Raw genomic sequence first — 136,551 nt, 5'->3', positions numbered from 1 at the left:
TTCGGTCTTCTGTATAATCTGCCGCACTGTGTGGATGTGGTCTATAGTGCCGTATCCGCTCCGAAACCCAGCCTGCTCCGGTGGTTGGAATTCGTCGAGTCTTCGCGCAAGTCGGTTCGTGATCACTCTTGAGAACAGCTTATATACGTGGCTTAGGAGGGAAATGGGTCGATAGTTCTTCAACTGGGTTTTGTCTCCCTTTTTGAAGAACAGGACGACAACACTCCTACTCCACGCCTCTGGAGTTCTCCCTTCAAACAGGACGGCATTAAAAAGCTTCTGGAGCTCCCCCAGTACGGGCTTACCTCCTGCTTTTAAAAGCTCTGTTGTAATGCCATCCTCGCCAGGGGCTTTTCCATTTTTGAGCTGTCTCAGAGCGATCTCGATTTCGCCACTGCTGACTTCTGGCAGGTCTTCGGTGAAATGGCGTGTTAATGTGGCTCTAGAATCCTCATTTCCGGGATCAGGTCGAGATGCATGCGATGCGTATAACCGGCCATAGAAATTTTCCACTTCCGAAAGGACTGCCGGCACCGAAGAAACGACTTCTCCACTTGTTGTGGTCAGCTTCGTCAAGTGGCTTCTTCCAAGAGATTGTACGAACACCTTTGACCCCCGATTCAGCTCAATTGCTCTTTCAATGTCAAGAGTATTGGAGCACCGGAGGTCGCGTCGTACGTGCTTGTTGATCTCTTGGTTTAGAGCCCGCTTAGCTGACGAAGTGACAGGCGGGTTTTCACGTCGTTTCTTCATAAGCCCTAATGTCTCTTCCGAAAGCTTCGATTTCTTGCCCTTACGCTGCATGTTACAGAATCTCGAACCTTCCTCCCTGAGGATCCGAACCACATATTCGTGGTTCTGGTTAACGTCTGTTGTGGTTTCCACGGCGGCAAATCGGTTCTCCAGATTTGACTGGAACGTTTCGGATCCTGTCATGGTTTGGAGCAGTGTTGGTCGGAGCCTGGCCTTCATCAGACGGAAACGTTCGGCCTTGAAGTTGATATTCAGAGAGCCTCGGACAAGTCGGTGATCGCTACCGGTATTAAACCTATTGATCACGGAGACGTCTCTGAATATGTGCTTCTTGTTCGTCATGATGAAGTCAATCTCATTTTTAGTCATAGTGTCGGGGCTTTGCCACGTCCACTTCCTTTGGGGCTGCTTTTTGAAAAAGGAGTTCATCAAAAAGAGCCCCTCGCGTTCAAGGAAGTTGACGAGCATTTGCCCCCTATGATTCCTGCTTCCAAATCCATGGGATCCTACTGCCGATTCGCCGCAAATCTGTACTCCCACTTTAGCGTTAAAGTCCCCCATGACAACGGTGTAATGGGTCTTTGTAGTGAAGTGGAGGGCCCTTGATATATCATCAAACATATCCTCCACTTCATCGTCTGAATGTGTCGAGGTCGGTGCGTACACTTGCACTACCTTGAGGCTATACCTGTCGGTGAGCTTTATGATAAGGTACGCTACCCTGTTCGACACACTAGACACCTCCACAACGTTATCAGCTAGGGACTTATTAACCAGAAACCCAACGCCACCTTGGGATTGTTGGTCTCCCTCTCGGAAGTACATTAGGTGACCTGATTCGAGGGTTATGGTGTCCTCCCCCTCTCTTCGAACTTCACATAACCCTAATATGTGCCACCTAATCTTCCCAAGTTCCACCTCGAGTTGCGCCAGATGCGAGTCAAGCCGTAGCGTGCGGCCGTTGTACGTCGCAAGAGTCAGTTGTGTTTGGTGGCCTCCCGTAACCCGGAGATTCTTCGCACCCCCTGTCCCACCGTAACCACGGTCGCCACCGTGACCGGGAATAGCGGGACTGCCGGGAACTAGGGGCCGTGGCTTTTTTGTTCTGCACATTAGAGGAATATAGCCTACTGCTATCACGCTGGCCAGACGGGTTGATAGAGGGTTTTTTTCCGAGTTTTCCTTCTCTCGCACTTGTGTTCGGTGCAATTTTCTCCATTAGTCGACTTCTACGACACCCACTGGAAGAAGGGGGTAGCGACATGTGTATTCTTAAGCCGTCGCTACACGGCATGCTCTTCCATGCCTACATTAACCTAGAATTATTATTAAAAAATATGACGAGAATAAAATATTTGTCATTGAGATATTTCAATATTTATATCATCGTCACACTCTTTGATACCATTATTCTTCCCTGTCGTCGATAAAAATCATGTTAAGACTTTTTTACCGCACAAAAAATAAGGGATGTTTGTTATAAAAACGTGTGAATCTTTATAGTATTGTAAGCCTCTTTTCAAAGAAATGAACCGATTTAAGCGTAAGCGTTTATATTGGAATCTAGTGTATTTTGTGTAGACTTTTTAGAATGAAAGTTTTCTTATATTTTCAGCAAAATAATCATAGTAAAGCTTTTTAATAACAATCCCCTTTCAACCGACTTAAACAACCCAAAAATAAAAGATTCCGACGAATCGATAACCTACTTCTTATTTTGAAGTCGGTTAAAAAGAAGGAGTTTCTCCATTCAAATATACGTTTTTTTATCACTTCCTATAAAACATATGTCCCTTTTGGATCCATTTATTACCTGACTATGGTTCAAAGCAGGTGTCTATGACACCACCTGTCATTTTGAACTAGTGACGATGTGACGTCATGTCATTCAATTGTCATTCATTCATTCATTCACTTGTGTCATGATTGAGTAAGATGTTACTTTACTTGTACATATTAATTAGTAATTAATTAAATGTTAATAGAAAAGTTTTGTAATACTTAGCAGCTGTGTTTAGAATTTATTAATTTGGTAGAGTGATAGTGTGAATTCTTCTTTGTAATACGGAACCTAGTTCAAAAACTATAGTTGACTTTTACGCTTTATATCCTATCGACTATAACTATATTATCAATATGTGTGTACGTATGTGCGTGTGTTTGTTACTCATTCCAGCAAAAACGACTGGATAAATTGTGATAAAGCTTGTGAAAAGGCTAGACTTTTTGTCATGGTGCGGGAGGTAGTCCCCTCTTGAAGCAGGTGAACAGCTAGTGTAATAATAATGATTAAATAACGTCATTAATGTTGCTCTACCTAACATGTAACTACTACTCTACATACATATATGGCTGAATAAAAAGAAAAAGTCTGAATTGATACCAAAAGCATATTTCACATTCACCAAAGGAATTTCTTGCAAAATCTCCACATTATACTTACCATACTTAAATATATAAAACACATATATCGGGTGTGTCGTTCATAATCACATTAAATGAAATGCGTTAATATACTGGTTAATATATGTCGATTAACACAAAGAAAAAAGAAAAATACGTAAAAATAAAAAAATGAATTTTTCAAACAAAGTAAATAGAATAAAAATGTGCGAAAATTAGAACACCATATAAAAGTCAGTCATTACAAACAACTGTAATTCTCCCTTGAAAACTGACAGCTGTCAACTGATCAAAACATTCGATACTCCTAACTTTATCTCTGCTTTACACATGATGTTGTAAATTATAAAAACGAAAAATGACTCCTGTGGTTAAACCACTGAATGGATTAGGTTATTTTTTTTACAATTCGCCATAGAATATCATAAAGTATATGCGATAGAATTTAATGTGATTGTGAACGACACACCCGATATAACATATAGGACAAATGAAAGGACGCCACAAGAGCGAATGCATCGCCAAGTCTTCGCGAAACATTAATCCTTTTTTTATTTGCCTCAGAACGAGTTTTACAAAACTCACACGAAGTTATATGTATTAAAACAAATTGGTAAACAAAAATCAACCTTAAAGACATACACTTATAAAACAAAATAATTTAGCAGTATAATTTACGGGAATATTTCTATATTCCCCATTTTTAATGGTCGAATACTAGAATCAGTTCAATAAGGTTAAGAATCATTTGACGAACTTGATTCTTAAATCCTTTTGTTAATGATTCAAAATATTTCAATATGTAATAAAATTAATGCGGACAGCGGGCCGCAGAGGCGTATCTTTATATGGATTTTGTTCGTCTTTTTATTGCAATCTCGAGAACAAAATGTGTTGCTTTTATACAGTAACCTTAGCAAAATTGATATAAGCTTTTTTTCCTTTTGTTATCAACTGGCTTTTGCTTGTGCACTAGTGGTATTTATTTTTCATAGCTTCTAGGAATTTAACAATTTGAGGTCCTTTTACACTACGTAAATATAATCCTAACTCATATAAACGTATCTGCATATTATTTTCCTTTTAAAATAGCTGAGAAAACTAGAAAAAAAACACTTATACTGACACATAAGACTTGAAATCGTAATTTATAATCGGTACATCCGTTTAAGAGCTACGGTTCCACAAATAGACACTTATAGTGCTCAACCTTATTATAACGCCTCTCTTTTTTCTTTAGAGACTAAAAGTAATTTACATATTAAAAAAAATCCAACAACTAACCTGTTTTGACGATAAATTAATTATTATAATAATATTTTATGATCAGTAAACGCATCACACTTATTTTATATCAACACTCAATTTAATACAGCATCAATACAGGCTTAGTCGTTTCTAAGATGGCATCACCTACACATACAGATATTGTTTTTCACTTAAGCATTTTAATATATGCAGTTTCTTTGAATATTATGCATGCAAACTTGATTCTCAAGGCAGTTGACATTTGCACTGATTGTCAATACTTTGCTTTATAAAAATAGCTACTGATGGAACTGAGAAATAGGTATTTTACTGTTTATTTTCTTACTAGCTTCTGCCAGCGGTTTTACTTGCATTCCGTGAAAAATCCTCCGTGTACCAGGATAAAAGTAGACTATAATCTTTCTCGATAGATGGGCAGTTACTGAAATATTTTTTCAAATGGGTGCAGTGGATTCTGAGATAAACGTGTTTAAACAAACAAACACTATAGTTTTATTTTATATTAGTGTAGAAAGTCATCTTCCTAGCCTTTAAAGAAATATAAAGCAGCTGCCTTGTAGTCATTGATACGACTGAGTACCGTCAGTTGCCCGGGCAACTCGAAATTCCTTGGCAAGACTGGTCGTCAGACTTTCTGGTTTCTACTACAGATATAAGAATACCAACTGGGAAAACCAGCTAAATGTTCTTTTAGAGGTCAAAAGGAACTCGCTGTAACAAAAATAGTCAGAAAACTTGCTATTGCAAATTATTCAGAATCTCTACCTATTTCTTTAAGGAAAATTAATCGTTTTATTTCACTAGACTACATGAACTATCACATATGCTATGACGTAATGACTCACCTCAATCTCGACAAGTTAATAGCAGATGCGTTCAGATTGCAGTAACAGCAATTACTTGTAGATAACCTTCACTTACGATACATTTATATATTTGCCAATAAAACCTGTTTGATCTCTTACAAATTGTAGGCTTTTTCCATTAGTTACAATACCTGTGTATGTCTTTACCAGACCACGGGAGAGAAATAATATTGAATCCCAGATTTTTGGAAGGCGAAAATGGGGCCGAAGCCTACACGCTGCAGCCCTTTTAAGACAACTTTAATAATTGTACTGCTTTACAGTGGATTTCTATATCCTATCTATCCGTAGATTTTCGATTAGATATTGAATTTGATATAAGCTCCATATGAAGTAATAAAATAATAAAATAAAAAGCCGTTTATTTCATAACCCTTATTTTACATGCCAGTACTTCATTGTGCTTAAAAATCTAGTGTTAGTTTGATATTATATCTATTTTTTTATCAATTTAATTTTGGTTATGAACCCCATCGTGGGTATAGGCCTCCTCCAACCTTTTCCACCTTTCTCTATCCCTGCCCTGCTCCATCCAGTTTCCTCCTACCGTTTGCACTATGTCATCTGCCCATCGCTGCTTTGGTCTGCCGATGCTTCTTGATTCCATATGAAGTATGTTACACTATCTCCTATCGCTAAACAAAAGATAGATAGGTAATAATCCGCAGTTTGTCAACACTTTTGTAGAACTAATATACTGAATAAAAGACATAAACGAGCGGTTATTTATTCAACAGTCACATCAAAATCTGTTGATGAACATGTTTGTCAAAATGATGAATCCATTTTATATCATGTTTGTCAACGCTAATCTCTTGAACCAATAATTTGATACTGAACAAACCTTGAGATTAGAATAAACAGCTAGTTAAGGCCGAATAAACTCTGATTTAATGCGTCTTAATAAAGCTATATCCTTAACATTTTGGTGTCTGTCAATGTGTGCGATTAAACCAAATAAGGAAAAACGAATACGTCATATAAAATTATGATTTATTAGAAGTAACTTGTATTTTAATTTTACTTATAGGTAGGTAGCTTTTTTCATAGCCTTTTAAATTCAGTATGTTATAGCAACCTAACGTTTTTCCACGTTTTGAAGAAGATCCAAATATAATCAAATAAATAAAACCTATTATAAGACCTTCTTCAACTCATAAACAAAACAAACTCACACTGGCATAAGTATTAGTAAAGTCTGTCTGCGGTGCAAAATATAATAAATACACGAATATTAATTCTAATTTTCACTTTTACTTCTAACTCGGCTTACACCTTTTCTTAGTAAAGCGTTAATATAAAGGATTATACTGCCATCTATGTATAATAATTATTTACTTCTTCATTTCTTTACGTTGAGGCTTTCTGTCGTGTTGGTCGAGTGCCTGGTCATGGATTGAAAGCCTACGCAGTTCATATTGAAAAACATAGATGGCGATAAAAGCGGTAGTGTATAGAGTCAGACAAAAATAACTTTATTGGTGTATATTGTTGTTTTTGCTTTTTGTTTGTTTTTCAAAGGGTAGGGGGACCCTATTGTTTTCGCTCCTCTGTCTGTCACCAGGCTGTATATCATGAACCGTGATAGTTAGAGAGTTGAAATTTTCACAGATGATGTATTTCGTTTGCCGCTATAACAACAAATACTAAATACTAAAACTAGAATAAAGTAAATATTTTGGAGGGCTCTCATACAAAAAACGTGATTTTTTTGCTCATTTTATAAATAATGGTACGGAACCCTTCGTGCGCGAGTCCGACTCGCACTTGGCCGGTTTTTTAACGAACATTATGAGTAATATTACTTGAATAAATAAACTTTCTATTACATTCTAAAGGAGATGTTTCAAAATGTATGGAGCCCCGGCCCACTCTTTGTACACCGAAAAAAATATATGAACAACAGTTTTCAATTATTCAATTAATTTTCTTTGGCTTCGTTTAGCTGTAAAACACACAAATATACACTTGAGATTGCAACGTACAACAACAAAAATGTACTCCTCTTATGTACTCCCTTGTGAATTCTCTTATGTACTCTCTTATGTACTCTCTTATGAACTCTCTTATGTACTCTCTTATGTACTCTCTTATGAACTCTTATGTACTCTCTTATGTACTCTCTTATATACTCTCTTATGTATTCTCTTATGTACTCTCTTATGTACTCTCTTATGTACTCTCTTATGAACTCTCTTATGTACTCTCTTATGAACTCTCTTATGTACTCTCTTATGAACTCTCTTATGTACTCTCTTATGTGCTCTGTTATATACTCTCTTATGTACTCTCTTATATACTCTCTTATGTACTCCGCTTATGTACTCTCTTATGTAATCCTGTTATATACTCTCTTATGTAATCCTCTTATATACTCCCCTTATGTACTCTCTTATGAACTCTTTTATGTACTCCCCTTATATACTCTCTTATGTACTCTCTTATGTACTCCTCTTATGTACTCTCTTATGTACTCCTCTTATGTACTCTCTTATGTACTCCTCTTATGTACTCTCTCATGAACTCTCTTATGTGCTCTCTTATGTACTCTGTTATATACTCTCTTATACAAGCTGTTGATTTGCATCCGTGCCATATTCAAGGAGGTAATTATGCTAATGATTCTCGACCCAAATCAATAAAAAAATTGGTACATAATTTTTTTTCTTAATTTTTTTTTCGGAATTCCGTAAATGTCATCTAGCCTTATTTAAACTTGGCGCGTATGTTACTGGCGTTAAAACCGTGCTGCACCCTCACACAAACGTAAACACAAAGCATACGCAACGATCACTCATAAATTTCATTCATAAAATTGGATTACTTCGGAAATACCACGACATTACAATGACAAAAAAAAGCATTGTATATTAGTTATTTCCCATCTACTGTAATTCCAATCGATTATTTACGTATTGTATGTCCTCCTCCTGAACTATGGCACAAATGCAAATCAACACCTTGTATACTCTCTTATGTACTCCTCTTATATACTCTCTTATGTACTCCTCTTATATGCTCTGTTAAGAACTCTCTTATGTACTCTCTTATGAACTCCCTTATATACTCTCTTATGTACTCTCTTATGTACTCCCCTTATGTACTCTCTTATGAAATCTTTTATGTGCTCTCTTATGTACTGCTCTTATGTACTCCCCTTATGTACTCTCTTATGAAATCTTTGATGTGCTCTCTTATGTACTGCTCTTATGTACTCTCTTATGTACTCCTCTTATGTACTCTCTTATGTACTCCTCTTATGTACTCTCTTATGTACTCCTCTTATGTACTCTCTCATGAACTCTCTTATGTGCTCTCTTATGTACTCTGTTATATACTCTCTTATGTACTCTCTTATGAACTCCCTTATATACTCTCTTATGTACTCTCTTATGTACTCCCCTTATGTACTCTCTTATGAAATCTTTTATGTGCTCTCTTATGTACTGCTCTTATGTACTCCCCTTATGTACTCTCTTATGAAATCTTTGATGTGCTCTCTTATGTACTGCTCTTATGTACTCCCCTTATGTACTCCCTTATATACTCTCTTATGTACTCTCTTATGTACTCCCCTTATGTACTCTCTTATAAACTCTTTTATGTGCTCTCTTATGTACTCTTTTATATACTCTCTTATATACTCTCTTATGTACTCCCCTTATGTACTCTCTTATGTACTCTCTTATGTACTCCTCTTATGTACTCTCTTATATACTCTCTTATATACTCTCTTATGTACTCCCCTTATGTACTCTCTTATGAACTCTCTTATGTACTCTGTTATGAACTCTCTTATGTACTCCCCTTATGTACTCTCTTATATACTCTCTTATGTACTCTCTTATATACTCTCTTATATACTCTCTTATACAACGTTATTTTTTGTTTGTGCGAAACCTGAATATAGTTTGTTCAGAATCAGTAACTGAATCGATTCCAATAGTTTTTACACCATGTTATACTTTTTCCCAAAATTATCTAAAAAACTTTGAATGTTGGACACCACAAATAGGCATTTATTCTCGCACAACAAAGGTCACGGCGAGTTCATAGCGGGCGCGAGCGCACAGTGCTATCGCGTTGCGCGGCATGTGTGCGTTTTGTGGTGATTATGTATTTTTACGGACAGTCCCGTAACTTAACAAGCTTATAACTTTGTGATTTTTCATGATACGGTTTTGAAATTTCGTACATAGATTCTTTACATAAAAATACTAGATAGGTGTATCAGGTTTCGCATAAACAAAAAATAACGTTGTATACTCTCTTATGTACTCTCTTATGTATTCCTCTTATGTACTCTCTTATGTACTCTCGTATGTACTCTCTTATGTACTTCCCTTATATACTCTCTTATATACTCTCTTATGTACTCTCTTATGTACTCCTCTTATGTACTCTCTTATGTACTCCTCTTATGTACTCTCTTATATACTCTCTTATATACACCTCTTATGTACTCTCTTATATACTCTCTTATATACTCTTTTATGTACTCTCTTATGTATTCCTCTTATGTACTCTCTTATATACTCTCTTATGTACTCTCTTATGTACTCCTCTTATATACTCTCTTATGTACTCTCTTATGAACTCTCTTTTGTACTCTCTTATATACTCTCTTATGTACTCCTCTTATGAACTCTCTTATGTACTCTCTTATGTACTCCTCTTATGTACTCTCTTATATACTCTCTTATATACTCTCTTATGTACTCTCTTATGTACTCTCTTATGTACTCCTCTTATGTACTCTCTCATGAACTCTTCTCTTATGTACTCCTCTTATGTACTCCCCTTATGTACTCTCTTATGAACTCTCTTATGTGCTCTGTTATATACTTCTCTTATGTACTCCTCTTATGTACTCTCTTATATACTCTCTTATGTACTTCTCTTATGTACTCTCTTATGTACTCCCCTTATGTACTCTCTTATGAACTCTCTTATGTGCTCTGTTATATACTTCTCTTATGTACTCCTCTTATGTACTCTCTTATATACTCTCTTATGTACTCTCTTATGTACTCTCTTATGAACTCTCTTATGTACTCCTCTTATGTACTCCTCTTATGTACTCTCTTATGTACTCCTCTTATGTACTCTTTTATGTACTCTTTTATGTACTCTCTGATGTACTCCCTTATATACTCTCTTATGTACTCTCTTATGTACTCCTCTTATGTACTCTCTTATGTACTCCTCTTATGTACTCTCTTATATACTCTCTTATATACTCTCTTATGTACTCCTCTTATGTACTCCTCTTATATACTCTCTTATGTACTCTCTTATGTACTTTCTTATGTACTCCTCTTATGTACTCTCTTATGTACTCCTCTTATGTACTCTCTTATGTACTCTCTTATATACTCTCTTATGTACTCTCTTATGTACTCCTCTTATGTACTCTCTTATGTACTCCTCTTATGTACTCCCCTTATGTACTCTCTTATGAACTCTCTTATGTACTCCTCTTATGTACTCTCTTATGTACTCCTCTTATGTACTCTCTTATATACTCTCTTATATACTCTCTTATGTACTCTCTTATGTACTCCTCTTATATACTTTCTTATGTACTCCTCTTATGTACTCTCTTATGTACTCCTCTTATGTACTCTCTTATGTACTCCTCTTATGTACTCTCTTATGTACTCCTCTTATGTACTCTCTTATATACTCTCTTATATACTCTCTTATGTACTCTCTTATGTACTCCTCTTATATACTTTCTTATGTACTCTCTTATGTACTCCTCTTATATACTTTCTTATGTACTCTCTTATGTACTCTCTTATGTACTCTCTTATATACTCTCTTATATACTCTCTTATGTACTCTCTTATGTACTCCTCTTATGTACTCTCTTATGTACTCCTCTGATGTACTCCCTTATATACTCTCTTATGTACTCTCTTATGTACTCCTCTTATGTACTCTCTTATGTACTCCTCTTATGTACTCTCTTATATACTCTCTTATATACTCTCTTATGTACTCTCTTATGTACTCCTCTTATATACTTTCTTATGTACTCTCTTATGTACTTTCTTATGTACTCCTCTTATGTACTCTCTTATGTACTCCTCTTATGTACTCTCTTATATACTCTCTTATATACTCTCTTATGTACTCTCTTATGTACTCCTCTTATGTACTCTCTTATGTACTCCTCTTATGTACTCCCCTTATGTACTCTCTTATGAACTCTCTTATGTGCTCTGTTATATACTTCTCTTATGTACTCTCTTATGTACTCCTCTTATGTACTCTCTTATGTACTCCTCTTATGTACTCCCCTTATGTACTCTCTTATGAACTCTCTTATGTACTCCTCTTATATACTCTCTTGTATACTCTCTTATGTATTCCCCTTATGTACTCTCTTATGAACTCTCTTATGTGCTCTGTTATATACTTCTCTTATGTACTCTCTTATGTACTCCTCTTATGTACTCTCTTATGTACTTCTCTTATGTACTCTCTTATGTACTCCTCTTATGTACTCGATTATGTACTCCTCTTATGTACTCCCCTTATGTACTCTCTTATGAACTCTCTTATGTGCTCTGTTATATACTTCTCTTATGTACTCCTCTTATGTACTCCCCTTATGTACTCTCTTATGAACTCTCTTATGTGCTCTGTTATATACTTCTCTTATGTACTCTCTTATGTACTCTGTTATATACTTCTCTTATGTGCTCTTATGTACTCCTCTTATGTACTCCCCTTATGTACTCTCTTATGAACTCTCTTATGTGCTCTGTTATATACTTCTCTTATGTACTCCTCTTATGTACTCTCTTATATACTCTCTTATGTACTCTCTTATGTACTCTCTTATGTACTTCTCTTATGTACTCTCTTATGTACTCCCCTTATGTACTCTCTTATGAACTCTCTTATGTGCTCTGTTATATACTTCTCTTATGTACTCTCTTATGTACTCCTCTTATGTACTCTCTTATGTACTCCTCTTATGTACTCCCCTTATGTACTCTCTTATGAACTCTCTTATGTACTCCTCTTATATACTCTCTTGTATACTCTCTTATGTATTCCCCTTATGTACTCTCTTATGAACTCTCTTATGTGCTCTGTTATATACTTCTCTTATGTACTCTCTTATGTACTCCTCTTATGTACTCTCTTATGTACTTCTCTTATGTACTCTCTTATGTGCTCTGTTATATACTTCTCTTATGTACTCCTCTTATGTACTCCCCTTATGTACTCTCTTATGAACTCTCTTATGTGCTCTGTTATATACTTCTCTTATGTACTCCTCTTATGTACTCCCCTTATGTACTCTCTTATGAACTCTCTTATGTGCTCTGTTATATACTTCTCTTATGTACTCTCTTATGTACTCTGTTATATACTTCTCTTATGTGCTCTTATGTACTCCTCTTATGTACTCCCCTTATGTACTCTCTTATGAACTCTCTTATGTGCTCTGTTATATACTTCTCTTATGTACTCCTCTTATGTACTCCCCTTATGTACTCTCTTATGAACTCTCTTATGTGCTCTGTTATATACTTCTCTTATGTACTCCTCTTATGTACTCTCTTATATACTCTCTTATGTACTCTCTTATGTACTCTCTTATGTACTCCTCTTATGTACTCTCTTATGTACTTCTCTTATGTACTCTTATATACTCTCTTATGTACTCTCTTATGAACTCTCTTATGTACTCCTCTTATGTACTCCTCTTATGTACTCTCTTATATACTCTCTTATGTACTCTCTTATGTACTCCCCTTATGTACTCTCTTATATACTCTCTTATATACTCTCTTATATACTCTCTTATGTGCTCTGTTAAATACTCTCTTATGAGCTCTGTTAAATACTCTCTTATGTACTTTGTTATGAACTCTCTTATGTACTCCTCTTATGTACTCTCTTATATACTCTCTTATGTACTCCTCTTATGTACTCTCTTATATACTCTCTTATATACTCTCTTATGTACTCTCTTATGTATTCCTCTTATGTACTCTCTTATGTACTCTCTTATGTACTCTCTTATATACTCTCTTATATACTCTCTTATGTACTCCTCTTATGTACTCCCCTTATGTACTCTCTTACAAACTCTCTTATATACTCTCTTATGTACTCTCTTATGTACTCCTCTTATGTACTCTCTTATGTACTCCTCTTATGTACTCCCCTTATGTACTCTCTTATGAACTCTCTTATGTGCTCTGCTATATACTTCTCTCATGTACTCTGTTATGAACTCTCTTATGTACTTCTCTTATATACTCTCTTATGTACTCTCTTATGTACTCTCTTATGTACTCTCTTATGAACTTCTCTTATTTACTCTCTTATGTACTTCTCTTATACACCACGACTTTTTAGTCGTCTTAGAAAGGTGGTCCACTCAATGTATCCGACATAAAATACCACTAGGCACGATTATTATTTTTACAGCATTAATTAAGATAATAGGTGCAAAGAAAAATAATTAATACATTAGAAATAAGAAACATCCTGTTAATAATGTTTACGTATCAAACGGTAGAAAGTAGGTACCTTCCTAGCGCTCGAGTCGAGTGATCGTTCCATCTCTATTTTTTACGAGACAAAATATCGTAAGCCAATCTAGCACAGTCCACGTGGACTGTCATCCAATGAGATTCATTCCACGAGCGGCACGACGGCACCGCCAAAGACGACGACGGCACTTTTCAAAGAGCCCACGTGGACTTTGATAAATGCCGCCTTTTACTTAAAAATAGGTTTTAAGGGTCAATTCCCACTGAAAGAGCAGCGGCCGGCAGCGGCCGGCAGCGGCCGTAATTGCAAGGGATTGAGCGCGAGCGCGGCGGGCCGCGCGGCGCCGCGAGGCGCCGCACCGCGCCGCGCTCTTACATTTTCCGTGCTCTTACGGCCGCTGCCGGCCGCTGCTCTTTCAGTGGGAATTGACCCTAAAGGTCACTCCGTGGCTCAGTTGCCGTCCGAACACCGGAAGTGGAAGTGTGCGCGCACTACCGGTAATCAAGTGTTGTTCGCGATCGCTACGAGTGAATAGGGTATACGTCTTGCATGATGAGTGATAGGAACCGTCGCTACTCGAATATCGAGTACCTACAAATGGTACGCGTGTACGCAATAGCTGGTGACAATTTAAGGGAAGCAAGAAGATTGTACGCTGCGCCTAACAATCTAATAATGTTACGGAACCGAGGAGTGATCAACCCGCACGAAATAAAAATAATAATATTGGAACGCGCGCGGCGCGTGTGACTGTTGTGCGCCCTGAGCCGCGTGGGGCTACCGGTAACCCAGCGAGCGGTAGGCATTTATCGCGCGCAAGTACAGAGAGTGACAGAGGCCTGGTAATAAGTCGAACGAAGCCCTGATCTGACTCTGTCTGGGGTCATATGAAAGACCTAGTTTATGTCACCCCCGTAAATTCAATTGAAGAACTATTAAAAATGGTGCGTCTATATGAAGCGTAACTCATACAGAAAATATCAATCAATTATATACTCTCTTATTCACTCTCTTATGTACTCTCTTATGTACTTTCTTATATACTCTCTTATGTACTCCCCTTATATACCCTCTTATGAACTCTCTTATGTGCTCTGTTATATACTCTCTTATCGACTCTTATCTACTCAATTATGAACTCTCTTATGTACTCTCCTATGTACCTACTCTCTTTTGTGCTCTCTTATATAAAGTGTGTCGTTCCTAATCACCGGTTAGTATATGTCAATTAGCACTAGAATAATCATTTTTTCTAAATAAATATAATAAAAATGTGCGAAAATTAGAACACCATATGAGAGTCAGTCATTACAAACAATGGAAATTCTCCCTTGAAAATTGGCAGCTGTCAACTGATCAAAACATTCGATACTGCTAACTTTATATCTCTGCTTTAGACATGATGTTGTAGATAAATTAAGAAAACAAAAAGTGACTCCTGTGGCCAAACCACTGAATGGATTAGGTTAAAACTCTTTAAAACAAAACTTAATACGGTATGACCAGATTCTTCCAATTTTTTATATATACGCAATTACGCATTTTCAAATTAAATACCTATGTAGGTATGTTTATCACTTAGTTATCTTAAGTTCTGCTTAGGTTAGAAGCCTAGCCTAGATGATATTTAGCCTAGCCGATTATCGGCTACGGCGGCTGTTCTCATGGAAGGAGATTAGCCAACTGCGCAGGACATATTACAGTGCACAAGCATTGCTTGGACACAGGTGCACTCACTATTCCTTCACTCTCATAGCGCGATGGGACGACAATCCGACACGACCGGAGAGAGATCAGGCGCAGGACCGACATTTACGTGCTCTCCGATCTCCGATGCACGGGTGTACAATCACCAACTTCCAGACTCTCAACTTCTTTACTATTACGCTACTTTGTTGTAAGTTTCTAAAACCCACAAAGTTATTTCGGCCCGTCCCGGGAATTAAACCGGACACCTCGTGCTCAGCAGCCGCGCTTGTGACAGCTAGACCAACGAGGCACATATTTAAAGAACTCTGAGCCATATAGAGGTAGAAAAAAAAATATGAAAAATCCGCATTCGTACAAAAACTATTTTATTAACATACAAAAAAAAAACATTAAATAAAAGACAATAGGTCTAAAAATAAATAGATAAAATTTAGTTTCTAATCACGTACTTCTTAAAATTAACAACATTTTGGACTATGTCGCCCTTGCATCCTAATTTAGGACTTTTCGAGTATTTTTTATTACATTTACCTTTAGGGGTAATTTTACCCATTTAAGGGTAATTACCCTGGTCATATTTAGATGATATTTATTACCCTGATATTTCCGATAATTATATTTATCGGCTGTGATTATGTTTGGAGATATTTATTGATTCATCAAATTCAAAATTATTGAGATCGCAGTGGTATTATAAACTTAAAATTCCTATTTATTCATATTAAAAGAAGGTCTTTTACCTCTTATATTAAATTAATGATTCATCATGGTATTTATTTTATTTACTCATCAAATGATGAAAAAGTATTTTGATATCCTAATTTTTTTAAATTTTATTATAATGATTTATTGATTTTAATGAAATGATGTAGCATTTGGATGATTATGATATGTATGATAGAAATTGATGAGATGAAATGTGAATGATATCAGAAATACAGATGTAAGCAAAAACATATAATAAATGAAATAGAAAATGTACTCTACGTCAAACAACATATCCCGCGCAAGACGTCTTACTTATTTTGATTCTTTGATTCTCTCGTATTAAATCGATTTTATAATGCAAATATTCTCAGTCTCATTACATGTAACGACTGACTTTTCACGTAAACCAAATAAAAAAATACTTCTTTTCAACCTCTGAAAAATGATGTAGTCGGAAAATATATTACTTGTGAGATGACGGCAGATATAAGAGTATGGAATCCGAAGAAAAATAAAATCGTGTAATTTATTAATTGTGTAAATAAAATGAATAATGACAGCTATAGATGATAAATAATGATTGCAAAGAAAATTTTGAAATTGATAAATGATATAGCGTGACGAAATAAGAAAATTTCTTGTAAACAAAGCTTGTAAAATGTAGGAGTGACAATAATGACAAATGAATGTTTCGCGATTAAATATGTGAATTGAAAATAAAAGTGTGAAATGAAAATGATGATAATGAAATGATCAGGCGCATACAATTTTAATGATTGAATGAAAAGAAAAACTATGGATTTGAGAAAACGATTGGAATGGTAAACAATGGATATGAAGAACGATAACATGAATTTATGTAAAAACATGATAAGTTAAAGTGAACCCTCCATTAATTAATGTTTTAAGAAGTTGTGGAATGTACGATAAGATCAATGATCATAATATGATAATGATCATAACGATCATGATTTGTTCGAAAATGTATTTATATGAGTATATAAAAAAAATGATGATTGATGACAATGTTGACATTTTGATGACAATGTTATACAACATGTTACTTAATTAACGCACATCCTGAAATTAGTTTGTTCAGAATCGTTTACTGAATCGATTTAAATCATTTTTAGTATAGGTAATTTTTTATCCCAAAAATAATTAAAACTACGGAAATTATTGTCATATTAACCCTGTACAGTCAAAACAAATTCAAATAGACCGTAACTCAAAGTAATAAGACTTCGTGTATTGTCGGCGTTTTCCGTAGTTTCGTTATGTTGTGTCGAGTCGAGCGGTGCGCGGCACGATATTTGCGTGCGTAGTAGTATGACCAAAAAGTTCTCCAAGAATTGGTATAACTAATTTAATAAATAAAATTAAATGAAAAATTCAGTGTATGTGTTATGTTTATAACATAATATTCTAATTGGGGTGTTTGAGGGTGTGCATTAATTACGTTACATGTTGTAGAGGTAGAAAAATAAAAAATCAGCATTCGTACAAAAACTATTTTATTAACATACAAAAAAAAAACATTAAATAAAATACAATAGGTCTAAAAATAAATAGATTTAGTTTCTAATCACGTACTCCTTAAAATTAACAACATTTTGGACTATGTCGCCCTTGCATCCTAATTTAGGACTTTTCGAGTATTTTATTACATTTACCTTTAGGGGTAATTTTACCCATTAAGGGTAATTACCCTGGTCATATTTAGATGATATTTATTACCCTGATATTTCCGATAATATTATTATATTTATCGGCTGTGATTATGTTTGGAGAATTATATATTGTTTCATCAAATTCAAAATTATTGAGATCGCAGTGGTATCATAAACTTAAAGTTCCTATTCAACTTGATTTATAATAGTCATATTAAAAGAAGGTATTTTACCTCTTATATTAAATAAATGATTCATCATGGTATTTATTTTATTTACTCATCAAATGATGAAAAAGCATTTTGATATTCTTGATTTATTTTATTTATTAGAATGATTTATTGATTTTAATGAAATTATTATTATGATAATGTATGATAGAAATTGATGGTATGATCTGTGAGATATGAAAACAGAAATATTAAATAAATGTAAGCAAAGAAATTAAATAAAAGAAGTAGAAAATGTACTCTACACTAAACAACATATCCCGCGCAAGACGTCATACTTATTTTGACTCTTTGATTCTATTATATTAAATCGATTTTGTAATGCAAATATTCTCAGTCACATTACATGTAACGACCGACTTTTCACATTTAAACCTACGAAGCAAAACTAAGGCCGGCAATACACGGACTGCTTGAAGCAGGCAGGGGCGACAGCTTCAAGCTGTCGACCGCCCGAATCAGTTGCAACATCTCAAGCGGTTCGTGTATGTGCGTCCATAGTACTCTGCAGTTCACTGTGTAGTCGAGAGCTTCAGGCTGTCGCCCCTGACTGCTTCAAGCGGTCCGTGTATTGCCGGCTTAAAAATCTATCTTCTTTTCAATGACTCCCAACAATCTCTAGGTTCATTAACAATAACGATAGACGGATTGTGTGAAAGACGATATGGCTGGATATAATGTGACTTGTGAGATGACGACAGATAGAAAAATATGGAAGAAAATATGCTTCGTCGACCAAAAATAAAATTGACCAAAAAGAAATGGGCCGGAAGATGATGATGATGACGATTGTTATAAATTAATTTCATAAAGATGTATTCATTGAGTAACTGTTACTGTTAGGCCTCTGCCTCGAATTTTGCGGGCAGCGGGGCGGCAGCGGCGGCGGCGCGGGAGCGGGGCGGGCAACGCATACCTGTTCTCGAAACTAGCGGGCAGATCGCGGGGCACTATAGCAGTGTAGTGTTGTGTTCTGTTGTGTTTGCTGTTCCATATGGGTGTCCTATCAAAGATGGCCGAAATAATTAGCTCTTGCACGTCCTAAGACATTTTGATAAGTCACAAAAAAAATGTATAACACTATGCCTACAATGCAGACGCCCGACGCGGGCGGTCACCGCTTGACTGGAGCGCACCGCTCGTTGCCCGCCGCCGCGCCGCTCCCGCGCCGCTGTATTCGAGGGCCGGTCCATTTGATTATACGCGTAAGATCCTGCCGCTCCCGCGCCGCCGCCGCCGCCGCCCCGCTGCCCGCAAAATTCGAGGCAGAGGCCTAACAGCCTTTTTATAGTCCCACTGCTGGGCTGCGGCCTCCTCTCACACGGAGAAGGATTGAGCGTTAATCACCACGCTTGCTCAATGCGGGTTGGTGATTTCAGACTTTATAGTCGAGGTTTCCTCGAGATGTATTCATTGTGTAAAGAGTATTAATAATGACAGCTATGGATGATACTCAATTATTGGAAAGTAAACTTTGACAATGATGATGATAAATGATATATCGTGATGTTATAAGAAAATGTTTAATAGGAGTGACAATAATGACAAATGAGTGTTTCGCGATTAAATATGTGATATGAAAATAGAAGTGTGAAATGAAAATGATGATAATGAAATGATCAGGCGCATACAATTTTAAGTATTGAATGGAAAGAAAAAAATATGGAGTTGAGAAAAATAATGTAGTGAAGAAAGAACGATGACATGTAGTTATGAAAAAATATGATAAGTTAAATGAACCCTCCATTAATGAATGGTTTGAAAAAGTGATGGAATGTACGATAAGATCAATGATCATAATATGATAATGATCATGATTTGTTCGAAAATGCACTTAAATGAGGAAATGAAAAAAAAAATGATGATTGATGACAATGTTGACATTTTGATGACAATGTTGTATTGTGTATGAAAATCCCAAAGTTTATTTACTTTGGGATATTTTGGAAATTCTATCAGTGATGATAATGAAAAATGTATGTTATGACATCATGAATGATTTAACGATAAGAATAATTAGGTGAAAATTATGAGTATTCATGTTTAAGTTTTCTGAGATGAATTGGTTTATGTTTCTTTACCTGGAAAAAGTGGTAAAAAGTCTTCGAAAACTATTAACTTGAAACCTTCGTTGTCTTATGAAAAATAATTTATGTATATTTACATTTATTATAAGTTATGTATTTTGTTGTTTGTCTATTCAAGGCACACATTTTAGTCGACTCTGAGTATTTTTTTTTTCTAATTTCGATGTTCTTCTTCGCGGTTCTCTTTTTATGGTTCAATAACTTTTTAACTGTGATAAAAGTTACTTAATGTAAACTCTTGAATTTATCTGTTTTTTTTTGTTGTCACAAAGACTATCGTGGGCTTAACTTTTTAATTTTTTTGAAACTAACTCTGTATTTATCATTCTGTTTTCTCTTCCAGGTTTTAAAACCTGATCAATTTTTGATGAATTTTACCTCATAAAGGTTATTTTTGTATTCAACCACAAAAAAACCGCGGAACCACAAATAAACTCTATCTAAGGGTTGACAAGTTTATCTATCCAGGGCACGAATTTCTGTATATTCGTGTAGACCCCAGGCAGGTGTTCGCGGCCGCAGCCGATGCCCCAAGACACCAGGCCTATGAGGGTGCTTCGCCCTTCCAGCTTCATTGTGAGTGGTCCTCCGCTGTCGCCTTGGCAGGAGTCTCGACCACCCTGGAATTGGAAATTATAAATTGTTAATGTAAAGAGTATAGGAAAGTGACTGTCGGTATGATTGGGTTTCAAAAGTATCTATTTAAATGAATTTTTATCCAGGATGCGGGTATTGGTGATCACGGTGAAAGGAAATTTTCGAACAAAAAAAACATGTGCGTAATTAATTTTTATTTCAAATACATGACTAGCTTTTGTCGGGGGTTTGATCAGCTTCCTTTGGCTGCTTCTTCCCGTACACGGAGAAAAATGTTATATGGCATTTCTTATGTGTAAGCTATATCACAACCAAACAACTAATTTTCAGCAATTTGTGCGAGAAGAACTAACAAACATGCACAGATAAACAGCGGCTGGATTAAATCATCCATCGCAAGTTGGCAGCCGAAAATCAAAATTGAACTAAGTTTAACAACTAAAACATTAATCAAAAATATAAAACATATTTACCTCTTTATACCCGGCACATAGGAAGACATCGTGTATGGTCTCGCGTCTCCCGGCCGCGCGGAACCAACGCTGACAACGTTCATTCGGTATTACTTCTACATCTACCTCCTGGAAATATATATTTTTACTTATTTAATCCAATTCCTTTAAGCTGTGCCCTATATTGTTTCTAGACTGTAAAATGTAACACCTGTATAACATATGGAATGGTAATAAAGACATGTGTATTGAGATTTGAAAGGGTGTGTGCACGAGGTCTCGAGTTTATCCCTGGCTCAGGCCAAAATCGCTTCATTTTAGACATTTTCACAAAGCAGCCCGAAGAAAGGAAGAAGCGATTTTAAACCCATGTGTCTGAGAAGGCACGTGGTGCCGGCGTTCCCGAATGCTACTCAGTAGCAGTCGTTATTACAATTACACGTCAGAGGCGCTTAGGGAGATTTGAAAAAACTCTGATACTAGGGTTTGCTAGGTGATCAAACCTACAGCACACTCGATAAGAAGAAGAAACCAAGGGTATAACTGGGTTGAGGAAATTAGATAGGCAGTCGCATGTAGCACACTGGTAGGTACTCAGCTGCATCTGGTTAGACTGGAAGCCGACCCCAACATATTTGGGAAAAGGCTCGGCAAATGGTAATTACCTGTAACACTGAAGGCACAGAACTTTGTCCGTGTCTCGTTCTTCCCCAGCCGGCGACGGTCGCCATTTTGCCAGCTAACTTCATTTGCTTCTGTGGTAGACATACCTGGAAAGAAAATATTTAACAATTTAATGTATTTTTATTCAAAGATAATAGGAGTGTTTTTTTTTTCTACAAATCTCGTGTCTGTTCATGCCTTTCAAATATCATCTTCTCACCTCCCTTTGAAGACCTTTACAATTATTTCCTATCAAATGTTTTTACGGCCTGAAACCCTTCCAGCGGTGTACTGACTGCTGATATCTATTAATGGTTTCTGAGTAGCGACATCGTCTGAGATGATATACCTACCTCAAGAGATGAAGTAAATCATTTAATTATAAATCTAGAAAGGTATATAGATGGATCTAAGCACTCGTGGCTGAGAGACACTGCAGAGAGCTCAATCTCCAGCTTTTCTTCCCCTTCCTTGAAAGTTTCCTCTTCTCACCTAGCTAGTAGGCTTCCTAGTCTACTAAGCTACACTTACGGGTAGTATATGCTGCTTAAAGACGACAGTCCTGTCGAGTTGCACGAGCGCCACATCGTTCCTGAAGTCGGCCGGCTCGTACGACGGGTGTACCTCCTTGCGTTGTACCGCGAACTCTTCGTGCGAGTATCTCTCGCCTGAGTCCCGGACGTCCCACTCGCCGAGACGGACTCGGAGCTGGTTGTTTGGTGTGCTGGAAGGGATTAAGTTTTTTTATAGTATCTTAAGTTATATTATAAAGGGGTAAAATTACTCAGTTTGTACCCCAAAGGCTCTGAGACTATTGAACTGATTGTAAAAGTTATTTCACTGGTGGGAAGCTACACTATCTCTGAGTAACATGGGTTATATTTTATTCAAGTGAAAAGATACACCCGGGTGCTAAAATCAGTCTGTGAGACTTTTTGCTTGAAAATGTTAAAGGAAGAACTTCTTTTTTATACTTAAATAACAAGCACATGAATTACTTCAAATTGAAGCTAAAATGAAGTCTTAAAATCGTAACTGTGTCTAATTAGTGAAGTCAAAATTTATTTTTAACGAAACTACACGAGCCGGTGGAGATGAGAAAGTGAACGATTATAGACAAAAAAATTGACTAGACTGAAATGTAGGTGAAGCTTCAGAGGTGAAAAACTTTTTAGAAATTAACGCTAATGATCAGAGTTTTTGTGCAACGAATGAACGGTGAATGGCGTTCGATGAATGCATTTTTAAAGTTTAGCTAAGTAGCAGTCACGCAGGTCAATTGATCATAAGTTTAAGTAACTCTTAGCATAGTGGATAGGTGACATAGATGTCATGACAAGTTCGTCTATGTTTTAGAAGACTAGGTTTAATTGATAGATCCCGACTGTCATTCGATGTCATCTTTGGCAGTCTTTTTGGATAGTCTCGTGTTGCCCGAGTTATTGAATAGAGTATAACACTGGTACTCAACTTCATCCGCTCATACTAGAAGTCGAGTTTAACATAGAAAAAGACTAGGCAAATAGCTCAATAAAACTTACGTAGCAACACAATGGGCCGCAGTAATCACCCATCTATCAGATATAAGGGCACCTCCACACGCCAGCTTCTTGCTCAGAAAACCGGACTTGATGAGAGCGGCTTGCCACGGGTGAGATCCGAAACCGGTTGAGTGACCACCGACAATACGGTTAGACCGGGTGAAATGTTCTCCACAACCTGGAATGGCGGATAAAAAGGATAATTTAGTAGCAATAGTTATAGTTTTTATCAGCATCAACATCATCATCAAAATCTTCATCAACATCGTCATCAAATCTTCTTGCCACTCTATTATTAATTTATTTGACAGAGCAGTATGTTTTTTTCAATGTCAGTTGAATATGGTAAAAAAATAAATTAAATATTAATAAAAAATACAATATACATAAATATACTTAGGTATATCGTCGTCTTAGAATGAAAACCTCGGAAATGCATTTTCTCTCAATATTTTTTTGTTGCGTTTCTTGGAAGATAATCGCAAAAAACAACTTATACTGATGTTCATCCAGAAAAGTTTTCTCTTACACTCTAAGGCGTCGATATAATACACACCACATTACAACGAATTGATAAAATAATTATGTATATTACATGCAATTACAATAATTATGTAAATTGCTTGTACTTAAGTAAATATGTTATCGTTTTTACATGTAGGGTATGTATATTGCTCGTAATATTTCTTGCATACCTAAATAGCTTCTAAAATAAGCAAATAAAATGTACAAATACATAATTATAGTAAAAATATTTGAAAAACCTGGCATATTACGACAGTTTGCTGTATTTCATATTTTAATTACCCAAGTGACATCCATTTAAAAGTATTTTAAGCACGTAATCAGTATAAAAATGGAAAATTTTTAGAAAGTCGGTAATAAAAGTACCTTTCGTTTTTTTACTAATTAAAGAGTTTTGGATAATTGGCAATAAAATGTGAGAACTTGACTAAATGACTTATTTTATCGCCCTTTCGAATACAATTTATAGACATCGAAATAAATCATGTAATTAATTGATTCAAGGCCTTAGGGTTTCAATTTATTAAATTTCATTTTCTAGAGCGTCGTTATAAAATTAAATAATCTAAGAAAGTCATTTATAAACAAAAAGTTTCCCTATTTACATAAATACATACATAAAACCATATACACATAAATAATATACAACATACAACAAAATATTAAAATACAAATTATTACGTATACACAAACGTACAAAAATAAAAGCGTGTGCTATACAGTGCTTAAATCATTTTGATTAACATGCAACGTCAATTAATAAAAGTCACTTTGTCGAAACGTCATATTGATAAATATCATATAAAATGACTATTTCTGAAACGTCAGTATTATCAAATCGTAACAAAAGGTTTTTTTATTGCGTCAATAGCGATATTGAGATAAGTGACAATTTAGATGTAAGTGACGTTTGACAATTTCGTCAAAGTCATTTTGATTTTAAGACAAAATGACTGAAATTTTGACGTTAACGGTGCGTGATGATTATGGAAACGCAGTGCAGATGTAAAGCAGAAAAGAGATAGCAATAACGATGGTACTCAAGTTTGAAAAACATATTTTTGATCCACTATTTAAAGTGAAAAATCATAGTAAACAGTTATTTTAACGAACGACAGTGTCGTTTATGCTATTAGTAAAGTTGGACCTTAATTTTTAGAAAAAAGAGATAAACAATTGTTTAAGAAAAAGTTATTTAATTGTTTATAAATGAATTCCCTGTAAAATAATAAAATTAAATGATTTAATAAATTACTAATTAAAGCGAGGCTATTGCCAGTTACTCAAAGCCTAGCTTGCTGAAAACCCCTTCAGTCACGTAAAATACACTACATTACATAAGCCCAAAATCTTGAGTTCCATCGTTCAAAAATTTTTCAAGAAAAAAAGTACAAAAAATACAAAAAAAGCCTAGTTCACAAAATCTCACCCGGAAAACTAGGTCTCGACGGCTTATGGCTGGTATTAACTGGTACATAATCATCATCACCCTGAACATTATTTCCACCAGGATAATCCGGCTTATAAAAATCATCCGGTTTTTGAGTACTGCCTTCATGGTACGACGGTTTAACGTGGTAAAAATGGTTTTGGTTCCAACTCGGCCTTGTACCGGTTTCATCCAGTTCTGGGCGGTTCGAATCCGGTTTGTAGGGTTTGGAGTCAGTGTATATGATTATGGGATCCTCAAATTGGTTGTTTGTTTGGTAGTCGTAGTTTTCGTGTGGGAATGTTCCGATCAGTTCTATAAGGTCACCTGTTAGAAGCATTGTGGTTTAGTTTTGTGAATATGTTTTTTTTTTTGAGTTTGTTAAGGTGGATTTGTGTTTTTTTCTTATGTTAAGATTACGCCTAGAACTTGAAAAGCCCTTAATTAATTATTTTTAGGTAACAACTTTCTTGTTGCTAAAATCGACTGGTGTGCCGCCAATTTATAGATGCTTTGTCTCGTTAAAGCGGTTGAGCCTACTAGTACATGTATGTGTATTTGTGTAAATACATATTGTAAGTCTCGGCCATTACTGAGTGCTCCCGAGCTTACGCATTCAAAGAAAAAAACGCATTCATAAAATTAAACATCGACATAATTATATTAACTTTTAGAAAAAAAAAACTTCTGTATGAGTACATTGTTTTTACCTCCGAAAGAAAACATAAAAGTGCACATATCCTGACCAACATCTCAAGCATTACTATCCATACAAATTCACACACTCTCTTTACACCTAGACCAGATTTCAAAGTCGAAAGTATCGAATTACCATGTCTTATAACATCAGTTACCCGTCACTCCGTTCCGGACCAGCATCCAAGGCTCAGCCTGAGAAACTAAAGTGAAAATTGGTGAAAGCCGCAACCATTGGACCGGTAATACAATAGTGTGTTGGCGATCGGAGGAAATATATCATTATGTGGAGTTATGTAAGATTGGGGATGGTTTGAATGTCGGTTAAAATGTGTAAGAAGAGCCTACAGTTTAAAATTAAAGTCTAAGCCGATGCAGTGAGAAACAGTTTTGAATTCGGACAACCTTCGCAATAGAATTCGTAACAAAAATGCGCACGGAGACAAAAAGCTTACTGTGTAATTGCAAACTTATTTGACGCAAACTGTATTAATGTTTTGCATAGAGCGACTGCCTATCTGACCTCCTCAATCCAGATACTTGCTAAGACTGGTTTTCAGACTCACTGGTTTCTGAATACCCGTAACGACTGCCAAAGATGTTCAAATTATAGCCGGGACCATTAAAGTTTTCTCTCCTCAACATTAAATGCAGTACGAGTCAAGTACCATTCATAAATAAAAAAAAAGCTATGGGTGCAGTTGAAGTGAGTGTCAGACTCTTACTGACTAAAACCCAGCTGCGATAACCCTTTCGAACAATTCCGCAGTCCCGTAGTCCTGCAGGCCGCACAAAGCCTTAATCAAGGAAAAGACACCCAAAAATAAAGAAAACTAATTAACAAAACCGACAATAAAGACTATTGCAACATCCATTGTGTGTGAGTCATTCATTCAATGCGTTTTGAATATATTATCAATCAGTGAAGATCGTGAAAGTGTGAAGCTACCGTTACGGCATACACGTGAATGTGTGTCTGTGTGTGTGTGTGGGTATGTAAGTTGAAGCTACGGAAATAAATACGGGGAATTATCTTGTGCTGTGGAGCAATCAGTGCGTAAAGTTGTTAAGGTGTGGGTCAAGTTAGGGGCGTAGCGATTTTCGTTTTGAAAGAGCCGCCGAATTATTGGGTCTACTTTAATGGGAGCAAGATTTTTTTTTTGTGCAATAAGTACCAAAGTAGTTAAAAAAAATAAAATTATTCGGTTAATTATTTCGAAATACTTAAGCGTTACTTAACTAGTTTTACTTACTTTTTTTAGCGCAGTGATTTACATAAGTGTGGCAGAGTTAAAATAATGTTTGAGCCGTTTTTTTAATTCAAGAAATTCAAGAACAATGACTTGAGCAATATTATAAATTCATTAAATAATCCAGATTGTTTCATTTTCAAATACAAAAAAAAAACAATTTTATTTAATTAATAAATTGTACATATTGCAAAAAATATTTAATGATATTCTAAAAAATAACGCTTTGATAAAACCGCTCTCGCTTCCGCTCCTAACTTACACACGCTAGAGAGAGTGTATCGTATATGAAGAGTTCTATTTCGTAACTCCGAACAATGTCACGCATTTTGTCACCTAAGAACCGAGTAGACTTTGTGAAAATATGTCGCAATGTCAAAATGTGACCTCGATTGGTCGTAGGAATATGGTCACATTTTGTGTAATGGTACAGTTTTATAAATGTCTTTCCAAAAAGGAAAAGGTTCTCAAATCGGATGTTTGTATTTTGTTAAAAGTCCCGTGCAATTTGTTCTTAATTTTATAGATATTGTAGTCTTTCATATATCAGAGATTCAGACCCAGAAATCCTAATCATCTTATGAATGCTCCTCACAAGGCGTACTTAAAAACTTTTTCACCATACTTAAGTCTTGTTGAATAAATTATTTACATCTTTTGTTCTATACTTTCATTCATGTCAGTCATTTTCACAGTCAGTGTTTTACTGTCAATTTTTGAAAGTTTTTTCTTCGTTTACAATAAAAAAAATATTCTTCATAAGAAGAGCTCGTGGCTAAGTCAAACCCGCGCGGATCGATCCATCATAAGGTTACGCAACGCTTGACGCGATCGGTCCCTGAATGGGTGCCCATCTGGTTATGACGAGTTCCTCCGTGTTTTGGAAGACACTTATTGGTGGGTTGTCATTGGAACATCTCTGACATTCAGCAGTTAGAAGCCAGAAAGTCTGATAACCAGTATTATTTATGGATATCGAGTAACATGCGAGGAATTGAAGAGATCAGATAGGTAGCCGGGCCATATTAAACCCTGGTCTCGGCTGTATTAGTTTAGACTAGAAGCCGACCCCGACAAAGCTGAGAATAGCTTAGACAGGTGATGAATCACATGACACAAGAACGTACTGCGGAAATTCAAATTATTCTAAAGCCTTATACTTGTACCGAACAAGAGAGAGTGTTTGCACTATGACGTGTTATTTCGTAACCAAAAACAATGTCACACTAGCTAGAACCAGTTTCGCCACTTCTACAAAACTGCTCATTCTTTGTTTGAAATAAATACATAATTATGTGCACATCTTTTAATGATTTCACATAGTCATATAAAAAGTCTGCAGTCTAAAGTTAAGAGGAAAAATTGTAGTAAATAACATGAGTCTACATGAATCTACAATCTATACCTACTAATATTATAAATAGGAAAACTTTGTTTGTTTGTTTGGTTGTAATGGATTTAAACTCAAAAACTACTGGACCGATTTTAAATATTCTTTCACCATTAGAAAGCTATATTATCTGCGAGTAACATAGGCTATATTTTATCCCGGTGTGGGCAGTAGCTCCCACGGGACACGGGTGAAACATATGTAATAACACATAGGAAGTGGTGAAGGGTGTGGATTTTTGGGGCCGTCTCATGCAATTTTTTTTTCGAAAAGTGCTGTATTTCAGCCTACTTTGAATATATAATTTTTGAATTTGGTTTTGATCCTACTTTTTCCCCATTCAAAACAGCAATATTTACGGTGAGTTGAACGATAACTGAACGATTTTCAGTTCATTCAAATCGCCGATTTGACCAATGGATGGCATTTTCATGGTTGGTAATGGTTTGGTTATCGTTATGTTAAATGGTGCAACTTATGTATCTCCTAGACTCACTTTCGGCCTAAGTTACAGGCTAAACTCTCCGACGATAATTGGCCCAATGGTCAGCAGACCGTTTATTTTGATTGTAAAATAGTGAATCCAAACAAACTTTTAGTCGGCCACACATTTTTTTTTCCTACGTCTAGACGTTGTGTGTTTGTCGCACCTATGATACATGAGAAAATCCTATTATTTTTAGAGTAGGGCTTATTTTGTGCGGGATACTAACGCTTTTTATTTTAACTTCGTCAGAATCGCTGCCGCTTATGAATTAGGCCATAATAGAGAGTAGATCTCACTGTGTCGTAATATCTGTCACGTGCTTTTCCAAGTTCGAGGAGTAAACTTGACATTACAAGGATTTCTAGCGATTTTTTATTTCCTGAGTGAATGAATAAGTGAAGATTTTGTTATTTTATCATTGAAGGAATATGTGTATGTTCGGTTTGTTTTTGTGTGGGTGTATGTTTATTTTGAGTTAAAATTGTAAGACATCTGTATGATTTTAATTAATTATCGGTTTAACTACATTTAGGACTCGTACCTACAGAGAGTTTCAACCACAAAGTAATACAAAAGTTAACACACAAGAAGTTTACAACACACATGTAAGTTATTCACAAAAGTTAAACACAAAACTGACTGACTACAATTTACACAAGATTCTCTATGTACTTATTAAACACAATTCCATAACAAAGGGAAATACATTTCATGACATGCAGAAATTACTAATATGATATTTAACACATGAAGACTCAGAATTCCCCACTACAAGACAGAAATTAACTTTTCTACAAAACTGTCTGACAGTTTTTGAGTAATTTGCCCAGTTACTTATACATATAGTAGGAAAATTGACCATTTAGTTCACCCCAAACTTAATGACGGTTCGGAACATTGCGCGAATAGGGTAGTTTCAACTTCAGAGAACACTTACGCGCACGTTTCAAAATGGTTTCTACTCAGCAACTCGAACGAAGTTCAGAACCATCATAAACTTTGGCACGAGCTATTTATTCAAAATGATCAAAACTACCATGAAAAATTCAAATAAAGTAAAAAAATAAACTTACTAGCATTATGCACAACAGGTGCCACCTCGGTCGGTCGCTCCGTCGTCTCCCGATCCACACAGCAAGCCCAGATCATGCCGCCTGAGCATAGATCCAGGGGCTTACCGCCACCGAGCACACAAGATATACTGAGACCGCAGGGGTACCGGGCACCGCGGTAGCGGCACGTTTGGGGTATCACTGGAAATTGGAGAAAAAATTATGTTAGAAACGTTTAATATTATACAAAAAACATGGGTATGTAATAATGGCCTCTTTAAAGATGAAATTATAGAATCTAGAGTCTAGAATCTAGTCTAGAGTCTGGAGAGTTTGTTCCACCACTCCTTCTTCCCAGCAAAAACATAGGAATTGGTGAAGGGGCTGTCTTTTATAAATTTGACTATCTAACAAAACATTAACAATACATATAGCTAACTTTAATTTATACTCTTTTATTATCATCGGCGTAGGTATCTCCTAATTACGATGTATTTGCTGAAAACGACTTCCTATCTGACCTTACTTAGTCGTAATATCAGTAATTACTAATATAAAGATTCTTATTTATATATTTACATAGATATTTACAATACATGTAAAAACTATCCTAGTAAAAAAATACTATAACTAAAACGCGTCAAAAAATTCATCCCCATCTCTGTCAAATGGGAGCATACCCAAGAGGCTGGCAGCATTACTTCGTTGGATCGCCATGCTGATCCTTTGTCCAGGTAATAGCCAGCCTTTTAGTCACGAGAAGCGTCAAGCAGCCGCCTAGACAGATCTTTAAATAGGGAGTGGGCATTCGGACCCCACGACCCGAGGGTTTCAACCCCAAGGCCACTATATTTAATAAAGATTACTTTTTTTATCCCAGTTATAAAGTTTTTTCATAAGGTTACGTCAGAATGTATCTAAGACACGGTTGACTTCTTGAAGTCAAGAAATTGTGACGATGCATGTAAGAAAATATAGCTAAGGAAAACTTTTAGGCTGAAATTGCACATTCCACCCTAAGCGTATGTGGTGATTAATGCTCATTTCATCACTGTAGGTATGAGAAGAGAATGCAGCACCCAATAGGAATGCAAATCGCTGACGACAATGATGTTTTTTTATAATATTAAAAGAGGAACATCTAGCTAGATCATCCAGATATGTGCATCTGCCTATCCTTTTCCCAACTATGTTGGGGTCGGCTTCCAGTCTGACTGGATACAGCTGAGTAGGGTAAATACGCCAAATGTCGGCCTCCCCCCAAACTTCGGCCGTCTGTACATTTTCAGCTTGCATTCATTCAAAAGGTAATTAAGTGTTAGTTTTGCTCCTCGAATTGCAACCTTGGTTTATACTCTATACGTACAAATCGTTACTATCCGATTCTGTCACTTACTCTTCTCATACTGAGCGTCAGTAGCGATTGCGCCGTTGAAACATCAAATTCGCACGTAAAGTAGCTTACTCGAAGTGAATACTCACATTTTGGGGATTGATATTAGAACGATAAAACATTTATTTATTTTTGTTTTAAGCTTGATTGTCACTAATGGGTTATTTTTACTATATTTTAAGATAGTTTTTTCAGCGTTTTGCGTATATTTTTCAAGGAAAAATAGGAGGCCGCCATTAGGACAACAGTTTTGACTTAAAACCGGAGTCTCGGCCGTGGCCGACTTAAAGCAAATGCAGTCTATTTTATAAATTCCTATTGTACTAATTCCGTTGGCTTAACAAGAGAATTTGCAAATCTTATAGGCAAATAGATCTATTTTACGTTTAATAGCCAAATAACGGCCGGGGTGATATTAGTTGAATCTCGAGAAATAAGGTACAAGAAATAGGGGCCGACATTAGAATCGTAAATAATCGTAATGTCGACCAGCCTCGAACTCAAGCGCCACTATACAGGCTGATGAAAAAATACTTTTATATTTTTTCATTTTCTCAAAATGAAATAATTTATTAATTATAATTCATTATATCGTATAGGAGTTAAGTTTAAATGTAGGAGTTGACAGTATTGTAGGCATGTTTATGGTAGCTTTATAGTTTGATACTTGCTATCTATTAAACCGTTCTTATTAGCTTAAAAAATATAAATGGTTGGTCGTGAATACGACTTTTTTTGTTTAGGGGAAACAAAAAAAATATTTTACTATAAATTAAACAAATACAATTACAAATGTATACTTAGTATTATATTATAATTCTGCTAAAATAAATCATGTTAATAATATTTGTCACTGCCTTAATTTAAAACAGCCTATACCTGGCCGACATTTGGAAAAAACGCAACCGACCTTGGGCCGTGAATGGCCGACTTTAGGGTTTTTCTGTTCTCGACGCATCGAAGCCTTATTACTTTTTTCTTTTCGTAGAAATATCAATCTTATGCCTATAAACATGACATAGATTAATCAAACTATCCAAAACCGCATCAGAAACTATCTTTCGTTGGAAACTGACGGTGCTATAGCGAACCGCAATCAGAAAATCGCTAAGGGGGCCGACATTTGGCGTATTTACCCTACCAGTGTTTTACAAGGAGCGACTGCCTATTTGACCTCCTCAACCCAGTTACCCGAGCAACACAATACCCCTTAGTAAGACAGATTGTCAGCCTTTCTGGCTTCTAACTCGTACGACTGCCAAAAATGTTCACATGACAGCAGTACATAAAAATTAAAACTTCACGTATAAGTCCTCATCAAAAAATCGCTCACATATATCAAATGAAACTGAAACAATTCGTGTAAATATTACATAAAGACTATCACGCGATATTGAAACACAAAGATCGATCGCCGGTGAACGACCGAGCAATTTCTCTGCGCACGCGCCTTTTACTCTCATTGCGTGATTTAGATCAATGTTCGCATCAAACATTGCTTTGTGTTTGTGATATTGCTTATCTTTTGTCAAGAATTTTAAGTGGGTAAGTAGAGTAAAAGTGTTTTGATTTTTAACACGCTTTTATTAGGTCGTAATGTGTGGAGTTATGCCTATGTGATGAAATCTAAGGCAACTAATTTAACCATTTTCCAAGGATCGCAGCGTCTTGAAAATTGACAGCTGTATGTAGAAAGTTCTGATGACAATACAATAATATTAAACTATCCGTCAAGAAGAAACAGCTTTTATTCTTTTCTTAAGTAGTATTAATGAAACTAGATTTGGTTACATTTAAGGCCAACTTCACTGATAACAAAAGAAGTTCGTTTTTCTTAATGCAGTACTTCTGATTTACTTTGAGACTGAAAATTCAACGTGAAAATTCATAGCAAACCGTTGCCACGTTGTTTTAAAAAAATGCACGTTTGTGTTGTCGGTGAACTTGGATTTTAGCAGTGACTATGTAAATTATTAGGATCATTATCGTCTAAGCTTTTGACCACGAACTGGGATGGTAAAGAGCAAAGGAGCAAAGGATTGTGTGCAAAACGATATGGCTGCAAATAACTTGTGAAATGATGGCAGATAGAAAAGTTTGGAAGAAGAATATACACATGCTGCGCCGACTACAAATACAATTGGCATAAGGACACTAGGATGATGCCAGCTGCAGAATTCAATTAGGTATCGTCCTATCTGCTCTTTTGTCTACTAGAGCTAGACATTTATTGACATCACTTGTTTCGAGAAAATGTCTAAATTCTATCTCTAATAGGCAAATCAACGGCCGTAAGTTACATTAGCAACTTTGTCTGATCGGTAAAGTTATTAGTCGCTTAAATTGTTTCACACATCCGGTATTTAATATCTACGGGAGAATTTTAATAAGTCTAGCTTTTACTACTAAGTAGTGTAAGTATTTATAAACTGAGACTGGTCTAAGCGACACTCTTAACAAGTTTAGAGAGGAAACGCTTAATATAGAACTGGCATAAATATGGGACTGGGTTAGCAGTATTGGAAGCTCATCATCCTCCGAGCCTTTTTCCCAACTATATTTGGACTTCCAGTCTAACAAGATGCAGCTGAGTACCAGTGTACAAGGAGCGTCTGCCTATCTGACCTCCTCAACCCAGTTACCCGGGCAACCCCTTGGTGAGATCGGGAGTCAGACTGGCTTCTGACTAGATGTTCAATGACAGCCAGGACCTACAGCTTAACGTGCCCTCCGAAACACAGTCGTTGGTGTCCAAGATATACGTAAAAACTGAGCGTAAAAAGTACATAAAAACTTAAAACAGTTGCATTGCATTGAAATGAGGAACCCGTGGCTAAGTATAGTTCTCCCGAAACTTTATGTCATCACCGAACATTGCGCAAATTGCTGTGCAGAAAACAATATGGAACATGAGCTGACATAGAGGTTTGAGCTGTGACATCATAAGGTCAAGCAATGCATGGCGCGGTCAGTCCATGATTAATTGCATAACGACATCCGACGCCGTTCGAAAGGTACTTTAAATTGATGGGTCCCGGCTGCCATTTGTCAGATGTTACGGGTAGTCAGAAGCCAGAATGTCTGACAGCCAGTCTTAGCAAGGGGTATCGAGTTGGCCGAGTAACCGGGTTAAGGAGGTTAGATACGTGGTCGCTCCACCCAAGTAAAACATAGGTACTCAGTGTATCTTAATCTTATAGATAGCAAATATCCATTTGGTCTACTTACTACTTATACGGTAGTTTGCTCTACAATCATATTGTAATCGTAAATAATTTTCAGACAATATGATTCATTACTGAATCACAGAAAAGGATAAAAACGTTTATTTTAAAGAAAAAATAGCGGAATGCCACATACGCTTCGATTTTAGTCGGATGTGAATCGTATGTCGCTTAAGTAAAATTAGTAGAATCGTGCCCCGAAGTTAGCTGAAGTGACTTCACGATAGTCAAAATGTATAAATCAAAATAAATGCGCAAATTTTGTGTAAAACTTTTGCCAAAACATTTTCAATAAGCTCCTGTTTTTTAACACTGATAAAAATAGTTTTTAGGTATATTCGTATTCAGTTTTAACATAACAAAAATATATTACTTATTTTATTAACATCTATTCTATCTATTAACTTCTATGTTTTAAAACTTTCAGTGCTTAAACAATTTCAGAGCTTTTTTAAGTAGCCGCCTTTCCTATCAATCATCTTTATGAATAAAATACCTACGTGTTTTTTTTAATGATTCGAGTTCGTAATTTCATCTTAGCTACGAAGATATCTATCATTCCTAAAATCTCGCACTATCAACACGAAAACTACAAAAAAAACATTAAATACTCACTCTTTCCCAATAAATCCATAATGGAATCATCTTCCTGCGACGATCCATAGCCATTATGGTACGATCCTTTTCTCCTGCCTAAAGCACCGAGTAATAATATATCTTTTTCCTGCTCGTTAACCGGCCTCCTTCGATCCGTCGGCAAATCAACGTCTTTCACATCCAAACTATCTTGTAAAGTTAAAACGTCATTTTCATTACACAAAATACTATTAAAACAACTTAAAATAGTAAACGTGAACAAGAAAGTTCTAAAATACATATTTTTGTAAACACCACGCGTTCTTCTGCGGGTCTTAAAATTTTTTTTTTGAACCTTTCCCGCCGAGCCATCGAGTCCGTTTTCGTTTACACTTTTGCACATTTCACTGGTTTCTATTACACCTCATTTTTTGTTCGACCACTGTTTTTTTTTTTTCACAATTATTTTTGTTTTTATATTATTTTTATTGAACTATATATTTTTATATAATATTAGCGTGAGACGTCTTGTCGCGGGAAGTTGTTTATCGGAAGTAAACTGCGTTCGCGTTGCGCTTCGTTCCTTTTCACTTTTCGTTGGAGTTCCTCAGGCGTGTTACATTTTCTTAGCTACAATTAACTGGTCATATCTTAAAAATCTCTTTTATTTATTGTCGGCCATTAACGTTTATCATCTGTAAAATAATTGGAGTTATTAATTGGCGATTTTCCTACATGTTTCATAAGTAGTTTTAAGTTTATTTTTTGCACGGGACCCAATGTTTTTTGTTGTTTTAAAATACAAAACAATGACAGTAAGAGTGTTGTCTAGCGTGTCTATGGCGTGCGTGACATAAAAATATAAGGTTTGTATATAATAATAGGTTACTATTTATGTTCGACTGTGTGAATTTAGTGAAAGAATATACTTAGAGCCAATTTCTTAAATCAGTGTTAATAATGTCTGCAATTTTGACATTTAGGAAAATGTACGGACGTAGTAGTTTAGATATTTTTTACCAACATAAAAAAAATTGGTGCTCAGTTTAATCTGTATGCGTGTATGTTTGTGCGCGTAAATCTCACGTTTGGCTGAACCGACTTTTTTGAAGTTTGAGCAGACTTAGGAGAAGGATTTAGTTATAATATTGAAATCTATTTTTACACATTTTTGTCATAATTCTAAAAAAGACCTTTATTAAAAGATTACAGTTATTCGGATTTCAGTTAACGGCTTTTCGCTTCAGTAAAATTCTGTAGCTGTAACAGTTTTTCACAGTCATTGTAATTACGAAATTAGTTCTCATAATTATCGATTTTGTTGTAAGAATAACAGAATTTTCAAATTACCGTTGTAAACTAACAAAGTATTTGAGTTTGTGATTGTTTTTTTGTCCGTTTTTTTATGTAAATTCTATCAAATAATTTTATTTTGGAAAGCCATAAAGAACATCCTAGTTTTGGCGTTCTATATTTTTAACTGTTTATACATTACTTTTAAATTATGAATAAACGTCTATTACATTTAATACAGTGCATCTTAGTACTTTTTAACTTATAAATAAATAGACATTTAACAGTGCAAACTGGGCAAAAATAGCAACATCTCGAGTAAGGCCTAACATTTCCATATTAAGTACTAGATAATGAGATACAAAAACGGTTTTAATGCACATTCAAGTATCAAGATTGAGTGGTCACACTTGAACACTCATAAGACGCCGACTTTCGCCCGTAGCTTTCCAAAACATGACTTTAAATGGACGAAAAACGTCTTAAGTCAATACCAAACGAATAAATTTCGATTTTATATGTGTTACTATAGTGTCTAAACTCATTTGACCGTTGGTCAGCGGTGACAAATCCCTCTGATTGATTTGGAATAATTTATGTTTCAGAATAATGTACTTTATGTTAAAGGTGTGAAGGTTGAAATTTCTTTGTGTTAAAGTCTGGGCGTAATTTGTACAAATAGACAAGTCTGCTTTCTTTACTAATGACATCTGTTAAGGTTAATTTCGCGGTATTGCATTATCTGTGGCTAATTCATTTTTGATAGGGCAACACAAAGTATTTACGGAAATTCGCGGGAATTGGGTCAATAATCACAATCAAAGGTTCTCTTTACAAATAAGGTAATTAAATTGAATTGTTTGTAGTTTCTTAAGAATTTATCTATGATTAATCTATTAAATTGTGGGTAAATTGCAGAAAGTTGCCCGTTGGGCTTCATGAATAGTTATTAGGCAAGCCCTTCTATAGCTCCAAGCTGTAAATTGCTTCTATTTACGGCCGTTCCCAATATGTTATCTATCTTTTGATTTTCTTATTAGAGATCGAATTTCGACATTAGACACGTACAAGTTATGTCATTTCTATCTCCAGTAATCAAAACAACAGATAGGTACTAACTTAGATAAGGTATTGGGAACGGCTTTACATTATAACTAACTAAACACCAACACTTATAAAAGGGCTTAAAGAAAAAAGGCATTACTATATAGGTACTTAAAAAGTAGATTGACAAAATGCCATCACATCTCCCAATAAAAAAATGACAAACGGAAAAGTACGAACGAAATCGAGAGTGTATCGGAACGTGGTTTGACAGCTCATCTTGGCCGTCATTTTCACTTTCATTGAGAATGGCGCGAAACCGCGTGAAATTAGGCGCCATATTAACACACGTAACCGCGGATTAAACAATGAAGTTCGCTTGTAGAATAAGAGCTAGCGACCGCCAGGCCTACGTTATTTTATAAAGGACTATTTCTAAACACTGTTGGTTTTGTGGTCGCACTGCTGAGCACGAGGTCTCGGGTTCAATTTCCGGGTCGGGCCGAAATCGCTTTGTGGCCTAAGCATTTTGGTAACAGTATTGGTGATTGAACATCCGTGCATCGGAAATGAATAAGAAAGGAGATGGCCAAAAAAAAAACCAGAGTCGACAGAAACTTCGTATGTAAGGTTGGATTCAGTATAATTTGTAGATTGCAAAAAGTATTTCATATTATCTAAAAACCATGGGGTTCTCTTTTTACAAGGTTTTTTCGATTTAGATTTTAGTACATAAAAAAGCTTAACTTTTCTGTTTTTGCTGTTCATAAGAAGTTGTGCATAGGGTAAAAACTTTACACTCAGGTGTATGTCTGTTAGCACTATATACGAGTGAAGATTTAGAGCTGACCTGATAATGAAGAAGAGAGAAGGTCAAAGGAACTCCGCAATGGTAAATATTAACAACCTCTTGTTTGGGCTTATATTATTCGCATTGACGAGAACTTTTCGCTCATGCGAATAGTGACTAAAAAGCTAAAAATAAAATCCAAAAAAAAAACTTTTTTTGTTACTTTTAAGTTCTTTTTATCAACCTTTGTCAGCTCAGAATTTTACACATAGGTAACAGGGAAACCTCTTCAAGTAGGTAAGGTCGGTACTTACGCGTATCTGGAGTGGTTCATGTGAATAGTGCAATGGGTGGGGGTCAAACTCAAGACTTTTACCTTACCAGACAAACTCTGTAACTATGGGGATATTACTATTCGCATGTATAATGTTAGTATACCTTGTTTTTTATGGTCCTTTATGTAAATAATCTTTAAAATCAACAGAAATTCAACATAACCTGTTTTTGAGAAAATATGATATAGCTCCTATACCCCATGGATTTTAGGCTTGACTTTTTGGCACCATCAAAGGTCTATCATAATGAACCCATTGGTACCCATTTCGTTGCTGTCGATTCTGGGTTTTTTTACTATGAAAATTTGGCCATCTCCTTTTAGTTGTGATCTTTCTCCGGTGGTGTAGGATTAAGTACCGTCCCATCGCGCTATGAGAGTGAAGGAATAAAGAGTGTATCTGTGTCTGCGCAAATGCTTGTGCACTATATTATGACGTGCGCAGCTGGCTGATCTCATTATATGAGAACAGCCGCCATGGCCGAAATCGGTGTTTTAAGCTATTGGAGAGCAGCTTTCTAACATTCTGAAAGAATTTTTAAAATCGGTTGAGTAGTTTTTGAGTTTATCCATAACAAACAAAAAATACAAAAATATATAAAATCCTCTTTATAATATAAGTGTAGACGAAGGTCTAGCAGTCGCTGGCTCTTGGTCTATTAGGAAATGCATTAAAATAGCATTTAAAGTTAATTAATCGATCGCTTTCTGAATACGAAATAAAGTATTTTTTGCGTTTGCATAACGTAATTCTACTGTATAGTGACTTGCTTTGCATATAAGTAGTAATTTGGTTATTTTCACACTCTTGCTCATGCAGAAACTTTTTAATTGCGTAGTTCTTATTTAATTCTTATTCCTATTTCTTACTGAATAATTTGCATTCATACATAATCACGTTGACATTAGTTTATCTTATAAATTATCGCAATATTGTATTTTAATTTTGTTTACAAATATATACACAATTGAAAAATTTAAATAGTAAGTAAATTATTGCCCGTCACATTATTATGATTAAGAGGGCTATCACAAATTTTCGCGAATTTAAACGTTTTATACGAGTTTTGATGCTTTGGATATAGTCACAATAGAAAAACAAAAATAAGATTCAGAAAGTTTGATCATTTATCTTGAAAGTGTATTAAATAAATATTTTAATTTGTCCACGTACATCAGTAAAATCTTTGTCTCTGCAAAGGATGTTTCATAAAATGTTGCTTTTGGGTATCTTTTGATGCTTCGGTACTCCGAGGATATAGCAATTTAACCATTTATAAAAATGTTCAAGATACAACTATATCTTGTACTTGGAAGTGCTTAAATCAATTTATTACAATTCATACAGTATTACACCAAAAATAATTCTATAAAACTGAGAGTTACTGACAATTTTCCGTACGAAACTATATTTTTTATCTATGAAAGTATAATCCAAATTCAAATAAAAAACATTTAATAATTAAGGTGGTATTGTTATAAAGCTTGAAAAAAAAAATTGGTCTATTTAAAAGTAAAACAATATTTTAAAATAATTTTTGTTTGCAATGCAAAAATCAATATAAATCTTGTGACGCGCGGTGTTCAACTTTAGTCAGCGCCAGGCGCTTACCGAGGAGGGACGTATCGCTCGCTGTGGCGCCGCGTAAACTCGCCGGAGTTCGAAAAATACATATAGCGCAACCTACGCATCTAACACGTTTTGATACTAGTGAGTTTTATTTTATTTATTAGTTATAATGATCTGATTGAAATGTAATATACATAAGTATTAGGCCATGATATTCTAATTCGAAAATGTTATAGATTGGGTTCTCTTTTTTTGATGTTGGTTATAAAGAAATATGTACGTAAATGTCATCGTCGTTAGTTTCGCTGTTGCATAATAATGTAATTGGACTTCTTTGATTCTTGCAGGATAATGAAAGCATATTTAATTCAGACTATCAGACTCAATTGAATACCAGTACAAATAATATGGTAAGTATTTTTTGTCACCCGCAAAATACGTGACATATTTGTTTTAATAAACTATCTACATTCCTAGTTTTCATTGTTGCAGGAAAATGAAGATACAATACATGGAAGACGAATTATAGATTTTAGTTTTTTTATAAATCAATTACTTATAATTGATAAACATGGTGAAAAGTTTGGTTGTCGATTAAATAATTTAAAAATTGTAAACGATTACTTGTTTATTGTAACTCAATCGAGCTATTCTAGGTTATAAAATTCATCGGTACAAATAATATTTCATAAACTATAAAAACAATAAATTATTTCGGAAAAAAGTGGCAAAGTCTCAAGTTTGTTTGTGCCGCGTGGCGGTCCGCAGGTGTGCGTTGCGTATTTCACTAGACGCACACATGCGCAAGTGCTGCCGGCTATCGTCTAATTTACCTACAACTGAGCAATTCGATTTTGTAATAGCGCTCTTAAGAGTTGATCTGTATTAGTCGTTAAAAACTAAACTGTACCAACACTTAAAGCAAATAAACTGCATCCTTAGTAAATGTAATTTTGTCTACATAACACTTCGTTAAATAAATGCCTAGTAGTAAATTAATTTTATGTCAGTAGTTAATGAGTGAGTAATTTGAAATGGATATTAATTTTTATGACTTCTGAAGTTATGATAAAAAAAAATATATATTTATTTGTATAATTAACAATTAGTGCTTCGGTAAACAATAACCACATAAACATATTTATTTCTTCTATTTATTTATTTTCGGGCTTCCTAACCAAAATTACCAAAAGTCCCTTATCTCGCAACGTCTGTCAGTCTGTCACCTCACCATTTCACACAAGACGACCATGACAAAAGAATTAAGGCTAAAACTTCACCAGCCATACTGTCACAAGACCCGCGTGAAACAGAACGTAACAACATTACGTATGCGCGCGCATCGCATTTCGTAACGTTGTTGTTTTAAAAAAATCAACTTTAAGATTTTGCAAATGGATTCTCTCAAGATGGCGGATGTACTCATGTGTCATTGTTGTGAGTTACGACAGAAAATAGACAGGGTTAGGTTTCGTAATGTATGTTAGAGAACAAAATGACTGGTGGATATGCTATAACGGACTGCGGAATTGTTCGAAAGTGTTACCGCGACCCTGGTACTTAAAGGGCTTAAGAAGGAACGTGATGGGTTTTAGTCAGTAATAGACAGACTTTTACCGATTGGTTAAATCTAGGGAGAAAATGACAAGAGATGTATGCCAGATAAGGTGTGTAAAGAATGGAGACGGAACGGTCCTTTCGAATGATGTGGAGATTAAAGGTAGGTGGAAGGAATATTTTGAAAGACTGATGAATGAAGAAAATGAGTGGAGCGGTGTGCTCCATCATAAAGCGGTGAACGAGGGCCTTGTAAGAAATGTATGTGAGGATGAGGTCAGATTAGCAGTGAATGGAATGAAAAATGGAAAAGCGATAGGGCCAGATGGAATACCAGTGGAAGTGTGGAAATTATTAAAGATGGATGGATGGAAATGGCTGGCTTTATTCTTCAATAAGTTGTTGCAAGAGGAAACTATACCAGACGAGTGGTGCAATAGTTTCCTGGTGCCCATTTTTAAGAACAAGGGTGATGTGTTGAATTGCAACAACTATAGAGGAATAAAGCTAATGTCACATAGTATGAAAGTGTGGGAGAAAGTTATTGAAAGGAGGCTGAGAGAAGAGAGTGATATCGCACGAAATCAATTCGGTTTTATGCCTGGTCGGAGTACAACGGACGCTATATTCTGTATTCGCCAATTGTGCGAAAAGTACAGGGGTGCACACAAAAACTTGCATATGGTGTTCGTTGACCTCGAGAAGGCATATGACCGGGTGCCTCGTGAGGTTTTGTGGTGGGCCCTTGAGGAGAAAGGTATACCAGGGAAGTATGTGCAGTTGATCCGAGCGATGTACGGCAGATGCCGTACAGAAGTCCGGTCCGCAGCGGGCACTACCACCAGCTTCAGTGTAGGTGTTGGCTTACATCAGGGGTCGGCCCTCAGCCCGTATCTCTTCCTGCTTGTAATGGACGCGCTTACGGCAGATATACGGGAGGAGGCACCCTGGTGTATGCTTTTCGCCGATGACATTGTTCTGGTGGGGGAGAGTGGGCCAGAGGTCCAGAGTAGACTGGAGGCATGGCGGCTGAGACTGGAGACAGTGGGTTTAAAGGTGAGCAGGAGTAAAACCGAATACCTTCATTGTGATTTTGGCGGTATTTCGGGACCCATGACCATAACCCTAGCCGGCATGCCCCTACCAGTTTGCTCCGACTTCCGGTACCTTGGTTCACTCGTCCAAAGTGACGGTGAGGTGAACAGGGACGTTACGCATCGGATCAATACTGGATGGATGAAGTGGCGACAGGTAACTAGCGCTATTTGTGACCCGCGGATGCCCCTCAAACTGAAGGGCAAAATTTACAAATCCGTCATTAGACCTGTCGTCCTGTATGGATCGGAGTGTTGGGCATTGAAAAAGACGGACGAGAAGAGAGTGCATGTAACAGAAATGAGAATGCTGAGATGGATGTGTGGTGTTACAAGAATGGATAAAGTGAGGAATTATTACATTAGAGGAAGTCTGAAAGTAGCGCCAGTTACAGAAAAGATGAGAAGTAGAAGATTGTCGTGGTATGGACATGTAATGAGGAGGGATGATACGCATGCAACAAAGTGTGTGCTAAGTATGAATGTAGATGGATGGAGAGGAAGAGGAAGACCTAAGAAAAGATGGATGGATTGCCTGAAAGATGATATGAATAGGAAGGGAGTGAGTGTCAGTATGACGAGTGACAGGGGAAAATGGAAGAAAATGACATATTGCGCCGACCCCAAGTAATATTTGGGAACAGGGCAGGAGAAAGAAGAAGAAGAAGAAGAAGAGTCTGTCACTCCCTCAGGCTGCTGAGTCACAGCGAATGAGGTCATTTGATGATTTCCTATCAGAGACAAAGAAAAGGTGCCTTAGGGGTTAACGTTACTGTCTTTGCCCTCATAAGCTTTCTTTGGACCCAATCATTAGTTGTAACACCAAAAATCGTTGACAGATATCTCAAAGAACTCAAATGCCTCGTTAGTTCACTCGTAACTGATCATTTTAGTCATGTGTTTTACCTTTGACCTAGAAGATGGCACCTTTTTTTTGTTTCAGCTGAGGGAAATGCCTGACGCATACACACACCGCCCGGGGAGACGGTGAGGTTATGTGGGGCTTGCATCCACTAAAAACCTCAGCGTTTGTGCCGTCTTCTGCCTTTTAGAGAGGGGCCACGAGGACCAAAGACGACTTTCGTGATTAGAAGATGGCACCTGACCTACCGGCATTATGGTATCTCCGCTCATCATTCCTTTCTCCATAGTTATGAAGAGAATGGTGATAAATGATGATGAATGACATCTTCACTTTTATTCGTAACTAATATTATCTACAAGTTGTCAGTTGTTTTGTTACGCTTTCACTGGGGAACAGCTGAGCTGGTTATGTGAAAATTGATATGGAATAGATGAAATGAGTCTCCAGGCTATGTTGGATTAGAGATTAATAGGATTTTATCTAATTAAGTAATTTGAAAAAGTGCAATAATCCGTGAACATTTTCAGAATATTGATAATAAATCCGAAGAAAAAAAAGATAAGTAGTAAAATGTAAAGTAAGTAGAGTTTATTTGAACGTGCTTCCCACTGAAACTGACAGTTTTTTAAAAGTGTTAATGTCATTTCATTATTTTTTATAGAATACCTACAAGGTGTCCAGGTACGCCTACAACCCTGATTGGAGGGAACACAAAATTTCAGGCTAAGGGAAAAAATTACATACAAACAATGTTAACACCGATACCTTAACGAAAAAATAGATGCGTCGCAGTAAGTGAAACTACGGTACAGAAGTAGTCTACAACGTAGAAACTTAGAAAGTAAAATGTAATATTTCGCAATTTAACCAGTAATAACTCGGAACTCGGAAGTTAAATCTCTAAGGAGCTCGTTAACTAGATGATAGTAAGGTTAACAGCTTAACAGTTACCGTGATGGAGATTAGATTAAAGAAGATTTGGGAATCGTGATAAGATTTCTAGAGTAAATTATATAACTATGATGGTTATCTGCAAGAAAATAAGATGAGTTAAATTAATTTGACGTTTTCCTTAATAATATAAAACATGGAAATATTACTGAAGTGTTTCTTTTTTTAACATTTTGAAACTATATGCAGTGCTAGATAGCCCATGTATGTAGGTATGTAGGTAGGTATCTCTTTTTTTCCGGACTTTATACCGAACCGATTAGAAAAAAATCTTTCACTGTTGGAAAGCTACACTACCATACGCTACCATAGTGGCGGTAAGTCCCCTCTTTGAGGAGTGGCTCGGGAGGAGTCATGGCGCCCTCACGTACCGCATGACGCAGGTCCTCACCGGACACGGTTGTTTCGGGAGGTACCTGCATTGAATCGGTCGTGAGGAGGCGCCCGGGTGTCACCACTGTGCGGACAGCCCCGAGGACACGGTGGACCACACAGTCCAGGTGTGCCCCGCATGGGAAGGGCACCGCCGGGTCCTCGTCGAGGCTTTGGGCGGCGGCGACCTCTCGCGTCCGGCCCTGGTTCAGGCCATGGTCCGGGGCGAGAGGGAATGGGATGCCGTCGCCTCCTTCTGCGAAGCGGTCATGCTCGAGAAGGAGGAAGCGGAACGCCAGAGAGTTCGCACCTCTCATCCCGGCCGCCGCTCTGGACCAGGTAGACACCATGGGCGCAGGGTGTCGCGAGATGACTCCCGGCCACCGTAGGCGTGGGTCTGTGGGCGGTGAGTTCGGGTGGCTCATCGTCCCTCTGTCTGCTTAGATGACAGACCCGTGTCGACGGCGCACGTTGTTCCACGCGCTCCTCAAAGAGATGTCAGCAACCCCAGCGGGGCCCAGCAGGGCCAAGGCCTGCCGGGGCTGCGGGTTGTTCGAAAGAGATACCGCGGCCTTGGTACATAAAAGGCCTATGACGGAACACGACGGTTTTTAGTCAGTAAGAGTCTGACACTCCCTCACCGCTGCTAACCCACAGCGGGAGGGGTCATTTGATGATTTTTGACGTCGATAAAAAAAAAAGCTACACTCTTCCCCCGTAATACAGGCTATATTTTATCCCGGTATCGGCAGTAGTTCCTACGGGACGCGGGCGAACCCACAACAAACAACTCATCATCCTCCGAGCCTTTTCCCAATCATGTTGGGGTCGGCTTCCAGTCTAACCGGATTCAGCTGAGTACCAGTGCTTTACAAGAAGCGACTGCCTATCTGACCTCCTCAACCCAGTTACCCGGGCAACCCGATACCCCTTGGTTAGAATGGTGTCGGACTTACTGGCTTCTGACTACCCGTAACGACTGCCAAAGATGTTCAATGACAGCCGGGACCTACAGTTTAACGTGCCATCCGAAACACAGCCAATGGTGTCTAAGATATACTTAGAAAGTACATACAAATTTAGAAAAGTTGCATTGGTACTTGCCTGACCTGGGATCGAACCCGCGCCCTCATACTCGAGAGGTTGGTCCTTTACCCACAAGGCAAACAACTAGTTGTAGATAAAAATAACTACCTTTAGCGTTGAACTTGTTCTAAGTGAAGGTTTACAATTAAAACCTACTGACCGATAAGTCTAGATACATGTGTTAGCAAGAAGGTGCTAATTGATGCTAGGCTTGTGCTAGAAACGCAGATAAAACCTTTCTAGTTGTCACGGGCCTTTTTAGAATTCAAGATCATGAAGCATATAACATCTATTGTTTTTCAAATGCTTTGCAGAAGTGAAAATTTTTACGCGGTATTTTATCAAGGTTTCTTTCATTTAAAATATTACGAAAATAATATTTTTGGGATATTAGATAAATAATCCGTACGTACCTACATATATTGTTACACAAAAAATAATGATTTTGTTATCTCTTAGAAAATAATTATAAAATACTAGCAAACCCGGCGAACTCCGTTCCGCCACCAGATGGCTTCGTTTTATGTAACATATTGTTTGGTGATATTTTTTTTTTTGTTTTTCCTGAATTTTCTTTGCTATAAACCTAACGGAGCCCGAGACCTTTCCAACGAATGCAAAACCGTGGAAATCGGTTCGTGCGTTCTGGAGTTATAGCGTCAGGGAGGAAAACCGGACTTATTTTTATATAATAGATGTCACGCACGCCAAAATAAAAACAAAAAAAAACTCACCAAAAAATAAAATTTACGTAATAGAAAACAAACCTACTTCCATCTATCACAAAGATTTAAATTTCGAACGCAGGTCCATTCTTTAAAAAGTGACAGCGTTTATTCTGCAAAGAGTTGGTAGCTTACTTTTTTTTGTAGCCATGGAGTTTTTATTGCTTTCAAGAATTTTATTTAGTTAGACTTTTTAGTAGGTATATTATGATTTATTGCACGTGCAATAGTTTTTAGTTACTCCGCGATACTGCAAATTCTCACGAGAGACAGCCGCGTGGGGTGTTAAACATTTCACTTTCATTCGTATGTTGGACATTTGTATGTAAATGTTTCTTTAATTTATAGGCTAATGTCATGTTAGGCTTTATGAGTTAATTTTAAGTTATGCAATGTGGTATTCTGGGTGAAATAGGGATGTTATTTTTTATGAATTTGATTAATATTAAATTATGGAATCCAATATATTTTGGAACACGGCGTTACTTTGCAGAAATCAAATGATGAGTAAAATGATGATGATGATGATGGGATGGATGATGGGTAAAATTGGCCGGTATATCCAATGAAAACCATTCGCATATCAAATGATAGCTTATACCCTAAGCTTCATTTTTTGTTATGGGCAAAACCTTCTAAACCACCGGAGAAAGAAGATATAATACCTGATAGCATAGGACAGCCCATGGACTTGAACCACTTCAGTGCGTATGGGAGGGATGTTTAAGTGCATTATTATTGTCAATAATTGTCAGAACGAGTCACAGAAGGTGTCTGTGCCCATTTTTTCCAAGTTTATTGAAAAAAAAAAGATTATTTAGCAGGTAGTATTTACAACGTATGGTGTACATATTCCGCCGTTCTGGTGAGTCTAACCAGCATAACCAATGAAAATCATTTGCATATCAAATGATAGCTTATACCCTAAGCTTTATTTTTTGTTATGGGCAAAACCTTGTAACCCTCCGGAGAACGAAGATATGACACTTGATAGCATAGGACAGCCTATGGACTTCAACCACTTCATTTTGTATGGGAGAGATGTTTAAGTGCATTATATTATTGTCAATAATTGTCAGAACGAGTCACAGAAGGTGTCTGTGCCCATATTTTCCAAGTTTATTGAAAAAAAAAAGGATTATTTAGCAGGTAGTATTTACAACGTATGGTGTACGTATTCCGCAATTCCGGTGAGTCTAACCGGTATATCCAATAAAAACCATTTGCACATCAAATGATAGCTTATGTCATAAGCTTCATTTTTTATTATGGGCAAAATAATGTAAACCACCGGAGAACGAAGATATGACACTTGATAGCATAGGACAGCCCATGGACTTGAACCACTTCATTTTGTATGAGAGGGCTGTTAAGTGCATTATATTATTGTCAATATCAGTCAGGACGTGTCACAGAAGGTGCATGTGTCCATATTAAAAAAATATTAAAAATATAACAGTTAGTATTCACAACGTAAGGTGTAACTATTCCGCTGTTCCAGTGAGTTTAACCGGCATAATCAATAATATCCATTATTGGTGGAACATTGTTAACCACTGGGGAAAAAAGATATCAGTCCTGTAAGCCTACGACTGCCTATGGAATTAAACTACTTTGGCACGTATGGTATATAAGAAAAACCTATCTTCTTATCTATAATATAAAAATGAATCGTAAAATGTGTTGGTAAGCGCATAACTCAACAACGCCTGGACCAATTTGGCTAATTCTTTTTTGTTGTGTTTGTTATTGTCAGGAGAAGGTTCTTATGAAAAAAAATAGGGTAAAGTAGAGAAGTCAGTTGACGGGAGCGAAGCCGCGGGCAAAGCTAGTTATTAACAACGTAGCTTTTCCACCACTGAAAGATTTTCCAAATCAGTTCAGTCAAGTTCGTAGCCTATTTAATGCAAATACTTGTCGGGCACAGACATCATCTAATAGCCAGGATATAATACATCTTGCTTTGAAATATAATCCTGTGGAATTAGAGGTGTGCTGGCATTTGTAATAACATCCGTTAAATAGTGAGGAAATACTGTTTTCCCGTGCGAAGCTGGGGTGGGTCGCTACTTTTCTAATAATTCGACAACCCAGGGCCGACTATCCTAGTGCCGCAGAACGAGGAAATGCTATCTCCAATAATGGAAATAATATACGGTGGTAGAAGTAAAAGTTTTTATGTTTTATTTTGCTATTAAAACAATTATGCCTAGTTAAGACCGATTTTAATTGATAGTCTACCCTAGGCTTACTTAAATAAGTGATAAGTTGACGAAAATACATCATACAATGAATTTTTCTACTATGGATTTTATTTTAACAAAAAAAAAATGGTGCAAAAAGTATAACTCTTTTGTGCCCGATTGTACTTATTTCCGGTCGATTCTTGACATGGACTGTTTTATTTCAGTAACTGTAGGGTATAAGCAATAATATAATATACATTAAAACTTTATTGGTTATCAGGCCAGGGTTCATACAAAATTGCCCATCATCCTAGGAAAAGTTTGAAGAGTTACCTAATTCCTAGTAAATTACTATTCTTAAAATCTTCACACAGTGAAGGCTTGAATCAATTCGTATAGATAAATTAATTTATCATAAAAGGGCGACAGCTTATGCCTATACCGATAAATTCTTCTAATAAGAGTTCACACGTAAAAGTTTCAAAAACAATCATTTAGATACCCCAGGCATATTACCTACAATTACCTCATTATATCCTGACAATCAATTAGGTACCGCTTTCGCAAAAAATATTCAAATTCAGTCATTATAATAAAAATATTGCCTAACCAAACCTCATTAGTTACATAACAACCTCCATGCTTGAAACCAAAACAAATTATTATAAAAGAAAAAAACAAGACCAGTGTTGCCAACATCAAGAGAGAGTTGAAAGTAACAAGTTTTACTTTTTGATTTTTACTTTTTATTTATTTTACTTACTTACTTAGATACTTTGACATAGTCTTGAATAACTAGATCTTTTAAGTGGAACGAAATTAGCATGTCGGGTGTTAATGAAAAGGCCTGCTTTTATAACGGTACTACACTCGCGAGCAAAAAAATGGAGTCACCCCCGTGCGCTGTACAAATAAAACGATTGCCAATGATACAATATTTACAGCTGAATCTTTATTATGGTCTCGTTTGAAACCCTATACTTTTAGCTTTAAGGGTAGAAACAAAAAAATCATTTGAGCTGAAAATGGCGCTGGTAGAGGAATGGAAGGGAATACCGCAAGAAACAGTTAAAAACTCATCAGGTCCATGAGAAACCGTAAAAAACAGTAATAAGGGCTAGAGGAGGAAATAAAAAATATTTAAATAAAACTACTTTTACGTATTTTATCGCGTTATATTAATATTATTTAATCCCGACGTTTCGGATCCTTTACAGCATCCATGGTCACGGGCAGACTAAGGTGTTGGTCGTTTTGATATATTAGTTACAAACAGCTACCCTACATTTTGTTGATTATTATTGACAGTCCGATTCACGCAAAACGAGCTCACTGTATCCTTAGGTCGAGCAGTTGTAGGCTTGGATTTTGATGTAATAGTTTCTATGATGGGATTCCAAGCAGGTGGTATGCACCAGCCATCTTCTCTATTGAAATTTGGATGTTTTTTAATTTCAATAGCCTCGCGAATCATCCTGACTGTGATCCAGACTGTGTATCGGAAGAAAACCCATACAGACAAATACCTTCATGGTGAGTCCCACCACCACCCAACACAGTTATCTACCGTTGGTAAATCATTGTTTCAGAGAGCACGTGGTATCTGTGATGAACAACACCTGGCTGCGCTTCAACATGTTAAGCAAGTACTGCACGACAACAAGCTCCGAGTACCGCGCCCTCGTCGCAGAACCCGCGTGAAACCAGCCACAGTTGAGCGTCTACCTGCTGTTCTTCCATACATAAGAGGAGTCACAGACAAGATTGGCTACATCTTGAAGCGAGCTTCAATCAAAACCTACTTCAAGCCGCTGAAGAAGATCAGTCAATTCTTACCACCTGTCAAGTGTCACATACCTCTACAAGATGCGGGTGTATACAAGCTTGACTGTGATTGTGGTCTCTCTTACATAGGCCAAACTAAAAGAAGCATAGGGACCCGCGTAAAAGAACACATCGCCGATGTCAAACACCGCCGTTCCAGACAGTCAGCAGTTTGTGAACACACACTAGACAAGGCCCAGCATTACATCAGATTTGATAAACCACAAGTCCTTGCAAAAGAAAACCGATTTCTACCTAGGATGATTCGCGAGGCTATTGAATGGATATTGGAATCCCATCATAGAAACTATTATATCAAAATCCAAGCCTACAACTGCTCGACCTAAGGATACAGTGAGCTCGTTTTGCGTGAATCGGACTGTCAATAATAATCAACAAAATATAGGGTAGCTGTTTGTAACTAATATATTAAGACGACCAACACCTTAGTCTGCCCGTGACCATGGATGCTGTAAAGGATCCGAAACGTCGGGATTAAATAATATTAATATAACGCGATAAAATCCGTAAAAGTAGTTTTATTTAAATGTCTAATATTCGCGTAAGTGTCAGAAATCAATAAATAAAAAATACTGAAACAATGACCTATGCTTGTTTTTGTTTGAAATGTTCAATTTTTCAGCTAAGCTCAATTTTATTTTTCGCCTGATTTTCGTTGCTGTCCACCCTTAATTTAAAGCTAAAAGTATAGGCTTTCAAACGAGACAATAAACATTTAATTGTAAATATTGTATCATTGGCAATCGTTGTAATCGCAGGGGGCGATTCCATTTTTTTGCTCGGAAGTGTGTATGATTTATTCATCACAATTTTTTGCGCGCGGTTTAACCAGTGTCCAGTGGGGTACTTCTGCCCGTACCCGGATAAAATATGACCTATATTACTCGAGAAGAGCTTTCCAACCGTGAAATAATCTTTGAAATCGGTTCAGTAGTTTCGATGCCTTTGTGTACAAACAACTAAAAAAAATCATCTTTTCATTGTAATTTTATAACTCAAGAACAGGCTCACCTATCCAAACCAAACGAAATACTGGAAGATTTACGAAGTTCGCACGATATCCGATTTTGATACAGATTTCAGCATAATATCTGTCAGACAGAGAAGTTTAATTGACGTAGTGTAGGTAGTCTATATTTAAAACAGCTTCATAACAATAATAAAAACAAAAGGCTACCTTCCTTTCTCCTCGCATTTGTTACATAAGCACAATTTCTTACTTAATGGTAGGTACTAATATTAACAAAATTACAGCTTATAGCCTAAGGTAGACATTGACGGCCAAAATTAGTGGCAATTTCATTTTAGTACCATAGTATTTTATTGTTGGTTATGATTAATGCGATTTTAATCGTTATATCTCTTAGTAGAAATCTTAAATAATATTTAAAATGTGAAAGAAACTTTGTTTGACAGATGAGTACTTTTTTTATAAGTATTCATCAAATGGATTCCGCTGTGGGTGCAGCGTGAGGGAGTTTCAGACTCTTACTGACTGAAGCCCACCATGTTCCTTCTGAAGCTCTTTATGTACCAGGGCCGCGGTAACTCGCGCGAACTATCCCGCCACGCCACCCCGGCAGGTCACAGATAGAGTTCCTACTTACATTTAAATTGTAAGCACTGTTACGGATATACATAGGTACCGGGTTGCCAGCGGCTACTCGCTTCCCATAGGAACTTAACAATACTTCACGCCATGGACAAAAGAGGTCTAAAGCCTTCCTCGATAAATACAGTAAGTATTTAACACCGAAAATAAAGCTGAAAAGCTTGTTTGTATGACTGAACGCAAGAAAAAAATTGCACTAGATAAGTAAGCCCATTTATCAAAGAAAACCACGTATTTTATCCGTATAAGAATATAGGCTACATTAATTTTTATCTAAAGAGAAGTGGTTCCGCGAGTGAATCCACGAGAAACAGTTAGTATCAGATAGGTACTTATAATGACCACTGTTTTCTCCAAAGATCTAAGCAAAGACAGTTATATATAAACTCGGACTCTAAAACTTACAAATAGCCTTATTACCACAGAAATGGGTTTAAATCATAGATTACATCAAGTCGCTAGGCTTTGAAACGACCATAAATGTTTGATAAAAATCTTATATTTTGTTATCTTTAGAGAAAACAGCCATAAGGTACAAGTAATAGCTAGTTTGTAGTACACTAGTTGTTTCCCGCGATTTCACCCTCGTCCCATTGGTGAACTGTACAGTAAAATCTATGTAAAGTAAACTTAAGTGTCATCAAGCATTTTATTTAATAACAAATGCCAAATTGGTACAGTTCTGCAATAATAATTTCTGATAAAATTTAGCCTATGTCACCCGGGAACAGTCAAGCTTCGCAACAGTTCATATACAAAAAATCGGATAGGTAAGTAGTTTCCGAACTTTTCGGTTACAAACAATTATTGCATTATTTAAAATGAAAGTTAAGATGCTCTCTTCGGTTACATAACAATCTGCCTGTATTCTTCATTTATATGTCAGTGTTTCATCTATTCGTTCAATCAAAGCAAGCTCGAAATCAGCACTTAAAATGTTATATCATGGATTTTCGCAAAACAATGCCGGATTCCATAATGTATCCGCAGCAACAGTTTTCTTTCACCTTGTCTTACAAAAGATATGAATGAAATGCAACAGTATGCAGCTGAGACGAGAATTTTAAGAGGGATGTATGTGTACGAGCAGAATAAACAATCAGATTGCAAGAGGAAGTTTAACTGGCGCCAGCGAGTCACAGTTCTGTTGAAATCGCATAATTTTGGCACCTCTTTGTTGGTCGTAAATCTTTTTATCTAACTGCCAAGAAATAGTAGCCAAGTATGAATTTGCGTAATATATATATTTATAATAAATATGTATTAACATACATAATTTCGCAAATTCGAGATACAATCCTTAATTTATTTTAAAATTAGAATCACAATCATGAAGCTACCTTAAATATTTGTGCATTTGAATATTTTTATCTCATGAAAACTTCAATCCAAACAATCGTCACAAGATTATCACATTTTCTCTTAAATAACATGATAATTTTCAGCTCAATTTCAGTGTCAACTAGCCGTATAATCAACATCAACATTATCACTATTATCATTCGCTATAAAAATCCTTAGACCATTCAACCAACAGGAGACGTCATAACCATTCCTTCCACTCTATTAAAGGTAAGAATGGGTCTCTAGTATGGTATTACACCATAGGTACTTGTAAATTTTGTAATAACAATGCGAATGACGCAGTATGGGCTGGCCCCCTACCTACTAGATGGACGAACGATCTGGCCAAGGTCGCCGGAAAGCAGTGGATGCGGGTTGCTGAAGATTGAGCATAGTGGCGAGCCTTGGAGGAGATAGCAGTCCAACAGTGGACGTCTTTCGGCTGACAACGATGCAATGTGATGACAAATTCATGAGTGAGATAAACATAATTTATTTGTAAAACTCGAGTAGGTATACAAAACAAAATACATAGGTAGTTATATGTTGTAACGTAAGGTGTTAAAAATATACCCTGACCATTCATGTTGTCTAGCAAGTTACAGCGTACTAATTTCAGCTATCACTATTTGGTTGTCATCCCCTGCTTGCAAATTGGCACACTTTTTCTTATACAGCTTTGTATAGCGGTTCCAGTAGTTAAGATGGTCTAAGATAATAACAGTGAATCGAGATAACGTCACTTGTTACTGCAACGTGTTACGTAACGAGGTTGCGGAGAAAGCCAACGTGACTTTGGCTGTAAAGCCTAGTGCATACTGGGTTATCCTTGAATTATTAACTGGTAGGTCAGATAGGCAGTAGCTCCTTGTAAAACACTGGTACTCAGCTGCATCCGGTTAGACTGGAAGCCGACTCCAACATAGTTGTGAAAAGGCTCGGAAAATGATGATGTATGATTACTGTAACTGTAACAGCCTTTTTATCGTCCCACTGCTGGGCTGCGGCCTCCTCTCACACGGAGAAGGATTGAGCGTTAATCACCACGCTTGCTCAATGCGGGTTGGTGATTTCAGACTATGTAGTCCAGGTTTCCTCGAGATGTTTTCCTTCACCTTTTTATCAGCCATTGGATGAATGATTACCTTCTTAAAAATTGTGTCTATGGAGTTTCTTACCGGCTCTTCTCCATGAGACCAACTTTTTGGGACCGTGCAACTAGTGTGACGTTTCATAGGAGACAAAGACCTATTTGAAATAAGAACTTTTGCATCTGACTATTAACACAATACACATAAAAATGCCCTTGTTATGCAAAAAGTCAAAGTATTTCATGTAGGCCTTTACAAGCACATATGAACGTCAACAATTATAAATAGGTTCGATTCTAGTTGCCCATTCCAAAAGTAGCTTCCTATGGAGAAGAACGGGCAAGGAACATTATTAGTAATAATACAGTTACGTAATTGTTAATATTAGGTTATATTTTAAATATGTACTTCTGTTCTGTTACAGCCTTTTTATCGTCCCACTGCTGGGTACAGGCCTCCTCTCACACGGAGTATGTACTTATTTTTATTTTATTTGTCTGTTTGTTTGTACCATAAAGGCCCTCGCCTAGAAACTACTGAACCTATTTATTAACTTATCTTTTACTGTTGGCAAGCTGCATTAGCCCCGAGTTACATGAAGTTTCCCCGGGACGCGGGAAACAGCTTTACGAATATAATTTATTTCGGCACCATTATATCTTTGCCTTAGCAAGTTCCACAGTGAGCCGGATGTCACTTTCACCGCCAACCTATGCCGTAACATTACAAAATACACCGCACGCCCAAAACGTGCCAACATAACATAGTTTATGTTATACATAATAACGTGGGATTCATAATATTATCATATCATCACATTATCATGAGGAATAATGGTGTTCACGGCCGATTTTGGCCACGACGGCTGTTCTCATTTAAGGAGATCAGCCAGTCGCGCAGGACATACTATAGTGCATAGTATAGAGCATTTGCGCAGACACAGGTGCACTCCCTATTCCTTCACTCTCATAGCCCGATGGGACGACAATCCGACACGACCGGAAAGAGATCAGGCGCAGGACCGACATGAGAAATAAGTTAAGTCGTGGTGGCCTAGTGGGTAAAGAAACAACCTCTTAAGTATGAGTGTATGTTCGATTCCAAGTCAGGCAAGTAACAATGCAACTTTTCTAGGTTTGTATGTACCTACTTTCTAAGTAGGTATATCTTGGACACCAATGACCGTGTTTCGGAAGGAACTATAAACTGTAGGTCCCGGCTGTCATTTGAACATCTTTGGCAGTCGTTACGGGTAGTCAGAAGCCAGAAATTCTGACAATCACTGTTGACAAGGGGTATTGGGTTGCCCGGGTAACTGGGTTGAGGAGGTCAGCTAGGCAGGCGCTTCTTGAAAAACACTGGTACTCAGCTGCATCCAGTTAGACTGGAAGCCGATCCCAACATAATTACGAATAGGCTAGGCAGATAAATTAAACGAGAGTTAACTGAAAATCAAGTTTTGAATGATCTTGACCTAACCTAAACCAAAATTTATTGAGAGTGGAGAGAGTAAAAACTGGTTTCTAAAATTAATGTTTAACGACGGGTGTCTGTTGACTAAGGAAAGATAACCCGGTTTGGAAGCTGTGTAATTGTGTAAACTTGTATGTAAATAATAAAGTCGATAGACAACGCCATCTCTTAGTTAATAATGGAACTATCGAAATCTTGCAAACATTATAAAGCTTATAGTTCGGCCATTCAGAGAATGCGTTCCTGACACGTCGCGATTGAACTGACGACGTAACTTTGCAATGGCGTTGCAGTTACGATAAAAATATTTTTGCTGGTTGTTTACCGTTTTAACAATTGAGGAGCATTAAAACAACATTATTATATCAATAATCAATGAATGTTATTACGTCGTCAGTTCAATCGCGACGTGTCAGGAACGCATTCTCTGAATGGCCGAACTATAATATTATAAGATTGTTTGTAGATACGGTACCTATGTTTGTTTTCTCAAGAACTACTGGGCCGATTTGAAAAATTATTTCAGTGTTAAATAGCCCATATATCGAGAAAGGCTAGGCTATTTTCTGGTTTCTTGCAGAGGTTCCCACAGAACGCGGGTGAAACCGCTGGCAGAAGATGGTATTTTATAAAGCTGAGTTGCTTGTTTGCATTTTGTTTTCTCAGGAGCTACTGGGCCAATTTGAAACATTATTTCAGTGTTATATAGCCCGTGTATCGAGGAAGGCTGTTGGTTATTTTTTATTATTAAGTGGCTACCAATTCACTGGAAATGCGGGTGGAACCTCTTTCTCGGGCTTTTAGCTCAATGTACTTACCCCAAACATTTAAATTCGTTCTATTGACTTTCGCATGTATAATACTGAAGTAAAGATAATAAAAACAAAATACTCACGTCCCAATTCATCGAAAAACTTCGGTTTTAAAGCACCAGCTTCAAAACTAACTTCATCATCATACTTTTCAGTCACAGGCACCTCAATTTGAGTCACTCTTTCAAACTTTGTCACACTCGTATCACTATTAATGAAATTTTCAAAATCCGACTCCGGTATTGCCGATTTAAATTTCAAATTCTTCAATTTACCGTTATCATCCATAACTGTCAATTCTTCATAGTTATTTACAACATCACTGTTTTTACCGACACTTTTTATAATTTCAGAATTGAATTTATTTTCGTTTAAAAGTTTTTTAATGACCACATTGTTTTTTTTATTGATTACATTATTTGAATCGTGTAGATTTTCATTGACTATGTCTAGATCTATATCACAGATTATTTGACTGAATATATTAATTAGAAATAACACTTTTAAAGCAAACATTTTGTTTATAAAACTACCTAAAAATAAATTTTTGGCACTCTGATCTAATATTTTCAATCAATAATTAAGTTCGATTGGCACAGAATCGAAAGTGAATTGAGCAGTGCTCTCACAGCGACTGACGAATTTTTTTATCTTGGAAGACAAGTTTAGTGAAATGGTTATGTAATATTTTTGTGGTCAAGTGGGCACTCGTGCGCAGTAATTGTTCCTTGTAAGCTCGTTTATGTGTTAATGCTTTTGTACTTTCCTTCTTACAAGTTTATGTAATAAGCGGCTTTGACGATGAGTGTATTTGCATGAATTTTCTTAAGGTGCATCATCATCTCCCGAGCCTTTTCCCAACCATCTTGGGGTCGGCTTCCAGTCTATCCGGATGCAGCTGAGTACCAGTGCTTTACATGGAGCGACTGCCTACCTGACCCCCTCAACCCGGTTACCCGGGCAACCTAATACCCCTTAGAAAGACTGGTTGTCAGACTTACTGGCTTCTGACTACCCGTAACGACTGCCAAAGATGTTCAAATAAAATCTATATAATATATATGTCACCGTAAGATTACAAACATCGTTAGATTACAATCTATCTCGAGAGATTGTAAACTGTCGAATTATTGTGAACCGTAACATATGATTGCAATTTAACGCATTATTTTTCGCTATATTATAATCTATCGATGAGAAATTGTCAAATTGTCAACTGTCCGAAAGCTCTCCCTGATTGGTCAGTCTTTTTGTAAGATCGAGAGCGATGTAGAGCGGTCAAATTGTCAACTGGCGTAGAACGGAATGCATCTTGCGCGCTGATTGGTAGAACGCCAAAAAAGACAATGTTCTTTGCAACTCCCGGTGTCACAGCTCTTTGACGTGCAAAAATAAGTGACGGTTTAATTTTTTATAAAATCAAAAATTGTACTTAATTTTTAAGACTCAAATTACACACAATTAAAAATTGTATTAAAAATTGAAGTTAGTGACGAAAACGAATCGCTGCAAAACCGACTCCACGTAGTCTTGTCTGCCCTACCCCTAGAGTGCAATTCAAAACCGCGTAGGCGCGGAGGGGCGAGGCGGCCTGCGAGCTGAGGCGCAGGTAGTTTCAGCGCTCGCCGCCGCGGCTGAGGCTGGCCGGCTCTGCCGGCCAGCAAGCCGAAGCTGCGGTGGTGAGCGTGAAAACCATCTGCGACGATAAGCTCGCATGGGACCGCCGGAGCCCCGCAGCGCCGGAGCCGTGACAGAAGTTATGCTTGCTGCATGTTGCATGCTTACTTCCATGCTGGGTCAATTAATATGGGATGTGTTATATTTTAAACAAAAAACTCAGTAGGTACGAGTTAAAAAATTAGAAGGTAAATAAATATTTTTATGATGTCATTTAATAGTATTTAAGAAGTTTACTGTTAGAATGCATGCTACAAATTTAGATGCAAAAAAATAACCATCATGCTGAGTTGTATTTAGAGTGGAAGATAACTCGTGGCTAAGATAGTATTATTTAGATGCTCGACGCTTTATTAATTGTGGCTGACTTAGTAATTTAGAAGGCAACATACATTTTTGGGGGCGAATAATGATATTAAAAAGAAGCCTGTTTAATGAGCACCCCTTTTATTTTATTTTTAAATATTAGTTTGTATTTGAAGACAAAATACCTAACTGTATTTTTATAAGAGTTATTTTTATATAAATTTAATACTTGAAGAATTTTTGAAGAGCATTTATTTTATTTAACTGACACCTCTATTTCATTCCTAACTCTACGGGAACTCCATGGGAACAGAACGGCTGGTCGTGATTGGTCGATCTTACAAAAAGACTGACCAATCAGAGAGAGCTTTCGGACAGTTGACAATTTGACAATTTCTCATCGATAGATTATAATATAGCGAAAAATAATGCGTTAAATTGCAATCAGATGTTACGGTTCACAATAATTCGACAGTTTACAATCTCTCGAGATAGATTGTAATCTAACGATGTTTGTAATCTTACGGTAACATATATATATAAAAGAAAGTCGTGTTAGTTACTCCACTTATAACTAAAGAACGGCTGAACTGATTTAGCTGAAAATTGGCTGGGAGGTAGTTTAGAGCCAGGAGAAGGACATAGGATAGTTTTTGTCACCATCCGGCTACGGGAAGCAGTTATCTCGGGACTAGTAACATATAAATATACAAATATGTTCTGCAACAGGGTTAACAAATAATTTCATAGCAATCTACATAAAAACTGATTGCTTGTTTATCAAGCTAATTCTTAGTATAAACAACACAAAAATCGTGATAATACATAATTATTATTGGATTAACTGTGGACAACAACTTTACCCATATCCATGTCATATATTTTAGCAGTTTTACTGCGAAAATACCACAAACAAATAAGTCAAAGGTTTTCAATAGACTCTTTTTCTTTAAATTGTTTATTTCAGAAAATATTTTAGAACAAAAAATATAAACCTAATATAGTAAGTTCTTAATTTTACATTCCAGTTTTCATTTATTTACCAATGTAAGTAATACTAGTCCTAAACTATAGTTTGCTATAGTTTATTATAGCTTATTACAGCTCACTACAGCTCACTATAGCTTACTATAGCTTACTACAGCTCACTATAGCTTACTATAGCTGAACATATCTTACTATAGCTTCCTATAGCTTACTATAGCTCACTATAGTCTACTATAGTTTACTCTTAGCAGTCTTCAACAGTTTTCTCAAGTCTTTGCGTAATATCTTCCCGCTGGGTGACTTAGGTATCTGAGCCACGAACCGAACTCCGCCACGAAGATGTTTGGGGTTTGATAGCTGAAAAAGAAACAATGAACTATTTTACTTTAATAATTTAAGTAGCATTTAGTAGCCTATTTGTTATTCTTGCAAGCTATATTAAGCTATAGCAAGCTATGTTACTGCCAAGTTTCATCTAAATCTCAGCAGTTTCAACATGTAAACAACATGTAAATCGATCAAATATCCATACTTCCATTTATACCTACAAACTTGCGCGTTTATAATTTAATCTGATTAGGTTACCCACTGTGTGAAGCAACACTATATAATACATGACTTATTTTATTTGAGAAAAAATGTTTATTTTAACACTAGCTATTCCCCACTACTTCCCGTTCCCGGATTAAAACTATATTCTTTTCCATGCTCTAAACTATCTTTTTAACCATATTCATTTGAATCGGTTCATCATTTTGGTGTGAAAGCGACGGATAGGGAGAGTAACTTTCGCATTTATAATATTACTAGCGATCCGCCCAGCTTCTCACGGGTGCAATACTGATACTAAATACACTATATTATACATATTAACGTTCCTCTCCAATCACTCTATCTATTTTAAAAAACGCATCAAAATCTTATCGTAGTTCTAAAGATTTAAGCGTACAAAGGGACATAGGGAAGCGAGGATTTGTGAATGTATTTTTTTTTTCCATAATACTGACCCGCTCAGCCACGAATTTCTTCACATCATCCTCGGTAACTCCTGGTTGAGCCACCACGAATGCCAGAGGCACCTCCCCAGCCGACTTATCTTCAATGCCTATCACTGCTGCATCCTTAATACCTTCATGCTGTAAGAGTACTGCTTCTAATTCTGCTGGTGGTACCTAAAAGAAGAGAAAAGGTGAGTCAAGAATTTTAGATTTGGAGTTGGGTTTCAGGAATTTTAAAGTTCAAGGCTTCCGCAGCGATTTTAACCACAAACTTAATATATAAAATACTATATAGATAAAAGAGAAAACTTTGCGCATTTGGATATAAAGTGGCCGATGATAGCCTTTGTTGGTAAATGGTCTATCAAACAGTGAAATAATTTTTCAAATAGGACCATATTTTGAGACTAGAGCGTTCAAGAAAACCAACTCTTAGCTTCATTATATTAGTATAGGTTTGTTTTTAAGTCTTGGCAGATGACAAAAATGGCCCGTAGATAAATACCTTAAAACTAAACATATACATATATGTTATACAGGGTGTGTCGTTCATAATCACATTCAATCCTATCGCATATACTTCATGATATTCTATGGCGAATTGTAAAAAAAATAACCTAATCCATTCAGTGGTTTAGCCACAGGAGTCATTTTTCGTTTTTATTATTTACAACATCATGTGTAAAGCAGAGATAAAGTTAGTATCGAATGTTTTGATCAGTTGACAGCTGTCAGTTTGCAAGGGAGAATTTCAGTTGTTTGTAATGACTGACTTTTAAATGGTGTTCTAATTTTCGCACGTTTTTATTCTATTTACTTTGTTTAAAAAATGCATTTTTCTATTTTTGCGTATTTTTCTTTATTCTTTGTGTTAATCGACATATATTAACCAGTACATTAACGCATTTCATTTAATGTGATTGTGAACGACACACCCGTTATAATACAAAATATACAGAAGATAATATATCTAACAGACATAGTTTAAATACAATTATATTTTCACGACGGAAATAATGTATCTCACCAAAGAACCTGGTCCAATAAATGAAAAAAAAATATGGACCAAGTTCGGTCTTTATTTCTGACTAAAATAAGCAAAACAATGCAAAATTCTCACCTGATACCCCTTATACTTGATAAGCTCTTTAAGCCTATCAACCACGAAGAAGTACCCATCATCATCATAATACCCAATATCTCCAGTCTTGTAAAACCCCTCGTCATCCAAGTCGGTTCCCTTACTCTTGCCGACGTAGCCTTTCATAAGCAGCCCGCCCTTGGCACATATCTCTCCGGTCTGGTTTGATCCTAAAGGATTTCTTGTTTCTATGTCTACTACCTGAAAGAAAATGTTATAGAATTAACTTCGTGTTGACTAAAATCCGTTCCCGATATTCAATCTATAAGAAGAGATAAGAAAGACATTATTTGTATGGGCCTATTGTGAAGATTGTATCTTTAGTAAGCCAATCAACAGATTGACAGAATATTGGGATGGCGTAAAAGGGCAAGACGACTGCATTTTTAGAACTAACTATGAAAAATATGTCATGCCATAAACATAAAATATAGCCTACTATCTTTTTCATGCGCATCTACTCACGTTCTATCTAAATCGCTCCCCGTACAGGGTAAAATATAGCCTATGTCTTTTCTTAGGCTATAGACCATTTGTCTACCCATTTAAATCAGTTCTCCAGTAGCCCAAAGGAAGGACGTTCAAATGAAGGTAAACAAAGAACGAACCCAAAATAACCCAGCAAAAATACCAAAAACTCCAAATCAACCTTGATCACAGTATTAGGAGAGACAGTGCCAACACTGCCGAGCTTGTGGACGTTAGGGTCTCGTACGCTGAACCTCAGGACTGCCAGCGTCAGCTCAGTCGACCCGTAGCCTTGGTATATGCCTTGTAAGTTGGGGAATCTGGAGGAGAAGTATATAGACCTTGAGCAATCGTTAAATATTCACCAGTCTCAGGGGACGACCTTACAATGATGTCCTCCTAACCGATTATCGGCTACGGCGGCTGGTCTCATGTAAGGAGATTAGCCAAATGCGCAGGACATATCATAAAATATAAGCATTTGCGCAGACACAAGCACACTCACTATTACTTTACTCTCATAGCGAGATGGGACGGCAACCGGTCACCACTTGAGATAGATCAAGCGCAGGACCGACATTTACGTGCTCCCCGATGCACGGGTGAATCAATTACCAAATTCCAGGGACTGGACTGCTCTGGACACTTGTAAACTTACTTCTCATGAACAGCTTTGATAGTATCCTTGTGCAAAGGAGCTGCGCCTGAGTAGATCATCCTGACGGAGCTCAGGTCATAGTGCGTCTCCTTCTTGGTCACCGCCACTAAGACTGGTGGAACCACTGTCAGTTGTACTGCCTGGAATCGAGGGTTGAAAAATCTATACTAATATTATAAAGCTGAAGAGTTTGTTTGTTTGAACGTGATAATATCAGGAGGTACTGGTCCGATTGGAAAATTTTCGTTCAGTGTTAGAAAGCCCATTTATTAAGGAAGGCTTGGCTAATTATAAAACCTGGTACATAAAAGGCCTAAGAAGGAACACGAATTTTACTGACGAATTTTTAGTCAGTAAAAGTTTGAGACTCTCGGGAGGGGTAATTTGATGATTTTTGTCATCGTTAAAAAAAGGCTATGGGCTTTCTACTTTTTATCCGGGTTCGTGCAGGGGTTCCCGCGGGATGCGGGTGAAACCACTGGCACAAGCCAGTACCTATATAGATTATAGATATATGTTTCACATAAGATTATGTACCTAATAGACATATTAGAATATCTCTGGAATTTCGGTTATCTTCTGAAATTCTTCGTTCCTTAACAATAATATTTTAAAAGAGGATTGTTTCCTTACCCGATACTTCTCAATAGTCTTCAAATACAAGTCGACTTCGAACTTGGGAAGGTAGACCCCGGTTCTTCCCGTGATGAAGGCAGTCAGCGTCCCCACCAGTCCCATCACATGATACCATGGGGTTATCGTGACAGTTATAGAGTTGGGGTCGTGTGATGCTGGCCTGCAGAATATTAGATGAAATATTTTAAAGAGGCAGAGATTACAGAGGCATACAGAAGCTAGTCGCTAAGCAGATAATATTTTTATGGACAGATGTGGACAGAAAATTACTTTTTATGTGCTTTAAATAATAATAAAATACATACAAACAACCGAATTGAGAACCTCCTCTCTTTTCGGGAGAAATAGCAGCAATTTTGGTTTATGTAAGCAATTGTGAGGTTTCTATGTTTGGGATCTTAGGCGCCGATGCCGGGGCAATTTACATATTTACTGAACAATGTATTTTTTAAGGTTCCGTACCCAAAGGGTAAAACGGGACCCTATTGTTTTCGCTCCTCAGTCCGCGTCCGTCCGTCCGTCTGTCACCAGGCTGTATCTCATGAACCGTGATAGTTACAGAGTTGAAATTTGCACAAATGATGTATTTCTGTTGCCGCTATAACAACAAATACTGAAAACTAGAATCAAATAAATATTTTGGGGGGCGCCCATACGACAAACGTGATTTTTTGCTAAAAATTAGCTAAAAATTAGCAAAAAATCACGTTTGTCTATGGCTCGATTTCGATAAATATATGTAGGATATAGAATATTAGATAGTTTGGATGGTTCGGAACCCTTCGTGCGCACTTGGCCGGTTTTTTGTTATTATTTTTAAATGTTTTTGAGTGCTTGTATATTTGAATAAAATAATTTATGTCGAAAAATAATAAAGCATTCAAAACTTACAAACAACACGCAGTGATGACATTCAAATGTGTAGTCATCACTCCTTTCGGCAAGCCAGTGGTTCCCGAAGAGTACATGATGAACAGCGTATCAGTCTGACCCTGGACTTCCACGGAATGAAATTGTTCATACTCCACGTTCTTCACAAAACCGTTACTCTCAAAAACTAAATCGTTGTACATTGTGACGCCATTTTGTTTTTCGGCGCCAAAAAGTATGATGTCCTTTACGAAGTTAAGAGATTTTAAGGTTTTCGAGTGGTTCTTGTACATTAACGGAGAACAGATTATGTATTTTGGTTTTGATATGTTTGTTACGTGAATTATTTCACCTGGAACAGAATATAAAATGCTATTAGTTCTTATAGATAAATAGAAACTAAGTAACAACCGCACGGGTCGATGGATCATATGGGTCGCTTGGCGAGGTCGCTCCTATCTATCTATGTACATATCGACTGCAAGCAAGCAATACCTCCTATCTGACATTTTTGTTTAAAAAAACTTGTATCGGTAGATACAATATAAACTACCCTTAGACTCAAAATAAAAACAAAAAAACTTTATTAATCAATCCTATGCGTAAAAAAAGAAAACTTGGATTTTCAGTATCTCATTATACCTCGGAATAAGGATTTTATTAAGTTTTATTGTGCCCCTACCCTAAAATCCATCCGGAGTCAGATAGGAGGTATTGCTTGCTTGCAGTCGATATGTCATAACGAGTTCCTCCGTGTTTCTGGAGGCACATTATATTGCTGGGCTATCCCGGCTATCATTTGAATATCTTTTCCAGTCGTTACAGGTAGTCAGAATCCAGAAAGTCTTGTAAACTTATGTACTCCCTTATAATCGCTTTGTGGGTCTAAGAAACTTTCATAAAGCAGGTTATTGTTGGCCCTGCTTGCGATCTCACTCCGCTGGTATCGGATAGTCATCCCATCGGGCTACGAGAGTGAAGGAATAGTGAATGGAAATGTGTCTGCGCAAATACTTGTGCACTATAATATGTGCGCATCTGGCTGATCTCCTTGTATGAGAACGATCGTGGCCAACAATCAGCTAGGACTCCATATATTTATTTTACCTTTAACATATCCTGTGCTAATAGTAGTCAGAACAGCCCCAGAGCAAGCTACTCCGATGACAGCTCCCCAGAACTCCTGTCTATTCTCTGACAATAGTCCAATGGTGTCTCCCTTCCTAACTCCGATACGATTAAGCGAGACTGCAAAGTTCATTGATTGCTGGATTATGTCTGAATAGGTGACACGTTCGTCCGTGGCTCCATTTATCTGAAATTGAATTAAACAATACTTATTGTTTGTACATCTTTGGCAGTCGTGGTGGCGTAGTGGGTACGGGTTCGATTCCAGGTCTGGCAAGTAGCAATGCAACTTTTCTAAGTTTGTATGTACTTCTGAGTATATGTATCTTGGATACCACGGCTGATCAAAGGGTGAAGGAAAACATGTCAAGGAAACCTGGACTATAAAGTCTGAAATCAGCAACCCGCATTGAGCAAGCGTGGTGATTAATGCTCAATCTTTCTCCGTGTGAGAGGAGGCCGCAGCCCAGCAGTGGGACGATAAAAAGGTTGTAACGATTACTTCTATGACGATAATTTCAAAATTATATCTCAAGTAAGAAAATCCAAATTGCAGTGCAGTACAGCAAAAGTCAAGGTTAACCAGATATTCTGAAAACTTAATCTTTCTCTTGATTTATAACTAAAGAAACAATTTGATAATGACTGTTATCTGATTATTTAATGTTTACGAACATTCTTATCAGTCATGTGTGGTGTAAATAGTTATTGTTACCTAATAATGAATTAATGCTACTTATCTTTATTATGAAGGCGTTTCTGCAGATAACTACCTAACCATATCGTAAGGAATTAGAAGCATTTTGATATTGAAGAGAGCACGATAAACTGTTGGCCCCGGCTGTCATTTGAACATATTTGGCAATAGTTACGGGTAGTCAGAAACCAGCGAGTCTGTCAACCAGTCTTACCTAGGGGTAGGTATTGAGTTGCCTGAGTAACTGGGTTGAGGAGGTCAGATAGGCAGTCGCTCCTTGTAAAACACACCTAGTTGGGAAAAGGCTTAGGAGATGATCGGGTCAACTGTTGGCCGACTATTTAGTTGCTAGAGTGCTACTTACAGCTGTATGAGTCGAGTTTTTTTTTCTTGTAGCTGTATGTTAAGCAATGAATGGGCTGAAGTGGATGGGTGACTATCTATGTCATAACGAGTTCCTCCGTGTTTCAGAAGGCACGTTAAATTGTGTGGGTTATAATTTATGAATTTTGGCAGTCTTGTTAGTGTTTTGCATTCTGTTTATTGCAACATTTTTCTTTTATTTGAGTGCTAGCTGTTCCCTGTCCTAGGGGGAACAACTTCCCGTAATTGGACAAAATATAGCATATGGTACTCAGGGATAATGTAGCATCCCAACAGTGAAATAGTTTTTCAAATCGGTGGAATAGTTTCCGAGCCTTTGGGGTATCTACAAATAAACAAACAAGAAATACCTATTTCTACTTTATTATACACTAGCTGGTGCCCGCGACTTCGTCTGCGCAGGTTTAGTATTTCGAACAATATGTTTACAAATTGTAGCCTATGTGTTATTCTGATGTATAAGCTATATTATTGTAAAGTTTCATTAAAATCCATTCAGTAGTTTTTGCGTGAAAGAGTAACAAACATCCATACATCCATACATACAAACTTTCGCGTTTATAATATTAGTAGGATTAAGTACCTACCTGCTATAGATTAATCGCAACTCTTACATAGATTGTATACCTTTCCTTCTGTCATAAATGACTTAAGGAAGAGTATAAATAATTTTAAGGCCTTTTTATAAAGATAAACTGCAATTTCAGATTAGGTACCTTGGTCTCTTGCATTTATATTTTGTATCTAGATTACCGGGACATATCTACTTTTAGTACTTACTTATGTGAATTACTTTGCATACACAAAAATATACCTATACACCATTGTTTTTTCCAAAAAAGAAATAATAAAAAAGGATAAAAAGAAAAGAAAAATAAGAATACTGTAAGTACCTGTTGTCTATGTGGGTGCAAAACTTCATCCAAAACCGATAGATTTTATTTAAGTAAGGTGGTACCTACTTATCTAAAAAATTAACAACCGGGCCCTAATTGAAACTATGTTATGGAGGTACATTTAAGTTACCCCATCTCCTGAGCCTATTCCATTCATATTTAAGTTACCTTATCTCCCAAGCCCTTTCGATTTAAGTTACCTACCCAAAATAATATGTATCCACCTATTACCTTACAAGAGATGAATATTACTTTAACTTCACTTGCACTAAATAATTCATCTCATGTTATCAGTGTTAAACTATTGAATGAATCTAGAACCTATTCAGATGAAATTTAATTGCGTAGCATCATTGATATACTTAATATTTAGGTAGTAGCACCATTCATGTATGAATAATTTCAATAAAAATCTAATCTTAGAACAATTCACGATATTTTGAAGTTCCTATAGTCAACCTAGAAAGGAATGTCACGATGCTATTAAAGAATAATTAGACAAAGGTATGCAATTTTAACTTACCATAGCAATTTTCTGTCTATGCGTCCACATTTGTTCCAAAATATAGTCTCCAAAGTTGATATTTGCCGGCACCACGACATTACGGGGTCCGTACACATAATTTGGGTTCCGTAACATTATATTTTTATGTAAATATAAATAAAATTGTTTTGTACGCGCGCGCGCAACTGATACTCGGGCCAAACTGACACTGTTTGCGATAACAAGATAAGTAGGTATGTAAGACTGTTTTGTAAGCAATTAAGTACTTCTATATGTTGCGTAGTTCAAAGTACGTAGGTACCTGTGTTATGTACGAATGTCTAGTATATAATCTGTTACTTCTGCAAACATTGGTTTGTAAATGTACTTAGGTACAGCAGTATTTTGTACTGAGGTAATCATCGGTACATAAATCAAAACACCAATAAATAATACAAATTAAGGCATTATTTTTAAAAGGCGGTAAAATCAATTTACCGTGACCAATGGCTTCGATTCCTACGTTTTAAATCCTACTTATTTCTCTAGAGGGAGCTATTTTTGCTAGTTTAAGTTATCAATGCCCTAATAGGCATCAAAAAGTTAAACCAGTTGAACTTTATTTATGCTAGGTACTTAATTTTTCTATCAAACACATCTTTATTCACACTTTTGCAAAAAAAGATGGCACCTGTATTGTACGCTCATTTTATTATGTTAATCGACTCGCCAACGCACCACCACACAGGTCGACAGTCTGACAACGACTGACTCCCCACCGCTCGATCCGGTATTTATAACCGAGTGACGTATGCGCACGAGGCGTCATAATAATGACATAACCTATACAATGATGCACATGTACCTGCATACACTACATCTCTCCCTTGTTGTTTTGATTTTAACCTTGTTTCAAAAAGGCCAACAATCAAACTCATAAATATTTTGGTAATTTCTTAAAGATCTATCAAACACCTGCAGCACAACAAAACCACGCTATCAGATCAGTCCACCGATCACACTGCCATCAAACTGATTTACTTTGTTCCGTTTCCATTTCATTTCCCTTTCCATTTAAGGAGACGACAGATATCGGTGATACTGCAGGACACTACATCCCTTCCCTTGTGAAATAAACATAAATAAAAATCCGTCCCTTTGCAGACGGTAACATACCAGCATCTGCTTCAGGCTCAACAAGACAAATTCGTAGCAGTGATATCAGGCCGGCAAGTTTAACTTCAGGTTTTGTAGCCGCTGTTCCGGCCCTGTATTATATCTACACTAGAGATGATCCGTCCATTTGGCAGACATCCCGCCAATCAGTCCATGTGAAATCAAGCAAGTCTCAAATATTGCTGTACCTTCAGATAATGAGCACTCATCTTGCTTGGTTCGACTTCACTTAAAACTGATACAGAATGCATTGTTCCAAGGTAAAAGATCGGCATTAGGGTACCTCATCAATGCTTTTCACTCATTCAAAACCGTACGAGCCGTACGAGGAAAGTAATCACATAAGATCGTCTCCAATTTAATGGTGACTCCATACTTTGTCACCCATTTAATGGTGACCACATATTTTGTCTCCAATTTAATGGCGATCACATATTTTGTCACCAATTTAATGGTTTAAATTGTAGTTCTATGTACGAGTTAAGTACTTTGTGTGCCTTGTAAGCAAGAGAATGCTAACTCAACTAATTTTGGTAATATGTAGTTTTTAATTTGAGAGTGGAATATCAAAGCCTATCATTATCTCAGCAATGTAACAAACAATCTGGTCTTCAACCCTATTGATCAGCGCTAGTACTTTGCACGTTTCTGCTAGTACACTCGCTGAAATTCTGATATAGGCTTTAAATACCCTACATCAATGTATGTCCAATATCTAGTCAAGAAACTGTAAGCTTCTTAGCATTCAACACCCAACATATGAATACCTTACTGCATATAATAGTGCGATAGGAATACTTATATTTCGGTTAGGCATCCAAGAACACTATTATCACCGGACATTGCGTTCTGTAATGTTTGTTTGCTTTTCCTAATGTGGTTTTCAAAAATTTAAGTAGTCAAAGAATTATTATGCTTTGATGGTAAGCTTTTTAGTATCATGGTTACATATTGATTATAACGAAGGTGTAAAGTAACATTACGAATCAGATTTTAACTAATTAGAACCATATTATGCAACGAACGCACTTTAACAGGTGTCACTAACTTTGCACTATATATTTTGAAGCTGTGACATTCTGCATCACCATAAAATAGAAGAGTCCCTGACCCTCAACTCATGCTCTTCTTCCTTTCAACAAGGTGACAGCGAGCAGCAGGTGGAGCAGCTCACAAACAGTTTTCTAGTCGATGCAATTTTCCTTTTGCAAAACAACCGCTAACCTTTCTAAAACATCTGTCTACACATAGATAAATGTGGGATTCTAATTCTATATCTCAATTTCATGAGCAGCTATGCTGCTCTCATGTCATACTTGACCTCATCAATTTGATGATCAGCTTTGTGCTGCTTCCATTTTTAATATTTTACGCTTTTCCAATTTCATGACCGCGTATAGGTAACGTAATATTTTTTTTTTTTATGTAAGTATAGTTGGCTGCATAAGTATGTTTATAGTTTCGTTCAAAAGCGCTTACCCTTTATTGCAGCTGACTTTATCTACGTTGTTTCAGTTAGACAACCAGAATATAAAAATATTATTATCTTTTATAGGGACAGCACCCCAGTAAATTTTTAAACGATTTGGTGACTAAGGGCAATTTTACTTCCTATACTTTAAGGAACACTTACTCAGATTATATTTTGCAGTAGGACTTAGGAACTTAATAATATTTTAGTGGTCATTTATTTATTTAGAACATATAATTTACATTTTTAAATATTAAATATAAAAATAAAAAACATTTAAAAATATAAAAAATAGGTTACCACCGATATCGGGCACAGGATCCAAGGTACCGGTGGTTAGGGTCCCAGAGACAGAAACCTCCTCACAATACGTGCCGTATCAAGGAGTACTGCCTTCTAATATTTTAGTTATTATTAACCAAATGTCGACGCAACTGTGTAGTTTAATTAGCACAAAAGAGTAATAAATGTCGATAAATGTAAATAGTGATAAAGTTCTTTACCTCTCGTGCGAGTCCAATTGTCTTACGGTAACCTAAGATTGGTGTTCTAAGATCAATTATTATTAACCCTAACGCTATGGACACAAGACATTATTTTGTTAATAGATATCCATCCCACCACCCATATGGATCTTATCTTATGGGATGGGTTGAGGAAATTACACAACTTTATATTACAAGTAGGTGTGCACTTCAAGAATATATTAATGTGATGATTTATTAACTTGAGATCAATAAATGGATTCTATTTCATATATGTTCATATATGGTTATGTTATTCGCCCCTATGGAAGCATATTCTTCCACAACTCTCAATGTACTTATACTGCTTATTGGTACTGCAATACTGTAAAACATAATTTGCAAATAACAATATTATAATGAGGGCCACTTTGTTAAACTATTTGTAAACACCAATGTAAATCAATAAAAAAGAGGCTAAGATACCAATTAAAATTCATTCAAGCCTGAATCTTGAAGGTTTTAAAAGCACACGCAATCATCAACTTTTGAGAACTTGATTGCAACAATCATCCATGAGCTAATCATCATTAGACAGTTCCCAGAGTAAGTATCTACATTGGAACTCCTTCCAGGTATCATCCTTAAAAGATTTTTTGTCACAGATGAGAAGGCCCAGTTGGGTAAATGATGATGATGTCCTCCTAGCCGATTATCGGCTACGGCGGCTGTACTCACGTAAGGGGATTAGCCAACTGCGCAGGACATATTATAGTGCACAAGCATTTGCGCAGACACAAGTGCACTCACTGTTCCTTCACTCTCATAACCCGATGGGACGGCAATCCGACACGACCGGAAAGAGATCAGGCGCAGGACCGACATTTACGTGCTTTCCGATGCACGGGTGTATCAATCACCAACTTCCAGGCCCGACCCGGGAATCGAACCCGAGACCTCGTGCTCAACAGCCGCGCTTGCGACAGCTAGACCAACGAGGCAGTTGGGTAGATAAAGTAGCATTGTCAAATAAATCACAGATTGCTCCAATGCTTAGTTCCATATTCTTTTGATCTAAGAGTTTTATATCAACCTAAAGTACTGAAATTACAATTGTGAGCTAGCATGTTTACCAAAGATTCTATCTATTAAATACCAAAATTTTGATCCACATTTTCCAGCTAGTATTGCTGCTTGTATGCTGTTCTACTGTTCTGTATCTTCTGGAATATCTCTGTTGTATAACAACCTCTTTAATACAGCAAAATAAAGTAAAAGTATTGAAATTATACCTAGGGTGACTGAGCAACTGTTATAATTAACACTATTATGGGTAGGCAACCCACTAGAGGTGTTGATGGACTTGGATGTTGTGCATAGGTGAATACATACCAGTATAGCTGGGCGAGTTCTTCAACATACATGGCCAACCTACTACGGTCCCTCAATGTGCTGTTTGTTAAACTAGATACCTAGCACATGTTTGTCATTTGTAGAACCGTTGAGTATATAACCCACCAGTTTGTTCTTGTAATATCCTCTATATTGCAAGCACTTGAATTAAGTTAGTTAAGTACCAGAACAATATAGCAGGTATAAGTTGTTGACTAGACTCTGAGAAGTTAAGTTTGGAAGCTTTTTATGATCCAAATCACCGGGCACAGAAAATATAAAAATTATCAAGATTTACTATTTATACTTCGGCCGTTCAGAGAATGCGTTCCTGACACCTATCAGTTAGTCACGACTAGTGATGGGCACAACATAACACTGAGTTCGTTACCGTTCCTTCAAAATGAACCGCCGCATTATTTTAAGATTATTTTCGTTTTAAATTGGCGGAATCATTTGTTTTATATTTTAGTTATTTAAGTGGAAACCAAAAAAAGGTAATATTCATATAATAAAATTGTTTTATTTATTCTTTGTTACAAGTACATTGAATTGAATGTGCGAACAGAATATTAATCAGACTCCGATTTGCTTGAGGAGGTGGTGTCTTCATCATCATCTTCGCCTACATGTATAATTATATTATTATCAATAACAGAATCAATCCTGATATCTCGGTCTAACAAAAGCCGGGTAATCAAATAAAAACAGATCGAAAACACTTGAAAAACGTGGTCTATGCGCACGAAACGACAACGGACGACTGTTTTAGCGTCACAAAATGGCGGCCCATAACGCCATTTGGGGTTACCATTTTTAATCTAAGTATAAAAATGCGGTTTGGTCATAGTTTTATTTTTATATTTCATAAACGTTATAATTAAGTCTTATAGTCCATTATTTTCCAATTCTTAAAAAGAAAATCAAAACGTATTATTTTATATTATAACTGTATAAGAACAGATTACGATACTTGCCTGTTATTTTTAGCACAGCACTACAAAATATAAACCGCTGACATAACCTTGTAATAGCGCAGTATAGATTTAGAAAAATATTGTTTACCAAGTTATTTGACACTCAGTTTGGCACAAAATTATAACATTCATTGATTATTGATATAATAATGTTGTTTTAATGCTCCTCAATTGTTAAAACGGTAAACAACCAGCAAAAATATTTTTATCGTAACTGCAACGCCATTGCAAAGTTACGTCGTCAGTTCAATCGCGACGTGTCAGGAACGCATTCTCTGAATGGCCGAACTATAGTTGTTGCAGTAGTTGACAACTATCGCCAGATAATTTATGCGTGTACAGTCAATTGAATGACCAGTAGACGTTCACTACCGTTAACTGTCAAGCTGTCAATTTAATGACCAGTAGATATAGACTACTGCCAACTGTCAAGCTGTCAATTTAATGACCAGTAGATATAGACTACTGCCAACTGCCAAGCTGTCAATTTAATGACCAGTAGATATACACTACTGCCAACCATCAAGCTGTCAATTCAATGACCAGTAGATATAGACTACTGCCAACAATCAGGCTGTCAATTTAATGACCAGTAGATACACACTACTGCCAACCATCAAGCTGTCAATTCAATGACCAGTAGATATAGACTACTGCCAACAATCAGGCTGTCAATTTAATGACCAGTAGATACACACTACTGCCAACTGTCAAGCTGTCAATCTAATGACCAGTAGATACACGCTACTGCCAACTGCCAAGCTGTCAATCTAATGACCAGTAGATATACACTACTGCTAACCGTCAAGCTGTCAATTTAATGACCAGCAGATTTTTGGAATAGAATAGGTCTTTATTTGCTTAGAATGCAGGCACTTACAAAATAGGATTGTAAACAACATAATAAGATCCGTGTACATTCCGCCTTGTTGGCATGCAAGCACAACAATTATTAAACACAATTGATTATAAGGCAAATAGGTTATTGTATTATATCCTCTAGGAAATCCCACCACTGCTAAAGTCGTCTTGACGACAATTCAACAACCAGCAACTTTATATTGCTTCCAATAAATGCCTATTATTGAATAAACTTTGATGCAGGTTTAAGAATGAGTAAACTGATCACCAAGTAATGATTTTGTATTATAAATTACTCATTTGATAAATATTAACACCTGCAATAAATATTGCTACTTCCATTAGAATTGTAGCAAGGTAAACTTAAACAAAGAATTACGTAAAAAGGTTAAAATTTGTTTGCAATTCGGGTGATACATACATGAACATAAAAGTTATGTATACTTTGTCATTCTACTCTCTTCCCTTCCTTCTTTCCTTTTGCACTTTTTAATATGATTGAATATTAACATCGGTCAGAGGTTACTTGTTATCAAAGCTTATTTAGCATACATTAATTTGGTATAGGCATGAATAGGACAAATTATTTAGTATAACCTTGTATATCAAATATTTTTCTGGATCACAGAACTAATAGGTAGTTCAAAATTATAAAAATTAGATAATAGGTAACTGTTGGTCCAAACACTCACGGTTTTATCCTCGTCGCCAATGTATTGTACGCTCATTTTATTATGTTAATCGACTCGCCAACGCACCACCACACAGGTCGACAGTCTGACAACGACTGACTCCCCACCGCTCGATCCGGTATTTATAACCGAGTGACGTATGCGCACGAGGCGTCATAATAATGACATAACCTATACAATGATGCACATGTACCTGCATACACTACAGCACCTATGCAAAATCTTGGTTTTAATGAGTTTTTGTATGGCTTTACATAGCCAAAGTTCAATTTGGAGTCGGCGCAATATGTAGGAATGGAAGAAAAATACATATTGCGGAAGAATGAAGTTCAACAGTGTTGTTTCCTAACAGTGAAAGATGTTCAATAGTTCCAGAGCCTTTTCGGTTCAAAAAAACTAACGATCAAATCTTTTCTGGGGCCCGATTCTCCTAATTTTACTTAAGCAACATACGATTCACGTTCGACTCGATTCGACTGAGACCCAATCCCGACTCGATTACGATTGAAGCGTATGTGGCATTCCGCTATTTTTCCTTTGAAATAAACGTTGTTATCCTGTTCTGTCATTCAATAATGAAGCATTTTGACTGCAAATGATTTACGATTGCAAAATGATTGTACAGCAAACTACCGTATAGACCAAAATCACCAAAATAGCAGACCAATCGCACACCAATCAAATGTCAATCGAATACGATTGGTCTTTTATTTGTAGCAGAATGCCCGATATGGTTAAAACTGCTACTGCGATCATATTGCGATTCGATTTCTATTCGATTTTGACATTATTACTTAGGAGAATCGGGCCCCTGTTTCTAATATTATCTAGTATAGATTAACATCATTGACAGTCGGGTAGTCAGAAGCCAGTAAGTCTGACAACCAGTCTTATCAAGTGCTACCGGGCAGCCCCATAACTGAGTTGAGCTCAGATAGGCAGTCGCTCCATATGACATACTGATACTAAGTTACTCGTTAGACTGGAAGCCGACTTCTTACTTTGATGATAGGAACTCTGTCCTTGAAACGCGAAGACAGCTGGTTGAGTAGTTCCTTTTTATTTACTAGTGTAGGTCGGGGTAAGGTAGTAATAAAATGAAAGGTCATGTATATTACATAATATTGTTTATATATCATTTATTACATAGTAGCGGCATCACGCGAGGTAGCTGTACGTGTCCTTCTCGCCCTCCGTGCGCTCCAAGTACTCCTTCTCGATGAGTATGTCGATGCATTTCTGTTAATTAAGAAAACATATTGTTAGATTTAAATCTTCTTTACATCCAAACTGGACTACCTGGTATAAAAAGATCAGCTGGATTAAGCTGATATAAAACTCAAGTACCACTATACTGTACGAAAGAAGTCAAGTGTGGTATATAAATATATTTTTTAATAAATACCCAGAGCAGAGTGAATGACAAGTGTTCAGCCCTATAGGTCTCTGCACACAGCGGGCGCGGCGCGGCGGGACGGGATGGGACGGGACGCGACACTGAGCAGTTGTAATGTACTAGATATTACGGACGACGTCACACAGAGCCGTCCCGCTCGGCGCGACGTGACGCGACGATCTAGTACTTTGTGTCGCGTCGCCGTCCCGTCCCGCCGCGCCGGACGCAAACCGACGCGCGCTCTCTTTCGGCTGACAGACGCGAGCTCGATACCATCGACTTGCATTTGTTATATTTGCTGATTGATTTTGTATTTAATTGTTAATATTATAGTTCGGCCATTCAGAGAATGCGTTCCTGACACGTCGCGATTGAACTGACGACGTAACTACATTCATTGATTATTGATATAATAATGTTGTTTTAATGCTCCTCAATTGTTAAAACGGTAAACAACCAGCAAAAATATTTTTATCGTAACTGCAACGCCATTGCAAAGTTACGTCGTCAGTTCAATCGCGACGTGTCAGGAACGCATTCTCTGAATGGCCGAACTATAATATAGCGTTTGATTTTGTTCTGTAGTGTTGTTTTTTTTTTAAAATTTTATTTGATTATTTTTCCAAACACAATATCGCTATCGCTCGGAAATTCGAAAGATAATTTCGCAAAGCACATCCTATTTACAATCAATTTTCTTCACAGTTTGTAAACAGTTTTTTCTATCTAAACAATTTTTTTTTCTCAAGAGGTTTTCACTCTGGAATATTGGACACTGTATAGTTGAGTCCCGACTGTCATTTGATTATTTTATACAGACTTCCAAAAGCTAGAAAATCTAACAACCAGACATACCAAGTGCTACCAGGTTGTCTGATAACTGGGTTGAGGAGAGCAGATAGGCAGTCGCTTCATGTGGGACACTGGTTACACTGGAAGCCGACCCCAACGTGTTAAGGAAACGAGGACAAATAGTTTACCTTGATGACAGGAACTCTGGGCTTGAAACGCGAAGACAGCTGGTTGAGTACTTCCACGACTAAGTGCTGGTGTTTAAGAGTTTTGCGGGTTTTCATTATCCTCACAATGGCGGCCTGAAACAAACATTATTTATTAGTAACTACTCTGCGCACTCGGATAAAAAGACATAAGCCTTAATGGAGGCCTTTGCCCAGCAGTGGGTCAATACAGGCTGTGAAAGGCCTTTCGCGATATGGGCAATCTAACATTGAAATGATTTTTTACATCGATCCAGTAGTGCTCGAGATAACTTTTTTCTCTCGATCGCACACTCAACTTCTTAACGAATTCTTATAAAAACAGCATTTATGCCATGCATAGATAGTGTCGCTTCTCATAAGTGAAATGATTTTTTTCGTGTATTTAGTGAGAACCCGTTCAAAAAATGAGCCCGTAGTCATTTAGTTAGTTATTTCTAAAAATTAGTGGGTTCAAGTAAATAAACCAACTCTTCTTTTTAACACAGACACTTTTTAACACAGACACTTAGGCGAAACCGGGACACATTACTAGTAAACAACTATGTACCTGTATGAGCATCTTCCTGTCCTCCTCAATATGTTTGTGCGTGGCTTCCTGTTCCACCTTCAGCTCGGTCTTCAGCGGGATGTTGATGTTCACGCGCAGCTTTTTGCTAATAAAACAGATAAATACACATTTAATATAGAATTACATTTTACCTACTGATAAGTTTGTATAGTTGAAAGGAAGAAATGAAACTCTTAAGAAGCATATGAATAATGACGTCAACGAATGTTTCAATCTCGCTTCTTTACTTCAACAGACACTTGTAAGGGTGCATCCACATCTGGCGAATGTGCCGCGAATGTGCAGCTCGCGAGCCGATTGCTCGCTGTCCGCGAGCTGCGCGCGTGCAGTCACTGTAATAGTTCGGTGCTTGTCTTTAGCGCAACTCATGCGAGGCTCGCATACAGCGCGCGACCTGCGCGCACTCAGTTCTCGCCCTTACAGTTCCGTATATTGGCTCAGTACTATCGAAGATGGCAGACGTCGCGCGCGTGCGGCGCTTAAGGCGGGTCTACGCTAGACGAATCGAGCACGAGCGAAGCACAAGCGAAGCCGTTCTCGGCTTGTCGTTCGCGACGTCAAGTGTGGACGTACATCGAACCTACAACGATCACTGTTAGGAAATCACTTTGTGTTCGTGAAAAACCGACGCAGCCGAGCACGAACGAAATGCTCTTGCGCTCTCGTTAGAGGCTTGTAAGTTGGTCCACACTAGACGAATTGTGTTCGGCGCGTGCTCCGCTCGTGCTCGGCTCTCCTAGCGTAGACACAGCCTTAGGACGCAGCTTTAACAGCACGCGCGCAGCTCGCGGGCAGCGAGCAAATGGCTCGCGAGCTGCACATTCGCCAGATGTGGATGCACCCTTACTTGTCAAATCGAAACCAATATTTCAAAGATTGGTCCTAAATGATTGACGATTTTATTTTGTAAATAATGGACAGATTCCATAGAAGGCGTCCCCCCAACACCCGCATTTTGTCGCGTTACTTTATAGAATATTCGTTATGACATTTTGTTCACCATGATAATGCCTAAAAGAAATTCTGTGCAGCGACGAAATTAAACTGAAATATTGATCGACAACTTCACGCACCTTTCTAGTAGAATTTTTTACATACTACGTATTTTAGTACTTAACTACCGTTTAGCGTTTTAAATAAATTTTAATATGAATAAAACTTTGTGTACTTACTTCTTATAACCTACGTAAAGATCGACGACGGACGACTCGGTGAGTTCCGACTCGTCGTCCTGACAGACCAACAGCTTGGCTTTCAACAGAATTTGTAGCACCTGAAAATAATAATATGTTATGTAAAAACAATAGCTGGTATAAAAACATAGTATAAAAATATCAAGTATGCAGTAATAAACACAAGAAAAACATGCTTTTCTAAATGTACGGTCAAAGTTCATTACAAGACCTTTCTAAGATGTCTAAGCATGGCTATGATAAGATACTTCATCATGGAATGCCCATGGCTATCTTCCGGCTCCAACATCAGATCAGTTCGACAGTACCATATTATTGTATAGTCAGTAGGACTACATATAGCTGCCTATTTTTAGACGCTACGATCCTGGGTTGAGATCAGATAGGCAGTCGCTCCTTGTAAACACTGTTACTCAGCAGCATAAGGTTAGACTGGAAGCCGACCCCAACAGGGTTGGGAAAAAGCTTCACAGAAAAACAATAACCACGGGCCATATTCAGATGATTATTAGATTTTTTTAAATGCTATTTTCACTCGTACTTTAAAAACTGGCCTATGATAAATTAGCTATGTAGCAATGAACAATTTTTCCTGAGATTAACGTTTTCAAAAATAATATACAAACTCTTCATTCAGCTTTATAATATAAGCTAAGATAAAATCGTATACAATATACCTGTATGAGAAAGTCCCCCTTGATCCCGGTGTGCTGCTCGAGCTGGCTGACCGTCCACGAGGTGTTGTCGTTGTACTGAAGCAGCACCGCCATTTGGAACGTGCTCGCTTGCAATGTGTATCTGCAATTATAAGTATAATAACAATTATAGTTCGGCCATTCAGAGAATGCGTTCCTGACACGTCGCGATTGAACTGACGACGTAACTACATTCATTGATTATTGATATAATAATGTTGTTTTAATGCTCCTCAATTGTTAAAACGGTAAACAACCAGCAAAAATATTTTTATCGTAACTGCAACGCCATTGCAAAGTTACGTCGTCAGTTCAATCGCGACGTGTCAGGAACGCATTCTCTGAATGGCCGAACTATAATTGATGTAAACAATACTCCTTGAGCAGGCACTTAACTAAAGGTAAACAATCTTGATAAAATCAATACAAATATAATTTTAAATTACAAATTATATAAATACAAATAATACAATACAATACAATAAATTACAAATCAATACAATTATTATTTAATTGATTACATAATGATAATAAGTCGTGGTGGCCTAGTGGCTAAAGAACCAACCTCTTAAGTGAGTGTATGTGTTCGATTTTTAGTCAAGCAAGTATCAATACAACTTTTCTAAGTACATGTATGTACTTTCTATGTATATCTTAGACACCAATGTTTTGATTCGGAGAGCACATCAAACTGTAGATCCTCGCTGGCATTGAACAATTACCTTAGCAGTCGTTACGGGTAGTCAGAAGCCAGTACATATGAAAACCAGACTTACTGCGGCTAATCATGTTGCCCGGGAAACTGGGCTGAGGAGGTCAGACAGGCAGTCGCTTCACGTGGCACAATAGTACTCAGCTACATCAAGTTAGACTGGAAGCCGACCCCTACATAGTTGAGAAAAGGCTCGGGAGATGATTTGAGTATTGGTTGTTGAGGTGGCAACAATAGTGCATCATAATAATATGTAAAAAATTCTACTGTTAGATGGATGGACAGACCGAACAGATAGGCAGCAATGCCTTAGTAATAAGGTCGTTTGACCCCCAAATATGTGGTAAACAACGTACCTGTTCTTAAAGCAGTTGGTGACGAGTTCCCCCTTGCTCATGTTGTAGAGCCAGTTGAGCTTGCGGCCCGAGTGCTGCGACGAGTAGAACGTCGTGAACCTGTGCACTGATCGCTCCAACTGGAAATATCAATAAAGGGAACATTAATATATTAAAACAGAATCGTTATTACATAGTTATATTATAGAAGAAAAAGTGGCAGTACCATCTCAATTTCAGGCTTCGAGAGTTTTAGAAAAGTAAACCTTTAGAATGTTAATTCGGTCATTCCTAAGTGTTGTCATTTATACAGTCCACTATTATACTTATTAGCTACGAAGTTACTGGAGTTTTGTTCTACCAACACCCGTAGGATATACCACATTTCCGTTTTACACTATATGCTTTTTTATGAGAAAAATCAAATGATCCATCCCGCTGTGGATGCAGCGTGAGGGAGTAACAAACTCTTACTGACTAAACCCACCATGTTCCTTCTGGAGCATACACCAGGGCCGGGGTAGCTCGCGCGTACAATCCCGCAGCTCCGACAAGCTTTGGCCCTGCTAGGCCCCGCTGGGGACACCATGTTGAGATGGCCACATCAGATGATGCAGGACAGGTGTTTTTTAGAACTTCCTTACTTACGAATCTTTTGACTTTCAAACATTGCTGATTTTCAGGCTATTCTATGTACTCACTTCAGTGGGCAGCTGGAAGCACGAGGACTGCTGGAAGGGCCAGGAGCCGGACGACAGCACCTGGATGCTGAAGTCGATGTGTAGAGGCTGTTCTGAGCTGTTCGACATGTGTTTGCGGAAGTTCTCGTTCAGGTCTTTAGATACTCCTATGTCCTGGAATTTGACGAATTTTATGGTTATTTTACCTATAGTACTTCAGTATCGTAAATAAGTGATACAAAATCATATTGACATGTCAAAAGTTTTGAAACTAGATAACGCCAGTTAATTTCTATCTTAATAAGAAGCCCCGACACTAATTGGAGGATCAAATATATTTTAAGGTTCTTTGGGGAAGTATTTGTCCAACAGTGGACGTTTTGTCCGATCGTATAGGCAGGTCTGATAGTTCTTGTATAATCATCGGCAAGGATATTGAGCCCTGACCTTCACCTGCGCAGAAGTGATTTATTGCTTTATTGCCTTAAGTGTACAGTGCGCAAAGCGATCCCCACTCTTCCGCCGAGAGCTCAATATCCGTGCCGATAACTATAGTATTCGTTTAGTTTCGAACTGGCTCTAGGATGGGCAAGAATTACATCATAATTTTGCTCTGAATTGGTACAAACCTGGAACATTCTCTGTAGTTTGCTCGTATACTCGAATCCGCATGCTTGCTTCAGTTTTGAGATCATCGATGCCTGCAAATAAAAAAAGTTGAGGTTTATAAACTTCCGCGGCTTGTACTCTTATTTAAACGAAGTCGGAAAAAAATGTATTCCACATAAATCAAATTAATTCCATCATCCTCCGAGCCTTTTCCCAAACTATGTTGGGGTCGGCTTCCAGTCTAACTGGATTCAGCTGAGTACCAATGCTTTACAAGAAGCGACTGCCTATCTGACCTCCTCAACCCAGTGACCCGGGCAACCCGATACCCCTTGATTAGACTGGTGTCAGACTTACTGGCTTCTGACTACCCGTAACGACTGCCAAGGATGTTCAATGACAGCCGGGACCTACAGTTTAACGTGCCGTCCGAAACACAGTCATTGGTGTCTAAGGTATATTTAGAAAGTACATACAAACTTAGAAAAGTTGCATTGGTACTTGCCTGACCTGGAATCGAACCCGCGCCCTCTTACTCGAGAGGTTGGTTCTTTGCCCACTAGGCCACCACGACTTTTAAAATCAAATTAATTCCAATTCATTAAAAATAGTATAGGACAATATTTATTTCTTATTTACGCGTGACCTCCTTACTATTTCATAAAAGCGTTATTTTTTCTTTGTTAGGCTTTTATGCCGAACGGCTGAGCCGATTGAGATATTTGTTATTGTGATAAGTGACATTAACATTCTAGAAACAGATCCAAACTACTTTTATATCCACGTAACGTGAAACAGCTAGTCAACCTTTATTTTTAACTCTATACATAAAATATTTCCCTCAAAACACGGACAAACCACTTTTTTTTTATCTACCCTACCACTATCAAATCTCTCTATGGCTTTAAGGTTAGCTGTAAGAGAATCTAATTCTGGGTTAAGCTCGCCGTTGTACATTAACTGCCTTAATTCTTTATATATGACGGCGCTTCGTTAAATCGTGGTGGTTCTCCAAAGAGTGTTAGATGCAATGGGAATCGTCCAAGGAGTTTTATTGTAGGCTCATGGTACGTCTCGCTCTTGACACAACACTGAGCACTGGCAGCCTAGAAAAGTAATGACAACCGTTCCTTTTGTTTCTAATGACAGTCAGTCAGTCAGATTGGTTCGGGCATTGCGAATGGTGGTCACGAGATCTGTGGCGTGTCGATGGAGTTCTGTATTTCCTATTTTACATGATTATTGAGAATTATTGGTTGTTAAGCTTCGAAGTGTGATTAAAACGCTGATGGTATTGTAACAGTGAATTTTATTCTCCTCGCCCGATATACTCACGCCTACCGTGATGATTCTATGATAAACTGTAACACATTCCTAGTTCCTAACTCCTGATGTGGGGCTACTCCCTACATATATATTTATTGTTAAGTGTGCAATAAATAAATAAATAAAACCGCAGTATAAACACATATAACGACAAATACTAACCTCAGCGTCATCGCTAGCCGACATGTGTTGCACGAGACGCTTGGCGAGCATCTTGCTGTAGAACTTCTGGAACACGTCCTTGTCTTCTATGTATTTGAACACAACCATCTGCGGGAGAAAGTATGCTTTGTTAATGTTTGTTTGTGGATCACGACGTGATTGCTATAGACTGTGACGCACAAAAATGTTTTTACGTTCACAGACATCATAAACGTCCGTTTTTTTATAAAACAACTGTTTACTTTAAAACCTAAATATAGTAAAAAAATATTTGAGAAAATATTTTTTATTTGTCTGTGAACTTGGACCTAACAAGGACAAATTAAAATTTTGAATTTCGTGTTACGACATTTTCAGGTACTATAGTTCGGCCATTCAGAGAATGCGTTCCTGACACGTCGCGATTGAACTGACGACGTAACTTTGCAATGGCGTTGCAGTTACGATAAAAATATTTTTGCTGGTTGTTTACCGTTTTAACAATTGAGGAGCATTAAAACAACATTATTATATCAATAATCAATGAATGTTATAATTTTGTGCCAAACTGAGTGTCAAATAACTTGGTAAACAATATTTTTCTAAATCTATACTGCGCTATTACAAGGTTATGTCAGCGGTTTATATTTTGTAGTGCTGTGCTAAAAATAACAGGCAAGTATCGTAATCTGTTCTTATACAGTTATAATATAAAATAATACGTTTTGATTTTCTTTTTAAGAATTGGAAAATAATGGACTATAAGACTTAATTATAACGTTTATGAAATATAAAAATAAAACTATGACCAAACCGCATTTTTATACTTAGATTAAAAATGGTAACCCCAAATGGCGTTATGGGCCGCCATTTTGTGACGCTAAAACAGTCGTCCGTTGTCGTTTCGTGCGCATAGACCACGTTTTTCAAGTGTTTTCGATCTGTTTTTATTTGATTACCCGGCTTTTGTTAGACCGAGATATCAGGATTGATTCTGTTATTGATAATAATATAATTATACATGTAGGCGAAGATGATGATGAAGACACCACCTCCTCAAGCAAATCGGAGTCTGATTAATATTCTGTTCGCACATTCAATTCAATGTACTTGTAACAAAGAATAAATAAAACAATTTTATTATATGAATATTACCTTTTTTTGGTTTCCACTTAAATAACTAAAATATAAAACAAATGATTCCGCCAATTTAAAACGAAAATAATCTTAAAATAATGCGGCGGTTCATTTTGAAGGAACGGTAACGAACTCAGTGTTATGTTGTGCCCATCACTAGTCGTGACTAACTGATAGGTGTCAGGAACGCATTCTCTGAACGGCCGAAGTATAATTGTACATAATTTTTAGGTAACAATTATTTTCGCAATTAATATTAAATTTCTTTTTTTAATAAAAAAAAAAAAAAAACAAGTTAAATATTTTTTTACTAATGTAAATGATTGACTTATCATAACCACTATTTCTTAACCTTGTCGATAATACTTATCCACTACTTCTTATCTCTGATGATGTTCAGCTACGGCGCGGCGGCTGTTCTCATGTAAGGAGATCAGCCAGCTGCGCAGGGCATATTATAGTGCACAAGCATTTGCTTGGACACAGGTGCACTCACTATTCCTTCACTCTCATAGCGCGATGGGACGACAATCCGAAAGCACCGGAGAGAGATCAAGCGCAGGACCGATTGATAGGAAACGGCTAGCCGGATAACTTACGACTTGATTGAGCGTGTCTTCGAGCTCAGCCTCCTCGGGGTTCTTGCTGGACTTCTTCAGCAGCAGGTCGCAGTATTTCGCGAGGAGCTCCGGACTCTTGGATGAGGAGTTGGCTGCCTTTGTCACTGCGTTACCTGGGAGAAGAAATTTAATATGTATGTTAAATGTGTGTAATCATGTCTTATTACCTTGTACCTATATCATAAATTTAAATAGTTTGTTTTATTTAATCTATTGACTTAGAAATAATACTTTTACTTCGGGGACGCGGGTGAAACCGCTGATGATCAGTCGGTCAGTCATATAATGAAGATCCAGATTTTGCGAGCTGTTGCACCCGCGTAAAATAAAATCCTCGTTTTGTTCAACATTTTGATACCTCAGATTTTAAAATCCCAAACATTTTGTCAAAATCCTTCTAATAAGAAAAATATATAACCGACTTCACAAAACACTGACAGAGAAAAAAAAAATATTTTTGAGATGTGTCTAGAAGTCTGCGAAATAAACACAATCAACAGACTTGTAGACACCGACTTCTATATTCTTCTTCATGTTTTTTACAGTAAATTTTTATGATTACGGTAAGTAAGGTTAAAAATACTAATATTTAGCTAATACTAACTGTTAATAAACCGTCCGCAAGCCTTGTCGAGCGCGGCCACGAAGCCGGAGTCGTTGTTGAAGGCGACCAGCACCAGAGCGTTGTACTTCTTGTGTACCTCCAGGATTGTTGATACGTATACTTTGGGGTCCTGAAGTAAAAACATACATTTTAGTAAGTTTTGAATATTTTATGTAATTATTTCCAATCAAATATGTACATCATCATCTCATCTAAAAAATAAAATACTAAATACAAAAATATAAAAGAATATTGATTAGGCGTCGAAGTGTTCCTCCTCATCACTAACCTCTGGAAACGTGTCCGGAAGACTGGCTGCATTGACCAAGCATAAGCCTAGCGCTATATTTGATAGCGCAAAGTGGCTAATGGCCGATTCTATCTGTTTACTTACTAGAGAAAGAAATTTCACATTTCTCGTATCTGACTTATCTCAAAACTCAATCTACATTTATGTATATATTACTAGCTTCCGCCCGCGGTTTCACCCGCGTCCCGTAGCCGGATGGTGACAAAAACTATTCTAAAACCTTCTCCCGGGTCTAAATCCCTCCCCTCTAATTTTCAACCAAATCGGTCAAGCCGTTTTCATGTTATGTCGTGACAACGGAAAGGGGGTTTCATTTTTATATATATAGATAGATATGCTTACTAGAGTAAGCAAATCCACGGAGAGATAAAATATTAGGAATGGCTGTAAGTCAAAATCGTGCAGATCGATCATAAGAACGCTTGACGCGGTCGGTTTGTGGATGATGATGATGACTATCTTGCCACGACGAATTCTCTCGTGTTCCTGCTATAATTTGAAGATCTTCTCTATGTTTTGCAAACTTTGTGGCTCCCAAGTTACAACCACTTTTAGAGATTTTCTACGATTTTTTTCTCCATATACGTACAGTATGTGCACACTCGCCGCACTTGTCGATGGCCTGCAGCCCCTGCGCGTGGATGTGTTGCTCAGTATACGTACAGTATGTGCACACTCGCCGCACTTGTCGATGGCCTGCAGCCCCTGCGCGTGGATGTGTTGCTCAGTATACGTACAGTATGTGCACACTCGCCGCACTTGTCGATGGCCTGCAGCCCCTGCGCGTGGATGTGTTGCTCAGTATACGTACAGTATGTGCACACTCGCCGCACTTGTCGATGGCCTGCAGCCCCTGCGCGTGGATGTGGTGCTCGAGCAGGCGGCGCAGCTCGCACAGCCCGTCCGGGATCCGCGCCACTAGGGCATACATACGCCCTAGGTCGCTGTTCTTCTCGCCGTCCAGGAGTTTCTGTGAGAAGGAAGATCCATTTTAATGCGAAATATATGACGAAAAACTAAAAAGAAATTGGTTGTCTGTAAAGTCGGTCTACGGACGGTAGTTTGACGTGACAACATTGATATACAAAAACCCAAGATGCACACTCAACGTCTCAAAAACGTCCTCACAAAATGAGCGCAACATTCAGAATTGTGCACTCATTTTCTTTGTCCTAGCCGACCACTTCGGTCGTAATTTTTTTTTGTTTTAACTACAGTGCGTTGTTATAACGACTTTAAGCAATTCGTGTAAAGTTGAACTTGCAATAACGTATGCTTGTACATTATAGAAAGAGACAGAATTAGTGTTCGAGGACCCTTTCGATAGTTACTGAGATATTCGAGACTGCATCTTGGGTTTTTGTATATCAATGACTGGTTAACACTTTCGCTGCCCAGCTCACCTATGCAATTCCTATCCACATGCCCAAAAATATTTTGCATAATTACATAACAACCCGGTATTCGAGTCCAACAGCGCAATTGTATCGGAACGGGACCCTTATGCCCGAAAACCCGGCGTCCGGGTTCACTTAAGCCCCGCCCACCGAGCGTACCTAAATACTACCAAAATAATTTACTAGAATATAATTATTGTGCATTTTTGATCAGAATAAAGAAAATAAATCCCGTCTTGTTATTTAATTTATTATGTTGTTAAAGAGACTATTTTTTTAATTTTAACGTACATTATGTTAGAACAGATTTACTTAATATGATTTATCTACATGTTTCTGTAAGCTTTTCTTTTAATCAATACAACGCCGACGTGCTTTGTTTTAACACCTGCATAGGATAACAAAGAAAATAAGTATCTAGTTTTTAGTTTAAATACTCGTAATCTCAAAAAACATGCCGACGCGCTTTGTTTGTCATTTTACGGGCCAGAGATAAAGAACCATAAATCTCGTTATTGCACAAAAGGCGATAGATGCACTTTTGTTTTAACTTTAAAAAAAGTTTTCGGCAAACGATTAATATTTTCAAAGAGATCCCCAAATGAGATACTTTCAAAAACCTTTGAAATCCGTAATTCTTCTCATATTTTGTAAATGATATGTGATTTAGCTGTAAACACTAGTATTTTTATATTACTTTGACCTAATAATAAATTTATTTCCCATTTATATTAGGCAAGGATTATCTTTGCGAATTTAACGTCTCTTGATTTGGACATACATCAATAGATGGCGCGCGTGAGCGCATTATTACTAACATCAAACAAGATCTAACCTAAGTACGCATGTACCAAATTAATACAATACTGGAGTGAAGCAATAACTGGATGGAATAATACCAATTTACGTTTTCTAATCCGTTATAAACTAAAGCGATGTTTTTTCAATTGATTTCATTTATTTACTTTTGACAACCCTTAACAAAAGTCGTGGTGGCCTAGTGGGTAAAGGACCAATCTCTCAAGTATGAGGGCGCGGGTTCGATCCCAGGTCAGGCAAGTACCAATGCAACTTTTCTAAGTCTGTATGTACTTTCTAAGTATATCTTAGACACCATTGGCTGTGTTTCGGATGGCACGTTAAACTGTAGGTCCCGGCTGTCATTGAACATCCTTGGCAGTCGTTACGGGTAGTCAGAAGCCAGTAAGTCTGACACCAGTCTAACCAAGGGGTATCGGGTTGCCCGGGTAACTGGGTTGAGGAGGTCAGATAGGCAGTCGCTTCTTGTAAAGCACTGGTACTCAGCTGAATCCGGTTAGACTGGAAGCCGACCCCAACATGATTGGGAAAAAGGCTCGGAGGATGATGACTTTTGACAACCCTTACAGCTTACTTAGCTATGGACTCGTTATTCGGGTCCTGGGCATGAGCACATGCATCTATAGCTACACATAGCGACGACTCGGTATTCGGGTTGCGGGCATAAGGAATAAACTATGGTTCGACTCGAATCCCGGGTGCTGGGCATCGAAAGTGTTAATATATGTCGATTAGTCGAGAGAGTGTCAGACTTTTACTGACGATAACCCCATCATGTTCCTTCGCAAGCCTATTATGTACCAGGGCCCCGGTCCCGCAACCCGGAAGGCCCTGGGAACAGTACACACCTGGAACTCGGCATGGAAGATCTCGAGATGTTTCTCTATGAGCACGCGGTCGCAGGTCTTGGCGAGCCGCTCCATGGTGGTCTCGTGCAGGTACACCTGCACTCGTCGCTGCTCCTCTTGTAGGCGCTGCTCGGCCTGGGGACAGACAAACATACAGGATAAATAGCAGGATTATATAAAAAAAACTAGCGACCCGCTCCGGCCTCGCAGGGGATAACAGTATTTGTATGACACTATTTGTATAATTGTATGTAATGTATGTACATATAAACCTTCCACTTTAATCACTCAATCTATAAAAATAAATCCGCATGAAAATCAGTTGCATAGTTTTGAGATTTAAGCGTATAACGGGACTGAAAGCGACTTTGATACTACGTAGTGATAATGATATAACCAACAATGTTTCCCTTTTCACTCCATATAACAACAGATAGAAGAGTATGGAAGAAGAGAACATGCTGCACTGACCACAAATAAAATTGGGGTAAAAGCCGGAGAATGAAGATCAATGTCTTAATTTTTTGACATTTCCATGTGGCACACTGGTACTCAACTGGATCCAGTGAGACTGGAATCTTGGCCCCGACATAAAATTGGGAAAAGGCTTGGCACCTGACCCCTTACCTTGATCATATACTCGGTGACGGGATTGTTCCTGAGGAAGTCAGTGCTCTCCCTGGTGTAGAACCTCTCCGTGTCCTCATGGAAGACAGCCTCGAAGGTGTCCTTGTACACCACGAGGTTCTGGCCGCAAGCCAATGTGTCATCCTCATTCAGACCATGGAGAACATAATGACTAGCGGAGAACCTCTCAGTGTCTTTGAGGAACACAACCATGACCAAGGGGTGTCAGGTTGCCGGGGTAACTGGGTTGAGGTCAGATAGGCAGTCGCTCCTTGTAAGACACTGGTACTCAGCTGCATCCAAGTTCGGGAGTAATGTAGCTGGGAGCCGACCCTGACGTAGTTGGGAAAAGGCTAGCCAGATGGCTTACCTTGATCATATACTCGGTGACAGGATTGTTCCTGAGGAAGTCAGTGCTCTCCCTGGTGTAGAACCTCTCCGTGTCCTCGAGGAAGACAGCCTCGAAGGTGTCCTTGTACACCACGAGGTTCTGGCCGCGGGCCGATGTGTCATCCTCGTTTAGGCCTAAAGCTACGTAGCAGTTGATTACCTGCAAAGTAGAGCGGGTTGTGAGTTTTTGGGTGGTACTAAAGTGGTATGGTGTTATTATATATATCGCTTATTTCTTAAAGTAGATAAAATATAGCCTTTGTCACTGGGGGATAGTATGCCATCCCAACAATGAAATATAACAGTTTTCACCATCGTTCACCGCATGGGAACTACTCCTAGCACCCACATAAATAGTCTATGCCTTATTTATCTATTACTGAAGGAATTTTTGAAATTGCTCCAGTAGCTTTTGAATCATAAAAATCCATCCAGTAATTTTGGGCGAAAGAGGAACAAAGATCCATTTAGGTATATAATCTTTCGCAATTATAATATGTATCAGTAGGAAGTATTGAGCTTGCTGTAAGAAGACGGGCTACCAAAGAGTTTCTGTGTGTATGTACGTTTGGCTGAACCAATTTTAACACGCTTTTCAATATAGTCTTTGCCAGACTTTTGATTCGTTTTTAGGCATATTACTGAATTCATTCATTTAGAAGATAATACTCACTCCAGAAACAAGCCTCGTATTAATAGTTTCTCCATTACGTTCTCTCTCGATGAGCTTGAGCACGGCGTTAGTGACTTGCTTGTTGAGTCGCTGGAATAAATTGTCGCGCCACGTCACGAGAGCCAGCTGGTAGATCTCGTAGATACCCTGGGAAAAATGATAAAGGAAGATTAGAAAGAAAGAAAATTTATTTATTCTCACAACGCACAGATAAGAACGGAAAAATTAATAATACAAACAAAATTAAAGATATAAGGCTACAGACTACAAAATATTATATTTTTGCATCTTATCTGCCCGAAAAGATCAGGGGCTCGATTCTGTTAAGTTAATGATGTGACAATTGGAAGACAATTGAATCTCAATAGCAGTTTTAACCTTAGCGGACATTCTGCTACTAATATAAGACCAATCGTATTCCAATGGCATTTCAATGGTTTGCCATTCGGTCTATAGGGAAGTCTGCTCCACAATCATATTGCAATCGTAAATCATTTGATAGTGTGATAAATTATTGAATCACAGAAGAGTATAAAAACGTTTATTTAAAAGAAATACATACGCTTCAATCGTAATTGAGTCGTGATTGAAACTTAGTTGGATATCGATCGTAAAAGATATTTTTTATTTTAATAATAATTACCTTCCGTCCCTCCTCGCACTCGCGCTTGACCCAGTGCCTGTTGAGGTAGGCGCAGACGCCGTTCAACACCCGGGAAGAGAACTGGTACTCCTCCCACTGTTTAGTGTAGAACGCTAGCACATCTTCGCCCATTAGCTCGGCGCCATTCTGAAATAAGCATTACTTTGTTAGTGTAGCTCGCGTCAAAATTTTTGTCGTTAAGGAATAACGATCGCTTTGGGAAAAAGCTCGGGAAATGATGAATCTAGGATTTTCAACTCCTTTTTAGAAAAAACTGTTTAGTTTCTTCTCTTTCTATAAATGGGCTATATAACAATATTTTTATTTTATTCGGTCCAATATTTAGTAGTAACAAACAAACAAACTCATCAGCATTATAATAGAAGTAAAGTGAGTAGACATGTCGGATTATCGTCCCATCGCGCTATGAGAGTGAAGGAATAGTGAGTGCACCTGTGTCCAAGCAAATGCTTGTGCACTATAATATGTCCTGTGCAGCTGGCTGATCTGGTTATACGAGAACAGCCGCCGTGGCCTACGATTGGCTTCGACGCCTATGAAGATAGATTGTTATCTGGGTTGAGGAGGTCAGATAGGCAATTGCTCCATGTAAAACACTGGCGCTCAGCTGCATCCAGTAAGACTGTAAGCCGAACCTCAACATTGTTGGGAAAAGGTTAAGCAACTGATCAATGTATGCCAAGTTTCAAAGTACCAGGAGAACAGAACATACCTGGAGTAAATTGATGAGATAGATCCTCAGAAATTCCTTCAGTCTCTTGTACAATTCGAGCCCGACCAATTGCGCGCCACCTTGAACGTGACCAGTCTGAAAACAAGCAAATCACGTTTTTGTAACATTACTTCTTGCTTATATGTTATTCTGATGCACATATAAGGTATGTTACCGACAAGTTTCATTAAAATCCGTTCTTTGGGTCCGCATGCAGTAACAAACAGACACAAACCCACCCCCCTTATAGAAAATGGAATTTAAATTGGGTGTTATGTAGAAGACCTTTTATAATTCCATTACGATTACATATATCCCGGAAGCATTTTCCATTACGATTACATACCCGTAATCATGTTCCATTACGATTACATACCCGTAATGATGTTCCATTACGATTACATACCCGTAATCATTTTCTATTACGATTACATCGAACACTATTCAAATATTTTAAAAAATCTGCAATCACTGCTTGCGCTCTAGTGATGTATCGATGTGCAGTAGTTGTCATAATTCCATTACGATTACATAGCGTACTCATATTCCATTACGATTACATACGCGTACTCATGTTCCATTAAGATTACATATATTCCGTTATCATGTTCCATTACGATTACATACGCGTACTCATATTCCATTACGATTACATACCCGTACGCATTTTCCATTACGATTACATCTCACAATATTCAAGTATTACAAACAAACGTACCTGTTTCTTGCCGCTATAGGCATTCCGTCCGCCATTGTTGTTGGCGGCACGACCACTGGTTGTGCTGCTCGCGCTCTGGTGATGCACCGATGTGCAGTAGTTGTATACGTGACTGTTTTAGGTCAGGAATTTATCGATTGTAGGGGAAGTAGAGTGGGGAGTAAGATCGTAAAAAACATAGTCTTCTTACCCTAACTGAGTAGTAAAAATGGGTAAAAAATGAATTTAGTATATAATTTATTATTTTCATGTGATAAAGCATCTTAAAATAGGGCACTTTCAATCATCATCATTTGGCTAGACTTTTTCCAACTACGTTGGGATCGGCTTTCAGTCTAACCAAATGCAGCTGAATACCAGCTTTTTACCCGGGCAACCTAACACCCTTTGGTAAACTTGATTGTCAGACTTGCTGGCTTCTGACTATCCGTAACTACTGCCAAAGATGTTGAAATGATAGCCGAAACCTTCAGTTTATCGTGCTTTAAGAAAAACTAGTTTCTAGAAGAACTCCATGCAATGAAGCAAAATGCATATACATTGCAAATGCAAATAATAGCAAATGTATACATTTTGTTGTAAAAAATCTGTGACGACACAGCTTGCGTTTTCAAACAAATTGCGTAGAAAATTACCATTAGGACAGTTAAATAAAAATATTGAATTTATCTAGTTGGAGAGTACCGTATTGATATGATATAACACCCGTTAGTGGCATCAGCTTCCAACAACAGATGTATTGTAACTATTGTAAGGATATGAGGTGAGATCAATTAGTCACGTTCATGCCATTGACAATTTCTTATCTATAGTCTATCAATGTCGATATGTAAGATTATGTACAACATTGGACTTTAATTAATGAGTTTGGTCGTCTGCGAAACGATATACCTTTATGATTAATCTACACAAAAGCAATATTGCTAAAAATTGTCAACCCGTTAACCCTTAGTAAGACTGGTTGTCAGACTTTCTGGCTTCTGACTTTCCTATAACCACTGCCAAAGATGTTCAAATGACAGCCGGCATCCACCAACGATCCTTCAGAAATACGGAGAGACTCATCACGAAAAGATGGTCACCCACCTACGGATCAAGCTTTGCTTACTCAAGATCAATCAACCCGTGGTCTTACTGAGCCACGAGTTCCTCAAACCACGTGATACAAAAGCATAAACAAGGCCCATATCTATATCGTTAATAACAATTGAAATGGCGATATCAACACCACTGGCCAATAGGATAAACAGCGAAGTATACATCAGCATGTTTGGTAAACAAACTCTTTTGTGCGCGGTAGAAGAGGTCCGACTCTATAACGGTAGTTTAGTAGTTATTATTTGTTCTTGGTTTATTTTTGCGTCAAAGGGGAAGTTTTTTTTTCTTACGGTAGGTCTAAGCATTTGAAGGTGTCTTATCGCCCATTTGACCAATGGGCGGTAAGTATACATATATGTATCTGGTTATGGTTTGGTTATCGTTATAGTTGAATGGTGCAACTGGGTCTAAGATTTATTAAGGACTAGAGGTCATGATAGAAATCTAACTCTATATTGCGAAGAAAGCTTACGACCAAAAATAATAAGGTCAGTAGGATTTTAGCGTTGTTCGACCTTAATCGATTCTGAAGTGGACAGAAGCATGCTTTCGCTATTGTTTGAGCAGTGTATTTTCCGAAAAATATCAAATCATAGGCATATGAAGGGGTGTTACGGTGAAGGTGGATCACGCCATCAGGGACTCATCATCTCCCGAGTCTTTACCCAACTATGTTGGGGACGGCTTCCAGTCTCACCGGATGCAGCTGAGTACCAGTGCTTTACAATAAGCGCCTAACTATCTGACCTTCTCAACCCAGTTATCCAGGCATCACCCCGGTTATCAGTCCTTGATATTCATCAATGATTATGTCGAAGACTGATAGATAGAAGATGATGATAATTGAAAAGCGAAGTGGAAATTTACAGGAGGTAATAAAATTGTCCCGTTTTCGAACAGGAATTTGAAGTTATCCTCTGATATTTTTATTTTTATTACATGAAAGCGGCATAGAAGCCGACGTAAGCCTGGTGGTACGCTGCCGGGGCTGCGGGTTGTTCGAACTGCCGGGGCTGCGGGTTGTTCGAAAGAGATACCGCGGCCCTGGCACATAAAAGGCCTATGACGGAACACGACGGTTTTTAGTCAGTAAGAGTCTGACACTCCCTCACCGCTGCTAACCCACAGCGGAAAAAAAAAAAAAAAAAGCCTGGTGGTACGGCCACCCGTAGATCTGATGAATGGCTAGTGCGTTGGCAGCATTTTAATAAGGAACTCATTTTTTCAAAGTTCCAAAAAGGATACGTATACAGGTCCATATATCTCTTCTTTTCCATATGTTGCCTCTTGTAAACTTGTTCGATGCCCTCCTGTAGGTCGCCCCATATCTGCAACAATATACATATATACCCCATAATTATAGAGTTTTTGACACAATTATACAAGATATTACAAAGAAAACATAAAGCTGGAAAGGGGTAAATTGGTCCCAAATAAAAATTACCACCTAATAAGAAAACACACGCTGACGTCTCGTAAAATAGTTTGCTTAACTTTAATTAACCATTATATCTAGAATTACGTATGATAGTCTGAAATCGTCAGTAAATATACCGTAAAGTATGGAACATACTAAAAAGTTATTGAAAAATAAAGAAACTCGCCTCGAAGAAATCTTAACTACTACAAGGAGGTCCCCAACCAAGATTTAGAAATCTTTAATCATCATAATCAATAAAAAACAGCGTTACTTGTACCTAAGTCCTAGGCTATAAGGATATATACAGGCGCAAGCGCTGTCGTAGTGAAAACCAGTTAGAGAATATCTTCAGTAGGCATATCAAATGTATTAAAAACGCAACAAAACATGACCCAGATATCAAATTAAAAATTTTCAAAAATCCTAAAACTCAAAAATTATGAACACTTTTTGATAATCAAATCGCCATACTTTGGCATTCCGCCAGGTAGGTATCTCAAAATAAATATTTCATAAAATCCTTAACACCTTGAAAATAGAGTTCAAATTCGTGTTAAAACTTGAGAGAAAGTTGATCGATCAGAATCGCGGAAATAAATTTTTATTTCGTCACACATTACTTTGAGACTGGCTGCCGACATGGATAGAAATAACAAAAGTAAATCAATATGGATGTTAACGTCAGTTAGGGTACATCTACACGGTGCATGTAGCTGGAGCAAGTTAACATGCGCAAGTGACAAGAGCACGTGGGTGGGTATTTTGCTTTGGTACATGCGCGAGCCGCTAGATTCGTACGTTTTTAAAATGCATGTGCCTAAACATACCAATAAAGTACCAATGCAACTTTTCTAAGTGCATCCTTGGCAGTCGTTACGTGTAGTCAGAAGCCAGTAAGTCTGACGCCAGTCTAACCAAGGGGTATCGGGTTGCCCGGGTAACTGGGTTGAGGAGGTCAGATAGACAATCGCTTCTTGTAAAGCACTGGTACTCAGCTGAATCCAGTAAGATTGGAAGACGATCCCAACATAATTGGGAAAAGGCTCGGGAGATGATGACATGCGCGAGATCACATCGCTAGATTCATACATTTTTATAATGCATGTAACCTGCGTATGCGCAAGCTACTTGCACCGTGTAGATGCACCCTAACTATGAAACTGGCTGCCGTCATGAAATAACAAAATTATTTCAATAATACGGATATTTACGTCAGTTAGGTAAACAATTGAAGAATGCAGACTGATTTTATTTTTCCTGTAACGTCATTCATAGGACTAGGTATTACCAAACTGGGTTTTTTTTTTTTATAATTGTTGAGATCGGTTTCTTTGTTTAGACTTTACTGAGATCATCTATCTATATCTTTACTATACTTCGGCCGTTCAGAGAATGCGTTCCTGACACCTATCAGTTAGTCACGACTAGTGATGGGCACAACATAACACTGAGTTCGTTACCGTTCCTTCAAAATGAACCGCCGCATTATTTTAAGATTATTTTCGTTTTAAATTGGCGGAATCATTTGTTTTATATTTTAGTTATTTAAGTGGAAACCAAAAAAAGGTAATATTCATATAATAAAATTGTTTTATTTATTCTTTGTTACAAGTACATTGAATTGAATGTGCGAACAGAATATTAATCAGACTCCGATTTGCTTGAGGAGGTGGTGTCTTCATCATCATCTTCGCCTACATGTATAATTATATTATTATCAATAACAGAATCAATCCTGATATCTCGGTCTAACAAAAGCCGGGTAATCAAATAAAAACAGATCGAAAACACTTGAAAAACGTGGTCTATGCGCACGAAACGACAACGGACGACTGTTTTAGCGTCACAAAATGGCGGCTCATAACGCCATTTGGGGTTACCATTTTTAATCTAAGTATAAAAATGCGGTTTGGTCATAGTTTTATTTTTATATTTCATAAAAGTTATAATTAAGTCTTATAGTCCATTATTTTCCAATTCTTAAAAAGAAAATCAAAACGTATTATTTTATATTATAACTGTATAAGAACAGATTACGATACTTGCCTGTTATTTTTAGCACAGCACTACAAAATATAAACCGCTGACATAACCTTGTAATAGCGCAGTATAGATTTAGAAAAATATTGTTTACCAAGTTATTTGACACTCAGTTTGGCACAAAATTATAACATTCATTGATTATTGATATAATAATGTTGTTTTAATGCTCCTCAATTGTTAAAACGGTAAACAACCAGCAAAAATATTTTTATCGTAACTGCAACGCCATTGCAAAGTTACGTCGTCAGTTCAATCGCGACGTGTCAGGAACGCATTCTCTGAATGGCCGAACTATAATACGAGTATTCTAAAGCTGAAGAGCCCGTTTGTTTGCTCCATCTTTCGGCTAGGAAATGGTGAAAGAGGGACGTTCTGAAGGTGCCGTTCTTTTTTAATTTTGACTTGAAGTGGTGTAAAAACTAGCTTACTTTCAATAAACGTTTTTGACTTTGACTTAGTACGCTACTCTCAAGAGCTACAGAACAAATTTTAACTATTATTTCTTTTTATAGCTTGTTTATCGAGGGTAAAGGCTACTTTTTATACGGGTCCGAAAGTAATAACTTTGGGACGGAAGTAAAGTGGTCTAGAAATATACTCTTCACTTTTAGAAGCCAAAAATTTGTCTTTCACATCGATTTTCGAATCAATAGGCCTTTCAAATACTGCTCTTTACACAACAACTTTTTACAGCCATAAAAACGCGGTTCAGTTATGCGGCTTTCAAAAGTTTGTCTCCAAACCAATAGAAAACAGAAATGATCCAAAATTGGTAGAAAGAGATGCAACTATAGATGTCGTATAACACCATCTCTTTTTTGCACAGGTATCTGAACCACTTTAAAATGTCATAATGATGTCCTTGACGAATAACTACTGTGTTATGGAAACGGTATATCATCTGCCTAGCCTTTTCCCAACTATGTTGGGTAAGTCTTCCAGACTATAATCAAATGAAGCTGAGGACCAATACATTAGTTTTTTTAACATGGAGAGACTGTATATCTGATCTCGTCAACCCAGTCACCCGGGCTACCTGATACATCTTAGTAAAGCTGGCTGTCAAATATTCTAGCTTCTACTACCTGCAACGACTGCCAAAGACGTTCAAATACCTTCCGGGTTCTCACTAATTTAACGTGCCTTCCGAAAAACGGAGGAACTCGAAGTGACACAGACAATTACACATCCATTGAGCGACCGAACGAAGCATTCCTTTTTCTTATGATCGATCTATCCGCGTAGCTGTAAATTAGCCAGGATTCCTTGTTTTTTGGGTGCTCTGGGCTGTTTCCAGGGCCTCATCGTCGGTAATTTGTCTTGGCTTCGCTTTCTATACCCACTAGCTATTAACGACATTTTAGTGAGTTGCCCAGAGCTACTAAGGAAGCAAAAACGGCCCTGGTCTTAAGTTGGTACTAAACAAACTTGTTACAAAACATTATTTCTATTACGTACAGAATGCATCACTGTATGACGCATGATTAGTTCAGCCATTTGATAGCAGTGACGTAACTTGGCACGTTTATGATGATAGACCGCGTCCGGATCTAGACTGAGAGACATATGTTTTTAATTTTCTTGCAGAGATTTCTACTGAATAGAATTTAACATTGTACGATTTCACTTGGTAAATTGCTGTTTGCTGCCTCCAAAATATCCTACCTAGTATTACCTAGGGGCCTGAGTAACTAGGTTGAGGAGGTCAGATATGCAGTAGCTCCTTGTAAAACACTAGTACTTAGCTGCATCCGGTGAGACTAGAAGCCGACCCCAACATAGTTTGCAAAAGGCTCGGAAGATGGAGATGACTTGTGGTGACCTATACGTAAAAAGTTTAAGTTTTTGAGCCCCAACTACTTTCCTAAAAAACCAGTTCAGCGGTTCTACTATCAAGCCTAGCCTCAGAATCTCGAAAAATTGGTTAAGATTTTCGTCGTAATGATATTTTTATCAAGCTGCCAGCATCAGCTGAGAAACGTAACAACAAACATTGCAACAACAGAATAGATACGCATATATTTTTATCTGACACGCGTGTAGCATCCACTACGTCATCCGCAGACAGCTAGACGATGACACGAGATATTCGAAGCGTCTGACGTCAGAACAGTGTGATGCACAGTTTACAATAATAAACACAAGTTTTCGATCAGATTACGCAGGATGTTACGACGGTATTTTCTGAAACGGTGCTCCATTCAAGTGGTTACAATTTCATGCAATTAATTGGAACTTTTTAGCTTTACGTAAACGGGAATAGTTTCCACCAAGCTTTTTGTCGTCAAGGAACATTGCGCGAGTCGCTGCGCAGAAACCAATTTTAGGGGTTGTATAGGGCTATTTACCAATCGCATACTTGTGTGAGGAGTTTAATTGCAGAACACCATTGAGTTTTTTTCTTTAGCTTACATGCCTGAGGGATTGTTCGAAAGAGCTACCGTGGCTCTTGAACAAAAAGAAGAAACGTGGGTGGGTTTAGTGAGCAAAAACCTGAATTTTATCTCCCATACTGAATTCTGAATAATTTTACTAAAATCTACCAAAATAGCTTCTAATAGATTTTTGGACTTCAAATTAACACCCAACCCCACTAGACTTTAAAACAAAAAAAAACCGTCTAACCCACAACGGTATAGAAACAAAAACGCATTAACCACAGCTGCTACATCCCGTAAGGTTTACGAACTGGTTCCGTACGGGTGGGCTTGCAATCTGTCACTGTTTACGCATTACGGTACTTGCGATAGAATGCGGTATTCTAAATCTGTACCTACTTATATTAAGGAGTTTATTTGTTAGAACGCCTAAAGAACTTCCTTATTCTTCTTAATCTAGAGATCTTTTGAACTTGTTACTTTTTGAAAAGAGTGTTAATGGAGTTTCTTGCCGGCTCTTCTCCACGAGACCAACTTTTTGGCATCGTGCAACTAGTGTGACGTTTCATAGGAGCCTGCAAAGGCCTATTAGAAATAAAACATTTGACTTTGATTTAACCTTTTAGAAAAATTGTTTTCTGCTACATAGCCCATTAATCGAGAATGATTATAATTGGAACGACCAAGAAAACGATTCATAATCATATCATTTATTTGAATTCCACAAGTTATTTGACAAGATGTTATAGTGGGCTAATGACAATTGTGGACCCTGTTAGGGCACAGCAACATTGGGCGTTTAATGCATGTTGTGCGAAATGTTTGCATGGATTGTGGGAGTCAATATAGCTAGAAATAATGTTAGTTGTGAGATGACGGCGGTATCGTTATCATTCATATCTTTTAATATCATGGTAATTAAATCTTATTTTTTAGGTATCGTATCTTGATTTCTTTATCAGCTTTATTTCAGATGCCAATGACCCTCAATACCTACATTATGTACTTCAAAGGTCTTATTTTGCGCCATAAGAAGGCAGACTTTTATATTTTAGCTAGAATTTATTTTAATATTATAAAAAAGAAAAAATACATGAAAAATACCTTCATATTCTTTAGTTTAAAATTCCCATCTTACCCTTAGAAATGCACAATATTTCTAGTATTAAAAACAACATTCAATTGAAAAAAAAAAACACAAGTATTGGTCATCAATTGACCTCTAATAAAAACTCTTTACTTATTTTAAAAAGGCATAAGTTCTTGAACTCTCTATTTGCGAATCTGTGGCTTCTAAATTCAAACAAAGAAAAAAAAATACTATCAAGCCTTTTGCTAAATTTGACCTTGACTCATTTAGTTAGAGGGGTCAAGGTCAGACTCAAGGTCAGATGGGTTTTAGGGTTACTGTTCGAACAAGGTCTGGGGCATTCTTTAGCCTAAGTTTTTAGACAACCTTGGCAAATATTGTCTGGGTTTTAAACAATAGTGGCCTTACTACAAAAACTTTAACCACTGTTTTACGCTTGTCTAAAAAAAATGTGGCTCCAAAATGAACCATATGTCAACGTCATAATTTGACATTTTTTTAGACAAGGCATAAACTGACGTTTAAAAGTTTTTGTGGTAAGACGGTAGTTGTTTTGCTTGAGAAACCTTATAGATGGTATGATAATTTGCTATACTTGTACAAAAACTATCTATACTATTATTTTAAAGGTGAAGAGTGTGTTTGTGTTTGCTTAAAGGCGCGAATCTCAGAACCTACTGGTCTGATTTGAAAATTTCTTTCACTGTTAAATAGCCCATTTATCGAGGAAGGCTACATTTTACCCGGGTGAGCGGAATAGTTGCAACTGTATGCGGGTAACTAATCAAAAGTAAAGTATACATGGTGAGATAGATAACCAGGATAAGCATACTATAAGTTAATCATTTAATTGAGGTGTTTGAATAAAATAAACTCTAAAAAACAAACTTTCACGTAGCAAGATACCAGTATATCTATTAACTAATACGAATTAATAGAATTGCAGTTACATACACATATTCAACTTCCTCAACTTATTTTTAACCAGTAATAAATCAACAATCAGTCAAATCTAGGCCAGCAGTTTCCAAGTTACGAAATCCCAGAAATACATACACAGTTCTTCTTATCCCTACTAATATTATAAATGCGAAAGTAGCTCTGTCTGTCTGTCTGTTACGCTTTCACGTCTAAACCACTGAACTGGAGTTAATAAAATTTGGTACAGAGATAAAGTTGACCTTGAGAAAGAACATAGGATAGTTTTTATCCCGGACTTTTGAAGAGTTCTCTTGGAAACGCGATATAACCGAAGGTGACGCGGGCGAAGCCGCGGGCGGAAGCTAGTTCGTAATAAAGACAGACAGTAAAACATGTGTAACTTAACATACAATATGGTGCTAATTTAGATGTTGACCTACTTTTTCTAAGGCGGTTAAATAACTGTTATGTCAGTAAAATGCAGTCTGGTTGGCGTTTGTTGAATTGACAATTAACATAAAAATCTTGGACTGCGTGAATTTCTTTTTAATTGATGTTGACGCCATTTCAGTTTCTCATTGTAAATAAGAAAAACGGTCAAGTGCCAGTCGGACTTAAGCACGAAGGATTCGGTAACATCTATACTAATATTATAAAGCTGAAGAGTTTGTTTGTTTGTTTGTTTGAACGCGCTAATCTCAGGAACTACTGGTGCGATTTGAAAATTTCTTTCAGTGTTAGATAGCCCATTTATCGAGGAAGGCTATAGGCTAGGGATGCGGGTGAAACCGCTGGCAGAAGCTAGTTATTAATAAGACGAGCAAAAAAATTTTGTTGAATGGCAGATCCCTAAAACATTTAGTTTATTCTATTTTTCAGTATTATTTGTTGTTAGAGTAGCAACAGAAATATTTGCGAACAATTCAACTGTCCACTATCACTGTCCATGAGGCACAGCTTGGTGACAGATAGACGGCGGAGTCTTAGGAATCATAGTCTTAGGAGTCTCAGGAGTCTTGTAGTTATCGGCACGAATCTTGAGCTCTGACCTTCACCTGCGCTGAAGTAGTTTATTGGGTCCCTTTTGTGGTATGAAGTGAGGCGCGGGGGCGGGCTAAAGCGGTGATTGGCCCGCAGTGCATCGCGTCATAGCCGTCACTCGGGATTGGGTCTTTGCTAATAAATCACTTCTGCGCAGATGTAGGTCAGAGCTCAAGATTCGTGCCGATAACTATAACTTCTATACAATATGGTGCTAATTTAGATGTTGACCTACTTTTTCTAAGTCGGTTAAATAACTGTTATGTCAGTAAAATGCAGTCTGGTTGGTGTTTGATGAATTGACAATTAACATAAAAATCTTAAGACTGTGTGAATTTCTTTTCCCTGAAAATTGCATAATTGGCGCTGGGCCTTCATGCAGTGCGTCCACAAACAAAATTAGTATAGAGCAGGAGGATGATGAGTATAATAGCTGTCGACATAAATATTTTATATACTAGAGATTACTCTATTTCATATAATTTTACGAGTGCATCAGACCACTAGTCGTAATCTTTTAACACCCACAGAAAGAGTGAGGCTAGTTTATTTTTAGTCAGGGCCATATTCATCATCAAACGCTTATGATCCAAACACTTATTTATGTTTTACTTTTATCCTCTAGAAATCTATACAGCTGAGGTATGCACGCAGCGGAAAAACGAAAAGGTTCAAGCTATAAAAAAAAAAAACTATTTATCATGTATTGAACTGCAAAATATAGATAATAATATAGATCTTCCGTCTATTTCGGGACATTAAGAGTAGAAAATTTTAAAAAAATATATTCCTTTGACGTTTGTCAATGGCTCTCGTTATGGTAAAGTTGTCCACTATATGACCTCAGTATCATTTTCCTTAAGTTGAAATCACGGAGTACCAGTCAAATCAGTGCAGTCCTTAGACAGTTACTTTATATTAGTATTAGAGGGTTTTCACATCCATTATGACATTTTCCGGTAATGTCTGTAGCTATTTTTATCTTTCTACGTATCGAACACACCCCAATAGTATTATATATGCTAATATAACAGAGGGAAAAAAAAGTTTATTTATTTGTACCCCAAAGGCTCTAACCGAAACTATGGAACAGTTTTGAAAAATTCTTCACTGTTGAAAACTCTTCCCGAGTAACACAGGCTATATTTTATCCCAGTACCGGCAATAGTTCCTACGGGACGCGGGTGAAACCGCGGGAAAACGGCTAAGAAGGAATATTTGTATTAAAACTACGCTCCTAACATGTTTGATGACAGCCCATCCAACGAATGTAGTCTAAAAACCTACATTCAGTTAGTTTACACCAGTTTACCGTTAGCTCTGACGAGATATATGACGACAGCTGTTTAGCATAAAAATAACAACGTAACTTAAGTTACTGACTAACTAATTAACATCTACATATGTATATTAAATTAGAATGTTTAAAAATCATCTTATAGAAGTACCTATGGTGCTACTGAGACCAATGATTTGTGGCTCACTTGCGGCTGTCCCAATACTCTATCTGTTGCCTTGCTTAAAAGAGATAGAATTTTGGAATTAGCCTAACACAAGTAATGTAAAATGCCTATCTCTAGTAAGGAAAACAACAGATGAATATGGGATCGGTCGTTAATCCTACCAGGTAAAAACAGTATTATTCAGATATGGGCTTTAAGTATTCCCCTTCAGCCATACTTTGTAACATCAATTGCCAAGCGGTCTGATGACCAGTCTGCTAAATTATGTTGGTTGAATACACAATGTACATGAATTACAAAATCAGCCCCGGATCTAGGGGGGGGCAAGCCGGGGCCCATGCCCCGGGCGGCAAATTCAGGGGGCGGCAAAATCAGGCGGCTGCCTGATTTAAAATCCTACATCACAGATTACCATAATAGTTACCCACAGGGCCGTCTTAACCTATGGTGTAGGGTGTGCGAATAATCCGGGCGCCTCGGTCTCAGGGGCGCCGCGGGACGCCCCACCACCAGGAAATTTCGATGAAATTACACCCGTTTGATACGGAACTTCCATCATCTTGTCATTATCATGATACCATGATAATGACAAGCAAAGTTTCTAAAAAAGTCGCCTTCGCTTTGTTTAATTGATCATTTTGATTATTTTTCACTTTTAACATCCTCCAAGTAAGTGAAAAAATTCTCGCTCGCTACGCTCGCGGCTAAATGACAATTTATGTACAATTTTTCTGATTGTTTAGTATTTTCAGCCCCGGATCTTCAATTTTTATTAGGCGGGGCAAAAACTGAAAAATGCCGCCCCGCCTACCTACTTATGTTTATTTTCACCTTTATCATCTATATAATATTAGCTATCAATATGTAGGCAGGCAGGGCCGTCTCTAGCTCATGTAGCGCTTGGGTGCAATCATCACCCGAGCGCCAACTATGTATTGAAGTACTTACAGTAGTTACAAGGAATATAAATAAGAACGTTCGAATGAAGTGCACTTTTTTGGTAGGTAAAGGACTTAAAAAATGTGTCCAATTCATTGTAGGCTCAAACTGTTGGCTAGGTTTAAGTTATGAAAGTCGAGACAGATCAATGCATTTGTGAAAAGTAGCGCGAGCGAAGCGAGCGCGCAAATTTTTCAATTTTGGGACACAAAAAGTTAATAAATTTTTCAAAAGCGCTGTAAAGTAACAAGAAGTCGGAAGCGCAAACTTTTTGTGGTTTTGAGGACTCCATAAAAAACATCCTTTCCACATTTGACTTATAAAAGGTAAGACAGCGTGGACTTGACTTACGAAGTTATCAAGGCAATGTATGTATAATATTTCGCGAGCGAAGCGAGCGCGAAATTTTTTGAGCCTATGACACAAAATTACCTGATCAAGTACACTGACAAGACTCACAAATTAAACTGGGAATTACGTACAAATAAAAAGAAAACGTGATTAGAGACCGAATCAATGACCGACGACCGAGTCAATAAAAATAATAAACAATCAGAAAAACAGGACATACATTGTCATTTAACCGCGAGCGTAGCGAGCGAGAATTTTTTTACTTAGCTGGAGGATGTTAAAAGTAAAAAATAATCAAAATGATCAATCAAACAAAGCGAAGGCGACTTTTTTAGGAACTTCGCTTGTCAGTATCGTGATACAATGTGGAACTTCCTTATCAAACGGGTGTAATTTCATACAAAATTCCTGGTGGTGGGGCGTCCCGGGGCGCCCCTGAGACCGAGGCGCCCGGGTTATTCGCACACCTTGCACCATAGGTTAATATGGCGCTGTAGGTAACTATTACAGTAATGTAATGTAGGATTTAAAATAAAAATAAATATGCGATATTCCTGGCTCATAGATGATCGCAAATAATTTTTTAGTTTGCTAAAACTTCGCCTCGTGAATAATAAATGTTCGTGCAGTCATGCAGCATGTCTCACTCGGCGCTCAGGGTATCGGTCAAGTTGATATGGCCATGAAATGGCTGTACTTGTGCTATTTTTATTTAACCGTTAATTTTTCCGTGGTCAAAATTAGTTATCCATTGGTCTGTGAAGTGTGAGTTTTGCCGCCCCCTAAATTTGCCGCCCGGGGCACAGGCCCCGGTTTGCCCCCCCCTAGATCCGGGGCTGAGTATTTTTATTGACGCACCAAATCAACGAACACAAACGGCACTCGCTCTAATCACGGTTTCTTTTTATTTGTACATACATAATTCCCAGTATAATTTGTGAGTCTTCAAACAAATAACTTAAAAAAGTTCGCGCTCGCTACGCTCGCGTATTCAGAAACTATATTATGTTTGTATTGGTCAGGAAACAAAAAGTTAAGTACGTTTGGGCTAAATTTTACGTAATATTTAGTTTAAGTCCGTTAAAAATTTCACGCTCGCTTCGCTCGCGTATTCAGAAACTATATGCCCTTATTTTTGCATTTGTCAACAAACAAAAAGTTAAGTACGTTTGGGCTAAATTTTACGTAATATTTGATTTGAGCCCGATAAAAATTTCGCGCTCGCTTCGCTCGCGTATTCAGAAACTACATGCCGTTATTTTTGCATTTGTCAACAAACAAAAAGTTAAGTACGTTTGGGCTAAATTTTACGTAATATTTGGTGTAAGTCCGATAAAAATTTGAAACTGTATCATGTTCAGAAACTGTATACCCTTACTTTTGGCTTTTGTCCTGTGTGTGATTGTTTATTTTCTGTACCTGAAAATATAAACCTCTCAAATTAAGAGATTAACAAGTTTGAGATTAACGGCTCAAGATACAAAAATGGGAGGGTCCCCGCCCTCCCCCGGGGGATAGGTTCACTGCTGCCCCACCCTGAGCCCAAAGCTGGCTACGCCCATGCTTCGCTCGCACAATATTACACAGACGTCACCTTGTTGATTACATGAGTCAAATCCACGCTGTCTTACCTTTTATAAATCAAATGTAGCAAAACAAAATATTTATGGAGTCCTCAAAAACAAAAAAGTTTGCGCTTCCGACTGCTTACCTATTACTTTACAACGCTTTTTAAAACTTATTAACTTTTTGTGTTCATTAATCTGTTTCGACTTTCATAACTTAAACCTGGCCAACAGGCTCACTACAATGATTTCGACACATTTTTTTTAAGTCCTTTACCTACCAAAAAAGTGACTTTCGTTGGTGAAAATAAACATAAGTAGGTAGGCGGGGCGGCATTTTTCAGTTCTTGCCCCGCCTGAAAAAAATTGAAGATCCGGGGCTGTACAAAATACATATTTTTAGATGTCAATCCTCCTTGCGCCCATCCTGCACCGAGCAGGCTGGCAAAAAGAAGAAGTTAAGACGTCGACTGCGATGACAGACCTTCAGAATTGACATGATTTCCAAATTATCTTCAATGCTGTATTTTTAATAACTTCGTTTTGATATCGTTAAATCTTTTATAAAAGTAATGTTTGTAAGCAATAAAACTTGCACGGTTGTATGTCTATGAATTATGTGTTTTTAATGTTTGTCTACCCCTTCTGGTCTGTCTTTTAAGAATATAATTTACATATTGAACATACATTGATGTAAAACATACCTACAGTAAATACTACAACGCGGAATCGAACTGACGACCCTGGTGGCAGAAGGTAGACTGGTTAAGTAGCTACGTCTTTCTGGCTGTCGGAATCAAAATTTATAACTGACGATTTTTACTTTCAACAAAAATTGGTACTTTCGAATTTGATTCTCAGATACAGTACTTTCTGTTCACTTTTACCTTTTACCTACAGGAAAACACCTGAAATAATTGAAGTGAAGTTTGAGATAAATCCTAAAGGATAGCTGCACATGAGTGAAACCCCGAGAAAACTGGTAGTATCTAGATCTACCCCAAAAAGATCCAGATACATCATCATCATCAGACTTTCCACCGTCCCACTGCTGGGTTGCGGCCTCCTCTCACACGGAGAAGTATTGAGCGTTAATCACCACGCTTGCTCAATGCGGGTTGGTGATATCAGACTCTATAGTTCATGTTTCCTCGAGATTTGACGCTTTCTCTTAATTTCTGCGGTCACAAATTGATCTGTTACAGTTAGTGGTAACCATACGATATTCTGATTCGATTGAATAATAGATGAAGAGTATTTATAACTTTTAAATCGATAGCTTTTATCTACATATAAGACATGGTTGTGACGGAAATAAGAGTTTACATAAAAAAGAACTTGTAACAGACATAGGTTCCTTTTTATAACATCGAGCCTATTCTTTCTGAAGAATTAGACAGAAATACCCCTCAAATATACGGGAGACTATTGTCTTCAATATTGCTAAAATGAAAGCTATTTTGGAACAAATTAATGCTAGGTAATCCAATGCCAGCGTGACCTTAAAATCGAACCCTATTTGGACCGGTACACGAAATCAACAAGGCCCTTGTCCCATCAAATGACCCCTCCCTGTGGGTGTAGCGTGAGGGAGTGTCAGACTCTTACTATCTAAAATCCACTATGTTCCTTCTGGAGCCCTTTGTGTACCAGGCCCGCGGTAACTTGCGCGAACAATCCCGCAGTCCCGGTAGGCTGGTTGCCTATAAGGCCCTCTCTTTTAACTGCTTGTATGCCGCTAAATTATAAAAACAATAGAAAATCAATTGTATCTCGCGTATACCAATGCTCAGGCATATAACAGTAGAATAATTGAAATATTCTTATCGAGTGGGCTGCAGGTTTAATCACCTAACAAGCCCTGGTGTCAGAGTTTTCTCAAATCCGCCTGACGGCCTCTGACATAGAATTGTAACAACGACTGCTACTGAGTTTTAAAGTGAGTGATTGAAGATACCCATTTTAACAACAAAACGACAAAAAAAACCTTTTGTTTTAGAAAATCATAGTTACGTCAAAAATGATGAAATAGAAAACCGTTACGAATACCATATTATTGTCAATGTAGGTCGATTGTAACAATAGTAGGCGTAAGACAGTAATGCTTGTACATTAATTAAAAGATTAACGACTTTATTCTTAGGAAGATAAAGATGGAATTCCTTTGTGTTGTTGTTGCTAATTAGTTATGTTGATTAGGTAGAATATAGGCTATGTTTGTATTGAAATAAGGGTTAAGGTTCTGTCAATAACTGTTGTGTTGATTTACATTATAGTAATAAGATCGATTAATTAACATGCAACTTAATTAGATACTGTATGAATGAAGTGATTACGAAACAAAAATTATCATCATCTGCCTAGCCTTATCCCAACCATGTTCGGGTCTACTTCCAGTCTAACCGTATGCAGCTGAGTACCAGTGTTTTACATAGAGCGATTGCCTATCTGACCTCCTCAACGCAGTTACCCGGGCATATAGAACAACCCTAACAAATTAATAACCCACCTTAAATATATTGGAAAACTTAATTAAATTCCTTCAGAGAATGGCGTACCTTAACTAAGTTCAATTTATGGCAGTAACATTCTTTAGACGGGCAAATGAAACCTTTCAAATAAAGTCACGTGTGTGTGAGAGTTTTCCCTAATTTTTCTCCAGCTGTGGGTGCAGTGGGAGGGAGTGTCAAACTTTTTCAGATAAGAATAAGGAATTTATTTCCAAAAAAGTACACTTAATGAATTTGATGATGATGGTTGTTCCACTTTTGATACTTACATATATGTAAGGTCGATTTTTTTTTATTCTAGCTTAGCTAAATAAGTAAGTGTTTCTTAGAGCAGTCCCCCATCTGTGGATAATCTTATTTCTGCCTTTTCAGTGGGATAGTTGAGAATTTCATCCATACGCGTTTTTTTTTTATTCAAAATAATTTTGGCTAGATTTACTTCGTTTTTAGATCGGCTTCCAGTCCTCATCTGTCTCAGTGTCATTTCATTTTCATTGAATTGATCAATTTTGTAATTATCTAGAATCTAGACAGTTCAACGATATGGTGTTTCACAAGATGCGGTTTCTATTGCAACAGTTAGGAACTAGATAAGGCACGCACAGCGGCAACGTTATTTAAGTACCTATAAGGAAGTCATAAGGAAAATTAATAATTCGTGCGGACATACGTATCGCGTAGTCCCTATCTGGGTTGAGGAGGTCAGATAGGCAAGCTCCTTGTAAAACACAGGTACTCAGCTGCATGCAATTAGATTGGAAGTCAACCCCTAACATAGTTGGAAATAGGCAGATAGATACGGGCATACTTCAGGCTAGTTGAACTATGTCAATTCAACTTGAACTATGCATGAAATCATATGGATAAAAATTCTTATTGAAAAGATGAAAAACTGGATCCCAATTTAATTTACCACTGAAGCGAGGTAAGTATTTAATAAACAATGTTGAAATGATGATTTCAGACTATAAGACTGATATCTTAAAACACTAACAAACTTGAAAAAAATATAAACATCCGAATTGACGTCGTCCTTTTTAGGAAGTCGGGTAGAAAACATAATTTCATACGATACTCAAGTATCCACCAAAACCATTTATTTACCAGCAATTGTCTTTTGCAATACATAAAAGGAAATTAAAAATAAAAAAACTGGTTTCCAAAACACAGAATAATAATAAATGGAGCACTCAATTCTTCGTTGGTCAGAATTGCACTGATAGACAGAATATTAGGGTAGTTTAAAGGTTTATTATGTTATTCAGAAACAAGGTTGTGGAAATGAGATAAACAGTTGCTCCATGTGAAATATTGCTATGATATTAATAGCAGCCAATACGTTTGGCGAGAACCATACTCAACTACAAGAGTTTGTTGATGGTTCTTGAAGTTACAACTTGCTGGGAATTCTAACCATGTCTTATTATTTGAAAAGGCCTGTTTTAAGTTACAAACTGAGATTTGACTTGGATCTTTCTGGCAGTACTGAGTACCAACTCCATTTATTACTAATCTCTGTTCACATATACAAAAAAATATAATCCTTACCTGATCAAAATCCTTCTGTCGTAAAGGCATTTGGGGCCTTGCATTGGTATTATTTAGAGAACTCATTCTGCCTCAGTGTCGCATAAACACAAGACTGGCTACACACGATTCATATAATGTTATAAAAAAAAATATTTAACTAATCACGTAAAGAGATCACAGTATTCCAGCTAGACAGCTGCTATATATACATAATTTGTGTTTGTATGTTTATTTTTGCTAGTACACTATGTTGCCTTTGCGCTTGTCAATTCTGAAACAAAAGAGATTGGTTGTGGTTAGTGTTTGGAGAAAGACAGAAAATATGTTTAGTTGCATGAGTAAGAGATGCATAAAGAAACTTTTATTTGCAAAGGACATTGAGAACTTATAGATTTGTTTTTGGCCCATTTAGAAACTTCATCATCATCAGCCTTATTATTGTCGTACAGCAAAAGACAGGCCTCTTCTAATACAGAGAAGGAATGAGCATTTATCACCACATGTGCTCAATTACAGATGGTGAATCCAGACTTTAATGTCCAGTTTTTTTGAACATGTTTCCCTTCACCTTTACTCAGTCATTGGTGTCTAAGATACACTAAGAAACTACAAATAAGTTAGATACATTGCATTGGTACTAGTGTGATCTGGAATCAAACCTACACTACCTACTGCTTTCACCACTGAACCACCAAGAATGAAATAAAATCAATACATGTTCAAAACAAAAATAATGTCTTGTTTAAATGAATACTTTTGAATGTCAATACCATGTTTTGATCCTTTGAAGGTGAAATAAGTGACTGTAAGTCAAGTCATTACACCTACTTTAAAATCTAATAGAGTGAGATTCAACTCACACCAGACATGTCTGATTTTTAACCCCTGATAAAAAGAATATAATCCCTACTAATATTATAAATGCGAAAGTAACTCTGTCTGTCTGTCGGTTACGCTTTCACGTCTAAATCGAAACCACTGAACTGATTTCAATAAAATTTGGTACAGAGATAGAGTTGACTCTGAGAAAGAGCATGGGATAGTTTTTATCCCGGACTTTTGAAGAATTCTCTTGGAAACGCGATATAACCGAACTCTACCCGGGTGAAGCCGCGGGCGGAAGCTAGTTATGTTATAAGATTGATATAAGATCGTCTGTCTGTTGCACTATAGCTCTTAAACTGTTGAACTGATTCTTATGCAGTTTATCGCTAACAATACCTATGCAATAAGATAGTGTGTTCTTGTGTTGAGAGTATGCTTTCTCTCTAATTTCTAAAGAAAGCCTATTCACAAATATTGGTTGAATTTACAAAAATAACATGAAATCTTTTGTCTACAAAGATAGACATCAGTAAAAACTGTAGGCAATTTATTACTGGGTGTGATTTTTCATTTCCTCTTAATTTACTGTTAATACTCACTAGCTAGAGGCAATTTGCAGTAACTCTTCAAGCAGATGAAAACTTAAAATCTGGGGCTTATTAGGTGATTAAACCTGCAGCCCACGCAATCATAATGACTTTGCCGCTTCATTATAAGACTCCTACACAAGCATATAACGGGTATTGATCTACCTTCTTGGTTTGTCAATGCTAACCAGGTATGTATCAAGAATGGAAGGTAGATAAGTTTTACTGTTTCCCCTGCATCCTGAGGGAACTTCCTCCCGTATGGGGATAAAATATAGCCTATATTAATTGGGGATAGTTTAGCTTCCCAAACAGAGAAAGAATTTTACAAACTAGTTTAGTACTTTTAGGGCTTCTAGGCCTTCAGCCAGGCCAGGGCCTTCCTCTTTCTTTCTTGATTTGAGTATAGAAGTATAGACTAGCAGTTTCTTGCAGTTTCAACAGGGTCCTAAGAGAATGGCTCCTCACGCTGAGACCAAATATAGCCTTTTTGAAATAAGAATCTTAAGTTTTTTTCAACAGATCCAGTTTGTTTTTTCGTTTATTTATCTATTTATTACATTCAGACACACATAAAAATCTTTCATCTTTTAAATTAAATAATACAGTAAAAGTATATGTTATGTAGATGAATGCAGTTTTTTATGAGTCAATCAGTAAACTATATGCAACAGCAGTGAAAGTTACTCAAGCTGTGGACAGTGGAAAAGCAATAGATTGCTATAGACAACTAAACGATTATTATCTTTCTTTTTTTATGCAGACAAAAGAGGTACACCTATACCAGTAAATTATTTAAGTGAACATAAAATATGGAGAAGTTTGAAAACAAGGAAGTAGGAGGATGATGAAGTGTCCTAGACTAATCTTAAATTTATTAACATTTGTAATTGGTTCCTTACTTTACAAATTTAAAGAAGGAAATGACTTACATACATTGTTTTTGTATTGATTTTACATATATTACAGCTTGTAATCTATACAATAAAGTCTTTGATATTTATGTTTTTCACGCTACCTTCTATTATTTTTAAATAATTCTGTTTGAAACTACAAACTTTTTTTACAGGTAGAAAGCTATGTGTCATAATTTGAGGCTTACATAAAAACTCCTTCACCAGGAATGTCCATGTAATAGAACACCTTTGCCAACATTTATAACAGAAAAAAAACTATGTCAAGAGGATAACAATCAAGTATAACTGCATTTTTAAACAAAAACTCACTCAACAGTGGGTGCTTATTCAACTGGAACAACTTATTTACATAAAAAAATATCCCACATGACAAATGTGCCCACTTTCTAACGAGCGAAAAAAATACGAATAAAATAGCGGGAATTTACTATACGTCAGTGGATTACATGCAACGTTCCTCAGAAAAAGTAAAAGTGACTATGCATATGACAAAGGAACCAGATTTTGCAACCTAAACAAGGGCATATGAAAACATGTTTTTTCTACCATACCCGCAGCACACACTTAGCACGTACCTTCACAGTTTCACAGACACACTTCATGGCACTGTATTTAACACTAAATAATCATAAAATAAACGATTTAAATAAAATAAATTGTTCAATTACGACTGATTTCTTTGCTTGACAATACACAGGTAGGTACACATCTGTACCTGACAATTGACTGACAGGTATTTTGATTATCCTACAAAATACGCCTCAATGTAAACCCAATACAAGTTACATTACACCGTCGATACATTACATTTGACAGGATTATACTTACGTAGCAATCGTTTTCACGCTGTCATCGACCACATTTCACTTGAGATTATCGCGACACGATTCAACGTAACGTTGTACACTTTTAAAATCACTAATTGATTTGCAAAATTCAATGCAGGAAATAATAGGCCCTGATTAAATTAACCATTTCTTTCTCGCACTAAATGAAAAGAAACAACAAGGAAGAAGAGAGAACAAAACCGTATTTTATTTTTATCCTGCTGAAACAGCAGATGGCGCTTTGTTTGCTACTTGTTTTACGGATGCGTTCGGTCGGAGTGCAGAGTACGGATGCGTTCATACTGCGTTATAGATGTGAGAATAAAACTGGTTACATTTTTTTTGATAAATTAATATTGAATTTTATTCCCCTGTTGCTGCTATATTTATCTTTCATAATTAATGTATCTAAAAATAACTTTAGTGAGGATCGCTTCGTGAAGCTACAGAATCTTCCTGAGTTCAATTTTTTTACTAAAAATTATTTCACACACTAATCACTTGTCTTTCTCTTTTCAACACACCTTATTCTATAGGTTTCTCTCTACTTTTTGTTTTACATTTTGCATGCAATAATAAATTATTTCCGTGCTTCATTAACTCCGATTCTTAATTATTTCAGAGCGGCTCTCCGGGCCCGATCTTAAATAACCGGGTCTAACATTTTTATTGCTTACCGTATAGCAACAGAAAATGATATCTGAATAAAAAAGTTAAACTGTTTCGACTTTCATTTAGACTTCCACTTTGCTTCTCTTATATTAATTTAGATAGTTGAAGCCCCTCTCTAGTTGAACCAATTAAAAAAGTGAAATGTCAGTTGCAGTTTGTCTTTGCTTGCTTTCTGTCAAGAAATGTCAGAAATCAGCGACTGTGTGTACGATTAGTTTATAATATTTTTATATTTTTTTAACAAACTGTTTATATTAGTACGAGAAAACTTTATAACTAGACTTCTGACTTATATTGCTGTATATTTTAAATCATGTGTTACGTTATAGTAACTGGAAGGAGCTTAGCATGGCTTTTACTAAGTTTGGTAGCATTCATGTTAATTTTGACTGGTATTATGACTCCTAAATGGCTTATGGGCCAGCCTGTGGTGCTCAACGAGAAGAATGTCACTAGTTTTTATGTTCCTAGCGTCGGTATTTACAATAGGTAAGTTTTAGAAAAAGTTTCTCACATGATAAGTTGTGGTACAAAATTGTACCCATTTAATATCTTAAAAATATATTTAAAAATAATACTAAGCTTATAAAAAATGGGAATTTATAAGAATAAGAAATACAAGAGTAGTATTTTTTATATTATCAACACTCTTGTTTAATATATTTCAATGCAATGTGTAGAATGCATTCAATACATAACTATATTTATGTCTTACTGTTTAAACTAGTATAGTTTTCGACTGTTACATTAGTTATTCTAAACTTAAAATTTTTAACACACTTATCATCATCTGTCTAGCCTTTTCTCAACTATGTTGGGGTATGCCTCTGTGGATGCAGCTGAGTACCAGTGTTTTATAACAATTTTTAATATACTTCTATCCATCCATCAACAAATATAACAAATATAATAAACAAAATAATACTCTTCACAAAATAATTCTCTACTCTTGTTTGGTGTACTATATAGAATATTCCATCTATCTCTTCTTGTTTACAGATGTATCCGCATGAGAGATGACCATAATAACTGTGCTTCGTTCTCGTTCTACGGGCTAGCCACTGATGCTGAAGTGTACCCTACACCATGGAAGGCGGCCATGTTCTTCCTGTCTCTGTGTAAGTAGACCTCATCTATCCTGAAATGATGTGCTCACGGTGCCTTTTGTGTTAATGTGCAATAAATGTAATCATGGTTGTATTTGAGTGCAAAAATGATAGTAGGAGTGCACCATTTCAATTAGATGGTTTATAAAACCTTGTCATATTTACTGATGATGATCCTTTGATTACTTGTTAGCAATATGGTCTAAAGTTTGAGTAGGAACAGGCAAAAATAATTCTGGGTTTTGGAAGTAGTTCCACCTGCATCCAGAAGATAGATAAAATATAGTTGGTCTCCCAGGGATAGTCTTCTCAACTGTAAAATATTTACTTAAATTGGTTTAGTCGTTTCGGAACATTCAATGAAATTTTCCTCTTTATAATTTAAGTTACAAAAAGTCTGTTCATATATATGTGAATAAGCACTGGTATTAATTTCACTCACATTTACACAATACGTATTTGGTATGACATTAAGCAAATTATATCCTTATTCCTTAGTATCAAGGATAAGTATTGATTTATTCTCAAAGGATGTGTCCAGTGCTGCATACTTAATTAAACTCCTGCATTGATTTATTGCAAGTGAATAATAATGTTTTTTTGCAAGATAAAACACCTATTTATTCTTTAACTGGCTGTTCTACCCGCAATATGGGAATACCTCGTCTTTTAGCTAGGTAAAAAGTAGCCTAGCTAATCAGGCCCTATGTATGTCTCTATATGTCTAGAAATTACATCTAAATTGGTTCCGTAGTTTTTTGGTGAAATCACTCAGAGAGAGAGAGTTAATAAAGACGGAAGGATTTGTTTTTGTGTTAATTTAAATACATGCAGTTAACAGATTAATAAACAGTTTCTGTTACCAAAATCTTGAGAATGGTTAAAGGCTAATAAAAAACTCTTATGGCAGTTTGACCTTTCAAGCCAGCAAAAAGAAAAGTACTTGTATGTTATGCAATAGGTACAACGTAGGGTCCCACGTAAAAGTGGGGCATTGGTGAAATGCATATACGATTTAATATTCATATAACAGCCAGCAGCATGAGTTGATCCAAGGTTAAGCAACGCTTGGCACGGTCAGTACTTGGATGGGTGACCATCTATGTCATAACAAGTTCCTCCATAATATACATATTTCGGAAGGTACGTTAAATAGGCTGGCTTATATACATTGAACAGTCTTTACGGGAAGTCTGAAAGACTCGAAGCCATATCAGCCATATAAGAATATTTTACAAAGTAGTTTCGCCTATATCTCTGCACCTATGTATTCAATCACACTCGACTATATGCATGCAAATCTATTGTATAAAAATTCTTATCGAGAAGATGAAATACTGGCTTAAAATATGTTTGTTTAATCGTCCAAATTGTTGTTTACAGGTGCAGCCATACAATTCGCGACCGTGTTAGCGGGTGTCATGGCGTGCTGTGTGCAGTCTGTGTTTAAGAAGAGTGTCATTTCATTAGCTGGAGCCACTCAAGCACTAGGAGGTATGTAGCTATTATATGTATTGTAAATGAACTGATACTGATCAAGTCTAGATTGATTATAATTATTTATGGCTGAAAAATACGTAGGGAAAAAAACAAGTAAACTATGGTCTATTTAACATGTATATTTATGTACATGTATATTAATGGTATATTTAACAAAATAAATTATCTTTTATCTTTTTATCTTTTTTTTATCTTTTATGGATTGTCTGGTCTTCACTCTGTTATAAAAAGTGCCTTTTTAGCAGACAACTTTTTTTTAGTTAAAAAATTTCAGCAATCGATTTTAATAAAACTTGGCAATGATAGGTACACATATACATATACATGAGAATAACTCAAGGTTTACCTTTTATCCGGGCGTGGGAAGTGGTCCCCTCCACTGTCGTCACGCGCAAGTAAAACCGCGGTAGCTGATTATTTGTTAGTTCTTTCCACAAGATATTTCATTTAAATATGAATTTGACTCGGGCATCTAAGGCCCATAGTAACTGTCTGTCATAAATGACCATATTTTTAACATTACCAACCAACATGTTCCAGGTCTTTTCGGCGTGCTAGGTCTACTACTATACCCTTGGGGATGGGGAGCAACCAGAGTCAAAAGACTATGTGGAGAAAACTCTGAACCTTATATACCAGGGGACTGTTCTATTGGTAAGTTACTGTTGAAATGACCTTCGAGTACTCTCTCACTCTCTTGACACACGGATGCATGGATGCACCCCATGGAGAGCAAAATTATTAGCAGAGGTGCCATATCGGAAAATCTAAAAAAGTAGCACATCAAAATGCGGGTTTGCGGAAGACGAGGAACGTTATTGACTTCGCCCTTACACGCCTTCTTTGGAGCTAAAATTGTTGACAGACAGATGTATCTTAGAATCCGAACGCCTCGTTAGTTCACTCGTAACTGATAGTTTCGGTTATACTAGAAGATGGCGCCTGACCTACCTGCATTATAGCATGTCCGCTCATCTTTTCCTAGGTAAGCTAATGATTAGCTTGTGTTATGGGTGCTAACACAACTGAGCAAATATTTCATCCAGGTGTGGAAAGTTAAGTACATCCCACCAAAAACATTAAATGTAAAAAAAGCCAATCCTCTACGCAATTCCTCCACCGTAAAAAGTTTTGAGATCGCATAGAAGCCAAGTCCTGTTCAACTTTATTTGTAATAATAAATCAATATTTTGTGACTATATCAGTAGTTTTGTTCACTTTACAATAATATTGACTTGGCCATGAGCACAATAAACTACAAATATAATACAGCATATCTTGGAGAGGTGAAAGTCAAACATGAAGTTTAATATCACAGAATTAAATACTTTTAATTTATTCAATTGTTACTAAATGACCGACAGTCAGTTTCATCCAACATCAATGAACTGCACATGTACTATGGCGCATGTTTAGTCCATGGTGATCTCAAATTCCAATCAGTCCATAATCAGTCCAATCGTAAAATCATGTCCATATAGAATTTATCAATCCAATGGTATTTACACATTATTACGAGGAGCGACTTTTAACTTGTGCTCATGGCCAAGACAATATTATTGTAATGTGAACAAAACTACTGATATAGTCACAAAATATTGATTTATTATTACAAATAAAGTTGAACAGGACTTGGCTTCTATGCGATCTCAAAACTTTTTACGGTGGAGGAATTGCGTAGAGGATTGGCTTTTTTTACATTTAATGTTTTTGGTGGGATCTAATTTATTTTTTGTAGGTATCTTTCTTCTCTAAGTATGTAACAAATTAAATTAACTTACATGCAACTAACTAAATATATAACAAACTAAATATGTACACCTCTAAAGTAGCACGTAAACAACATTTTTTTAAAATAAAGTAAAAAATTTCGAAATTGGCGAATTTTTGAATCGAATATCTTTAAGAATAAAAGAGATTTATTTCAGAGGTAGATGGCGCAATCACATGAAACTATTAGTTTTTTTTAAGTACTACTTATACTAAGCTATGTAACGAAACCATAGCGCGATTTAGACCAGGACAACGCCATCTATCGAGCGAGCATGGAGTATTTATCGCACTGCATTAATATGAAAGATTTTATCATTATTCATTTCATTTTAACCTAGCTTTTTTATTCATATGTATGTATATTTAATACATAATAACAATATACCACACTACGTAACAATAAAACAAATAGTAACATTTTGTACATAAATAAATAACAAAGTTATCAATGCAGTCAAAATTCATACACAATGTTCTTGAAAAACCGCAAATATAAATTTGTTTCCTATTTTTTTATTAAGTTTTAAGGTTTTTATAATTTTCCCTTTATATGTAGCTAATAACCTATCTTGGTGCCAAATTTGAAGGTTCTAAGTTTGCTAGAAGTACCTTAGACTTTTGATGATCGGTCAGTGAGTCAGTGACAAAATGGTGTAACTTTGATCGCTCATAACTCGTAAACTATTTATTCAAATGTCTTGTAATTTTGAGACTGAGCTTGTTCTAATACTTACTCTTGGTCATCGAAAACCTAAACTCCTAGCTTTGTTCACATGGAAGATACAGGGGGCTGAAATAGCCGCGAAACGCTCCGAGAAAAGATGGTACGGCCGTGCCCGCTTTGCTCGAGTCTTGGCTGGGGCACTGCCGTGCCCTCAGATATAATTCTGGTTTGATGATATCTGGCCAGTTCAAAATATGTGTGTATTAATATACCTACATGCTCACTCCAATTACTTATTCGTACACAATTGACAAATAAAACATTTATTACTCGCAATAAATAAAGTTAATTATAAATCTTGTCCTATTTTTGTATAATTTTCCTTGTTGACAATATATATTGTGCCTACTCGAATTGTTCATCATTCATCATTGCCAAGGCACTCTTCGTTATATTAAAATAACTAAAACCGACTTTACTGGGCGTAAATAAAGAAACTTCATACAAGTTTTCTCAGAAATTACTTTCCTGTAATAAACGTGAAAAATTTACTCTAAGCGGTATTGAATTCTTCCACATATTTTTGTGCCAGTTTTTTAGGGTTCCGTACCCAGAGGGTAAAACGGGACCCTATTGTTTTCGCTCCTCTGTCCGTCCGTCAGTCAGTCCGTCCGTCTGTCATGAACCGTGATAGTTAGAGAGTTGAAATTTTCACAGATGATGTATTTCTGTTGCCGCTATAACAACAAATACTGAACTAGAATAAATTAAACATTTTGGGGGGCTCCCATACAACAAACGTGATTTTTTTGCTAATTTTTGCTCGATATCCATAAAGGAGATCATTCATTTCGTACCCAAAACTGAAAGTGCCGGCCAGAGTAAAAAAATACTTGATTCTTGTAGAGAATAATGCCCTGAACATTTTTTACTACTACAAGAATCGTCTACAATTAACCCCCCGGCTGCTATTTGACTTTGAAAATACCAAAAAATCCCACAATGTTTGGATCATTACATTACGGCCCCAAACTGGAGAAGGTAGCCGCTGCCTTCAAAGGACTCCTGGTCAACCTGGGAAGTCATCAAACGACCCCCCTCCCGCTGTGGGGAAGTCAGACTCTTACTGACCAAAACCCATCATGGGGAAACCAGGGCCGGGGTAATTCTTTCGAACAATCCTGCAGCCCCGATGCAGCCCCGATGCAGGCTTTGTCCCGCAAAAATATTGTACGATTCTTGTCGAGGATGCCCTGAAGATTTTTTACAATTATAAGGAACCTCTTCGGTTAACCCCCAGGCTACTGTTTGAGTTTAAAGTGGGAGAACCGTGAATAAAAAATCTATACTTGAATGTTATGGCAAATAACGTTCACAGTATTTTTTTAACCAACTTCCCAAAAAGGAGGAGGTTCTCAATTCGTCGGGATCTTTTTTTTATGTATGTTCACCGATTACTCGAAGACGCCTGAACCGATTTACAATTTTCTTTTTTTTTTGATAGGGTATACCTTCCAGGTAGTCCCATAATCACCAAGTCAGGACCCGATGATGGAAACCCTGAGAAATCGAGGGCAACTCTCGAAAATTGTAGGCGTGCATAGGTTAAAAACTTGACAATGAGGTGTACGTCTGATAACACTATGCAACAGTGAAGCTTTGGGGCTGACCTGATGATGGAGACGAGAGAAGGTGGAGGGAACTCGACAACTGAATATGTTAACTACCTCGTGTTTGGGCTTATATTATTTGTATTGACGAGACCTATGCAACTGTGAAGGTTTGGAGCTGACCTGATGATGGAGACCGGAGAAGGTCGAGGGAACTCGACAACTGAATACCTATGTAAACTACCTCGTGTTTGGGCTTATATTATTCGTATTAATGAAAACTTTCCACAAATGTGGATAGTGACAACTATGCTTGTCACTGAAAAGCCAAAAATAAAAAACTTTTTTTAAAAAAAACAGTGTCTAATGGATGTTCCTGAGTTTATACGCCACCGACTTCTAGGCCGATGCACCTAAGAATAGCTTTTTTTTGCATTTCAGTGTTTTTGGGAGTCGGTTATATTTTTTTGTTAACTGTCCGAACGTCTACGATTACGGCCCCTGCTACACTGATTAGCTCCGATTAGCCTCTTACTGATTTAAACCCACCATGTTCCTTGTGACCATGTAGCCAGGCCGCAGTAACTCTTTCGAACAATCCCGCAGCCTCGGCAGGTTTTGGCCCTGGTGGGGACCTGGGGTTTGCTAACTCTCTGAGGAGGGCGTAAACAATGCATGCCGACGACACATGTTGTCTCCAAGGAGACAGAGGGACTATGACCCACTCAATAATTCTATAGGGGCGAGGGGGAATGGGATGCCTTCGTCTCCTTCTGTGAAGCATGCCAGAGAAGGAGGCGGAGGAATAACTGAGAGTTCGCGCATCTCATCCCAGCCGCTGCCGTGGACGTGGAAGATACCACGCGCATCGTTTGTCGAGAAGACTCCCGGCACCATAGATGTCGGTCTGTGGGCGGTGAGTTTAGGGAGGCTCATCGTCCCTCCGCCTCCTTGGAAACAACAGGCCTGTTTCGGCGGCGAGCGTTGACCCAAGCCCTCCTCAGACAGTCAGCAAACCCCAGTGGGGCCCGCCAGGGCTGCGGGATTGTTCGAAAGAGTCCGCGGCCCTGGTACATTATCAGAAGGAACATGACATGGTTTAAATCAGTAAGTCTCCTCGGTGTGCAGCAGTAGGGGGGGGGGGGGGAGGGCATATCGTAGACGTTCAATTAGTTAAAAAAATACTGTGGACGTATTTGTCGTAACATTCAAGTATAGATTTTTTATTCACGGTTCTCCCACTTTAAACTCAAATAGCAGTCTGGGGGTTAACGAAGACGTTCCTTATAAAAGTAAAAAATCGTCAGGGCATCCTCGACAAGAATCCTACGATATTTTTAGCGGGGACAAAGCCTATCGGGGCTGCGGGATTGTTCGAAAGAATTACCGCGGCCCTGGTTTCCCCATGATGGGTTTTAGTCAGTAAGAGTCTGACTTCCCCACAGCGGGAGGGGGGTCGTTTGATGACTTCCCAGGTTGACCAGGAGTCCTTTGAAGGCAGCGGCTACCTTCTCCAGTTTGGGGCCGTAATGTATGCTCCAAATATTGTGGGATTTTTTGCTATTTTCAAAGTCAAATAGCAGCCTGGGGGTTAATTGTAGACAATTCCTGTAGTAGTAAAAAATTTTCAGGGCATTATTCTCTACAAGAATCTACTATTTTTTTCTTCTGGCCGGCACTTTCATTTTTGGGTACAAAATGTTCGAGACTTGAATGATCTCCTTTATATAGAATATTAATTTGGATGGTACGGAACCCTACGTGCGCGAGTCCGACTCGCACTTGGCCGGTTTTTACCGCGTACAAAGCACCCGCATATAAAGTCATAAAAAATCCAGTCAATTTCATATACAGATATACATATAACTAACAAAATTTTTGTTTGTTTTTTCTGTAAAAATTGCAGAACCGATTGAGATGGAAATTGAATGAAATAATAAATAAAAAAACATTGGTAATTGGTGCGAAATCATCAAATGACGGCACCCGCTGTGGGTGCAGCGTGAGGGTTCGTCAGACTCTTACAGACTAAAACCCACCATGTTCCTTCTGGAGCCCTTTATGTACCAGCGACGCGGTAACTACTAAAATAGACTATGACTAAAAGAGACTATGACCCTTGAGTTTGTTTCGGCGTTTCTTCTCAGGGATCAGTCAGTTAGGAAATGCCGGCCTCAGCGTTCGTAAAAGTGATGTAATGTCCAACTTGCAAAATAAACAATTTCATTTCATTTCATTAACTCAGATGTCTGTTTTTCGTGTGTGGTTGTTAAATCTTGGCCAAATACGCCTTGATGCTATCTAAATCCGTTAATAATATGATTAGGTAGCTATATTATTGTAAAATATATATCATCTATTTTATTCCCATATACATATTCCAATGTTTCCAATATACAACATGTAACTTAATTAACGCACATCCTGAAATTAGTTTGTTCAGAATCGTTTACTGAATCGATTTATATCATTTTTAATATAGGTAATTTTTTATCCCAAAAATAATTAAAACTGCGGAAATTATTGTCATATTAACCCTGTACAGTCAAAACAAATTCAAATATGTAGACCGTAACTCAAAGTAATAAGACTTCGTGTATTGTCGGCTTTTTCCGTAGTTTCGTTATGTTGTGTCGAGTCGAGCGGCGCGCGGCGCGATATTTGCGTGCGTAGTCGTATGACCAAAAAGTTCTCCAAGAATTGGTATAACTAATTTAGTAAATAACAATGCATATACATGTTAAATTAAAAATTCAGTGTATGTATTATGATTATAACAAAATATTCTAATTGGGGTGTTTGAGGGTGTGCGTTAATTACGTTACATGTTGTATATCTCTAAATTCGTATCTCTCTTTTCAAGGTTGGGCACTCTTCGTAACAGCAACAGGGGTAGCTCAGATATTCCTAGCGAGTGCACTTTCGAAGACAGCCGACAAAGCCGCTAATTCTGACAAGGTACAATTCCAGATGGACGAAGGTAAACAATTGATTTGTTTAGCCTGATTTACGGCTTAAATGTTTACAGAAAGCGTTGACAGCCGGTTGTGTAAAAAACGGTTTTGTAAAATTGGAGCCGGTTTTGTAAAATTGTATGCGGTTTTGTAAAATTGGATGCGGTTTTGTAAAATTGCATGTGGTTTTGTAAAATTTGAATAAGGTTCTGTAAAATTGTATCCGGTTTTGTAAAATTAATGTAAAAACAGAGATTTTGTATTTATTCCCAGGAAGCGTTTTTACTTCGTATAACGTAAAAAGCATAATATAAATCAAACATTAATTTTATGTGGCAAAATGTAAAATTGCTACAAACCACTGTAAATGTATTGACATTTTGGTGTAATCTGTACCTACATATTTATAATACATTTATCTATTAATAAGTATTAATTAATATTTGAAATGGAACTGCTTTTTAGTAGTTTTCGAAGTATGTTTTGGGTAGTTGATATTAGTAACTCTGAATGTAAGTATGCCCTTCTTTCACACCAAAACTGCTGAACCACAGACACTGCATGGTACACAGATCCTTGAGGGTCCTTGAAGAAAGACACAGGCTTATCTAAGTAAGGATTTTAGTAGTTCCCGCGGGTTTTGGTACATATGCCAAAACCAACAATCAAAGTCAAGGCTCTAATGATCTTGATCTAATCGTTAATGATGTCAACTACCCAACTACAAATAGGTATAAGATGGTTTATAAGTTATACGCCTCTCAATTTATAAACAACGACTGAATAACAAATTGCGTCCAATCGACTGAAATTATTCATGAATCTCATGGTTTTTTACATAGATTTTTGCAAAAAGTATTATTTTACCATTAAAAGTGCCTTCTTGATATTTTAAGAATTCTCATTTTGGTCACCCATCTATAGAGTGGTCGCAATTAGCGCAACTTAACCTCTCATTATTGTCTGTATATTTAACTGTTAACTTAGGGTCCGTTCAGACAAACCGGCTCGGAGAGCATCGGCGCGCATTTTTCTTTTCACACAGACCGGAATCGGCTCCCATCGGCTGCGTATGATGCAATCGGAGCCAAACGTCAGCAAGACCGAGAAAAGTACTTTTCTTAGTTACGCACTTTTTCTTGTAGTTTGGCTCCGATTGCATGCTCTTTAATGCTCGCACAGCCGGTTGGCTCCGGTCTGTGTGCGTTTTGAATGCTAGCTGCCGACTGCAACTGCCGACTTGCAGCGATTTATTTGCTATGTAGTAACTATGTCAGTAATACAAGCTGTTGATTTGCATCCGTGCCATAGTCAAGGACGTAATTATGCTAATGATTCTCGACCCAAATCAACAAAAAAATTGGTACGTATTTTTTTTTTTTTTCGGAATTCCGCCAATGTCATCTAGCCGTATTTGAACTTGGCGCGTGTGTTACTGGCCTTAAAACCGTGCTGTGCCTTCACACAAACGCAAACACAAAGCATACGCAACGATCATTCATAATTTTCATTCATAAAATTGGATTAATTCTGAAATACTACGACATTACAATGACAAAAAAGCAGTACATATTAGCTATTTCCCGTCCACTGTAATTCCAATCGAGTATTTACGTATTTTATGACCTCCTCCTGAAGTATGGCACAAATGCAAATCAACACCTTGTATGTGCTACCAAGTTATTTGGCAGTATATTTTTATCTATATATTTAGCACTATTTTCTTAGTAATTGTTTACATTAAATTATAATATGTACATGCGAGGATATCAATTGGTTAGAATTTGATTATTTCCCAGTATTCATCATTCATAAAATCGTAAAAAGAGAATCATACATTTTTTTATTACGGAAACCATAGACTGATTTTTAAAATTCCACATTCATTTAATTTTTATACAAATAGCATAAACAAATATAGTTTTTTTGAAACATATATTATATGCTAAAATTATATTTATAATATAGAAAGTGTATTTTCCTATAATAATAAGTAGTCTTTATATCGTAAGTCACAAATTAATATCAAAGAAATGTTAGTAAATACTCACGTTATTGTATCCTATAGTATTTATATTACCCATAGCTATTTTAATTTTGCTTTCGTCAAATAAATATCATATATTAGGGTTAAAAAGACCAGTTTTTGGCACCAGAAATAGATTTGTTCCTTCCCAGTAAAATAAAATTATAAGAACTGATATTTGACTGATTGTAGCTAAATTAAGAAATAAGTTTTAAAAATTAAATTTGTAAGTGATCAAGGTATGTTTTTGGTTCCAAAAATTGGTTGTTCATGTTTATAATTTTTACTTACTTATTATTATAAATGTGTAAGTAACTATGTAAGTCTGTCGAGCTTTCACCGAAAAGCTTCTGCACTGATTGAAGAATGAACAGTACTCGCTGCAGTAAACCCGAAACTTACGTGGGAAGAGGGAAGTGGACGGGGAAGGATCTAAAGCCTTTCCTCGGGTCTGGGTTTTACCTACGGCCACTAGCGGACAGCACTTCTAGCTAGAGGGTTTTATAGTTTTTGAATCGCGCGGTGGACCTGGTGGCGACAAGAATATTTTGACAGACCCATTGAAATGGAAATCGTTCACAGATAGTCTAGATCCCGAGAAAGGACTTAGGCTACTTTTTATCCGGATACGGGAAGGTTTTTCCGAGACGCGGGTGGGCCCGAGGGAAACAGCTAGTATATTATAATAATTTATTTATTGTTTATAATTTATAATAATTTATATATTGTATTGACATCACATTTATTCTTTAATCATCCTCCTGCCCTTATCCCAATTTTTCATTTGGGGTCAGCACACCATGTTTTATTCTTTAATGTTAGTATTAGTTTTAGGTGCCATAATATTATGCACTAGCTTCTGCCAGCGGTTTCACCCGCATCCCGTGGGAACCTCTGCACGAACCCGGATAAAAAGTAGCATATAGCCTTCCTCGATAAATGGGCTATCTAACACCGAAAGAATTGTTCAAATCGGACCAGTAGTTCCTGAGATTAGCGCGTTCAAACAAACAAACAAACAAACTCTTCAGCTTTATAATATCAGTATATAATATAGATTGGTTTAAAATTTACGAAGTTTTGGTGTATTTTTTGTATGTTTTTTACATAATTAGCAAATGTGTTGAGACTGAAAAAGTGTATATGTACTTTTAACTATTTAAAAAAAAACTTATTTTTGGCCTCATTTTTACTTACAGGAGCTTTTTTGTCTTTTTCGCCAAAATCTATATAAATAAAAATGAATTGTTGTTCGTTAGTCTGATTAAAACTCGAGAACGGCCGGGCCGATTGAGCTGATTTTGGTTTTAAAATGTTTGTCGTAGTCCAGGGTAGGTCTAAACGGTGAGCAAATAAGGAAAAGGCGGTACGAAGTTCGCCGGGTCAGCTAGTATTAAAATAATTGCAATTATGTAAAAAATATAACATTAAAATAATCTTCAAAATAATTAGTACAAAAAGTCATGTGACAGTATTATTTTTTCATTTTCTAAGAATGTTTTCCATTGGTTGTAACATAAATAAAAAAACGCAATTTTCAATGACACGCACATTCAAAAGATATATTTTTTCTTGTATAATATAAATATGAATAAATGGAAATTATATGAGAGAAATACCTATAATTATATAAATTACTGTCAACAAGAAAATGTATTTAACATACATATATTTTTTTGTCAGTGTTTAATTGTAACTAAGCCAAAATTCACTGACAATATAAAAAGTTTTCTTAAAACAACTGCTATCTCCCGAGCCTTTTCCCAACTATGTTGTGGTCGGCTTCCAGTCTAACCTGATGCAGCTGAGTACCAGTGCTTTACAAGGAGCGACTGCCCTATCTGGCCTCCTCAGCCCAGTTACCCAGGCAACTCAATACCCCTTGGTAACACTGGTTGTCAGACTTACTGGCTTCTGACTACCCGTAATGACTGCCGAAGATGTTCAAATGACTGCTGTCCATTAACTTTTCGGTTCAATTTTCAAAGTAAACAGTTTTTTTTTTAAGGAAAACTAACGTTTATGTTGTTAGTGAAAATTGGCTCTGATGTTTTTTTATGATTGTTTCGACTATAAAGTCTAAAGGACTATAGCGTCCCGAATATTTGGGAAGCGAACGTGGGGCCGAAGCCAACACGCTGAAGCCCTTTTGAGACAACTTTAATGAAATGGTGACACAATATTAAAAGGTGAAACGGACAATTTAATTTATTATGATTTTTATACCGTTTAGTTGAATATTATATTGTCTCATTTTTTTTTGTAATTGTCCTTTTCACATCTACTACTTAGATATTATGTCATAGATTTAAGAAATATACCTACTATGTTTATGTACAAGGAATATATACAAATTATTTGTGTCTGTATTTTTTACAAATTATATACGATTTTGATTGAATATTGTCGTTTTATTTGTTACTTTATTCTTCTTCATAACGTTTGTCCCATCTTGACGGGGTCGGCTTTCAGTACCTATCCTCCTCTTCCATTTCCCTCTGTCCTGGACATCTTAGAGTTCTATAAAAGTAATATTAAACTAAGTAATTCTATATCAATAATTATTATCTGAGGGCACGGCAGTGCCCCAGCCATAATTAATTTTGTTGGTACTAAAGCTTCGAAGTTTTTCCTTTACTACTTTTTAATATTTCTTTTTAAGTCCGATTTTTACACAAAAAAAATCTAAGTTCATTTTGTACCTACTCCTTCCTGACTTACCTAAGTTAAGAGAGTTCAATATTTCGGTATGTAAGTAGGTGTTATACAACATAACAAAAAGATTTCTGTGCGTGACTGTACAAAACGGTACGTTAGACGTTTTCTGAGAAATACGTGTTCTCTGTTGATTATAATTGAGAAGGAAATTGTAAGATAATTATGCCTACTCATATAAATAAATTCGTTCTAAGAAAAATCGTGTTTTCCTTGTTCTAATGTCACGAAATGTTTTTATGTCTAACAATGCAATTAGGTAATATTTATTTTGTGTGTTTGGGACTTGGTACTAAGTAATGATGCATTTTTTTTAATTCCCTAAAAATAGGTATAGTTGAGAATGGACTTACATAGAACGACCTATACGTTTAGCGTGACAAAGACGTATGTACATAAAAAACTGAGATAACTAGAAGTGACAGGAAGAAGATGGAAGAACCAGGAATTGGTAGGAAGATACATATCTATATAGAGATGGAGGTTGACTTGACAATGACATGGTCTACCAAAGTCCAAAGGTCACAAAGGAGTTTGTAATTAGCTGGGCCCAGAAGTATAAGAACCACTGTAGTCAACTATTTTTTTTAATTGTTTATTCCTAAGTAAATTAAAAAGTTACATAATCATTATATTATATTATACACTATACTATACCAAAAATTTGTGCAAAATCAAAAACAGAATGAATACAGGCAACTAGTACCTACCCTAAGTAGGTACATAGCATTGGTAGAATTTACCACATCCATTTGTCTTCAAGGCTGTATGTTCATTGCATCCATTCTATTACGATCTTGACCCGTCTTGTGGTGTGCTAGATACCAACTGTGATTGTTATCTGAACATACCCAGATATTGCACTGTTGGGAATCCTAACACGTATCTAGGTACCTAGCTACTTACTACAGATACCTAGGTGGGTTTAAGAGAAAAATGAGCTGATATATTGGCACTTCTGATATAAAATGTGTCTTATTTTATTCTAACAAAATGTGGGCAGGTAACTAAAGATAAATTAGTAGTATAGATAGTTCAACTCAGATTTGCGCGCGGCCCTATGTGTGCGTCGGCTTGTAAATATACAACTTTCGTTCGTGTGACAGTGACGTCGTCCGAGCATGACGTGTTCTTATCGCTTTTTGTTTTGGGTACAGTCGTTTACAAAAATGTCTAGTTCTTCACGGAGAAAATGTTTAAGGAGTCAGGTAACGTTTCAAAAAATGAAACAAAATTCAAAGCTTTTTATTATTACATTTTACAGTTTTTCATTATTTTCTCATACTTACGTTTTTTCAAATTGACATTGACAGTATCTAAGAAATAAATGAGGTGAAATATCTAAGATGAATTAAATACTCCTTACATATTTTCTAGCTCGGGGTACGAGGACAATAAATAAAAGTGTGGACTAAAAATGCAAAATACATCATAGGTATGATTTTTCAAGTAGCGATTCAGAATCATTAGGTATAAATAAATAAACATTAAATTACGTAATAACTGTTTTTCTTTAAACCGCCGTAACGTACCCCTAAATAACTGTATTTGTATCCGACTGTACCTCTTCTCACGCACACAAAGTCACTGTATATGTACAAGGGTTACCCACACATAAGGCCGCGCGCAAGACTGAGTTGAACTTACTATACCTGTGTATTCTAATCAATTATTTGTATTATTTGTTATATTGTGTAATATATGAAAATATAAGTGCGAAACTACCTACCTACACCTACTGTACTGAAATCAAATGTCTATGCTACAGGGGCCCGAAAAAGGAGATACTTAGTAAGTAGCGGCATAGATTGCCAGAAACAAAAAATAGTTACTTTTTATCTAAATGAGGGTAGTAGATCTCATTGAACCAGTCGCGAAAAAAAACCATAGGCTTATGTTGTGGCAATGCCGATCACATCATATCAAAATAGGACATTGGTAGACAATTTCTTAAAGTACTTATTACAGGGATGCACCTATATACTTAGTTACCTTCATTTAGAGTTTTATTCTGTGATTCGATTGTGAAATCTAACTTATGAAGTGACCTAGTAGGTACATAGGTACTAAAGAAATGGAAAATACATTAATGTTTGCGTGTGATTTCGACCCGACCCGGGAATAAAACCTGTGACCCCGTGCATGGCAGTCTCGCCTACTAGATCAACAATGCAGTAACTATATGTACAGAAGCTTTATATAATTTAACTTGCCTTCTAGCCTTCAGCATATCAAGAAAAAATCCAAAAATTATTACAAAGCCAAGCGTTTTGATAAAACTACCTACTCCAAAATCCAAGCAATTAAACACATATAAGATCGTTTCAAAGACGTGTCAGCCTTTTTGAAGAACATAAAAATGTCGAGATTTCTTCGATTTATTAACAATACATTATAATTATTTTGACCCACATCTAATTTACTAAATGGAAACATTACTAATACTGTTCCGATCAATCAAAGATTATTAACATTTTTGTGAGCAATTTACGAATTCAGTTGAATTTATCGAGGTAAGGGTGGGGCTCGTTTAATAGCGACTTGTTTACTTTTCATCGTTTATGAATGAGGAGCTCTATGCTAAGTAGGTAAAAGACTGGATGAATATAAAAGAGAGTGTCATCAGAAATCAGAAAACTACCTAGCATGACATTAAACATTAACCTAAAACACGTGGAAGCTTGTCATCTATCTATCTATACATATAATAAAATGATAGGAAAGTCAAAACTGTACATTGAATATTTTTTTAAAGAATACTTGGGGGGTGATCCATAATCGATTCTGAACCCAAATATGTAGTTTTTAGAATTTTTGTCTGTATGTCTGTTTGTCTGTATGTTTGTCCCGGATAAACTCAAAAAGTACTGCATGGATTTAAATCAAATTTTGCATGACTATTACCTGGGGGCCGGTTCAACACATAGGCTATATATTATCACGCTATCACCTACGGAGGTTGAGCAATGAACGATTAAATAAACGAAATTGCCCACGCAGACGAAGTCGCGGGCAACAGCTAGTTAGCAAATATTCTTATATACTTTGTTAAATAATATAATTGGTGTACCTATTTAGTCTGTAAGCTTTCTTGGAAACAAAATAAATAAATAAATGACAAAACGTTTAAAAGTATAAGATACCTACCTTCCAACTGTTTTCCGAAGTTACATCTGCGTCCCCGGAAAACCGCATTCCACTACTTACATAATAGGTTACATAAGGCGTGTACTATTAACACTACCGTGGTAATATGAATATTTTAGACGATTCAGATTTTTCTTCGTTGTAATAAAAAGAAACCTTTATATTTAGCTGGAGTCGCTCCATAACTCAGTATACTCATACCTATTTGATGCATCACGTAATCGCAGTTAGTACCTAGGGTTTAAGCTTTATTCTTTTGACTGGCGTAAAATATGCAGTAGCGTACTTCAGGCAAACAGAGCTTCTCGACAATATTTGTGCAAACAAATACGCAAAGAACCACAGAGAATCACAAAATTCTTCCACGCGATCTGTTTTAGCGGTTTCTATCTAACATTAAGACCATACCCTATCACACATTCACCTTCCACAACCACCTTATTACCTAGGCATAAGGTTCAAATTCGCTCACCACATACCTACTAACTTTAGCTCATGAATCAATCAACTCACGCGCAGTGATTATAGTAAGACAGACATTCCCCCCGGGTATAGAGGTTCGATCCTGTGCGAGGCATCAATCAAAACTCGTCTATTTTCACCTTCGTGATTTACAAATCGTTTGTACCTACGTTTTTTTAATACTTATTTTTCTATATCTACACCTACTAATAATATAAAGAGGAAAATTTTGTATGTTTGTTTGTAAGGGTTAAACTCAAAAACTACTGGCTCGATTTTAACAATTCTTTCACTGTTGCAAAGCTACACTCTTCCCGAGTAACATAGGGTATATTTTATCCCGGTATGGGCAGTAGTTACCACGGGACGCGGGTGAAACCGCGGGAAAACGATAAGTTTTTTAATAAGTTTGGTTTCTAGATGTTCCCGGGTGCGTTTGGTAGTTCAAAAAAAAAAAAGTTGTATGAATTGGGAGGCGCAATAATTTTTGATGTATGGTCTAAAATTGAGTAGTTATTGTCCGATATTTTTTTCGGGACGATATAGCTTTCACCTGTGACTTCGTCCGTTAGAAAATACACCTTCAGAAGCTCATAATAATCACTAGACTACGATAGAACTTCTCATACCAGGATAACATAAAGACTATGATATTCAGAAATGAAGAGAATTTCTATAAAGGAATGAAAGAAAACATCTTGAAATCAGGACTTTAGACAGAGTCTGATGATGAGGATATACCTAAGTAGGATAAAATTGGGACAAAGGTAGGAGGACAGTTTACACCTTTGAACCTTTATGTAACGAGGGTCATTTTATGGTTAACAGTGGGTAGTATCTATACAATTGAGATGCGAAACCTTAAAAAAACACATTCAAAGTGTGTGTTAAGTAATTCCAACTTTTACTTCACACTTTTTGGCATTTTTCCTCATAAACCCATACTTATTTGTTAAGGATCAATACAGAACTATACTTAAAAGTATTCGCACCTAAAATCCGCGTATTCCTTTCGTTTCCTTTGTTCAACTCGTGCGCAACGCAACGGACCAATCAGAGACGTTCGAGCCTGCGGCCTATCACGATTCGACGCCTTCCATATTTGAATGCAAGTCCTAATGTTGTGTTCCTTTTTTAAATGTCGTTGTGTGAGTGATTATGTAATAGTATTGGTAAATAATAAGTTGTATGTACATACCTATGTTAGTATGATTTGTAAGTGTGTATATGAATTTGTTTTGTTGTAGGTAGGTATGTATGTAGGCAAGGTAGTCACGGTATGTTACATAAAAAGCTAAATGACTGTCTAAGATCATATTTTCTAGGTACCTTCCGCTAGCTATTCCACCCACTTCCCGTGGAAACTACACTGCGTACCCGGACAAAAAGCCTAAGTATACCTATTGATTAAGAATAATCACAATAAAGTAAATCATCATAGCATAGGTATCTACATTTTAAGTCATGCAAATCGATCTGGCGATCTGAATAAAGTATATCGGTAAGATAGAAACTTCAAGACTTCTTATCCTAAATTGTAGTCCTTTATAATCTTTGGTAGGTATGGTACAGTCATAAACTAGGCACATTTCTAAAATCACATTTTATAATAACGTAGACATAGGGAAGAACTTTATTAATTGTTGAAGCTTTGCTCAACTCTCTGGGAAAGCAGAAAGCTTACAATGTTTACCCATCAATTTAAAAAGAGCTTCCCATTAATAAAAACCGCGTGATATCCCAGTAGTTTATAATTATAAAATAGTTAAATAATTACTGGTTATCATGAGACTACTAGTTTTCGCCTCTGGGTTCATTCAAATAATTACCAAAGGGTTTTTTGTAAGACAATTGTAAGTTTGAATTAGGCTTGGTAACTTGGTGGGTCCCGGCTGTCATTTGAACATCTTTGGCAGTCGTTACGGGTTGTCAGAAGCCTGTTTGACAATCAGCCTAGGGTAACTGGGTTGAGGAGGTCAGATAGGCAGTCGCTCCATGTAAAACACTGGAACTCGGCTGGATCTGGTTCGACTCCAAGATGGTCCTAGCATAGTTGGGAAAAGGCTAGGCAGATGCTAAATGGGAAAATGCTATGCAAATAAAAAGCTTACCTATATTGTAAGTTCTCTTCAGTAGTTTTACTTGTCGTTTAAAATTATTATTATTTATTTCTGAGGCCTACCTATACCAAAATACGTTCAGAAGTTTTTGTGTTAACCTGTAACAAACAGCCAAACTTTCACCTTTATAATAATTATTGCTGTGATTGATCATGGGAATAGTAATATCTTTCACAAATAATAATTCACAATCCACAGTTTATTATTACTTTTCGTATACA

General features: G+C 37.0%; 4 protein-coding genes across 9 annotated transcripts; 1 reads left to right on the top strand and 3 right to left on the bottom strand.

Moving 5' to 3' along the window:
• Positions 1–20,055: 20,055 nt before the first annotated feature.
• Positions 20,056–35,952, bottom strand: LOC124643538 (brain-specific serine protease 4-like). The gene is made up of 7 exons (XM_047182552.1): positions 35,534–35,952; positions 30,323–30,502; positions 23,473–23,650; positions 22,463–22,655; positions 21,934–22,038; positions 21,290–21,397; positions 20,056–20,839 (listed from the first exon to the last, which is right to left on the bottom strand). Exons 1-7 carry the CDS (start codon positions 35,895–35,897, stop codon positions 20,660–20,662), a joined length of 1,308 nt encoding a protein of 435 aa, XP_047038508.1. The 5' UTR covers positions 35,898–35,952; the 3' UTR covers positions 20,056–20,659.
• Positions 35,953–60,463: 24,511 nt separating this feature from the next.
• On the bottom strand, positions 60,464–69,110 carry LOC124643487 (4-coumarate--CoA ligase 1-like). Its single transcript, XM_047182481.1, has 9 exons — positions 68,908–69,110; positions 66,387–66,594; positions 65,301–65,631; positions 64,407–64,569; positions 63,774–63,913; positions 63,297–63,435; positions 62,627–62,848; positions 61,516–61,680; positions 60,464–60,865 (listed from the first exon to the last, which is right to left on the bottom strand). Exons 1-9 carry the CDS (start codon positions 69,022–69,024, stop codon positions 60,740–60,742), a joined length of 1,611 nt encoding a protein of 536 aa, XP_047038437.1. The 5' UTR covers positions 69,025–69,110; the 3' UTR covers positions 60,464–60,739.
• A 7,903-nt stretch (positions 69,111–77,013) lies between these two features.
• Positions 77,014–115,819, bottom strand: LOC124643345 (cullin-1). 5 transcript variants are annotated; one of them, XM_047182294.1, is made up of 21 exons: positions 115,583–115,819; positions 112,444–112,696; positions 96,420–96,508; positions 94,077–94,188; positions 93,359–93,454; positions 92,626–92,772; positions 91,983–92,129; positions 91,290–91,469; positions 90,293–90,427; positions 88,040–88,198; positions 86,919–87,048; positions 86,294–86,427; positions 84,579–84,686; positions 83,111–83,182; positions 82,503–82,655; positions 81,823–81,941; positions 80,737–80,857; positions 80,039–80,139; positions 78,846–78,951; positions 78,278–78,391; positions 77,014–77,140 (listed from the first exon to the last, which is right to left on the bottom strand). In XM_047182294.1, the coding sequence occupies exons 2-21, from the start codon at positions 112,507–112,509 to the stop codon at positions 77,060–77,062; spliced, it is 2,370 nt and encodes a 789-aa protein (XP_047038250.1). In that variant the 5' UTR covers positions 112,510–112,696; positions 115,583–115,819; the 3' UTR covers positions 77,014–77,059. The 5 variants fall into 5 exon arrangements, with proteins under 5 accessions (XP_047038250.1, XP_047038253.1, XP_047038249.1 ...); XM_047182297.1 differs by having other exon boundaries at positions 96,420–96,502; XM_047182293.1 differs by lacking the exon at positions 115,583–115,819 and adding an exon at positions 115,330–115,487.
• Positions 115,820–116,421: 602 nt separating this feature from the next.
• On the top strand, positions 116,422–126,409 carry LOC124643552 (LHFPL tetraspan subfamily member 2a protein). 2 transcript variants are annotated; one of them, XM_047182565.1, is made up of 6 exons: positions 116,422–116,742; positions 117,253–117,371; positions 118,743–118,853; positions 119,400–119,513; positions 125,770–125,947; positions 126,084–126,409. In XM_047182565.1, exons 1-5 carry the CDS (start codon positions 116,567–116,569, stop codon positions 125,910–125,912), a joined length of 663 nt encoding a protein of 220 aa, XP_047038521.1. In that variant the 5' UTR covers positions 116,422–116,566; the 3' UTR covers positions 125,913–125,947; positions 126,084–126,409. The 2 variants fall into 2 exon arrangements, with proteins under 2 accessions (XP_047038521.1, XP_047038520.1); XM_047182564.1 differs by having other exon boundaries at positions 125,770–126,409.
• Positions 126,410–136,551: the final 10,142 nt, after the last annotated feature.

This window comes from Helicoverpa zea, chromosome 27 (assembly GCF_022581195.2).
Source record: "Helicoverpa zea isolate HzStark_Cry1AcR chromosome 27, ilHelZeax1.1, whole genome shotgun sequence".
Classification (NCBI taxonomy): domain Eukaryota; kingdom Metazoa; phylum Arthropoda; class Insecta; order Lepidoptera; family Noctuidae; genus Helicoverpa; species Helicoverpa zea.
Note: the sequence above shows the minus strand (reverse complement) of the source record. Positions and strands in the feature narration are given on the sequence as shown.

Bases quoted from the DNA above. Each gene is read 5' to 3' on its own strand.
- LOC124643538 (XM_047182552.1), bottom strand. From the start codon at position 35,897: ATGTGCAAAAGTGTAAACGAAAACGGACTCGATGGCTCGGCGGGAAAG. The intron at 30,503-35,533 runs GTGAGTATTTAA...TCCAATTTCCAG, and splicing joins TATGGATTTATTGGGAAAGA to TGATACCCCAAACGTGCCGC. The intron at 21,398-21,933 runs GTAATTACCATT...ATATATTTCCAG, and splicing joins CTGTGCCTTCAGTGTTACAG to GAGGTAGATGTAGAAGTAAT.
- LOC124643487 (XM_047182481.1), bottom strand. From the start codon at position 69,024: ATGTTACGGAACCCAAATTATGTGTACGGACCCCGTAATGTCGTGGTG. The intron at 64,570-65,300 runs GTAAGTTTTGAA...AATATTCTGCAG, and splicing joins GTCATCACTGCGTGTTGTTT to GCCAGCATCACACGACCCCA. The intron at 62,849-63,296 runs GTTGATTTGGAG...ATTTTCTTTCAG, and splicing joins CTCCTAATACTGTGATCAAG to GTAGTAGACATAGAAACAAG.
- LOC124643345 (XM_047182294.1), bottom strand. From the start codon at position 112,509: ATGAGTTCTCTAAATAATACCAATGCAAGGCCCCAAATGCCTTTACGA. The intron at 80,858-81,822 runs GTACGTTGTTTA...TTATAATTGCAG, and splicing joins ACCAACTGCTTTAAGAACAG to ATACACATTGCAAGCGAGCA. The intron at 80,140-80,736 runs GTATATTGTATA...TATTATTTTCAG, and splicing joins AGGGGGACTTTCTCATACAG to GTGCTACAAATTCTGTTGAA.
- LOC124643552 (XM_047182565.1), top strand. From the start codon at position 116,567: ATGTGTTACGTTATAGTAACTGGAAGGAGCTTAGCATGGCTTTTACTA. The intron at 116,743-117,252 runs GTAAGTTTTAGA...TCTTGTTTACAG, and splicing joins AGCGTCGGTATTTACAATAG to ATGTATCCGCATGAGAGATG. The intron at 118,854-119,399 runs GTATGTAGCTAT...AACATGTTCCAG, and splicing joins AGCCACTCAAGCACTAGGAG to GTCTTTTCGGCGTGCTAGGT.